This window comes from Phaethon aethereus (genome assembly GCF_964289735.1).
Source record: "Phaethon aethereus genome assembly, chromosome: 12".
NCBI lineage: Eukaryota > Metazoa > Chordata > Aves > Phaethontiformes > Phaethontidae > Phaethon > Phaethon aethereus.
Window position 1 is genome coordinate 6473476 of NC_138588.1, and position 144179 is coordinate 6617654.

The following is a 144179-nucleotide window of genomic DNA, read 5'->3' on the forward strand; positions in this document are numbered from 1 at the left end:
AATAGCTAAAAGATTGGTAAGCAAGAAATCCCATTCTCCTCAGAACAGAAAACGGGGTCTGTCCTTCTGTCTCTTCATTGCTCAGCTTCCACATGACTTCACTTTCTGATCCTCTCCTTGCGAACCACCAGGAAAGACACTGAGACATCAGTGGTGGACCACAGTCTGCACACTATTGCACAACCACGTCTTTGGGCAGCGTGCTCTTTTTCTGTACAAGCACTTGTTTCTTTAAGACTATAAAGTGTTTTTTCTCTTGGACCTGTCGTGTTGACCCCTCTGGATTTAGACAGGAAAACAACAGCTGTGCTGAAAATATCTGATGAGATGGAATTATAAAAGGCAAGTCAACAGAGTCTTTTCAGGTCAGTGAGTTAGGCTTTTCTACAGTCTCCTAATCCTTTCATGGCAGAAGGTTCTCATGCATCCATTGCCAGCAATGGATCTCTGATGATTACAGTATCCAAAGAGTTAACCACAGGATGGGCTTTAAAAACAGAAACAAAAAAAAACCAAAACACAAAGGAAACAGAAAAACCCACAAGTGCTGGATGAAATATTGAGATACTGTTGGAGCTCCTAGCTCTTTCTGCTAATTATGATAAAAAACTTCTTAAAACGTACACTGCTTGAACAGAAGATGGGTATCAAAGACTCGTTAATTCAGAGCTTAAACCTTTCTAGGCACAGTGATTTAACTCAGAAAAGAATAGCTTTCATATCTTAATGTAAATCTGTTGGGTATGTTAAAAACTGGTTGAGAGCATCTCCTTACACCAGCTCAGCTGATCTGCTACACTAAGCGGAATTATCTCTCCCTACATAAAACAGGGACTGCTGCCACATCCAGCCTTGCCTCTGTAATGGAAGGGGGTAAAAAAAAGAAATAAAACTGTGCAGTTGCACCATCCTCTCCCATTCTCCTCCCCACCCCACAAACTAGTTCATATGTTCCACCTTGCTCTTTTTTGGGCTACGACTCCATGCTGAAAAGACAACCCAAAAAAAGACAACCCAAGGTAGGTGTGTAGCAAAAACCAAGTCTTCAAAAAAAAAAGTCTGTGGCAGTGATTATAGTGTTGTTCTGAAGCAAGGAGGGGACGGGGGAAGCACATGTGCGCGCGCTGGGGGTATGGAGGGAGATGCTGCATTCCAAAATCGCGCTGCATCCTATAGCGCGCTCCACTTCTTCCTAACGGGGCTGGAGCTGCTGTATGGTTTCAATTCAGCGTGCTGCACCTGTAAAAACAAATAGACATGACGTCTGCAGTTAGGTAACTCTAGCTCACTACAGTGTGTGTTAATGGCTCCCTGAGGACAAACCAAGGGAAACTAAGGAAGGTTCAAAAGTAATGAATCATTTTCTAAACACAGGAACATGGGGGATTAATTGCAGGAAGGATTTGAGAAGTCATGCATCATTTCTTGAAACGAAAATATTAAAAGCAGATTTTTCTAATGAGATACATGGGGTTTTACCTGATTTCAGCCATGTAGGCTAGATCTTTTGGGTTTGTTTTGGTTTGGGAGTTGTTTTTCTTATCTTTCTGGCATTAACCTATAAGTTTAATAAACTTCTCTCAGGAGTTTCAATTCAAGTGGATCCCAATACGCAGTAAGATGACAGTTGTCAAAACCATACACAGACCTTGGGATGCTGACATATTTAATCATTTCAAAAGAGGAAAATATTTTCCCAAATAGAACCTGGACAAAGCTGCCTCCACTTTTCAAAACAATTTCATATACAACATAATGGTTAAAACATGTGTGATGAACTGACAAAGTTGGTGTAATCTCCAAATTGTCTGTTGTGCTACAGAAAAGTATTCCCATTAAAATCACAGGAAACTTTTGCTGAACATGCCATCTTTTTCACTCCTCCTCTGTCTTTTGGCCAACACGTGGGCTGTAAAGAGCTAACGTACAGACAGAAGTAATTTCTAACTCATTGTGATACCACAGTGAAACGGTGGTGCATTGATAGCACATAAGATGAAGCACATGGGCTTCGGAGCTGCCGTGGGTGACTTTTCACTAGAGCGTGTGGCTGTCACACAGGCTCACTGTATTTAGCACTAGTGGAAAACTCTGAGGTTTGTCCCCTCCTAGGAACTTTTATCACTTCCCGCTCATAGAAAACGGTTATCATTTTCCTCTGAGCTCAAAGGATCCCCAAATGATAGAAACCACTCAAAGAAATGTTATAAATGTGAATGTTAAATAAGGTATAAATAGAAAAGCAGCTTATCTTTAAACATTAAAAGGGCATATGCAAACTATCACTGCAAATCCAGCAACCTCTACAAGAGCGATGACAAAAAATAAAAATACAGTGAAGCTTCATGTCTCTGATCATTTCTGTTTAGCTTTTTTCCTCCCACCAGTCTACGGTGAGATTTCTCTCAATTTATTAATGCTGCTACCAATCAATCTGGTGGCAACTTGAAATAAATATCACCAGAAGCCTTTTCCAACCTTGTTTCTACCAGATGCCCCGACGCTGCATGTGGGCAATTTTTTTTTGTCTCCAACAGAGTAAAGTCACTATTGGCAAGATTGTGATCCCCTTATTCAGAGTGAGCCGCACCTCACTGTGAAAGTACCACAATTCACAGAGGAAGGTACAATGTTAGCGGGATCCAGGGCATCGGGATCAGGGCCTGAGGACACAGATTCCAGTTGATTAAAACAAAAGAAAGAATCCTTTATATCATGCGGCTTCATTACCCAGCAAGACTATTTTCCTTCCTCCAAGAGAAATAAACAGATCTTGACATTCTAAAGGACTTATTGTTCAAATAATTTCCAGGAAGATAGGCGAGATTACTGAAAACAGTGTTGTTGTTTATAAGAAATATGAAAAGAAACGAGACTTGACTGAAATTGAGGAAGGATAGATTCTGGTTAGATTAAAAGTTATAATTCCATAATGGTAGAAGATTGATCTGATCAACTGCGGAGTATTTTATGCACAACTCAAGGCTTTCCCTAAAGAAAAAGACAAGCGGAGCACGGTCCAAGGGAGGACTGAAGTTCAAGGTGGGTGGGGCGGCAAAACTTTGAGGGACGGCTGATATGAAAAAACCTCACAGCTAGCACAAAGTCACGGAAATAATGCCCCCAACTCCATCTTGAGAAAAGGCAGAATTCAGTAAATCCTTTTGGATAGTTATCTCTATCAAAAAGACTATTTTCCTCTTCCCTTCGTACAAATACCAGAGCACAAAGGTGACGGAAACCATAGTTCAGTAACCACGCTGAGTGATTTTCCAGATCATTTTTAAGTAGGTCTTTTCAGGATAATTTTTCTGCAATCATTTTATCCTTCTGACAAAGGATTTTGGCTCCCCGCTCTTCTAAAACCCTCCCCCACTTGTCTTTGTGGATTTTCCCCGATTCCTTATCTCCGTTATTCAAAAGTGCACTGGCATCCTATTCCCCAAGTAGAACACCCAGTGCCGCTTGTTGCCTCAGTTGGCGGTGGCCATTCATTACCTACCTTTTGAACATCAGATGGTACCCTGGAGAGGAAATCTAGTAGCTCATTATTGTCGATGGCGTAGGGATTTCTAAGCTTCTTAGTAAATTTATTTATACCTAGGAAAAAAAAGGCAAACAAAATCATATAACCCCTTTCTATTCCCCCTCTCTTAAATTGTTCAGGCAAGGCAAAAAAGGGAAGAGGAATTCACAAGTAAAAATTAGTGTGAAAACAGTGCCTCAGACTTAAAGCCGTGCACATGTTCCCTGTCATGGGGAATCATTCACAAGTGCCTCTTGGAGGAAGTAGAGAGCATTATTTATAAAGGTATTTCTCTACTTTGGGAATCATCTGTTGTCAGCAACGTGGCCAAAAGCGATTGCAACATGCATTCGTTCCGGGGGATATTGTGGGGAAAACACAAATCTGCAGTAGAGACTGTCCTACGTGGCCAAAGAAACTCCCCCTCCTCTTGCCTGGGCAACTGGAGGGCTCTGAAAATAATTGGGCAGGACAAAGACTTTTTTCCTTCCATTTCTTCTGAAAATGAAAGCTTCCCTTCCCCATCACATCTCATAGCTTATGCTTTCTTTACAGAACCAGATTTGACGAGTTGGCCATATTATGATGCTGTAGGAAACTGTAAAAACTTATCGCAAACTTTACTTTATTTTGATCTTCGGGTGAATAATTTGGCTTACTAACTGCAGCAACAGCACAACCAGCCCCCATGGACTCAGTTATGCTTCAGCTGCTGTAGGTGGTCCCTAGCCTGGAGAGAAGATCCATGGGAGTGTAGTGTTCATATTACTGTGGAGCTCATGAGGTCTTCTGTTCCCTTTGAGGAAAGCAAGTGATGAGAAGCCCTCAGCAAGCACCGTATCTATTGTGTGAACCAGGACGAGAAAGCGAGAGACCTGAGCACCCTTCCCAGCTCTCCCCTTGTGCCAGTGCAGCCACTTAACACCTACTGCCACCACTTCCCACTGAGAAACAGCAACTAGCAGTGTGGCTACGTAAAGGTGTGGTAGAAGATCATGAGGCGAAGAAAATCAGCTAACCCATTTTAAAAAATAGCAAAAAAATTCAAATGCCAGTGGCTTCTGAGAATCATAACACAGCATACAACTTCATCACGCCCCTGTCCAAAATCTCATCGTAGTTTCCCTGAAAGTGATTTCAGATGTGATGGCTGCTCCAACCTTCTTCTCTCTGTGAAATGTACCTGCTTCACATCTGAGATTCAGCTTTTAAGCCATATACTCGTAGCAAAATGCCAACACAGTTTTCTGTGTACCTGATTTTTAAAAAACAGAAAATACCATAAGGTCTTTCGAGGCCTTGCCACAGGGTAGTTGTTTAACATGTATCATATTTGAAGGCCCTGTCAGTCTAGATGATGTTGAACGGATGTATAGTTTTCGTGTACTCACCATGTCTTCCATACCAGAACAATATTTTGTTACTGAACTTTTTAGTCCTAGCAATTTCTCTCCCTCCCTTTTGCCCTTTCTTTTGTTTGATTTAATCCTTTTTTTTTTTTTCCATTTATTTTTTGCCTAAGAGTGGCTTTTTGTTCTGACACCTTCTCATTCCCTTCCTTTCCTGCATCCAGGAGAGCCAAGACAGCAGCAGACGGCTCAGACCTGGAAGGGTGATGGGGGCTTCCTACAGCCCATGGCCACACCGAGGCTGAGCTTCAGGAGTTCAGTGAGCATGACCTGCACTGTGTTCTCAACCATTTTACCTCAAGGCTGAGATAAAAGATATCACCCCAAATAAGATGGAAGGCCATTTTGAGATAAAGAAAATCTTCAGCAGCCGGAATGCCATCTCCTTTTGTGAAAGACCGTCTCACTCTTCTTCGTACCACCGCCAGGAAAAGCTTTCACTTGTAAAAGCTCCTCTTTTACTTCATGATGCACCTCCGTACAAATCCTTTCCTACCCCTGACACAAAGAGATACTCAGTGCCTCCCGTTTGACCATGGGGTACTAGGCACACTGCCTCTCCTGATTGCAGGGAGTTAAGATCCAAAAGGCTCCTGGGGTCCAGGATTCCGTGGTCCAGCTCTTCAAAACACATCTTGTCCACTCCCTACCATTTCCCAACTGGGAGGCTCCAGCACCAGGAAGCTAATTACTCCCCTGCAGAATAATAATAATAATATTGAAAGTAGCTTATCTAGGCTAATGCTCTTCTTGTAGTGCTGTTGGAAACTTATAAAGAATCCTAAGAAAAGCAGATCATTGGATCACCCAGGGGGGCAAAAATGGTAATTTTAAGAACTTCATAGCATATTTATTCACCTCTAAGCAACAGCACTTGAATGTCAGTGTAACAGGTCATTTAAAGCTTGTTTGATTTAATTCTGTAGATATATATTTTATTACATGCAAATGGGTTGTGGTGGAGTACTTACCCCAGATTAAAACAATGTACCTCAGTGGTATAAAATATAAAATAACTGTTGCTGCTGCCAGGACCAAGCAGGCCAGGACAGAGAGGAAAGGCACCGTCCAGTTGAATGTGCTGTAGAGAAAAACAATAATCCTTCTCAAGGTTTCTGCTCTCAGACCCTGCTTGTACTCTGCTACCCAACAATAATTTAATGGCCTCTCTGCAGTGCTCGCTGCATTCGAATGCACTGTAAATTGCAGACCCTTTGGAAGGTGGATAAGCAGATTCCTGCATCTGGAAGCTACAATGGATTAAGGGAGATATCTGAGAGGCAGATACGATAAGGAAAGAGAAGATAGTCTCTGGGGGGCTCAATGGAGTTGTTAGGCATGTAGTGAGTTGGTTTTGTTCCTTCTTATACGTGTCACACTTGTTACCCGTCTCTGCTCATCAGTCAGCTCTCCATTATTCATGGGCAGATCTGATCTGGAGATGAGGCCATGCCACAGGTGCAAGCCATCTGAGCTGGTTCCACTGGGCCACAATGGAGATGACATGGGATGTGTGTCAGTGCACAACTCAAATGTGGCAGGTAGCCAGACTCAACCCTGCCAATAACTTGGAATGGATTAATTATGACTGATGTTAAACCTTAAAAGAGCAGTTAAAGTCATTTCTCTGTATAGTATTAGGGATTAACATTCTATATAATTGTCTCATTACTGATATCTTTGCTTTTATTTCACTATGTTTTCAACAATTTCTTACTACATTGCATATAGGAGGCTCTCTTGGGTAAACTATAGTATGCTAGCAGCAACCCAAGCTTCTGCGCACCACCAATGTCCCAAGGGGAGCACTCTCAGGAGACTCAGTCACCACAGTCATTCAGACTTTTGCAGTGCTGTAGCACAAAACAGGACTTTCACTCAGACCACTCATCTGTAAGCCCACGACGGGCTTAAGGTGAGCAGCTTTTGCTAACACACCCTTGAAGTTACTTTGACCCCCTGTGTCCTTGTAAGATACATCTCTACAGCATGCACCAAACATTGAGATACTTGGCCTACATGAATGCCAATTAATTCATAGGTAAAATTATGGATCTGGGCATCTCCGTTTCATACAATCTGCCTGCTAACTTCATCACATCATGATGACGGGGAGTAGGAAGAAGAAATAATCAACGTGGACCGCTTATCAGGCTATAAAATAAGATGAACTTCCCTTGACAGATAAAATTAATAGGACATTAAAAGAATTACTTTTAAGCTTCAATAGACGTATTAAACATTAAGTAAAGATAGGTGGGAGAGGACCCATCATTATCAATCAATGTAGCTTAAGTAAAAAAAAAAAAAGCAAAACACCTCAATTCAGTTAAACTGTTAAAACTCCCTGTGATTGTATAACCAGAGTGACAGAAGGAAACTGTAGCACAATTCAGTCTGTCACTTACAGAAAAACTTTGGTGGCAATTTTTTAATGGTACATTACTGTTGAGTTACAATGGAATTCTTCTGGAATTACATCGGGCATCCACATTAATACCCAATGTGTTCTTTAAGACCATTGTTACCAAAAATGAATACATGAATTAATAGTGTTTAAGCACTCTGAGTCTTCCTGCCATGCAGCTGGGCAGAACAGTGCCCTGTTCATAGACTGGAATACATCTTTGGGCCACTTCCACCCCAGCTGGCGTGTCCGGCATGGAACCACAGCACATGCGTTTGCTGTATTTTTAGCTTGAACCCAGAGCCTCATTAGAGTGGCTTGATCACAAACCATCACTTTGTGTTCAAAACAGAAAACAATGTGGGTCAATTAAACCCCATAAAGATTGGGTTATAAAAGTTTGTGTGTGGGATTTTTTTTTTTTAGGCTCTTCACCTCCCTCCTGTGTAAGGTCAGGAATACCCTACCTCCCTTCCCTCCTCCCCTCGCAATGAGACCCAGAAAACCCCCTTGGGGCTTCTTCATGGCACCAGCAGGAAGCAGACAGCTCAAAATGGTAAAGAGAGGGGACCATCAATGCGTTGGGCAGAGAAGTAAGTGACCGGTATCCCTTGTAACCAGGGCAGGGAGGGTGTGGGAAAGGCGACACCAACCATCAATTCCTACCTATTTTCCATGAAGGAATTAAAAGAAATGCCTGATAGTTCTGTGTCCACATCTTCAAGCAATATTTCCCTTATGTGGCATCATGACTCCCTACCCCATTACAGACAAGACCAGACCAGAAATCTGGGCAAATGGGTGAATGTGAGAGCTACATCAGCAGAGCACATGGCTTCTCTTCTCTATGCCTTGGAAAGGTTTTTGGAATAAAGGACTCCATAAGAATAAGGAATGGGGATAGGACTGGTCAGGCTCTCCTGCTGCCCGTTGAAGTCATTTTTGGAGCAAGAAATTCACTCCACCTTAATCCTCCTGGCTCTGCTTCATTGTAAATCATGGCTAAGCAAGAAATATTTATCACTTACTTCTTAATTCTCTCTCCAAATGATGCTATTTCTTCTAGGATGCTTTGAACGGCTATAATGATCTCTTGGACCATGTGTATTCTGTCAATTAACCCCTTTTTCTCAGATTCCTAACAAAAAAAAAAACAAACTTTATACATTCAGTATTTGCTAACATGTTCATGTCAAGAAAATAAGATCCCCAGTACTGCTGATGCATCCATGAACTCAAGTATAACACTGAAGGAAGGAGAGAATACACACCCTGGGTTTATCACATACAATTAACATGAAGACACGTAGCTCCCTATATTGTCGGTTTTTTCCTCAGCACGTGGGCAGAGGTTTCTACATCTTCTAACACAAATCAGCTCTGGGCAAGCTGATCTAGTTGAAGATGTCCCTGCTCATTGCAGGGGGATTGGACTAGGTGACCCTTAAAGGTCCCTTCCAACCCAAACTATTCTGTGATGCTATGATTGCAAATCGACCACAGGATCCCAAATCAGGCTTTCGCTGAAGAGCCCAGCTGAATGCCAAACCAGAAGAGATGCTGAGCACCCTTGAGTCCAGTTGACCTGTAGGGGAGTGCTGGGTGCTCAGTGCTTCTCAAGAACGAGAATATTGTATGCTGTATAATACATATTGTATTGTATGGAATTTCTGAATATCACTTTTCTGGGCTTTGTAGGCTCCCAACAGCCATGCTGTTTTCTGTATATAAATTAGCAGCAAGATAGTGAATGCAACATTTTTTTGAACATTCTGTATACAGAGACCTATTCTTTTACTGGGGGGGGGGGGGGGGGGGGAAATCAAAGGAAAAATGTCATTTTCCTTTTACAGCAGCCATCTCACAACTTCTTTCTGCTTATTTTAGGCAACAACATTACAGGGCATTACTACACATGTGCAGAAATAAAAAGGAAGCACAGAATGAATTAAAAACCAAAATTACTTAAATCAGCCTTGGAAATCAGTATACAATTATCAGCATTCAGCATTTCTTTGTCGGCAATCTAACACACATACAGGCATGCAAATTGGTGTGGTTGCAGATATTCTAGCAAGAAATCAGCAAAACATTCACTTATTACAAAATGCAGAGCCCTGGACACTGATTTTACATCACATTTAGACTCTCCAAAATCAGCCCAATTTAGGAAAAAAAGTCATTTTAAGTTGTGTTTTAACCAGTCGATGTCCAGAGAGACACTGAGAGGGGAGATGCTGGTAAAACACAAGTTGCATCCACGTTCTCCGTGGTCCTCACCAGCCAGGGCAGGGGAAAGGATGGGTGGGAATAAGCAAAGGCTGGAGACACTCGGATCATGCACTTCTGCCTCTGTGTTGTGAACCCACATTATTCCTCCACGCAGGAGAGAGGGTCAGAGGCTACTTAAAGTCACACTGGGCCAGAGAGGCGAAGCGTCATTGCTACAGCCTTTTGGCACTCCCATGCTGTGAGAGGGTTTGCATGCATCTGAGACCGGCCTCGGCACTACATTGTTGTGTGCTGGAATAAAACATGAACCATCCTTGGATGCTAAGAGGCAGACATGAGAGTACAGCCCTTGTAACCCTTTGAATTACTTACTGCCCATTTCTCTTCACAATAATTTCTGAGTTTAAAAAGCCAGCCAAAACCACTACAGAATTATCAAGCTCCAGACATCTGAATATTTGCCTTTAGGTTGCAAGTTAGTGCACAATGAATAGAAGCAGCATTTTTAAAAAATCACACATTTGGGTGTGAAAATGAGTATTTTTACATTAATAAAACAACCAACGAAAATGAAACCCTTGGGGTGTGAAATAACCCCAGAACAAAATAAATAAATAGTCAGTTTATGTGAAAATAGCACCAAGAAGTCATTTTCACACAACTCCAGTTATAACCTTGTTAAGCTTAAATGTAAATTACATATTAAGATTATATTTAACTATTTATTCGCTAGAATGGTATAGTGATTCCTTAGCCATAGTTGACTTTTTTTGCACCAAAGTTGGAAGCAGAAGTTGGGGAGCAGTTCACAGAGAACCAGCCAGTGGGAATTTCATTCTGTCCAAATTCAGAGGAGTAAAGAAACCGCTTTATCTAAAGCGATATTCCAGGGCAAGCCCACTCTTGCTACCCAGAGCTGCAAGGAAGATCATCTGTCAGCTCTATCTGCATCATGCCGACTTCATTTACACATCTTCGACTGAGCTTAGAAACGCGGCGATGATGCAGTTTAACCAATACAACAGAACTTCTGCTGCAGCCACCAAGCAGGCTGAGAAAACAGAAACCTGCCAGTCCCTAGGATATAGTAGTTACATGCATATTTTTACCTGGCACGCTGCTGAAATCACCCCTACACGTTAGTGTTTTCAATTCATAATACAAAATATGCCCAACCAAGGGAAAGGCAGAGACAGACTGGGATTAGAAAGCTTTGTAAATTAAATCAGTTATTAGAGTAAAATAGACTAGCAACTGCCCTCGTAGTATGTACTGCAATATGTGTGCAGAATCATTTGAAAATCCTGGAAATTTGACAACATTTTGTCTTTGTTATTATTGTTTTGTTCTGGAAAGCTGCAGTCTAAACACGTCTACAGGATGATTAGGTCCCTGGTTAAGCAAGAGAGAAACAAATGAAGTACAACAAATGGGATTTTCCAAATTATTTAGGTTTTGGAGTGCTGTTCGTGCTTTCTGAAGTCGGCACCTCACACAACATTCTTGGAAGAAGTAAGAGAATTCGTAGTCCATCAAGATGAGAGTCGTTGGTCCATATCTATTAATAAATGGGCAACTGTCATACAGAAAGCTATATTTGAATGTTACCATATTTATGGAAGATGTAAAAAATAATCCTAAACACATCTTCCACTAAACACACTTTCCCATCTGTGCAAGGTCCCACCACCCAGATAATTTTTCTCTGTCCTCCTCAGATATCATTCCTTTCTGATTTCTTTTGGACTCAATATATTATGCCGCTTGAAAACAGGATTTGGATACCCATGGTTCAGAATCATAGCTCAGAAGCTTTTGCTTGAATTAAAAATAAAATATCCTGCCTGTTTCTGGCATTTTTTCCTAAAACCAGTCATGAAACTTCCCTTCCTTCAAGGTCTTTTCCTTCTTTATTTCTTAGCTGATTACAGCACTGTGGGTGGATCAAAACTAGTCTTCAGCCTCTGGGAAAGAATTAACTCCATCAAAATGAATTTACAACTGAGAATTAATTATATAATCAGTGTGTTACTTCAAATCTTCCTTGCATATCCTGATTTAAGAAACCTTCATTTCTACATGAACAAAAGTTCAAGCCTGAACAAAAACACAAAAGGGGTTTTACAAAAGATTACCCATGTCAGGGGAAAAAAAAACACCAACCAAAAACCACAACACCCAGCAAATTCAGAAATTAAGCCTTTTGTGTCCAGTTATTGGACATCAACTTAAACTTGTAAATGAAGATACCAAATTTCTTCCATACTGACTGAAAGGTGCTTCTAGATTTTTCTATTTCTGAACTATATAACAGCTAATAAACAGGACATGTAAATACACTTAAAGAGTTACTACAGCTCTGTTACCTTCCTTCCCTTCCCTACGATGTTCTGCGGCTCCCAGACATTCAGGGACAGTTGCAAAAGAAACTGTTAACGCGACTGCAAAATTGAGGTACTTCCAACGCCGAAGAGTTTAAGAGTGTGTGAAATATGGGGCAGGCCAGGAGGGGACGTCTCCAGCACTACCACGGCAACTCACAGTGCACGAGCTGCGGTTGTCAAAGCTGGGCTTGCAAGGGGAAATTGTAAGACCTACGGAGGAAGAGACTGAAGGCAAAAGTTATCAGTCATCTGCCCTGCAACAAAGTCCAAACAACACCAGCTACTGCTTCTGCTCTAGCAAAGCATCCGTTACTGAATTGAAAGCTTGGATAGCAGAATTCATCTACTTCTTGTGATCATTTGCTTCAGTGATTAATAGCTTTCGTCTTTACAACAAGCTATTCCCTATTTTTTAAGTCCGTCCTCCAGATACTTTTCCTCTGGAAACATCCTGTATCCTTTGGATACCCCCAAACCAATAAGCAACACTCTAAATGCATAGACAATTTTTAATGTTGTTCTCCAAGTGTATTTCTGATGCATACTGCAAATATCGTATGCACACAACTGAAAAACTAAGGTTTGAAGTCACAAGCAAATTCTAAATACTTGCTTACTTGGAATTCATATAAAAAACTCACACAAAAAGAAATCTTGCATGCTACTTTCAAACAAATGGTATTCATCAGCAGATTTTTGGCATGCCAAGGGAAACTCAATATATAAAGCTGAGGGGGCAAGGATGAGGAAAAGGGAAGGAGAAAAAATAAATAAGGATTAATGCAAAAGGGGGAAGAAAACAGGATGGAGGAAACTAAGTCAGGAATGAAAATCTTGACTATCTTCAGGAATTCAAAGAGTTAGTCTGCCTAGACCTGGGCTGGCCTATCTTTCAGGATTAGGTTTTTTACAGAAGCTGTCCCATGCCACTGCTGCTACAAGCACACTAGGGCAATGTTTTACCAGGACTTATCCAACGTACCAGACAAATTCCCCAGTGTAGCAGCAACAAACAAGATTGATGGAAAGGGGAAAGAAAGGAAAAAAGTTCAGGCTTGTATGCTTTTTTGCTCCGCTATTATTCTGGGTTTTTTTAAAAAATACATGCTGTCATTACTTAGAGAAAAGCAGACTTAGCCAAAGTTGGATTTCAGTTGCAACTTGCTCTGTGCTAGACTACAGAACACCAGTCTTAGCGGTGTCCAGCAAAACCTGTGCCAAGCAACATCTTAAGGCCAAAATACTCGCAGATGAAGAACTTCTGAAACCAAAAAGCTTTTATTGGACATGAGCAGTAGTCCACTGGCCTCTATTGTCTGCAGGGAACCGTTCACTAACAGCTTCAGTCTAGCAGCAGAATGAAGCTCTTGTGGGAGGTGGTAGCCATGGAGTGACAGACAGTCTCTTGGTAGCTAAAATGAATTCCAGGCAGAGCTTTGAAAATAGTCACCACAGCAACCTTGAACTGGATCCTGCCTTCCGTGGGAGCCAAAGGCGGCTGAAACGATCCCAGCAATCTGCCTCGCGGAGTCACTGTCGTGCCCCGTGCCGCAATGCCTGCTGCGTGTCGGGGAGGGCTGCGCGGCGCTTCAGGAGGACGCGTACCCAGAGAGGACGGCTGCCAAACTCTGAGCGATTGCCTCGTGCAGTCCCGAAACTGTGCATCACGGGATCTTTTTGTTTATTAACACCATGCTGCAAATGTGCCTGTCTGGCTGTGGAAATTTAGCGAATCTGAGTGTACTTGAAATAATTACCAAATAGAGGAAATGCAACACATACAGGTCAATTTATGCTCTCAGTTAAAAAGGTGTGAAATCTGGAATAATTCCACCAGAGCCAATAGAATTACTTCAGACTGATATGAAGGAGAGCACCATCGGCCTTAAAAGGACACATTTTAAAAGCGGGGCACATCATCCTACAGCTAAGACTGGGGCACCACTGGCTAAAAGGCATATGATGACCACTTCACGACTCGTTCAGCAATGCTTACACTTTCTCTGCTTACAGTAGACAAATTCCATCTGTGCACAGAGGACCAGCAAGAGTCTCCTAAGCCCAACGCAAGAAAATATTATGTGGAGAGGTTTAGGTCATAATTCTGTTGCTCTGCCCTGCACAGGCACGAAATGCAGGGAGGTTTAAGAGGCATTTTCTGTACTTGTTCATGTTTGCATAGGGATGTAAAGTAACCCAAAGTCTGGTGGCATTGCTACAAGTCTTAGAGCAATACTAGTAGTCACAACAGAATAAAACACCATTCAGGTGAGGAACAAGCAACAAGAAAGAAGCCTGAATGGAGATAAAAAGTCACCAGACATCTTTGATTTAAAAAAAGGGGAGGGAAAAGAAAACAACTTTGGTCAACGTAAGTGCTTTCTCCTAGAAATACATGAAACCCAAGAAAAATCACATGGTGACTAGATTTAAACTACTGGATCATCATCTATAATCTAGGTAATTATATTTAGCAACTTGGGGTACAGGAGAGAGACCCACCTATTCATACATCTGGCCAATTAAAAAATAGATTTTAACAACTTTTTAAACAGTTGGAATATTTAAGGGACAAGAACTCTGAGGTTTATGTGCTCGGTCCAGTGTCCTGCCTAGTGCTACTTAATCTCTGGAGATTTGGAGAAGTTACAGTGTTGGCTCACCTACCTCCAGGGCAAGAGAGAGAATTTTAAACTGCCATAGGGCTGCTAAGCTGTCTATGTGAGGAGAGCCATACCATAGTCCCCAGGGTATCTAAAAGTCTCTCCTTTCAGCTCCTCTCTCCCATCACTCCTAAACCTATGAATGGGTGGGTCATGAGGCTGGGACTAGAATTGTGCCAGTTTATGGGATGCCTAGAGATAAGAGTAGTTCTAAACAATGCCGCAGCGTAAATAAGAAATAACAACAGACCACTGACCTGCCAGTTTCTTGTACAGTGGGGGCTCCCAAGCAAAGAGAAAAGCACAACCAGAGCAACCCCTGCACTCTGCCTCAACCAGAAGTTTATCAGGCTAAGAAGTAGCTTGGAGAGAACTTACAGAAGCTGTAATTTTCTCTGAAGTGACACCTGGAAACTTGTATTACACTTTGGTCAAGACGGTTGCACGACCAGATGATTATGTGTGCTTAGAAGTGTCCCAGCCTCCAGTTTTGCACCAAGCATAGCGCAGGCAAGTAGCAGAATTCACCCCTTAGGCTTCTCCACCACTACTGCGTTCACGGTCTGTGCGCAGACTCATTGGGAAGCAGTGAGACGGAAGCCACAAAGAGCCAACTGAAGAAAGAACAGCAATTTAAGGGAGGCCACACTTACACAAACACACACCTTGTAGAGGTTTTTTTAGGACATGATCTTTCCCATAACTGTGGAGAAGGTGAGTGCTCCTCGTTAGTCTGAACATACCCTGTGTATCATGGGGTGTTTTCAAGTCTTTACCATCATCTTTCTCCAGCAATCTTAATAGGAGATGTTGAAATATTATATTGCAATTGTTGTACTGAAGAGAAAAAGAAAAACTAATGAAATTATTTATACTTCCAGGGAAGAAAACAATGAGATGATATTGTCTTGAATGACCTTTCCTAAGTATGGGGATATAGCGTCTTACACAATAGACTCTTGGTTCATGTTTCAATTACTGACCTTTACTGTGGAGAAAATTAATGCAATTTTCATCGTAATCCACCCGTACAAATAAGATCCATACGGAAGGTTTCCACATGCTGAATCTAACTCAAATGGAAAATGTCAGCTGTTTGCTACTGGATGAATTTGACTTTAATTTGTTCGGCTGGAGTCTTTTTGAACTGTGCTCGTAAAACTTTGTATATTTTTGGTACCTATTTTTGACAGAGAATTTCCTACATTAGAAACACTGGATTTTTCTTCTTTGGGGATTTTTTTCCCCAATTCTCTTTTTTCCAAGACGTGAGATACTAAACGTTTCTTGGAAGTTGCCAAATAACTTGGCTAAAAGCCACTTCGTCATCTGCTCCTTCCCTATTAGATCGCACTAGCCAGCCAGGGCTACATTGACCCACCACTGGATAGAAACCCTCCAAGAAACAAACAAACAGAAAAACCAAACCAAAACCAGGAATTGTTGGTGATTTAGTTTTGTCTATGATTTTCTTTTGAATCAATTACTAGATTTGGAAATAGTAGTAATTTAAGTTTTGTCTGTTTTCAAGGAGATGCAAACTCCTTGCATCAAGGAGATGAGAAGACTCCAAGACTCTTTCCAGTCGGGTGCTTTGATACACTCATTCAACAGGGTAACCGTCTGCTCTTGAAGCTCTACAGTCATTGTCAAAAAAGAAAAAAGTAAAATAAATATAAAAGGTCAACAATCAGACAACTTACATTCTGAGCTCATGTAACTTGTCTATACCTTTCTACTGGTGGGTGAAAGATGATTCAGTGATGTAATTTCAAAACAAACCTTACTCAGACAGCCTGACAGTCCCCAGAGCTGACATGACGCAGCCTGAACTCTATGTCTAAGATGGCACGAATCCGAGAAGGCATTCATCCACCGAACAGCTTGTGCCAAAGGGACAGAGCTCTCTTATCTTTTACAGTCCTCCATGCTGGTATTTGGGGAGGGGAGAGGGGGAAAGAAAGGGGGAGTTGGCGATTAAGCCCTGTCATTTAAGACAGAGAATTTAAGTGGAGAGAGTTAATCTGTTCTTGGGTTTTTGAACTAAGCGTCTGTGTATTTATAATTTGTAAACAGTTCATCTCTTCGAGGGTGTGTTACAATTCCCAGAAGCATGGTCTGTTATGTCTAACATGCAGCAGAACCCAGAAAGGCTATGTGTGCGAGTATTTTGATACAGCTTGATGACAGGAAACAGAAACAGTGACCTTGTATACTACAGCCCAACTAGCAGACTTCAACTTTAGGAGCTCTTGTATTAGGGAGGAGAAAAAAAATACACAGACTTCTTTTTAAAGTATAGTTATCTGTTTAAATGTTGACTTTGCCATGAGATAATGTCATAAAATTACATTTTTCTTACACTCCCCTAGAGAGCATTGGCCACCCTCAGACTTGGAAAAGTCACTCAGAATAACCTAATGTACTTAAAGATGCAAGTCAGAATGCAAGTATGGTCCATCACTGATGCAAAGGGGATATACCCAGGACAGGACGAAAAATTTAAGGCAATGCTGCACAGTGCTTGACATGAGACAAATGCAGTGGCTGGCAATTCTCTCTCCTGGTAATTCTGTGTCAGAATCCCACAGACCTATAACACTAGTATATCAATTAATAGCAGTTATGAATTATTATTGCTGTAATGTTGGGATATAAAGTGTTGATGAGAAAGCCTGCTGGAACTGTCTATTGGGTAGCTTTAGACAGCTCTACCAGGTCCCCATTTCAAAGAGTCACTGTGCATGAAACGAAGATAGAGGCAATACTGATTTTAAAATGGTCAGCCCATATTTAAGTGACCCAGATGTATTTATAGAGAAAACCAAAGTCACCGGAGTAAAATCTAGGGTAAATGTAACCTAGAATATTTTGGCTTTGCAGCAATGAATCTGTTGCCCAGCACAGGAAATAGAGGATTAAATACCTATTTAGTACATTTAAGTTTTCTTTTTTTCCACCTCAGCACTTGCAAATGAAAAAGAGGAATATTAAAAAAGAAGAAAGTAAATGGGATTGGTTTCAGCAAAGAAGTTACAGCTTTAGGCATCACACAAATAAGATGTAAGGTCAACATCGACACGCATCTAGCTTTGGGTAGTCACAAAATAGAATTTATTGACTTTTAGAGGTACATAGTATCCCTTTGAAAAAGACGCAACTTTCATTTAGCAACTTCTGATGAGTTCCAGATATCGGTCCCTTTAGTTGACCAATTTTACGATGCAAAGAGTGAATTATAAATGAGAACATTTAAACAATTAGCCTGTGTTGCAAGAAACCTGTAATTCAGCTAGATTGTCTAAAGTTCACTTTATCACTTTGATGGATTCCTGGTTGCTCAGTAAAATACAACCACCACAGAGCGGCAGGTTAAATTTAAGTAAGTATTCCCACCAACTAGCCTGTTGAGCTTTAATTCTAGTGTCTGTGACTGAGAAGAGTTAAGGTGCACTTGCTAACTGGTGGTATTGACTTACTTCTCAATAACCAACAATTTCACTGTAACACTCTTAAAACATAGAATATTCAAGAAGAGTCTTATTAACTTAGTATGCAATTTGAAAGTTTCACATCGCCTTGTGAACATTTTCTTCCTAACAGCTAATGTGCCTTTGCATGCTGTTGCTCGTTAAATAATTCCTCACCTTTTAGCTTTAAAGTATTTATAGATTATCAGATCTTCTTTCACTTACTTATGTTTTTTCAAGCTGTATACATTAAGTTCTCTTAATCTTTCTTCATATGTCATGCCCTCTAATCCTTTTATCATTTGTCATTGTGGTTTGATAAACTTGAAAAAAAATCCAATGAATCTTTCATAGTGAGAAGAATGAATAAGTACACCCAAATAAAATAAAAAACAGGCCTTGCCAGTTCTGATTCTTTCTACATTTCAGCTGATGAACTAAAACTCTTTTCTTCCCAGGCTCTGAAACAAATGTTGAGAAAATTCCAACCAGTCCTCCACAAATCACACCATTTTGGCCTACAGAAATGGAAATGCCAAATCATTTGGGGAAAGCCATTAGTACAGAATGTCATCCAACACTTGGAATGCAAGTGATGCGGGATTTTTATATACTCATGCATGTCTTTGCACCTCGTCCAACCATACACAAGCCTGTAAGTGCACATACGTGAGTATGCGACCGTTGTGATTTCAAGCGCAAACTGGGAACTGCTCAGATTCGATTCATGTTCAGAGGTCTCGTGTAGGTAACGTCACTGTTGAATGCTATACAAGCCAATCTTTCCATACTTTCAAACTTGCCAATCAGAGAACTGGTAACAATTGTTTTCCCGGTTAATACAGATAATAAATGAAGATCTCATGGAGATAGGATGGTGGGTTTGTGCTCTCCCATAGTCCTTCTGATTCTAGCTAACACAATTGTGAGATACGCTTACCTTATCATCTTCATCCTCATCTTCATCCAAGCCCATAAGCTCCTGAAAAAGCAGATGTCCAAATTACAAAACATTATACTTATTTTTCAGTAACAGGCAACGTTCAAAAAGCTTACGATACTCCCACAACGTTTCATTACACAGTTGTCTCCCACTTCTATTGCAAGTCATCAAAAAAACCCACCCCTTTCACCTTTCAGGAATAACGTTTTGTATTCAAGGACACTTCTTTTTTTTTGTGATATCCTGAACAAAGCATGCAATACCCTATACAAATTTTAAGTCTAAATAAAGCATTAGTGGCTGTGTCCAGTAGTTTGAAGGCAACAGGCTTTCAAATTCATTGCCAACTTTTACTGTCTGTAAACAGCTTTGTTCTTAGTCTGACAAATGAACCAGCCGGTATGTCAAGGCTGAGGACTCTGTACTCAACTTGTTCCAGCCTCACTGTTACAATGACTACTCCCTCCCTTTAGGGCCATTACTGGAACACTAGACTTTAGAAAATACATTAGTATGAACATAATCAATCACATGAATCACAGTCAGATCTCTATGCAGCATTATCTCCTCCCTTTAACTTCTATGCTGACAGGTAGGGGAGAAAACAAAAGATTTGCCTAAGCCTTGAAGTTAGGAGCACTTGGTTTTCCATTCAGGTATTTAATAAGCTGAGCCTTTAACAGAGTCCTCCAAGTTTTTCTTAGTTATTTAATAGGTACATTTGAATCAGTGTACTATGAGTACATGCAAACATGCAAAGAATGTGAAGAATCACAACAAAAGATGTTTTGGGTTTGGAAGTTTTGGGGAGTTGGGGTTGTTTTGTTTGGTTTTTTCCTTCCCCCCTGCCCCCCAAGAAGAGCAGTTGCATCTAGTATGCAGAAGGTACTGAGAGCTCAGATACTCAGATTTACTCTTCGGCTCTCTGGAATATCCTGAGCATCTGAATTAACACTGATCACGGTTTACGTTTCTATAGAAGTTCCCATCTGTAAATCATAAACTATTTTATCAATATTCACGAATTTAGCCTCCTAGCAACTGGATCATGCATACAAGGTTAATACTGTTATCCCCATTTTACAGCACAGAAATCAGAGAGAATTTGAGGTCTACTTTTGCAAAGACTGATGCTCACATTCTTCTATATACCTGAAATGTGCATGCTGGCACACAAAAACCAAAGGCATTGCACATGCAGCCAAGGTCTGAAGCAGCAAGAAATAAATAAATGACTGTGTAAAAAGCATCAGTATTTTGCAGAAAACCCTTTTTCATCTGCAGGACAGATGCGACTAGGGGTAACACCTGATTGTCTATTTTTGACCTACAGATGGTTAGAATCATAGACACACATAAAAAAGAAATCAGGTAATATTAAAGGCACTTTGACTACTTGTTCCATATGACCTCAATCCTGCGAAGCACTTAGGCAGATGTGTAACTTTGCTTGTGCAAAACGCACCCCTGAATTTCACAGCATCACATTGCTCGCAGGGTGCGTGTGACAGGAAAAGGGCCAACTTCCTGATGGACCTTTCTTCAGTATTACTACAATTAACCTGCATTTTCAGATACAGCCTTTTTGTAGCATCCACTTGAATGATGTACTGCTCAGTTTTGCTGACTTATGAGAGACTCTCCTCACTTGAACATGTAACAAACTCACCATAGGATGAATGATGGGTGCTGGAAGGCATCCTCTGTCTATTTTTTCCCTAGGTAAGTTATTATTTTATATCACTTCTTGTATTAAAAATAAAACCACCTGTTTGCCTGGGATTCTCTCACATGGGAAGTTCTCATTTTCTTGATGAAATAAAGTAGTCACTGAAGACACACAATATCTTTCTACATTATTCTGCACTTGGCTGAAATTGGAGAAAAGCATTGCTTTTAGCATTGGTCTTCAAGTCTATGCCACGGTCTGGATAACAAAACTTTCCCTATGCTCTAAAAATCTTTCTGCTTGGGAATGGATGAAAACTGAACTAGAAGCAACTTTTCTCACTAAAAATAACAAATCAGATATTCGTCTTTTAAATTCTAGGATATTAGTTCTTTGTATAAAATCCAAGTGATTCATTTGGGTAAAGTTGCTCTACGTGGGTACAAATGTCAATCATCTTTTTATCAAAAGTTAGAAAGGAGCTATAATTTGGCCGGTACTTCATTACTGTACTTGTTACACATTTAAAAACAGAATATTATGGACACTCATGAATTTACTCTCATTTCTAACTGTAATTACCATTGTTATGTAAGTAAAGACAGTGGTCAACATCAAATAGCATTTCATACCCCAACAGTAGCACTTTGCCACACATGTTGTAATTATTTTTGTATTTAAATCTTTTTTTCCTCCAAGATCAAGTTAAAAAAATAGAGGCTAAATTACTGGGGAAAAAAGCATTTGCCATTTAAAAGTGAGGGGTGGGGAGGAGGAATAAGGGCTTCTTATAGTCTCAGATGACAGGACAAGGTTTAAAAATTTCCCTTTCAGCTTCTGTTGACTTTCCTCTTCCGTGAATCATGAATGATGAATCAGTGTGATGCACAGTGTAAGAGCAGTAAGGGCACAGGTTTTAGGAACTTGTTGCGTTGTAAGTCTTTCTTAATTCAACTTAGTTAAAAATGTCTGTAGTTATTTAGTAAGTGAAATCCCCCTCCTACACACTCTCGTCATCTTCTAATACTCTGAATGGTTTATTGCTTCAATTGAATCACGAAAATTGAGAAGGTTGAGGTTTCTTTGAAATAAAAAAGCCGTTTAGCTACACAACTAGCTTAATACCATTAAAACGCATGACATTTTGCTCAAGGGCAAATTCAAGCTGGGGCTACCAGAAATGTTACTGCCACTTTACTTGCCTGGGCATCTTGGGTGTTGTTGACCTTCCCTGTTGTGACGAGGGAGAAGTTGTATGCAAAGAGCACCAGCAGAGCCAGGGGCACCATGTACAGTTCCACGCTCCAGACGGTGACCACAAATACCTGGGAGAAATAAAGCAGCAGAAGGGAATACATACAAGTGTTTAAAGAGAAAGACATATAAGAAAGCCTTTCAGTCATTATCTCTATGTACATTCATCCTTGAATCTCCATTAACCTCATTCGTATTATTATTTTGGCAAAGAATATCTGCTCGCAAAGCACACTCTCTTTTTATTCTGTTTGAATCCATTAGGCTGCCATTTGTTAGCTTCTCCGTCCCCGTTTCTGGTGAAGTACAAGGCCACGAATATAAGGTTAGACCAAAGGCTTTATTCACTCCTTCCTGGGACCTCCTCAGGCCTGAAAGCCCTTTGTCCTTACTGCTCCTGCGTAACAGCCCCACTTACAGAAGTAAACCTGCTCCACTTCACCAACCCCTAATTGTCAGCGGGTCTTTCACAGGCTAGAGGAGAGTTTCCTCCTCTTGTGCAACAGGAGCCCTCCAGCTCCCCATCACTCCACAGGGGTTGATCAGCAAATGCATCTTCACCATTAACCCACCTATGTTCTTAGCATAGCAGCAGAAAGGACCATCGCCTTCCAGGAGGCAAGGCTCTAAGTTGCATATGATGCATTACTTTGGAAACAGATCCAGTTAAGCCTAGTCTCCATTCCCGTACCCTTACTACTTTTAAGCACAACATATTCTGATTTCACTGGTTGCTTGGAGTCCCTCTGCCCAGAAATGGTATGAGTTTGTGCGTTTGGAGCGGTATCTGACAAAATCCACTAATAGCAAAACCAGAAGACAAATTTTGAAGTTCTGTTCTTCTAATTGGATCAGCAAAACATGTAACTTAAATGATGGGGATTTAAAAAGCACTTATGATTTTTAACTGCAATCCTATCTTACAAGTACCAATGATACCTGAACTGACTCCAATCTTGGAGTGGCTGGCAATGCAAAGTTAATAAACTGAATCCAGAACTGCCATAAAATGCATGTTGTGATCCCATTTCCTTTTCTACTCTTACATAGTGTTTCCAGAAGAACTGCCTAATGCTGGTAGTAACTTGAAGCTATTTTAAAGAATCTCCTTTAAAGACAAGGCACACACACATTTATCTGATTTTTCTTCCTCCAAAGGAACCTGGAATGATCAGAAACAAAACCCATGGTTTTAGAATAATACAGGTAAGTGAAAATGAGTCAGATCTAGTTAATGTATCTCAAACTGCAATGAAGGGAAAACTATGGGTGATCAGAAAGCTAAATCTCTACCTCCCTTCATCCTTGGCCCATCAGACACCACATACAAAAGCAACACTGGCACTTGCAGAATGGGATATTTATGGCGATGTATTTTGCGTTATGGACCTGGAAGTCTAACCACGCTGTACCAAAGCAGCAATTCCCACTCTATTCGGTGGGATGAGAATTTATACCCTTGCAAAACAGCAGCTGTAAGTTTTAAACAAAAAGGCTTGTCTGACATCAGACAAATGGCCAGCTAGTATCTACCAGGGGCCAAACATAAACCAAGAAACAATGACCGTATACGTAACCCTGCCCAAACAGCAGTTGCACTTTCTAGAGTGAACCTAATTTTATGTTAGCTGTTGCTATGCAAGGAATTAGACTGCCATCCTGTTCTTGGTGTTTGTAGGCCAGTAAAACAATCATTGAGATATATTAATTTACAAAATGGGCTGACATCCACACAATATATCCCCATACTATTGCTTTGCAGCATAGGAACATAGAAGAGAATTTGGGTTTGATTTTACTATGTTGAAAAGCAGGATCACAAAGAAAAAAAAAAATAGAAGTGATAATGATTCTAACAGCCACATTTCCTATGCAAGCAAAGCAACAGAAGCACAAGAATCCTGGCCAAGAAGGCATGGTACTTGATCTGTCTTACAGGAGTCTTGCATGGCTTTAGTTAATAAGACTTCAAAAACTGTGATATTCCAAGCTAAAGAGTCTTTCATAAATTAAAAGTTCTAACCTGAACAAGTTTTTCTGAAGCTGTTCCAACTCTCTTGGATGAATCTCTACTTGTTTTGTAAAACAAAGTGAAGGTGATACCAGCTCCTGTCCTACCTCAAATGCCACTCTGAAGAGCAAGGACCAGTTATTGTACTCATCTATATATCTATCTGTCTCAGGTATATATAGACAGATAAAAATAGGCACACACACATAAACTTACATCTGATCTTTATGTAAACTCCTTCATGGAAATTCGTATTGCCAGGTATTAATTCAAAACATTTGCTTCAGCCTGTTGGAGGAGATTGCATTTACAGCATCCTCCTGGGGTATTAGCAAACTCAGGCTTCTCTTAATGAAGCAAAAATACTCCACCAGCAGTCAGCTAGGCAAAGTCCTACAGAAGTCAATGAAGCTCTTGAAGAACCTCTCTTCATTCATTCAGTTGCAGGACTTGAACCAATTTTAGTACATCTGTCACCATCCTATGTGAACATAACTCTGCTCAGTTGCAAGTATAATACAACCTTGCAATCACAGGTCGTTTAGGCAAGATACAAAATCAAGACCTTGGTGATTTTAGATCCAACAGTACATTTTGTGTATTACTAAGTTTCAGACCTTAAATAAAACTTAAAACTTAATTACAAAATCTCACTGGAGTCTCACTTGATAGCTGAGGCATACTGTTGCTTCCTTTCTAATGCTGACTGATTAATCAGTTGCTGAGTTATAACTCAGATGGCGATGCTTTGATAGAGCTCCCACGTCTCCTTAAGAAGAGTTGCTTTACTGCTATCACCACAGTAGAAGGAACTTTCATTATTGTAACACAACACAGACACAAGACAAATTGATTTAGTTATTCAGAAATTATTTAGCCTCGGAGGTATGGGAAATGATTGCTGGGAACATACAGTACATAATAAAAGTTCAGAGGTTGTTTACAAAACGAATAGAAATATTTCTGCATTCTAACAGCCTTTTGAGTAGCTCTGCAGCATCAGCTTTCAAAGCAGTGCCTAAATAGGCCCATGTCCTATTTTATCAACTCTCATGCAGCTCCCTGGCACTGACTACAGCATCAGCAGCCCTGTGATATGGGTACCACCACTGTCCTCACCGCTCCCCAGATTACAAGGTTCTCAATCATGGATGTTTTTAATTTCTCCCCAGAAAATAAATAAATAAACCTTATGCCTGGGAGAAGCTCCAGCACTATCCTCCCTATATTACTTTCCTAGCAATACCTTTTGCCAAAACTTGAGAATGGTCCAGCCACTGATGTGTACAATAGTTATCACAAGGAACAATATCTTCTCAATTCTTTGTAGTCCCTAGTCTGTCTTCCATCTAATACACAGGCTGGTAAGGGAAATCATTAACAGGTTAAAATCACTTGCTCAATATCACAGAAGTCAGGGACAGAATCCAAGACCCAGTTTCAAATGACCCAATTTTAACAAACCATGCTTTTTTCAATGTTTCACATCATCCTTAGACCAAGTTCTGTCAGACATAATCCATTACATCATTGACACCTTCTTTGCTGGGCATCATACCGTGCATGAGAGAAGTTAAAAGGACCGCAGCCAATTTCTAAAATATAAGTCAAACAAGTGGAAGCTAGCTTTCTGCATTACTTCTTTCAATGCAATTTGAGAGTCTAAAAGCTTATTATAGAACCGAGCAATTTAATCCACAGCATTATAAAACAATGATCAAAATAGAAACAGAAATGGGGTAGACATATCTAGAGAAAAAAAGAGAGCTCTTGAAACTAATATTTAGACTAGAGTTCTACCTAGAAGAGAACAGCAATATCACAGCCTTAGAAAAAGGACCACTTGATTTCAGCTGATTAATGTGTTGCTATTTCAAAGGGCCTAATAACTACAAGTTAAAGCTCTGGAGGTTTGGAAGCCGTTTCATCTGAAAATCATTGAAGAGGGGTCCAACTGTTCCTGTCAAGAAGCATGGAGTTTGAACAACCATGAGAGTGGCCCTTTTGACAGCAGTACAAAAGATGAGAGAAGGCAGTCTCAACTGAAAGTAAAAACAAACCCTTAAGAAACACGTTTCCAATCTGGTTTTTCTGCCCCTCTGGTTCCAATTTAGGATCTGACTATTAAGAACAGATTTTAGACGGGTGTCTACTAAAATATGCCCATAAAACATTTGTCACCAGCAAACCCACAGTCATGGGATAGAACAGTTAAGAGGTTTAGAAACCTAACATTAGATAGGATTTTCTGTGTAATTTCTCTAGACTGTAATTATTTTTTTTTTTTAACTCTAAAAAACAGGCTCTTTTTGACCCAGTAAGTCTTTGAGAAGTAAAAGATGCTGTGTCGTGGGACAGAACAGTTCTTGGAAAACAACAGTGATGGGAGAAGGAAGGAAGGGGATACATTCCGTCAGATGGAAAAAAATAAAAGTGAAAGGAGATTAAACGCATGCAAGGAACCTATGGTAAAAGGTTATTTTCTCAGCCGGTATAGGCTCCAATGCTAATGAAATGCCTCACCAGCAGAGCTGTGAAAAATATTATTCGAAACTCCAAGTTTCAAAACCACACACATTGTAAGTGAACTCTAAACTACTAACAGCTTCATCAAAAGTTGCCTTGCAGTTTACAAACATGGTCCATGCAACTCATGAAGTCAGGGGAAAAACTTGAGCTGGTACTGCTGTGAATGTCCAAGTTATGTTTTGAACTAAACCAAAACACTTGATTTTTATTTGAGACACTAAGACATGCTCCCCTTTATTTATGGGGGAAAGGAATTACATATTTTTAACTTTGGGTTATGTAGCCTCAAGTTGCCATATACACACAAATGAACTCAATAAGAGAGAAGAAATTTCTGCAACTACATATTCAGGCATAAACTTTCAAGCATTTTTTCTAAGCTTTCAGTCCCTCTGCCCCAAACAAAATAGAGAATATTAGCCAGTAACATAAGATACTGGCTCCCCAAAAGGGCATTCGATTCCCTTGGAGGCAATAAGCCTGTCAACAACAAATTATTTCTGACAGATACTCATTCCTGCCCTTAGAAAGGGAGAGTAAAAGAGCAGAGGAGAGAATGAACACACTCATATAGAGCCAGACATTCATGCATATGTGTATATATCTATCTGTATATACAGAGGTGTCTCTTCCAGATATGTGCAATATGGATCCATGAACACAGTGGTGTTGAGACCATGCTAACAGAAATCAGGGTACATGGTGTGAGCTTCGCCTGATATGAGTGCAGTAACAAGGCTTGTGCTCTTGGGCTGGCTTGTGCGTTGGACTAGTGAGAACATTAAAAAAAAGAAGCTTATAACAGTTATGGAAATTAGTCTAATACAGCCCCACCTCAGGGCATGGCAAATAAAGGTTGAAGCAGTCACGTAATGTGTATTTCCCACTAAAGTCCCCCTCTCAAAGATTTTTTTTTCTTTTTTTTTTTAAGAACAGATCCTCTTCCAAAGATGCATTCCAGAATTGCTCTTACTAATACTCTCCTTCCTGCACCCGTATGATGCTCTCTCACCATGTCATGGCCAGCTGAGAGCATTCCTGTGCCACTTCACAGCCACCAAGTTGGAGCTTAAGGAGGGGTCAGTTATGAGCAGAGTTGCTCCCTCATTGCGATGCAATAACAATGAACGTGACAGGAAGAGAAATTATACTTAAATAAACCAGCACTGTCAGAAGAAACCTATTTGCTTTAGATTCAATTTGCTTTTTGTGTCCCCAGCAAAAGAACACAGAGCATCTCAATGGTGGTATGAAACGTGTGCTGTATTATAGAATCACAGAATCACGAAGGTTGGAAAGGACCTTCAAGATCATCAAGTCCAGCCATTAATCCAGCGCCACCATGTCCCCTAAACCATGTCCTGAAGCGCCACATCCACATGTTTTCTGAACGCTTCCAGTGATGGTGACTCCACCACCTCCCTGGGCAGCCTGTTCCAATGCCTGACCACCCTCTCGGTGAAGAAATTTTTCCTAATATCCAATCTAAACCTCCCCTGGTGCAACTTGAGGCCATTTCCTCTCATCCTATCATTAGTTAGTTGGGAGAAGAGACCGACACACTCGTCACCACAACCCCCTTTCAGGTAGTTGTAGAGAGCGATAAGGTGTCCCCTCAGCCTCCTCTTCTCCAGACTGAACAACCCCAGTTCCCTCAGTATTTCTCTCCTTATGAGAGACAATTTCTCATAAGACTTGTGCTCCAGACCCCTCACCAACTTTGTTGCCCTTCTCTGGACACGCTCCAGCACCTCAGCATCCTTCTTGTAGTGAGGGGCCCAAAACTGAACACAGTATTCAAGGTGCGGCCTCACCAGGGCCGAGTACAGGGGCACAATCACTTCCCTACTCCTGCTGGCCACACTATTTCTGACACTGGCCAGGACACTGTTGGCCTTCTTGGCCACCTGGGCACACTGCCGGCTCATATTCAGCCGACTGTCAACCAGCACCCCCAGGTCCCTTTCCGCTGGGCTGCTCTCTAGCTACTCCTCCCCAAGCCTGTAGCATTGCATGGGGTTGTTGTGACAGAAGTGCAGGACCCGGCACTTGGCCTTATTAAACCTCATACAGTTGGCCTCAGCCCATCGATCCAGCCTGTCCAGATCCCTCTGCAGAGCCTTCCTGTCCTCCAGCAGATCAACACTCCCACCCAGCTTGGTGTCATCTACAAACTTACTGAGGGAACACTCGATCCCCTCATCCAGATCATCCATAAAGATATTGAACAAGACCGGCCCCAGAACCGAGCCCTGGGGAACACCACTTGTGACCGGCCGCCAGCCGGATTTAACGCCATTCACCACAACTCTCTGGGCTCGGCCATCCAGCCAGTTCCTCACTCAGCGAAGACTAAACCTGTCCAAGCCACGAGCCACCAGTTTCTCCAGGAGAATGCTGTGGGAGACGTTGTCAAAGGCTTTACTAAAGTCCAGGTAGACAACAGCAATGACCAAAATAAAAAATGACCCGAAGGAATAGAAATCTTTAAATATTTATGCCACATTACAAATTACCTCTGCATTGCTCCACACATCAGTGTACAACTTACTAATTTTTTAAGGGTGTATCACAAGCAAAAAGCTTAGGTCTTCTACACAAGATCTCTGTTGCAAGGGCAAACACAACTGGAATATAAAATCAAAGACAGACACACACACAAAAATTCCACTTAAAAACCCCAAAGCCAAACCAAAATATCAAATTGTGCTCTAAAATAACTCCGTCTGTATAACATGCATGACTACACAGAATTGAGAAGTAGGAAGGGCTATGTTTGTACAATTTGCTATCATGTAGACCTACCCCATTTTTTAATCAGAAGATGCTTTGGGCGAGAGAAAAAAACAGCCACGTTTGCCCAGCTCTGCAGAGGCAGAGCCAGGTCCTGCTGCCATACCCACGTGTCCCAGCCCCTCTTGTCCCAGCTGCAGCTTGCTGAGAACATCTCCCAGGATGAGGTGAAGGGAGGGAGGAAAACATAAGACATCCAACTTGTGCTTGACAATTTACATTAGCTGTGAGGATGCAACGAGGAAAAGGAGCGACACAATAAAGCCTTTGAAGGAAGGAGGCAGGAGGATAGGAACTATACTCGTCAGGGTCACAACTTTAATACCAGTTTCAACATTTAAAAAGAAGAGAAAAGAACCTAATGCCTCCCACTCACAAAAAAATCAGACCCAAACCAACCAACCACCAACCGTAAAGTCCCTGAAGACGATACGAAAAATCTCATACTGTTTAAGTCAATATGTGTTAGGGCCTTTTATATCACTGTCTGATTTAGACTCTTCAGGGGGATCTCATTTTCTTTGCTGCCACTAGAAAGTAGAAACTCATCTGTGTTTTAAATGAAAGCTGTGATTCATGTGCAATCACAGGACTCTAAGAAATGGTGCTTTAAGAAAATCATGTTAGTCTGCAAAAGTCGCAGCGAAATCGGAAGAGTTGACAATATTACAATCTGTTCTCCACTGCCCTCTTGGGACGCTGCTGTTGGTAACTTCATCAGGGGAGGTTGCGATGCTACAACTCAAGGCTGCAAAACGCTTACAAAATGGGCACACTCTGATCCTGAATTACTTTTATCTCATTATCAGGTTTAATGAATTTATTCTTCATTCATAACAATGCCTGGAGTCAGAAAAAGATAAACAAGACAACGATAAAATCAAACCCACTCAAAAGTAAAGGTTTTCCTTTATTTTTATTATTTTGCATACATGAATGAGATTAGCCAGCCGAGGAAATAAAACACTTTAATGAGGGATCGGGGAAGACCCACTTGATTCAAGTTTATTTTACTGAATTTATCACCTGTTAAGTTTATATGTAAGTTAAGATTTATATATTGCATTGAAGCTATTTGGAAACAATCTGTCAAATTGCTCAGTGCAGGTAATTTCCAACAAAAAAAGGACAAAGACACCCCAGACACACACCTTTAAGACACACACATTTAGACCCCAAAGCCTAACAGCCCGCTGCCAAGTCTAACAGGGTGCCTTGATACAGTTTTCTTGTGGCTGCCACTATCTCTTTATCCCAAATCCCGAACGATGTTAATGGAAACAGAACCAACTACAACATCACAAGTTTTGGGTTCTATGCTTTTTAGGCTGCAGACACTGAAGAAATAGCTGTTTGTTAGCATGCTGACTGGTCTAATTTTTCCCTCATGTTTCTATCTAACATATTTTACATTTCCCGTGCCAAGTAAAATACAGTTAAGACCCTCAAGCAATAAAGCTTAAAATTGAAAAACAGGGAAAAAATATTACAACAGTTTTCTATCTTTTGGGGTAATCTGCTGGGAGTGGGTCAGGGGAATAAATCTGCATGTTATTTCTAAAGGGGTAACTATCACAGAAAAAGGCAATGGGAGAAGATCCTAAACCAAAGGGGTGGTGGCACGCAAAAAAAAAAAAAAAATCTATTGTTTTAGATCACAGTTACATTAATTCGTCATTTTTACCTCTAATGTTCGGGTTTGTTTATCAGCAGGGTCATAGTTTTGGAATTACTCTCATACAGAAAGTTATGATCTATTTGCAGGGAAGACAGGCATTATGCAAGTTAAAAGCCTGATCTTATAGTAAATAATTCTTCCAGAAAGTGTCAGAAAAAATATCTGTGCTATTTAAAAGGAGGCAAAAATATAGGTTAATTTTATTTATTCTGGATAAGGTGAACACCTTAAAAGGGTCAGGAAAAAAAATTGTCATTATCTGAGCTGATAAATGTCCACTTACTTTGGAGACGTATTTGTTACCATCGTGAGAAACGTTGGCAGTGAGGGTCAGATGGTGACGTAACTGCACAGCGAGTGAAAAGAGAATTTGATGGAAGTGTTCTTTAATTTTAGGCTACAATTGGTAGCAAATGGGAGGCATAAACGATATGTTTAAACTACTTTAATGACTTCCTCCTTCACATCCATAGTGTACATTTAGAGCTGAATGAGTAAAGGAAAAAGGGCTCTCTAATAAAGCAAGTATGTTTAATTAGACTTAATTCAGTGTTCAGTGGCAGGAGGATTGCATTTAAAGTTACTTCCCTGGCAGTCTCCAGCTATGGCATGTAAAAAAAATAATCAGGTTGCACTAAACCCACATAAATGAGAAATAGCTGCTTGTAAACACTAATGCTGCAGAACTGTCTGGTACCCTCTTTTCCAAAATCTCCAGTCACAAGAAAATGTTTCCAGAGTGAAACAGAGCAAAGAGAGGGGGGAAAAAGACATAAATAAAAAATCTTGGTAAACCCAGGTCACAAAACCAGAAATCTGAAAACACCTATAAAGTACATATAAAGCAGTAAGACAACATCCTTTCAGGCAAAGAATTTCAGATTATTCTCTTTCCCTAAGCTGTACATGCGTTTCCCCACCAAGCCCCATGCCAGAGCCCAGGTCTCCTCATCTACCTGACACCCATTTCCCACAGCCAAGAGGAAAGCAAAAATCATAATTGAGCCCCAGAACTCCCCACGCCCGACACACACACGGGACACTCAGAACAGTGACGGTGATTACACCACACTTAGACAATTTCAGCAGGTTCATAACCTGCAGCGTGACAAAATTGCTGCGTTACAGAACAAATGCACGAAGACGACTGGGAGACTCACAGCAATTACACCCTAAATACGTTACTATTGTAAGCTAGCAACAGCAGCAGCCGCATGAAAAAAAATTCTAAGTATTGATAACATGACTATGTAATAGAGATTTTCCACTAGCAGACCTATAGCATCTTGCTTTCCAAAATAAAGAACAGTCTACAAAAAAAAAGTTGCAAGACTCTTGCAATATCAGGCAGCTGTTCAGGTAAAACTAAAGCCAGAAGATTGTTTATTTTAATAAAGCTATTATATGTGCAGCTCCAAATGAGGAATGGCAGGAGACTAGGGGATGCCTAAACCATCACCACCTGTTTGCCCTGAAAATCAATTAAAGTCACACTATCACAGCAATCCCTTCTTAGCTAATAAAAGTTATACAGCTTCAACGTGCGACTTGAGGTGCTTTGTGGGAATGTGCCTGAAATCCAAATCCCTCGTTTCACGTTACTTCGATACTAAACACAACTCTGAACTAACCACTGTAAAACTTGCCTTTTTGGGGTTAGAGAAGGTGTTAAGGGAAAAAGAGATCCCGAACTGCTGTTTTGATGCAGTGGATTGAACTAATATTCAGTAAATTCTAACAATCCAGCCAAGAACATTATATGGACTTTCAAGTAGGAGAAAACTGAAGTCCTTTGTGACACATGCCTGTTCAACATATTCTGCGCTGCAGAAAAGATCCAACTTTACAAGTTGAAAGCAAGGGCAGTAGAGACATCCCAAGTGTTTTAGTAATTAAACGAATATGCATAATGAACCATATGCCCAAAGGGCCTGTTCTTCATGTGGGCCAGATTTTTGTTTGAATTTTTAATTTTTATATACAGATGAAACATTTCACGTAATATAGCAACAGTGCAAAGGAACATGCTATGCAGGAAGGGAAGGAGGAACTACCCATGTGAGAACGATCAGAATACACTTGATGAATTCTGCTCCTCAATTTCCGATTCAGAGCCAAGAGGGCTTTTTTTTAAAAAAAAAAAGAAAAGAAAAATCTTTTTCTCCTTTGAACAGCTGTATTAGTCATCTGTTCAGAGTCTAGAAAAGAGGCATTAAATCTATGTATATTTATATAGGTCATTTTTATCCATTTATATGTGTGAAATGGATTATATACACCAACACATTTAGATGCTGCAAGACTAGCAAAAACACACACACTACCTCAAATTAAAAAGCTTCTGATCCACCAGAAAAAGCAACTACAGGATGTGTCTCTGTTCAGCAGGACCCGGCGTACTGTGAGAGCTGCAGGGAAACGGGACACGCATCTGTCTGTGAAACAGGAACGGGCATTTTTAAAAAGATGGGTCAAATTCCACTCTCATTACAATAACGTTACCCTATGGTGAGTGTGAGAACACCAGGGCCTTGTTGCAGAAATATTAAATCTTCCAAATTTTCCTGGGGTTGAGCTGTGCTTCTCCTTTCTCAGTAACATTCACTTTTTTTCATCCCTTGTTCTTAAAGTGCTTTTCCGAGCAAAAGCAGCGTCCTTTGCAACGTAAGCCACTGTAACAGGTTAGCCCTCTAAACCAGCAACGACACTGTTTGGTGCTTCAAACTGATTTTCAAACAGCTAGACTGCACAAAACCAATCTGCTGCTTTTAGGTGGTTCTGATCCACTGGAGAAATTTCTATTTTGCTTTGTAAAACCAGTGAGCGGGGTCAGGTACTTGTCGGTGCGGGCATATGGGGAAAAGTAGCAGAAAAACTTTCCTGCATCAGCTTTACCGGATTTCTGAGTCAGGTTTTGGTTGGGTTTTTGTTTGGTTGGTTTTGGGGGTTTTTTTTTGTTTGGTTGGTTGTTTTGCTTTATGTTTTGGGTTGTTTTAATTTTGTTGGTTTGTGGGGGTTTTTTTGGGGGAAGGGGGCTGGTTTTTGTGTGTTTCTTTTTTCCCCACACTATTTAGGCTCTACGAACCGAGGGAAATCGAATCTTTATCAGACTTAGTGAGGGAAAGGAAAATTTGGGGGTAAATAGCAAAGAGTGCCTCACAGTAGCTCAGACGTGGCACTGCCCGTAGAGCGAAAAGCAGTACTACCCACGGCAGCAGCGGCTGCTCCACGCACCGAGTGCGGTGGGGACACACCAGTCGTGCTCTCAGGGTCGCTTGGGAGCTAAAAGGGTGGCTTTTCATCAAACCTGGCCACTTAAACTTTTCGTGGGACTTTGGGAGTTCCCATCGCTAAGTGGAAACGGCATGGCATGCAAGAGCAACCCTGTCCCCAGCCCTTAAAGTATTTAAAAGCTGAAATAACGAAGTTGTAAATAATGGCATTCGCTGCCCTCAGTCCCAATTCAGGGTTCGTGCTTTTGACATCGCCTGGTTTACGTGATCTACTGGTCTCCGCGGAAAGACAGATAAACTTCAACGGCTGTCAGAAGACAAAAATTGACAAGGAGCATCACCTTTCTCGACTGTTTAAATCCTTTAAGGAAGTGTTGGAGCAATTAGAGAGGGAGTCTAATCTTTGCAGAGTGCATTAACACTCTCCGACCTCCCAGACAATAGATCAGACCTCAGACACATAATGCTTCCCTAAGGCTTTTTAACCAGCGCATTTGATCTCACAGTCGCTCTGTACGTGTTACTGTAACTATCAGTGCGTAAGGCAGCATTCACTGGGCACTAAAGGACTATCTCTGCTAGGATTCATACAATTTTTAAAATAGAAAGCAGGAAAGCCATTGCAATTCATGTTGTTACAGAAGTATTACTTCCCAGGAAAAAAAAAAAAAAAAAAAACATTAAAACAATCCAGAGCAGCTCTGCAAAATGTCTTAATTTTTATTAATCTCATATTTCCTTTCTACTGCCACTGTTTATTTCCCAGCTTTGGAATATAAGTCTATTTTTAAAAAAGCATAGATTCAATTTTTTATTCATAGAAACAGTTATCTGATAATAATTTCAACATACTTAATTTCTTAACCCCTGTGGAGGGACTTGAGGGAAAGGGAATTGGAAGACAGGTCTAGTTTATTAAGGAAATTGAAATATATCATTGCAAATAATCTTCCCAAATGTGTACACCAAAGTATCTGGGGAAGCTTTCTCAACTGCTAGAACAAGTCATCATCAAATTCCTGATGGGCATGTTTGGTAAAAAAAAAAGTTAACATGACTGTATCAATTAGGAGTTTCCCATTTAATATTCTAAACATTTTAAGAAAATTTGCTTAGTGCAATCTTTGAAATGGAATTAGGCTTCCTTGCCATCATGTTCTGACAGAGGCCACACCTGAACCGTTCTCATATGGACAATGTGTAATGGGGCTTTGAAACCAGGTAACTGGATTCCCACCCGCTGCTAAATAATGGGTCCTGCAGTCTCCCTAAGCGGTGGGGCTTCCCCCCCAGGCAAAGTATTTGGGGTACAGTGCTAGTTAACAATACTTTACATGTATCTATTAATGCTTTATATTAGCTGCAAGACTTCGTTTTACTTTTCTAGACCTATAAAAAGTGCCTTTTCTGAAGTACCTGCATTACAAATAGTTTTTGCTGCTGTTTAAATGGGTCTCTCAAATTTATCAAGCCAAGTGCATCAAAAATGACAAAAAGGTCACATATACCTAGTATATTTGAAAACAAACAAGCCTTCAAAGTCAAAGTGTAAATGCAGTTATTTCTAATCTGAACAAACAATAGAATACATCTAATGAAAGTTGACAATTGGCTTTGATACGGGGCTGTGCAGCTCGCGGTTCCATTACAAGATGAAAGCTGAAGGAAAATAGAGAAGACGGCGACTTCTCCCAAAAAGCAAGTAGAAAGTTCTGAACTTGAACTAGTAGAGTAAGTAACGGCTGTTTAAGTGGAGACTTTTGCTCACGTATGACCCATCTTTCAGTAAACATGCTTACTTTACATGAGTGATGTTAAGGCTAAAGTAAATCAGCATATTAGACCAGGACAAAACACTACATGTTTACATATTTATCAACACTTCTCAAAATCACAGCACTGACTTTAAAACAAAAAAACACCTGAAAACAAGTTAAGCTTGGCTGCAGTGTGGATGTCACAATTAAGATTAATAGATTGAATTTTCACGAAGTGGTGGTGGAAGTGATCAAAATTATTGATGCTACTAGTACCAGTGTAACCCTTTATTGTGGCAGTAGTCATATTTATTAAGAATTAATAATACAGATTTTTTTTAAAGTCAGATTTCTGGGATTTTGTGGTTATCACATTTCTCCAGCTTTATTTTCCAACAAATGCTGAAAAAATGGAAGGGACATATTCTGATTTAGGGTACTTTTATTTTTATTACTAACCTTAACCTGAGAACTTCCTGGATGCTTAAGACTAAACTCTAAGTCAAAGCACATCTTAGTTGTTAGTGAAGAAAAGTAAAACTAAAAGAAAACAGGCTTTTAAAAAAAATATATTTTCCCTGTAGCTTCTATACTAATCCCCTTTTATTTCAGAGCTTGTAAAGGATCCGACTCTTTCTTATTTAAAAAAAAAAGCCCCACAAGAAGTAGAATGCTTTAAGAGAAACCCCTCAAGCTGCATCCATCTCCATCATAAAACCAAAATGTTGCATTACCTTCAAATAGGAAATTTCTTCCAGTTGTCAAGATTTCTGCAACTAGTGTTAGATTAGCGCTGAGAGAACGGGTGGATTAAATTCGAAATAAAATAGTTCAAGCAAGAGAAAGAAAACCTGCCAGAAAAATCTGACAAAAGCCCGAGTGCCCGAGCTGGCTCATTCATGAGGGTCCATCGCCACCTACAGGTTTCTCCTCCTTTCCAGAAAACCTGCTGCTCCTATTCAGACAGGATTTGCCCCAACATGAGGATGGAGATTTTTTGACTGATGTTAAAAAAACATTGGTTTGCCGAAGTTAACGGAGTTACGGTGATTTAAGCCACCTACAGACATGTGTCTATTTGTTCCCCCATTCTAGAAGAATAAACACTGCCCGTATGTTTCAAGGGAATGCGCTGTTCTAAGCTTACATCTGTGTTAAAAATAGAGGATTTTCCTTCCTAAAAAATCAGGAAAAAAGGAAGAAAAAAACCTGATAGCGTTGCTCCACCAACGACAAGGGAGATAATAGTCAATGTCTAACAATCTTCCTGTAAAACTAAGTGCTTTAAAGTACTTTCCAAGAGGTGTCAGGTCAAAGTAATGTGAATAATGAGACAAACCCAAGCAGATACTGACTGAAAGAAAATCAATACACCTAGGGTTCTGGGGGAGAAAAGTGCACACTAAGAAAGCAAAGGAATTTTTACTTTTAATGACAATTTCATTTCCTAATATGTACCTTTTTCATAATAGATACCATGGGGTTTCTACCTTTTTTTTTTGTTTGGGCTGAGCTGCATGCCTTTTTTCCATACAGCTTGCATCGTGCAAATCCATGCCAAACTTTGGGAATTTTACACATAAGCTTCTCAAATTCTGGTATTTCCAATAGTGGTGGGTAAGTAGCTTCTCTCACACTCCTGTTTAATGAGTCTCACACACGATGCAGCATTCATTAAACTTAGAATACTAATTTCACCTTTGTTTATGCAGTTTCTAATCTACAAATACAGTGAACTTTCAGGAAAGGCAACAGGTAAATTGGTAAAATAAGCATTGGGATCCTGATATGGGGTATCGTCTCTTTAGGACCAGATAAGCTAGCAAATAGTTACAAATAAATTCCTCTTGTTTTTCAACCTACCAGTTAATTGATAAGAATTACAAATTACTGCTTTCTCACAAATTCAGAAGATGCTCAAGACATTTCATCTGAAGTTCCTGTAAAGAATTTAAAACTGGAAAAAGAAAGGACACCAAAAGAGGAAAAAGCCAGCTTTCAGGCAGTATACACTTCAGTCTTTCCCATTTTTTTTGTAGCAACTTCTTAACATCAGGATGTAGATTTGTAAGGTAACAGTAGGAATTTCGAGCTAAACTCACTTTTGGTATATGTAAGTTTTGCAATTCCATCAAGAGTAAACGAACCGGTGCTGCCTTCACGGACAGCAAATTTGATCTTTCATAAATCAGTTAAATAATAGTCAAAGACAAAAAACATAATTAAATGCCAATCTGTGATTAGTCTCACAACGTATCTGCTAATGTGTGGTTAGAAACAGGGGTTCAGCAATGTTAAATATACAAATAAAACCACCAACAGGCAAGAACACTATTTTATCCTGCTGGACAAAGCAAAATAAATACAGGATATTAGAAAATAAATAGAAAATATACAAAATGGCATAAGATCAACAATAATACCTTACAAAACTTCAGAACTTCAAAAGACACAAAACATTATATATTAGGAAAAAAAAAAAAAAGGGGGGAGGGGGGGCTTCATAAATCAAACAGTGCAAGTACAAAACAATATAGCAAACTCCAGCCAGACCACAAAGAGGGTTTGCTCTTCATAAACATCAGATCAGGCACCTAAATTACCACCAAAGCTCTCTTGTAACTGTCACCTGTGGTGGGTATAATTACAGGCTACTGCTGCAAGCACGCCCACGTCATATGGCAATAAAAGGACCTACAGCTTGCCAAGACCAGGCAGACAATAGACAACACGCACCACCTGACGAGAGCCCAAAAAGATCAGCCAGGGAGACTAATAAAAATGACAGCTTCGAAACAAATGACAAAGCTTCAACCACAAAAAAAAGGCGATATCAAATTAGCTGGAAATGCAAGCGCCGAGCAGAGCACCCCAACAGGTCACAACTCGAGCGGAAAGGCAGTCAGAACTGTTTGCGGACGCAGTTAGCTCAGGTTTTAGCTACAAAGAGCACTTTTTCATTAGGAGGTTTGGGCTTTTTTTTTCATTAGATAAAATGCTTGCACATTTGGGCTTGGCTTTGTGGGCTGTCATTAGATAGCCAAGCAGATAAAAACGATATATTTCTAATTCAGCTCTGGAGACAGACAGGTAGCTGGATAGATGTGTGTATCTTAATACAGACACCTTCTGGGGGTACATCTAGGTACCATAACAAAGCTGAATTTATTTCTCATTGCCGTAGTTCTTTACCGGATGCCTGCATAGACATTCCTGCTGACCTGCTGTGCAGAGGCTTATCCTCCGGCAGACCCGGGCTTTTACCCGAGTACTTTGACTATGAGGTTTAACACACACAACCGACATATTAAAAGGGTTTATCATCAAGTAAAAACAATGTGCTGCAATTACAGAGCGAGAGGCATGGATTTGGGTGTCCCTCGTTACCAGGGCTGAGGGAATCGTCCCTATGTGATACATGCAAGTTTTGAGTACACAGTGCAGAAAGCGCTACTTTTCTTCAAAAATATGAGCACAAACCTAAAAGGAAGCTCCCCAACCCCAGCAGCAAGGGACCGTCTACACGGGGTAAGTGCCTTGTTAAGAAAGCCCAGAGGAAATGAGTATTACTCCTCGGATGCAAAATATGGGTTTATTTTTATTTTTGGAAAAATTCACTGGTAAAAAGCAAATTCCAGAAACCTCTGAGCTGGAAACATAAGACCATCTATCCTTTTTAAAGTTAAAAAGGATATTTGTACTGGTCTCTGCTCAGCTCCAGCTCGCCCTGACTCCAGAGCTTCAAACTTTGCTTTTTAAATCTTGTTTATCACGTTGTCAAGCTCCTAAGTGGTTATTTCCCTATTAACTTTGTCCTTGTTTGTTCTTGCATTTTTGAAAGAGCTGGAAATAACATGTGTTTACTTTGCTGTATGTCTCTCAGCATCATCAATATCACTGTTGCTATTCCAGGAATTTTAACTGCTGCAGCAAAGCCAGGCCTGGGATCTCGAGCTTAAATCGTATTCCCCTCAACCACAGAAGAATACTACTGGAAATGTAAAAAACACTGGAAGAAGGGTAAAACCACCTTTAATTGTCCAGAGAAGCCTGTTTCCCGTCTGAGCAGCTACTTGGAGGTGTGGGGTAACGTGCTCCAAAGGGCTTTGCACGTGCAAACGGTGAATTTTCACAGGCGCTGCCATGAGCCGCGGGGAGGAAGCGGGACATAAACGTTGCCTCTGCCATTAGGAAACTGCTTTTACTGGGATATAATAGCTCGAAGTAAAAACATACCTCTGATCCAGCCTTTTCACGGGAGTTTAAGTCAATAATTTTAAAGATGCGCCTTTGCCAGGGATTTACAGAGGGAAAGTGGGGAGGCAACGTTAGGGGCTCTGAAGAATTACTTAGTCAAATTCCTGAAGCTCTGCCTTTCACTGCTGCCCCAGCGCTAGCTCTAGCCCTAAAGATGAACAAATTTTTGCACCAGAGTGTTATTTTACAGCTTCCCTATTTAAATAGGAGCTGCATTCGTCGCTTTGCTGACTGCTTCTTTAAAACTGTAGCAAAACACAAGCTGCAAACGGGCTGAGAAAAGCCCTTAGCAAAAGCTCTACAGTAAAGCGGAAGTAAAGACCATCTCTTTTGCATTAATACTTTTTTAAAAAAAGTTTTTCTTTTTCCAGTACCCTATTCAGTGTTTGAAGAATACTCATTCTTCTCTCTTTAGGAGTACATCTATTCATTCTATTTAGCTTTTTAATGTGGAGACATTTTAATCTACCATTACTTTAATGCTGTTCCCGAATAGTTTGGGAACAATGATTTATATTTCATTTTCAGCTATGAGTATACGAAAAAAAAGGGAGAAAAAAAGACTATACCCTTCTCATCAGTTACACATGTAGTCATGGCAGGGTGGTTTGTGCTTTGTATCAGAGAACTGCTTGTTCAGAATTAGCAGACAACTCACAGGGAAAATAAGAAAGATTTTAGGGAAGCTCATGTGAGAGCACATCTTCCTTCCCCAGTCTATAGAAAAGTGAATTATTACTATTCAGTGGTAAATCACGAGCAAAGTTTCAGTGAAAAATTACCCTGTATCAGCTGCTTGGTTGGCTGGAGGTCCAAGAGGTGCCTGGTCTCTATCCTAAGTTGTTTGGATTTCATAGCTGTTACTCGTCTCCCTTCTCCATAGAGAAGGGATAGATTCCTGCTAAACTTTTGTCCCAAGAATTTCCCTTCATTGATCTGTAATTCCCCTCCCATCAAGGAAAAAAAAAATCACTGTGTTGCAAAAGAATGCACAAATTAAATTGGATTTTTTTACCCGTATATTGTTGTCATGTGCAGGGTTGAGTTATGCTTAGAACAAACACGACTGGAACATTTTGTGTTTTGCTTGGGAAGATCTAACCATACCATGCAGGAGACACTTGTCCACATGCAGAACGAAAAATTTACTCCAAGTAAACTCTAGAAGGCCTAAATTTTGAGTTAACAAACAACTTTCCTGAGGGAAAAGAACATTTCCCTCTTACTGATAAGCAATTAGCAATTTTGGAGGACACTCAACAAGCTAATGGCTTTTTGCCTGTAAGTCATCAGTATAAATATAGCCCAGCTCAACAGGGATTAAAAATTGTTCATGTCTAATAACATGGTTGGTGTCTCCTCTATGAGATGAGTTTAACTGGGCTCAGATCCAGCTCCTCGATCTCAAGCTCCAGTGGCAGCATGTTAAATGGTGCACTCGGAGACACCCAGAAGTTCACGGGCTGCAGTCTAACCTCTCTGCTGCTATCCCAGATTAGAACTGAGGCCAAACGAGCGCAGTAATGCACACACATGCAGCCTCACCCAGCTTGTCCCGTGACTTCTCAGGCTTCCGGCTCCCACAGCCCAAGAGGCCAGCGCCATAAAACGAGGTATCCTCCAGCTCTGTCCGGATACAAAAAGTTTTGGAGCTCTTAATGGAGAAGGGTGCCAAAACCTCACCTCTGCAGCAAGGAGCTCAAAAGCTTAAGCTTGGGTTTCCAGCTGCATCCACAACCCTCAGCAGCTACTGGGCATCCACAACCCCCCGGGCTTCCCTACTCGTGCATCAGCCGGCTTTTTGGTAAGTCCAAACTGCTCCAAAATGATCCCACGCCCGTCATTTTCCCAGCTGCCCACCATTAAATAGCTGCAGCCAGCTTGACCAGAAGCTCCACGTTTCTGAACACATCACCTTGCGTCACCACTTATTTTTTCCTTTCCTCCCGGTACTAACCCAGCATAAAAGAGTTACCAGACACGCTGCAACGTCCCTGCAGCACAAATGAACACTGCCCATGCGTGCTGCGTTCCCCGTCTGGCTGGCCCGGGCTGCCGGCTAGGGCTGAGCCTGCGCAACGGCTCCCGCTTGCACCCGCCCTGGCAGCAGCCTGGATTAGCAGGAAGCCTAAACCTGAGAGCGTGGGACACGCTGCCGGTAAAAACGAAGTACGCTGCATGGGTGAGTGTGCAGGGACCCTGAAGCAAATCGGCAGCGAGCACTGCCAGTCACACCGGAGGGGTTAAGGTGGCTGGTTTCCCATCGTTTGCCTGATCCTGTCAACGTCTCTTGCAACTATCGTGCCAACTTAAAACAAAAAAAAGAGTAGCAAAAATTCCACTCAATATATCCTTTTAATTTGCACTGGATTATAGTTTTTTTAATGCAATTACTATAATTTCATTAAATGACATAATTACCATTAATGCAGAGAAAACTGTCAATAAAAGGTGCAATTATGTTCTATAAAATCACAAGCACAATGTGCAGTGATGCATAATTCCTCATGAAAATCATTCTGTGGCTAAAATTAGCTTTTACAATGTTTTTAAAATACGTATTGTGCAGTAAGAATGATTCAGTTATTATGGACTTAACTTCCACCACCAGGGAAGAAGGGAGAGCAGGGCAGGCAGAGAGTGTTTGCAAGTAGAAGAAAGGACCAGCAATTTGGTTTAAAAGTGCATCAGAAAGGTAAGAACACAAACTTTCATATGCATGAGTGGGAAAAAACAAACAGCTTATAATCACACAGTTATACAAGATGACTTGCGAGCAGGCATTCCCCCAGGCACGTTTCACTACGCAGCTCCAGCTTTTTGGACACCAGTAATGCAGCGTGGAAGTGATGTCTCCACAGAGAAAGGTGTGACAAGAGAAAGGAGTGATGAGGACCAGGTTAAAACCACATTTGCCCTCGAAGCTGGGACAAAATTATCCAGGATAGGCTCTGAAGAGCGTCAGGCACACGAGCGGAACCGTACAGGGATGCGCTAGACTACATCTCTGGGTGTCTTCAAAATGCAGCCCTTTTTGAGGCACATTTCAGTCAAAACACAAAATATTGGGTTGGATACGAGATAACTACACCAAAATTAAATAAACAGAGTAAAATGTCTGAAGAGTTTTTGATCTTAAAAATCTACAAATCCCCTCAAATCCTGAATTGATAGAGGAGAACACACACAGTCTTTTAAGATCCCTCCTGGTACATGAACGCTATTAACTCTACAGGCAACATTTTCCACACGTGGGAATATTCCTGATACTCCCAGGCAGGCACAAACACGTGCGTCCATTTTTCACACCAGAACAGTGATGAAACGTACACTATAGAGAATCCAGAAAACCTGCTGACTCTTCCCCCCAACCCCGGATGTTTTTTCTAGAATTTCCGTAGCACAATTCACACCAAACCCTTTGTGCAAAGGGCAAACGTCACCAAAAGTGAAATTTTGCGTTTCACCTCATCTGTCTTTCGACCCTCTTTCCAAAGCCTCTAAACCTGAAAAATTTCTGATTTTACTTGTGCCTGAGCAGACCCGACCAGCATCCTCTGTGCCTATACAATGAACTCAGGTTGAAAGTCATCAGATTCAAATCGCCAAACAGTGATGAAAAATACGGTTTTGTTTTTACAGCACAAAAAAGTTAATCTACTCGCATGTTCTTGGGTTGTCCCCTCTCACCATCACAAACAAAGAAATTTAGCTTGGGATGGTTTGTCCCGTGAATGAGAAAACATGACAATAGCATTTTTCTCATTCACTTGTGTCCCGTCTGTGCTGTCCTCTGTTTCCCCCCTCTTTACGTGTCCCTCTTTTTCTCTCGTGCCCCCAGAAGTGGCAGCTATGCCCTTGTCGCGCTCGTGAGCCCTCAGCACGAGCGGGGACGGAGGTGCACTGTAACGAAGACTGAAACAGGAAGGTGTACGATAGCGCGTCTTCGCCTGCTGCCACGCTCTGACGATCTCTTACAAATATTTCTTCCGTCTGGCAGTGGGTTTTGTCCGATCACTTCAGAAAACAACATTCACAGAATTAGACTTCTGCTTGTCTTCATCCTCCTCCCTCCCTTTATTCCCCCTTGGAGGAAGGGGCGTGGGCTACCTGTAGAGGGAAACCAAGGGCAATACGACAGGGAAGGGGTCCTAAAGACCGCCCAATCTCCGGGATTATTGCAGTGAAGATATAGGGAGTATTTCGAATATGGCCACAACACTTATTGCCAGCGGCCCAAGAGACAATGTGTGTGAGGAAAAGCAACCGGCACTTTCATGGTTTGAGGGTCTGGCTGGCACTTAAACTACCAGCCACGGTTTCACGAACCCAGTTGAAATTGGGTGAGAAACTTTGCGCATCTTCCCCACCGTCAGTGTCAGCTAAAAGCGGGTTGTCCATAAGGACAAATATGGTACAGGCTAAGCTGATTCAAAGCCAGGTACTGAAGATATATAGACGTTGTTTGATGGGTAATGATGATTTTAATAATGCAATATTTAATGTACCTTTTATTTAACCTGTTAAGAGCGGATTTTATGTACAAATTGGCGGGGGGGGGGGGGGATGCTGCACCTACCATGCTGTGTGCATTTGTTTTGGTTTTGGCTTTTTGTTGGGGTTTTTTATTTGTTTGGTTTTTTACTATTAACACACACACTGGAAATAGCGAGAGATACAAATTAGCACATCATTTTATGTGCCAGAGCTGAAATATTTCCACGTGGAAAAAGTCAGATAGACTTAAATTTTGGTTTGTAGAGGAGGCCTCCTCTAATTATTCTTGCAGTCATGTATTTTATACCTTTCTCACTACCCACTTTCACTTTACCCAGAGATGTTAATAATCTGTAACTTATAACCTTCTTCTACCGTTGTGCTCAACCTCCTTTTCACTAGGAATCAATTCCTTTTTCTGCAGACCCTTCTTATTTTTCTGCTTCTCCACCACTTACAAACGTTTCCTAAGTCTGGAAAACTGAACCTCATAATTGCCATCGTCACAAGTATTTTGGTGCAAAATCTCTTAAGTACATGTTTAGATTCTTGCTGAATGGTGAGGGTAGGATGTGGGCACCGGGATTTGACGCATGTCCCTCCCTTTCCAGCCCCGGTGTGCACAACCGTCTGATTTCCTCGTGCACAGCCGTAGAGCGTAACCTGCTTCAGTGAGGTACCAGCTGCTCTGCTCTCCACCAGCTCTTGAACCATGAATTCTAGATATGATCTAAATAAGCTTCAGGCAACAGGAATTAAAAAAAACGCAGAGAAAAGACCATCTCATCCTACCTATTTTACATGCCAATCATCCCTCTAACCTACAGGGTGAAAGACAGCTCCTCTGTCTTTTGCTCTAGAGTTTCTTTCAATCAGGGGTGGTCCACTTTACTCATCTGTAGCAAATACATTTAAGTGTTTTCCTCAGAAGAACCTTTAAGTGACTTATAATTCACAGACAGTAAAAGGGGAAGAAATTTTGGAGATGTGGCTGTTACTTTACTTAATAAACACTCAACTCAAACTTTCTTTCTGCACGCTGGACCACCACAAAACGGTTTTGCAACCTTTAATAGCATGCCAAACATTTCAAGCATGAAGAAAATGTCACACCACAGAATAAAAAGCAGGCAAAACCTTTTTGTGCTTGAGCGGATTATGAGAAAACTGCAAATGGGGTGTTTACTACTAAGAGGAAAAAGGAGAGAGCTGAAAAGTGGGACACGCAGGTGGAGAACTTGGCTTTTTGTTTGCAGAGCGCAGCAGAACTCACTGACCAGCCTTTTCCTTTTCTCTTTTTTTAAGCAATGTATTATTACCATCAAGAGAACAGATCTGCAACAGGCGATGCCAGAAGAGCTGCTGACATGCCACAGGGACACGGGCATAGCAGGCATTGGTAACCTGCAGCAAACTGCTGGCTCATTGCAACACAAGACAGAAGGGACAAGACCCACCAGCTCACAGCATCACCCAAATCAAAGGCATCTCCCTGCATCACCCTCTCAGCCACCACCTCCCTCCTCTCCTACCACCCAATTACCACATTTAAAAAAAAAAATTCCAGAGTAATCACACCGTCACAGCCTTTACGGGGTGCTGTCACCCACCTGCTACGATGGACATGGGCATCCTCAGCACAGGTTGGTGAACACCTCTGCGCCGAGCACACAAATGCTATTCCTGAAGGTCTAATTTCCATTCCCACCGGGCCCAACATGGCCCAAGCTGCTTTGAAACCTGCAGCCCCGTAGCTACAAGATGCCAATAACAGCAAGCAAGAGAGGTCTTTGTGCCAGAGGCGAGGAAGGCATGGAAACACTCAAGATCTGATGTCACTTAGCCTCATGCAATAGAAGAAATCCACTTACCACAAATGCTATCACGCTCTTTACGGTGGACTCCCAGAGAAAGCAGCTCCGAAGGAATTGTATTGTATTCCATATTGCCATGGTGATTTTTTTCACACGATCAACATTTCTTGATAAGATCTGATAAATATGGAGTGGGAGGAGGGGAGGAGAAGAGGAGTTTAATCAAACACACTAATATCCTACTATTGCTTCAGAAAGAGGGATAATTTAAGCTACAAATGCATGCCAGGGCACATGTTACAAATAAAACCTCTATTCCAGAGGCACTCTCCAGCTCCTGTCTGCTTTATGACTACACCCAAACCCACCAGATTTTCCTCCTCCCTTAGGAAAAAAAAGGGGAAAAAAAAGCATGTCTTTATGCCAAAACTAAATAAAACAGTAACACAAACCTACCTTCATCCTCTTCAATTCTCAAAATACAGCAATGTCTCAGGAAAAGGGCCAGAGGAAATGTAATCAAAACACTGCACCTCTTCTCTATATGTTTTGTATTAGTCCGTAGAAATAAATAGAGAATTTTAGCCTTATTATAGGGCACCTTTATTTAAAAATAAGAAAATGGCCATTGTTCTAAAATCCTATGGACTTTTAAAGTAGCTAATTTAGACCTGGTTTCTTCCTTCCCAAAAAAAGGGAATGAGGCTCGCGTCGAGCTTTAGGTGCTGCAAACGGTGCCATATCCACAGCTATCATCTTCCCCACTCTGAAGCACAAAGCAGAACTACTGATGCAGACTAGATCAGAAAGCAGTTTTGCGTTAACACAAACCAACCTTTTAATATATACAGAAATACATGGAGTTTACATGTGTTCAGCATTTTATGCATAAGTAGGTTGTGTTCTTACAACTGTGCTACAGCAACTCAAATCTTTCCAAAACAAATGCAAGAGCTTAGCTCTGAGACTAGCTTCACCTTTTTAGAAAACTTGCGGTTCTCCTCAGTGAAGCGCTTTTCTCGGGGTTTGAATGTTCTAATACTTGCTTTTACCTAAAAAAAAAAAAAATTAAAGAAATTTAAAAAGATGTCACGTAGTTTTAAGTGCTTTGTATCACCAGCGTTGATTAGGAATTTTAGGATCATCCACTTTTTTCTGTTTCTACGCAGCTTAGGAGGAGCTGCTAGGAAAAATGTGGATGAGTTAAACCGGGCGAGGCTGGGCTCACTTCAGCAAGAGCAGAGCTGCAGTGTAGCCCACGATGGCCTTAATAAATAGGATTTAACTCTGTAAAAGGTTGTAGGGCGTAAACTATGCACCTAAAAACTAAGCGCACCATGTACAGGCCTCATTAATTTTCCTGTCAACACCCTGGGAAGAGATCATCATGGGTCAGCTTTTTGGGGAGGAAGTAGGTGTTAAAAGTAGCCTATAATAATCTAAACATTAAGCCCTATTTTGGCTGTTACAAACGAAGTCGTGGCATACAGCGATTGTCACCTCCATCCTAAGGTGCCTGTGGGCACTTGTCAGTCCAAAAATGTCCCCGCATTGTCCCATGCACCTGGAGGGGCCATCGCAGAGCTCTGATGTCCCAGTGCTTCTTCACCCATGGCATGAAACCCTTCACCACCAGATGCAACCCAGTCGGGACTTTTCCTGCTTGGCTCCTGGCTCTTAAAGGATCACCCCTCCACCCCACCCCTGCAGATTCACACATTTCTTACACCAGTGATAAGCAAAGAGAAAATATTTCAACTTACAGGATTAAATAGGACATCCAGCTCCAAGTAAATTACTCCTTTTGAAGCACGTTCCAAGTCTTTATTCTTCAGCGTGTAACAACTTTGTTTACCATTTCTAATCTATAGTTTGGGAGGTAGGGAGAAAAAGCATCAATATTTTCCTGGCTGCAATTCACAATATAAAGACACTACAAACAAATAAATAATTCCCAAGCACAAAAAAAAAAACCCTCCCCAAACCCTGATAATAGAGTCGGAGCCTGAAATACAAAATGACGGTTGGATTAGAGACCTATAAAATCACAGATTAAATCTCTTATGGTCCAACTTTAATTTACAGATCTTGTACTTTATAGTAGAGCAGTACACACAATAACCAGTCTGAAAATTCTGCCCTGGAAGCCAGTGAGTTGATGGGAAGTAATCAGCCTCCGTTATTACAGGTTTAAAATGGGATTTTTCTTCCAAAGTTCAGGAAAAAAGCCACGAACACAGTTTACCTACCTATTGCACACTCCAGTATATGTACCCACTTCTTAATGCTTAATTTATTGCAAAGTTGTCAAATTATTACTCAGGAAACAAATGCAATTCAAAGAAATTAATCAGTTTAAGTGGAGCGAGTGCTAACATAACAAATGTTCAAAATAAACTAATTCATGTAAAAGACTTCCCCCACCCCACCCCTGAATTTCAATACCATTTCTATGCTCTAATCTGCCTGTTGGCCCTATCACATTAAACATCTATTAAAAAAAACCAACAAAAAACCTCCCTCACCATTTTGTAAACTATTTGGCTCAAATCAAAAGCATACTCTCTTCAAAAAGTGATGGCAGAAAAGTATTTATTATACACAGTAGGATATGTATTGATTAAACATTTGGCTTTTTAGGAAGCAGACCAGTTAATTCTAAACAGCAGTAACATAAAAAGCTGCAGCTTACCAAAAAGCTACATTCAGGGACTGTAATGATCAAAGATTAAAGATAACGGAGGAAATTTGGGGGCATGAAATTGCAACCATATTTAAAACTGCTATTGCTGCTCTGGCATTTAGAAGAGGCACTCATAAACCATGGCAGAAATGAGTAAGGAAAAAAAGGCGTAACAGGAACCAAGTGATTTCACAACACAAGGGAAAGGTCACCTTCCTTCCCAATGTTCCACCCTTTCTGTACCAAATAGCTCATCACAGGGTAAATGGGTCTTCTGGCTAATGGTTGAAAGGGAAGACGGGTCTCAAGGACCAGCTTTGCATCCTCAGTGGTGCCCAACCAAAAACTCCAGCTTTTACTATGTTCTCATTCAAAGTCCTGCTTAACAGGATGCTGGGACTTATGCAGGCATACGTGGAATTTATTTAATAGCACTAAATAACAACCATAATAGGCACTGTAGTAACCTGGGTCATGAACCACCTCTGCTTTCACTGCAGGAGACTACACATAGGGCTGAAGTTGGCAAAGGATGCAGCAGCTTGGGAGAAGGAGGCAGGTCTATTTTGCAGACCAGCAGGCTCAGATAACCTGCAGCCTCAAAACAGAAGACCCTTTCCTAGGGTCAAATGGACTGGCATTAGAAGCTTCTCAGACCAACTGCTACATCATAAAGAATTTCACTATTTCAACAGTTTGTTTTTCCTGCCCTCAAGCAAGAACAAAAAACCCAAAGTTTTAAACGCTACTGAAAACAAAACAAAATTTATTTGGAAATTAAAGTTTTTGTTCCATTTCCCAAATTAACAGAAAAATGGATTTACTGATGGTAGAGACACAGGACCAGAAGAACTTGGTTTGCAGGTGTTATCCCATTGGTCCAAGGGGATGCCACCAGCAGCAGGTTTACACTGAGCTTTGATCCATGGACTCTCCTGCAACAGGATAGAAAGGATGTTGTTCCCAGTGTGTCTACAGAGATATAGGTGTCCAACACATCACAATTCTGGATTCTCCACAGTTAGTAGTTTCTGGGCTGAATTTCCATGTATTTCAGTTACACATATTTCTTGCAACATTTTTCGTACTACCCTAGGAGCAACAACTACTGGGAAGTTCTCTTTACATTCCTTAGGATATATTTCTTTCTTACATCTTTCAAGAGCATAACCAACAAGGGAAAAAAAAAAAAATCATATGCTGCTAAATTGATAGAAAAAGGAAAAGAATTTCTGTCACTACTGAGATGGTCTGAGTCAGGTATCCCAGTATTCTGTACTCAAAAAAACGTTTCTGATTTTGGGGAAAAGACTCTTCATTTTAAGCGCTGGAGCGGAATCAACCGTTTTGGGTGTGTCTGCAGGTGTGTTCGCACAGTAGGCTTCAAATCAGCAACAAGTAACTTCCACCTCTGTTTGTCTTTGGAAATAGGGGTTGTTTGTTGCTTGGGAAACTTTTTGAAATGGTGTCACTATTGTTGTTGTTGCTATTTTAAAATTGAAAGGGCAAAAAGTAATGCAGTACAAATACAGTTTTACAGGCAGCTTCATTTGGCATCTTTATTTCTAAATGTTTGACTTGTCTGGTAAAAGATGTTCAATTATAACTCAGCCTAAGACAAAACATTCACACAAATATGCTAGCTTTTGACCTTCTCCTGAGGAAAAAGAAAAACACGAGAGAGAAGAACGGCTACGAAATGGCATTTCTCCGTTGCATTTTCATTTGGATAGAAAGAAAAAACGCTGCAAAAAAAGTCAAAGAAAAATATCTCTTACAGTTTTGGCAACGTGCTAAGCCAGCGCAGTTCAGCAAAAGGTGTAGGGTAATTCTAACACCCATGACTGCATGGAGATTAGATCGGTGGCATGTCTCAACTGTGCCCAGAAGAAAACATCCAAAACAGCTTTTAATACTCTACATTTTCATTGCATGATGTTCCTGAGCCAGAGTTCAGATTCTGTTCAATGTCTCCCTCAATCTCAAGAGGCAGCCAGTCATATTAATTTCATTTTGGACCTATTTATTTCTCCTCTCTGGGTACTTTTCCATAGTCTCTGCTGTTCACAAGGACTGCTTAAACGCTTTCTCCAGCTGTGGAAAAGGTGAGCAGCCAGAGCTGCTCAGGCAGCCCAGGGGTCCTAGGATGAACCTAAATGTCAGAAAGATCAGATTTCCTTTATCACCCAAACATTTTTTGCAACATACTTGACCTCATATGGATTTCACCCAATGAATATTCCTGATTGCTGTGTCTACAATAGGCTCTCTTTCCCACGAATGTTTACATCTACTCATGGGAAAAGGGAAGAAAAGGAATATTCAAATTAAATGTGAAAATATCTGCAGGTGAGGTCCTTAAAGACATAATCAGTATTATTCCTTTATTGATGAGGTTTTATATTCTCACTGAATACTAATGACTGCATTCTGTGAAAACTTCTTAATAGCGTACAAACACCCTGGGGCTCAGACACCAAGCAAGAGTGCCCATAACCACATGATTAACATGAGGACAGTAGCGCTGACCCCACCGACATGCTTTGCGTTGCAAGGTCACCATCAGGAAAAAAGTCAAGATTTTCATCCCCTGGGAATTTCTGATATTTGAGGCATTTCCCTGTTCTGAATCAACACAGAAAGACAAAATATCAATATAAATAATTTTCAGACAACAAATTGTGTATTCTACACCACAGTCCCTTCTCCACACCAGGCCACGTGAAGGAAATTATCGGTTGGAAGAAAAGCTCAAATTCTTTCTGCATTAAATATTTCAACCTACAGAGGCACTTCAGACAAAGCACTGCCAGAAGTTGCCTCTAACTGAAGGAAACATTCAGGTATGTGAGACCACCGTACAGTCAAGGCCCAAAGTGCACCAGGTTCCTTTCAAATGAATGAATATATTTGCTAAACTCTTCCCACAGATGTCCCCAGTAAAACAAATGTGACTAAACACGGTATTGATGTAGCCAGCCAATGCTAAATCTATTAAGCAACAACCTTCTGACCGCTTGGGAATTTTAATGAAATAGCGAAAGCCGAGATTGATATGACACAAAACACAGAGAAGACAGGACCCTTACGCAGCAAAGGGTGTTTTTTCATTGCTCTTGTCTCAAAGAAATATGGTTTAGTGGCCTTTTTTTTTTTACATTGATTTTAAGAAAACTTCACTCTGTATCCAGCTTTGATGCAGATTCAATGTCATATATTGATGACCTGACAGAAGAATGCTGGGTTAAACCTCTGTACATCAACACCGGTGACGTGTGGAAAGGGTAATGGCTACTCTCCAAGGGTAATTCATCTAAAGCATTTGGGACCTCTGATATTCCTGCTTGAGCTCATTGCTGATGCACAATGTCATACCATTTGCCCTGAATAACATAAAGCTGTCTTGTAATAGACACACACCTACCCTTATCAAAGGACATACTTCCCCAGGAAAAGATGAAAGCAAGCCACATATTTGATCCACCTGGACATGAATAGAGTTTTTTGTTTCTCCCCAGTCTTGCAATATACATTGATTCGATTTTGTACGCAATGCCCGTTCATTTATCCCAAAACTCTTTGCCCCAAATATTTAACAACCTTCTGTGGTATCAAAAGTAGAATGGAAATTGGGGTTCTTGGCAGAGGATTGATATCCAAAGACTGAATAGACATGGAGCTGATGGTCTGAAAGAAAGCAGGCAGCCACACGAGGGCTTCCAGGCAGTCTGAGGAGCTGAAAACCCTCGGAACACAAGGAGCCCAGGTGGTACTTGAGAAAAACATTCCTGATGATACCATTTCAGTGAGTAGCATGTGGTCAGGGAAGAATTTAATTTCAGAAACGAAGTGTCATTTTTTCCTGGAAGAGATGTGGAGTTTTTCCCCATTCCAAAATTTCTGGTTCATGACACGGATAAAAGTCAGAAGCAACTATCCACTTCACAGCTGCTTCTACTGAATAAATGCAGCATTTTCACTTTTCTCAAACTGTAAAGCTTTCTCCTGGAAAAGGCTGTGCACTCATGGTCAAGTGCTAAGTAATTGCAATTGTCAGGTGTCTGCTCTCTGAATCCAGGCCATGCTTTAGATAATTAAGCTTGTGAAAGTCATACTACTTGTTTTCACTGTATCGTTGGCTACTGACCTTGCTTGGCACTTGATATATTTCATAGACCTCTTCCTGTTTGCTGAAAAAAGGGTGCAGCTGAAAAATACTCTGAGCTGATAATTCAGCAGATAAAAAACATTCCATTCTGCAATACAACTCTTCACTCAAAGGTCTTTCTACACGAAGGTATTTGATATACACTGCTTTCAAATTCATTGAAGCACACTATATGCTCCCACGTCTCTAATAACTTGCAGCCTTCTAGGAGATAGGAGACTCTTGAAGCAAAACAAAAAAGACAGACCCTCAGAAAGAGCAACACGGTTGCTTTTACTAAGATCTAGGGCACAAAGGAACACAGAGATGGAAAGCACTTCTTTGATAATTAAAGTCCCCCAAAACCTACAAAACTTCTAAACCTATCAAATGCCTTTCCTGAAGCAATGAAGTTTTTGACCTACTTCTGTTCCCCAGGATCATCTTCAGTTTCTACAACAAAAGCCTGCTCTGTTCAGTGGTGTAAATGGTCTTCCATTTCATTCCCCGGGCTCTGAGAAAGCCATCTCCCGCTCAGCCCGAAGGTTAGGCAAGCTAGACTCTATAGGTCACCTCTGGCAAGAGAGGGATCCATTTTGCTGAATATCTTGGTAGCACTACTCTGTGTCTTTTCCAGTTTAAATTCTGCTTCTGTGAATGTGACTGACCAGAGCTGTATTTGAGATGAGGTCTCTTATACATGCTTTAAAGGAGGACAGTAGTTTGACACAAAGGGCAGGGGAAAAAAAAAAAATAGAATAGGTTGGTTAACATGGTAAAACTAAAGCTACAATGCAAACAAATAACCACTTCTCTCCCTCTGTCCCCCACCTACCTACAAATAGAGAAATTTCCAAATTCAGTGTAATTCTATCAAAATCAATGTCTCTACAGTGCATTCTTAATAGAGCTGTATGAGAAACAAAGCAAATTGTGTATTCATCCAATATTGCTTCATCATGCCTATCAAAAGAACATGAAGTTTTCAGCTTTATTCATCACCTGACACTTCAAAACCCTTCTCATGCCGCCCAATATTTTATGTTCCTTATTTGGTGCCTGCAACAAACCTAGGTCACAGTCAAGGATGACTGGAAAGCAGAAGTAATTTCACTATCTCTGAATTTTTATGCTGTAAGGTTATTCGTGTGTTAACGTGATGATGAAGGTGTACACATGTTTGCAAAACACTGGTGTAAGACTCCTGAGCACATTTAAACCAAAATTTGTTGTCAAACATTTCATGTCCCTCCAACACATACTTTATTCAAGGCAATTTTTCCATTAAGAAAAGCATCTAGTCATCCATGAACAATTCCTGAAGTAAACTTACTTCATGTGCTGACAGGTCACAAGTCAAATTTGTGCTTTTTTAACAGGAAAAAAACAGCAGATCCACTTCTATTTTCAAAAGGGAATTTAATGCAAGGCAAATAATAGGCCTGATTACCTACAGAAATTAAACCTGATTTGCAAGGCTTCCTTGAGTCTTCAACTATTGTTCTCTTTCAGCATTTTTATCTAAATGGTTCAAAAGATACATTCAAATTTATAGTCAAAATGACAACACAAACAGAAAATCCCATTTCAAGAAAAAGAACTTAGAAAATTGCAGTTCTCTGAGCAGCTTAAGTTAATAGGTGCAAAATGTTTTTTAATCAGAAGCAGAGATGAATATATCTCCACTAGATATGACTGAAATAGGAGGCAGAGAAGTTTGAACAGGAAGGAAGATCAGTTGGCAAGGGAAAGCATAAACAATTTTTATTTTGGTTTTTTTGTCTCAGACCTTGGACAAAAAACCTACGCTGAATAGTTTGGACATTACCACACACATGCACTCCCCTCCTCTGCCTTGTTACATGCTTCCTAAGGGATACTTGATAAATGCCTATAAAATCAACAGAAAATCCAAATCTAACATCTTCTCACTGTGAGCCCACACAGCCTGCTGCCGATCACGCAGACCATTTGGCAAGCACTGGATCTGCAGGAGAGCAGCTGCTCCAGCCACTCTCTTCCAGTAACATCAGAGATACGAGGACTTGGGGAAAAATTAACAAAGTGATCAAAAATGGAATAAAAGATGTTAAGAGGTTTTTTCCTCCCTGTAAACATCAAATCATCCTCCATGCCCAAGTGACTGTAATGTTGTTCTAAAACTGGAGATATTGACAACTCAAGCCACTAAAAAAGACAAACAATCTAAAATATCCCCAGCCTCAAAAAAAATTTGTGGTTCAAGCCAGGGCGGGAAGAGGATTGCTAAGCACACCACAGGGTGTGGGACACCAAAAGCCCAGAATTTACTCCTCAGCTTCCATAGTTTAGGCTCTTTTTATCCCCAAATTGCAGGGGTTCCCCCGTTCTGGACTCCAGTATAACTTGGAAAGAGCACGCGGTGGATGAAAACTAACACACTTTCCTGAAGAGATTCAGAAGCCACATTGCTTTTAACTCACACGCACAAGACATACAGGTATTTACACAAAATAACAACAAAACTGGAGCACGTTGGCCTATTTCTTTACCACTATAAAGCATTCCTTCAGCTGGGATCATGTCCTCTAGGCCAGACCAAGAGCTTTTTGGGCAGTTCATTATTTCTTTAGAGACACAAAATACTTGCAGTTCCTCCTTTCTGATCTTGATTGGTCCCTTATCTAAACTATGCTGACTTTGCGGGGCTTATATGGCCCGCTTTGATCAGCTGGGACCTTCACTTTCCCTCTAGAAAATTCCCATTTCTCCAGCCTCTGCTAGGGCAGAGCCCCACCAAGCCATTACTGCAACACTGCCTTTCCTGCAGCAGCCCACCTCTAAGCCTCAAACTCTCGCCTTCACCATGAGACACGTGCGCCAGCCTCTCCGCAGAGGTGAATACGCTTTCCCAGGGATGTTTCAAAACAATACTGCAATTTTGTACTCTATAATTTCAATCAGGATTCACCGACTGCCTATTCGAGCACTCTATTACCCACAGCATCCCACCGTGCATTGCTGAAAGCATCTCACTACGGCATGCGTCACTTGAATCGCGTTATATATTGCAAGCATTAATGTTCACACAGGTCTTCACACTACTCGCCGCATAAATACTTGTCATACCCTCTCCTCTGCACAGGGATCCTACTGCAAAACATCAGTGCCTCAAAACTCAAGGAGATCCCTGTGCTATACAGTTAAACGTGCTTGCACCACTTGAGTGACATGAGCATGAGTCCCGTGGTGTTTCAAGCCTCATCTACTAATTGATGTAATAAAGCCACAGCCTAGAAAGTTCTTCCCAAACTTTACTGCAGAAGTTACCAGAATCTTCCTCTCCACATACACATGGAGCTGTTTACATCCTCTTGAACTGGTTTACTCACTCCATTATTACCAGCCCTGTTCCAAAATTAAATCAGTCTTACAAACACAAAGCTGTTTTTCCCCCATTTCTCTACTAATGTCTTTTAATGATCTTTTTTTGTTCTCCTCTCTTTAACTTGGCCTTTTTTTGCCATTTCTGAAAAAGCTCCAGCTCTCCTTAATCTCCAGAGCAACCACTTTCCCCTGAGCTCACTCTGTTTCCAGTTTTGATTTTATACTCCCATGGTAGCGCTCACTCTTCCCGTATTTGCTTACAGAACAAAAGCCACCAGTCTTTAAAAGCACTACGGAGTAGAAAACACCCCTTTTAGGTAATTTTATTCAGCTGTGCCAATAACAACAACTATCCCTAGTCAATCCTACCACGATGTGCAATTATTTTCTTGGAGTAAAAAGAAGCAAGAGAACAAAGACATGCTTAAAACGTTACCTTCAGAAGATGGTGTGGAAACATACAGAATAACTCAATTATGTTTTCAGACCTACCTGGCATATAATACTGAAGTACACACACTTCTGCAATTTTCTTTCCAACCAACCAAATATGTCCTAAAATGGGTTGGCAACGCTCATCACACTAAGGAGGACTATAAACACTGCCAACTAAGGCATATATAGATCACAAAACCTGTTTATCTCTAAATCTGTGTTGCTTTGTGCTACAGGGAAATGAAATGCAACTGGTCCCCAGCAAAACCATGAATGTTTGAATTATATATGTGACAAAGGTAACTTACAGACAGCAAAGGGATTGCAACTTTTCCAAGAAAATCAGGGGGTTTATCTCCATCTTCATCAAACACTGTCACTTCCAAAACATCATGAATATCTTTAATAGGGCTGGAACAAAAAGTGCAAAGACATAAAAAAATAATATTTGATACTAGATGCACACAATCTCCTTCAAAAAGATCTGAGAATACTGTTTTACTAATTAAGTCTGTATACCGTAGAGTATAAAACTAGAATTTAATTAAATTCCAAAAAACCATGAATCAAATTATGGGTGTTCTCCAAGCTTTCCCTTCATATTTCAGACCCATAACTAGCTGAAGAAAATAACTACCAGACAGCGACATTTTTTTGTGCATTGATATTGATGCTAACAGTGTAGAACTCAGCCCTCAACAGAGATAACAGGTGATTGAGAGAACTCAAGGGCTGAATTCAAAACCAGGCTTCAGAACATTAAAGGAGTGAGCCAGGAAGTAAAACTTATGTAACTTCATTTGACTTGAACAATTCCTGAACAATTATCTCCCTTTTAAGGTATTAAAAAACGATTACTCTAAACATCACCTAACAACCCTAATCAAAGACCAAGTGTACAATATTTTCATTCCATTCAGTACAAATGCTCTGCTGATGTGGCAACAAGCACTGGATCCTAAATGTTTATCAGATTACTAACAAATCAGAGACCCCTTTGAGGGAAGTTGTATCTGTGTGCCTGCAAAAGCATGGGTAACTGGAGACGACTTAAGTTGCGTTAAGTTATCTCTTCTTATCCTTTTTTCATGCGCAAGACTTAAGGAAAGAGGTACGTGGTACAGTGCGCGTTTGCCATTCTGCCCAAGAAAAGGTCGTTTCAGAGCCGTCCTGCTCCCGGGACCTCTGCCTGTGACACAGGGGAGGTGATCCTCGTAGAGACAGTCGGAACCTAGAAGCCATCTAGTTGCCTTTCCCACTAGCAGCTGTAGTACATCCTGGGATGTGACCCAGGCATTAGTGGCAGCCAAAAAAACATGAAATGCACTGTTTTCAAGACACTATGTCTTTAAAATGTATTGAAACCTGATACTTCTGCAACCATACTTCCGTATTCCTCTCCAAGCCATTATCATTTTCCATATGATACAGCTACCAGTGGTATAAAATATTAACACCCCACAGTGACACACACAGGTTAAGTGTCGCAAAAAATCTGAATATGATGGGAAGGGCTGTCTGGCGATATTGAACTCTCCAGCTAAAATGGATTCACCCACTGAAAACAATCCATTCTGCTCTAAAATAAATCTAAACCATCAATAGCTTTTAAGGTGCTTAATTGACATTTTTTAAAATGTCAAAAAAAAAAAATCTAAGGAGAGATGCGAGAGGCTGACTGGCTTTGCAGATTTGGTGCTTCAACTAGCCATGCAACAGCAATAAGAAATCTAGAGATAGCCCTCAGCTGACATTTCTGAGACTCACAGGAAGTATAAACACAAACTTTCTTTTTAAATAAAATTTTGGATTCTTATTAGATTTATTTTGCTGGCTGAACATCCAACAAGACTCATCTGCTGGCACGAGCTCAGAAAAAGAGTAATGAGTGGAAGCTTCTTGAGAACAAAGTAAGAGAAAGGACTCCAAGAGACATGCATTCAGCTGCAGCAGTGAATTAAACAGAAATCCAGCAAGGCACTTCTATCAAAGAGATCCGATACTTTTTTATTGTATTCACATCCAGCCCAGTCTTTATGAATGTTGCTTTTGCAAGAAGTCCATAATTCTCAAACTGTTCTTCCAGTGGAGAGGTGTAAATGTCATAAATGCTCAATGGCCAGCCCATGCGGTTGCCTTCCTTGCTGCAGACTGCTACAGTCTTGGAGACATTTATCCCACTCAGTTATTCACAAAAATCTTTGTCAGCATAAAGCAAGATTAAAAAAAATCACGCTGCCTAAAAGCAATATTAATAACAAAAGTGATAATTTAGGTAAAGTCACAAAAAAAAGAATACTTTGATTTCCATAAAAATTTAAGCTTCTAATTTGGAGTAAGCTGCGTTTGCCTAGTTTAAATTCAGAAGATATACCAGAAAAAACATGAGCTCTAATTTTCTGCTTGCTTACAAATTAAACAAGGATTCTACCATGGTTCAATGAAACATATTTTAATTTAAATTATGGAAAATGTAGGCGCGAGTATCTGGTATCTACTTTCTGTTACATTATCTCTTGGATCCAGCTAAGACTCCATTATGTCTAGTCATGATTCTTCCTATAAATATCACAGTAATTTTTCTTTTAATGACTTCTATTAATAAACTCCATGCAAGAACTAGTAAAAGGCAAAAGGCTTTAATTTATATTTGATATTTCTCCAACATCCTCTCTGACTATGAAAAAATGACGTATCTTAAACTTGACCTTTGCATTTTCCCAAAGTCGATAGCTTTTATAGTTCAGCGGCTAACTGTTTGGTGTTGCAGCATGTTTTCAAAAGCAATCCACTTACAACGTGAAAACTTTGTTCCACTCTGGATTGAGGTTCTTGTAAACAGTGTGTGTTTGAAGACTGTCGTTTCCCAGCTCTAATACACAGAAAGGATCACTTTTACCTACGGAAAGATCAGATAGAAAAACAAAAGTGAAGCGGACCCATTATTTTATTTAGCATGCACACTCTTTCTTTGCAGTAGGGCTGGGGAAGTGACTGGCCAACTAAAAATAAGATCCATTAAGACAACTGCAAGTTGCCTCATTCTGTTGGAATGACTTGAGGGGAACTAACACCTTACAACTCATCCAGGTGGCTTCACTCACTACCTGAAATCTGAGACGTACAGGGAATCATCTCTAAGTCTTTATAGCAAGAAAAATCTGCTCATGTTGACAATTATTCAGACAATATCATGAAATCAGTACTGCCATTCTGACTCAGGTAAGCATCAGTGCTGCTGTTACAGCTCTCTATTTTGTCCTCCGCTTAGAGTCTGCGGTCTTCTTCAGATGATTACAGTAGCTGCACCACGAGAAGAGCAGCACAGCACTGTGTTTGTATCAGCAGCATTTCTTCAATCAGTTCAACGAGAACAAGTCCTTGAAGCTATGAAGACCAGCTACCATGCCGCAGTTAAAACAAAACCCAACATCAACTGGAGAATCCATGCGTGAACCAGGTATCGTACGTACAGCAAACGGAACAAACCCGCAAAAAACAGAGAAACCCAGCCTCCTCGCAAAAGAAGGATGCCAGAGTGGAACCTATTATGGTGAAGACATGTTTGCTAATGTATTTTTTTTGATAACTCACATTACATGAATTTGTAGCTTTCACAACTTATTGCAGCTCAGCGGTTTCCATCGTGAACAGAGTGCCCTTTGTCAGCATGTCTGGCTCAATATCTGATTTAATCTCATCTTCAGTGCTCATGTATAACTCAGCCACAGACACTCCAGCCTTTTATGTAGGCAACTAAATATGTCAGCAATGCAAGGATTTAGATAGCAGACAAACAAGATATTTAAGCAAAAGCTGCCTTTTTCTTAATCCTTATTTTTGGTATTATTAATGCAGAGCTCTTAAGGTTCTTACTCTGAGAAGTTTATAAACTAAACAGCAATCTCTTCAGTCTGTAAACAGTGGGTATTAACTAGTCAATATTGGTAAAGTTTAAAGACCATGTGTATTACTGGAATCTATTTGTCTTCTCCTTTTCAGCTTACGTGCCCATTCCCTGATAAATGTGGAAAATGCATGTAGCCTTTCAGAGAAACTGCTTGAAATGCAAACTGGTATATGCCAAAAACAATCCCACTGTATAATTTGGTATTCTGAATGCTATTTTTTGGTCAGTGAGCAAATGCAGTGTTTGAGAAGAACTCTCATGCTTACACAGAAAACATCCAACAAAGCAGAAAGTCATTTTCACATCAACAAAACTATTATCTAGGAATATAAAAGTATGGAAGCCTCAAACCAGACTCGCCGTGGCTGAAGAGCTTTTACATATTTGATATAGCTGTGCGGAAACTAGCCTAAAATTTACATCACATGGTAAAATATGGATTTTCAAAACACTTAAAAAACAAAATAGATACTATGTTGTTTTCTGATAGCTATTATTAGAGCAGGCTAAAAACTTGCAATTAAAATCTGTAATGCAAACATATAATCAGCTGACAACAGAATGCCCAATCACACCAAATTCTCATCTTTATTATGGGATTAAGTAGTAAGGTACAAGTTGGCATCACACTTGTCATGACATGACTGGTCTGTAGAAGTTCACCTGCCCAAGACTCATGACTGCTATGGGATAGGACGGGGAGGGAACACTGCCTGCTCGTACTGCTCCTCTACTAACCCTTGGAAATCTTTGAACGTCTTATTGTCTCTGCAATTTTCCCTTTATCAGATTTTTAGCTAGACTTTGAATTTACTTTTTACTAATAACAATAAATCTGAGCAGTCTCCCTGGCAATGCAGGAAATATGGCACTGCTCTAGGAGGGCTCTATTATGGAAGCCCATAATTGCTGCACTAATCATTTATGAATGGCTCAGAACAGATAATTAATCTTTATGTCTCTCATTTCACGATCAGAAATTATGCTATTTTTACCTAAAATGGCTGCATCCTTTTGCAATTTGGTGGGTCTATTACAGCATAATACTAGGATATTTTCAGCACCGCCATTGAAAAACAATTTGTCATTTGCTTCATGAATCAGGCTCAAAGCCTGGGTTATTTTGAATATAATGACAGACTGAGTAACCTTTTACTTAAGCAGAATTTCATTCTGTGCTATGCACAAGGAATGTGTGTCACATACTCTGTATGAAAAGTCTTTGAATTGCAGAATCAAGAACCTGTGTGCCTCTTGCAATGTTCATTATCCACCCACATGCTTCTGTTTAAGTATTGAGGGAAAAGGGGCCAAATCCGTCACTGATGCAACTGCATTAGCATCAGTGAAGTCTTCCAAAGGGTAAATAATCTTCCAGGCTCAGCTTTTTCCCTGGACACGTATTTCTAGACAGCCCTAGCCTTGCCATGTGCCAAGCGTTCTGCTTTGCTATGGTACACTTCAATTTATCAGTAAGGTGCGGTTACGCTCCTAATTCCCTACAGATGTATTTATTACGTCAATTTAGCAGTGCGTTTCTGTACAAGCTACCTTTTGTTATTAGCAGGTGTTTTGTTTGTTTTCAGATTAAATTCTTCAGTTCTTTAAAGTACTGCTGTCTGCAGTATTTCCCCCACACACTGCAGGGCTAAGCAGTGAATTGAAACTGAAATAGTATCGTGATTGATGTTGGGCTTTCTCCTTTCATTATTATTTTAGGAGCAACGTTCTCACATTACAATGTCTTCATGAATACCAAAGAATAGGGCAAGAGTGTTTTCTCTCTAGCATCTTTCCTGTCCTTATCAACAAGTTATCTTAAAAAACGACTATGTCAGCAAATACACAACACAGTGCGGTGTCCGTGAATTACGAGCTGCTGCAAGATACAGAAGGGAATTAAAAGGTCTCCAGAATCCTAGAGAAGATGATAATAAAAGTAATAATATCCAGGCAGTCGCTACAGAGAAGTATCAATTCCCTAGACCTTCCCTGGAGAAACAATATAAAGCTGGTTTTTTAAAAGGCATTAGTGTCCATTGCTGTCAGGACCAAGCACAATCTGAGGTACAGCTCAGTGGAAAACACATCATTTTCTTGGAGCAAGAGTGCCAAAAAGATCATCCCAATTCAAAGCCTCAAACTAGTTCCAAAGAGAAACCATCACACTTGCACCCCCATTGCTGGCAAGCTTTCTTTTTCGGGTGACAGCCTGCAGCACCACCCAAACCCACGCACTCAGCACCATGTCAGATGCCCCCAAAATCTTTCAGCCTCATTCACAAACTCACAAGGCACCCGATAAAAGATGGAGAGGCTGCTTTGCAGGCACCATGACTTTCTATCAACTCTGATTTTACATATTCCTGTTGGAAAATACAACACACCATGCTAAGTGCTAACTTATTGGTCATGCTGCTCACATCTAAAGCAGAAATCAGACCTCCATCCACTAGACCTTCTTGCATACTTTTGGGAGGCAAAACCATTTGGTATCTCAGTTCCCTGAGGCAGGTTTCAGCACTGGAAAAATGATGGGAAGATTTACTTTTCCTTGGTCAACTGCCAGTACTGCACAGTCTAAATAGCACTCAATATATTACAGCATCCTATGCTACAAAATAGAAATAAAATACCTGCAAAATCTGCTGCCAACAGGTCCACTGCCTTTAAAACTTTGACTTGTAAGAATCCAATGTCCTTTATGTCCTGAAAGGAGTTCTTTATACACTGCAAGGAGGAAAGCATAAAGACGTTTCCTTTGTAATTCAGTAAGAAACACAAATGATTAAACCACTAAATGACTTACATTTTTATATCCATCGCTATTTCTGTGGTGTTTCAGTTCAGCAGCTGATACACCCATAAATACACGTCCACTGTCCCAGTCTCACTGCGTCATGACCCTGATGTTCACGACATCACAGACTACCTGCTCCTAAGGGAATTTCCCATTCACAGAAGTTACATGTTAACATTACGGTGGAGATCGGAAGGAGCCCTGCTTGTTTATGCAAGTATCATCTGCCAATTAAAACAGAAAATGGGACATAGGTAGACTTGGAGAAGCAGCATGGGTTGGGAAGGCAGCATGCTCAATCAGGACTGAAGGATCTGTCCTCAAAAATTCCGACTTTTGTGATTCAAATTCCTCACGCCTCAGTCTCACACCTCATTTTAGATACACTTATTCCTTCTTGCCCAGCTTTTGAGGTTTGAGGTGTGGAAGCTATCATATGGCTTTATCTTCCAAAAGTTGAGAATCCCGAACATACCCTCCCCAAAGGTGGAAAGCAAGCCAAGTATACTATGATCTCTCCCTGATACGCAGCGCGTCTCGTTCCCCATGATAATCTCTTAATACAATTCAAGTTTGCAAAGAAAAATATTAGTTTAAAACTCAAGAAATACAAGCAGCCAAATTGTTTGGGTCTATCTGCCCCGCCAATCTCCTTGTCATTCTAAACATAATAACTATTCCACATAATAGTTTTCTCTAGTAGGAGGCATGTTATTACGACTGGAAAAATCCTTTTTTTTTTTTCCCCCTCCTGCAATTTTGACTACTTTCAATCCTAAAGGAGAAAAAAGGAAGAAAAAAAATGTAAACTCACATAACGTTGTGAAATCTGTTGCCTTTCACTAGGGTCTCCCAAAGGGCAGATACACAGATCGGAGATAGACGCTCCTGTACATGGGGCAACAGCAATCAGCATTAGCAGGGACCCTGGGTGTTTTTCCAGAGGCAGCTCTAAGCAATTGGTCTGCTTCGTCGGCAGGGCAGTAATGTCAACTTGGCACCTAGAATGACAGTGCCAAGCGTTAATAAGAAAAAGGCGCTGGAAAAAAAAATAAAATAAAGCAACTTCTATATTGATTTCAGTAGGAAGCAGGCACCAAAACCTACTGCTTGTTCAGGACAGAAAGAATGCAAAAAAAAGGCACCTCAAAACTAAACATGGGAAAACAATTAGCTAGTTTGTATCGCACTCACTGTCAGTTTTGCTTTCGGGTTCACCTGCTGGTAAGCAGAGGTAGAAGGTTTGGGCTGCAAGTACAGTAGGAAAACTTAACTCTGGCCTGCCTCACTTCCCCTCTAAAATCCCCTAGCGCTTCGTGATGGATTTGAAACACAATTTTATTTCACCTGGGGGACAAGAAAAGGGGCAAATGCAAAATTTAAAACATTAGCCTAAAATAGATTAGTTTCTTTAAAGTCACATACTCCATTTTATGCTACATTATACTGTATGCCCCAATCTCTTTTACAAGCCTTACTAGAGCCACATTTTCAGTGTACTGTTATATTTCCCAAAGGGAAATATAAAGTCCCCCCAACCCCCGCATACAGTATGTATCATTAACCTGATAATTCCCACCCCTAAAAAAAAATTAAGAAAAAAAAGCCAAAAATTCATAAAGAGACAATAATAAAAGATGAGTATAGGCTAAAGCAGAGAGAGATCACTAGACAGCCAGCTACACGTGAAGGGAGCGGTTAAACGCAACAGAAAGCCTAATCACTTGGCTCGGCTAAATGCCTTCTATTTAGAAGTCCAGTAAATGGAGTGGAACTTTTTTGAACCTCCGAGGGGCTTGGCTTTTAAGAACAGGCTGAACAAAAGTTACAAATGAAAAAAAAAAAATTGAGGAAGGAGAAGCTTTGCTGCCACAGCTCAAGGGGAGTCACATTTCTCAAAGGGACGGCGAGGGGATGATGGAGAGCGAGAGCTTTCGCTCCGCTTAATGCGTGCCGACAAGTTTTTATTTAAACTAAACTTGTTAAGGTGTTGTCTTAATAGGCTAAAATTCCACAGGGTTCCCCCAGGTGGATTTCTTCTGGGTAAATGGTGCATGTAGTGTTCCTGATTGATCCCATTCCAGTAGTAGAGCTGGAGCAGTTTATACCCATCTGCTATAAATTGCATGCTTTCCGCTTCCTAACAGCCTATTTTCTGCAAATGCTGAGGGGTTGGGGGAGAGGTGGGGAAAAAAAAAAAAATCCCAAAACATTTCAGCCTGAAAACCCAACAATGTTATGAAATAAAAGTCATTGATCTGATGAGTTTGTAAGTCAACCAGTAGCTCCATGTATTAAAACACAGCTCTTTGTGTAAGCTGCTTCTCACCGGGATCAATGGGGAGGACTTTGCCTTAAGTGTGCTCTTTGTTATTCACCACACTGAACGTGCAACAGGTTGCAAGTTTACTCTTATTAACTGCTTTCAAGTGCTTTGATAGAGAAAGAAAATAAACCGAGAAGCATACCAATGCTGTTTGGTGCGTAGGCTGCCTCTCAACACAATTTCCAAGTGTGAGAGGTTGCATTTCAAGCTCATCGCTACTCCTAGCCTCTTTAGAAAGGTACAAGAGAGAAAGGAAAAAACAAAACAACAAAAGGCAAGCATTTGAGAAAAAGACCTTATCACTTCCACACTGGAGGTCAACATCACCTTGGCTGCATCATTAACACAGTCTTTTCTCAGGCTGCAGCAGTGTTACTCATATTTTAGGTACCAGTGCAAAGGGGGAAGGTATCATTATCTTGGGTTATGATTTTGTTGGGGTTTTGTTTTGGTTTGTTTTTTTTTGGGGGGGGGGTGGTGGTGGTGTTTGTTTTTGTGTGTTTTGGGGTTTTGTTTCGGTGGGGGGGAGGGTTGGTGGGTTTTTGTTTGTTTGGTTTGGTTTTTGTTTGTTTGTTTTTAACAGATGATAAAACTGAAGCAAGGAGAGGGGAAAACTCAGGGTCACCCAGATGGTCTGTGGTTCAGCTGGCAATACAGGCCACATCTCCCTCATCAGCATTTCATACACCACCCACTCAACACAGTTCCCAACCGGGAAAAGTTGCATTTGCTTTTTTAATGTTAAAAACTTTCCATGGGGTAAGAGAGAAAAGACAACTCGTTCAGACAACAGTGCATCTCCACCAACAGATAACTTCAGAAATCTCTTATCTCAAAGGCAAAATTAAGTATAATTCTAGCTCGTTTTTGCAAATTGGAATTGTTTCTCTTATTAAAAGAATTTGATTCACCAAAGGTCAAAGAAAAGATCGCGTATAAGGGCGTAAGGGTAGGAGGGATGTACATGTGGAGGGAAAAACAGCAGGAGGTGGAGTATAAGCATTTCTTCCTCAAATCATGTCTGATTTCCGTGCAAGCTAACGTCTTTAAAACATCTGTGTTCACTCAAGGTGATGGTATGCTCTGTATTTTCTTTTGAGGAACTGAAAAGAAAATCCACATTTGCACTTGCAAAAGGCTTAAGAAAGAAAAAGACTATCTGTTTCATTTAGCTTATACAACATAATTGATCAGACTGCAAAGAATGCAGCTTGGTGAAAAAATTAGACATTCAATTTAGTATATAAATTCAGCAGTTTCCACACAAACACTTCAACACTATTAAGACTAGTCTAATGATTTCCAAGCTATTTCCCCCATCCTCTGAAACAGGAACTCTTGCCTGCCTTTCTCGCCTTTCTATCTGCAAGACCTTCTTACAGATGATTATTTCACAGCAAAGTTGTAAGAGACTATGGCAGCGGGCACAGTATAAAACTAATGGAGTCAATCGGCTTTCTGCCCAAAAGTTGCCTGGTCTGAATGCAACGGGCAAAATTCTTGGAGTATTTGTATCTTAGGTGATGCAAATGATCTCCTGAATTAAACTCTCAACATCATAATCTTATCTCAGAATAGGATAACTCTGCTTGTTGTCATCTTTTGCTACATTACGTATTAAATTCAGGTATAATCTTTCACACATATGGCTACGTACATGATCTATAGGGGACAAAGTTCTGTAAGTTAAGAGTGCCTTGTGCACACAGATTTATCACTTTTTTAAAACCACAATTAATTAAATGCTTTCCTTCTTCCTCTTAATCAATATTTAGGTCTATACCTCTATATTGACCTCTAGTCCCGTAGAGGATCACACCACAGCTTTAGTTTTCATTTAAGACTGTTCTTTTGACTTACAGCTCTCATCTTTAGCTGCCAAACTTTTTTAATATTCATTTTGCAGAGAAATATTACTTGAGAACATTACACAGTAAATTTGGGGTTAAATTATTTGTGTAACTTTATCAGGGAATCAAATGTTAACATTTCACTAAAAGATGCTGGGCTTAGCCTCTTACCAGTAATAACGGAGTTGTTCTTTACTACTCAATCCACAGTTCACCAAATTATGATGATTAAGTATCTTTAAATACATATCAAAAAATCTGCACAAAACATTGCCATTGTTTTCCCTCGCAGAATTCTTGAAAGCCCTTCACAAGAGAGGTCAGAATCTTTATCATAGTATACAGTAAGATGCATCTATGATTAATATTTGGAAAGGAATTCCAAATGCCACAGATGTCAAGGAGACAATTAATAAGGTCTTATTCTGACGTATTCTAGAGATAAGTTTTGGTTGCCTGATTCTTCTCTATAGCTTGGTGAAATTTAAATGAAAGATTTGGACGCAGCCACAGTAGATTTTACTGCTCCATCCCAACAGCATGGCCTTTAAAATAAAGATTGTTTCTTGTTGCAAAGACACCATTTCCTGGAGGCATTCATCATGAAGATATTGGATGCACTCCAATCTCATAGCTCATGGTCTTAAGTCTAGCAGTTTTTGTAAAACCTCTTTCTTGAGGTAAATATGTGAAAAAAAAAAATGCCAACATTTTGCAGCATCCCCTTTTCAAAACATATCCCTTACTGCAGAAACACTCTCTAACAACTTGGCATAAACAATTTAAGCCTGCCTGGACAAATTCTGCACACGTTAACACCTTTGTTTATTAATATACATTAACATCATCTCCTGTTTATAGCATGCCTCTTATCCCAAAGGACACAAAAAGCACTCAATAAATGTTACTAACAGTTCTGTACAGACTAAATAGAGGGATTATTTCATCCAGCACCGAAACACAGCCACCCCTCAGTGTTGGACCCTGGCAGCTGAGCCACTCTGTGCTGCGGTATTTTAAATGAGGAGGAGAAACTGGATCCAGCTGAAAAATGTGAGGAGAACGCAGGTAGGCTGAAAGCAATCATTTCGCTTGTGATACGCACCGACAGCGAGGGTCCATTTCGCGATGGGAGAAGGGTGACGTGAAATCACACAGAATGTTTCTTCACTAGTTCAGAAACAAAGGCCCCAGGTGCTCATGTTTAGTACTGGAGGGCCACCACATGCCCTATTCTACATGTTCCATAGTCTCCACAGGCCCTTCAGGCCTATTTTAAGAACAATATTTTACCTTGAAACCAAATTATTCCTGGGAGGAGAGCCACGTTCCAGGGGCTTAAGGCATCTATCCTACATGAAATTCTGACTTATTCTAAAGGAACTAACTATTCTAAAGTTCAGCAGTCTGGATTATCAGGCACGACTCCACCTTGTGCATCTCCTCAACTTCATTTAAATATTCTCTGAGTGTGCATATATTTTTTTTAAAGGTCTAATCAACACAGTCGAACCTACATGGCCCTGAGGGAGCACAATGAATCCTAACTGTACCCACAAATTGACCACAGAATTAATGAAGATCCAGCATTTTCCTTAAAACCGTGCAAGTTACCTGAGGGCAGTTGGGTTGTACTGCTGTATGTGATGACCGAATGTAACCCACAAAGATTTTACTGAAGAACCTTTTTTACAGTGATGTTGTGAAATCGAGAAATCTTAAAACTCAACTTGGAAATCACAGAGACAATAAACATGGCACCTCATAATGTTGTTTTGCCTACAGAATCCTTTTCCAGATTAGGCTGCACTTGAACCCTCCATAAAATATTATTTATTGGGCGTCAAAAGTTTCTACACTGTACAAACAAGGCTTGTTATTACACATTTGGTGTTTACCTATTCTTGCAATTACTTTTTAAAATCTATTATAATTTTTTTCCTGTTTTGATGCTTGATAAGCAAGTTTGTTGTGCTTAAGGTAACAGTAAAATTTTCTCTCCACATAGGCAGCAAAAATAACGTTAAGGTAAATCTAACACACAGAGGCTTTCCCAGTGCTGAAATCCTTAATAACAGAATAAGCATTTTGCTGATATTTTTTTGCCCCATTGAACACCACCTGTCAGGAACCAGTAGGTAAAAGAAAAGGGGGGGGGGGGGAAACCTAAGGAAGAATTGCGCCAGTGCCAGGAAGACTGAACAGAGGCAAGCCACAAACACTGCTCCATTTCCTAACTCTAAACAGAATATCAGAAGTAATTAAAGTAACTGTGAGAATGGAAGGAACAGATTAATCTTCAGCCACTTCTCCATGTGATGAGCAATAGCATTCAGCCAGAAAGCATTTCCTGCTCTGCAAAACCACAAACATTTGCAGAGCCAAAGGGCATTGTTCTTTTCAGTGAATAGTTTCAAACTATTTGAATGTTTAAAGTAAGAGAATGTTCTTATGAGTTACTGTTATTTAGTCAGCAAGCTGTGAAACGCTCGCCAGGTGAGAGCGGCGAACTGCAGACAGGATCCCTGCCCCCAAGAATTTAGGGGTTCTGGCACGGATCCTGCAAGCAGATAAGCACGGACAGACCCAAGAGGGACTCCAGTAAGTTAAACAGTTCTTGATGCTGCTGCATGTATCCAGCTGTGCAAACGCATTTTGGGGAGATGGGTCTAGATGACAATGCTGCAAGCCAAAAAGAAGGAAGAAGATACAATTACTATGAGGAAACCAAGACTGTACTAATACTGTACAAAATAAGCTGGAGTTAGAGAGGAAAGCAAAGAGCAGGACGTGAGAGTAGGAACCATATTCTATTCCCATTAAAATATTAAAATAGAAGGTTGACTGCTATCCCCACAAGAAATGTCATCAGCTACCATGACATAAGATCATTACTTGAGAATTTGAAGCTATAATGGAAAAATGCAGTGGGACAAAACCCAGTATTGGGCAGGAGAGGGGAAAATCACCTGTGAGGCTGCCCTGAAAATGAAGATTTAAACAACACGAGCCTGTGCAACAGCATGGGGCACAAAACCCACAGAGATCAGTTCTTTGTGGCAATGGGGAAGAGATTACCCAAATAAAGCGAACTCGGGTAACAGGACCCACATGTAAACAGGGCTGCAAAAGTACAGCACTAAGGTGCTAACAGAGAAAAGGGGCACCGGTGCCACTCAGACAGAGCACAAAGATCCTGGAGAGGCCACCAGTCTGAAGCATCAGATCAGCCCTGCGGAGCACAAGGGATCTGGAACAAAATCCCCGTGCAAATACAGACAAATGCTGCCTCCCTGCTGCCACTGGCCCTCCCAGAAACAGCCACCACTGAGCTCCCGCAGTGTTTTGGATTTTACAGTCAGCATGTGCAGAGTCAGCTTGGGTGTCTCTGCAGTCAGGTCATGGTTAATCAATCACCCAGTAATAGGTTTTAATAAACATACCCTTACAGAGGCATTTGGACAGGACTGGAGTAAGGAGAGTAACATACAATACGATGCTGGTAATGAAAATAAATGGATCAATTTGAAAAATAGTAACAAAAATCACAGTAGCTTTTGTACTTGTCGCACCCCCCAAAAAAAACCCAACTTACGTTCCCAAAAGCTCCTCGTGCTTTTTGTTATCCTTTCTCCAGACCTCAATGTCCAACATATCCTTCCTGTCAGAGAAGTAGTGAAAATCAAACTGTTCCCTCCACTGAGGATTTGCACTCTTACACAGTGTCTAGAAAACATGCAGTTATAATATTTACTTTTCTTAAACAGTACTTATTTCCACAGTAAAGCACATATCAATTCTTCTACAATAAGAAGGCAAGATGTTAGGGCATCAAGTACTAAGGTCATTCCAACCAAAGCTCCCCATCCCATCACGCACAACCTCATCTTCCTTAAAAACTCTCTTTCCTTTCTCCGAGTAATGATAAACATGGAAGTGTGATGTGAATCAATGGCCGGAGAAATTCTGAAATGCAAGGTGATCTACTTTCAGTGGACTGTGGTCACTCACACTGGAAGAAATCGATAATAAACCTTTTGAGGACAATCACCTCAAAACAGGTTTGAATTAATTCAGGAACCCAAACCAGTATTTTTCACCCTTACTGCATTGGTATAGACAAAGGAGGAACCGCCTTAAAATTATTAGCATCAGTTAATTTGATATCTGTAACTTGTCCCTCTCAGTTCACTGAGATTGTTCAAGTGTTCAGGTTGCTCTGAGCATTCACCGGATTGGGACTGGAAACACCATCAGTATCAGCATGGCCACGATAGAACAGGAGACAGGATTAACTGGACCATGACTGAGACTTCTCCCACATTGTCTGCTTTCCTTCATCATGAGAGATAGTACTTCATAAGTTGAATGAACTCTTGGAAAGACCACGAAGTGCTACCAAGTCTTATGAGGGTGTAAAAGCAGCGATCCCCAACTTCTGCTGGACCCCAGACAGAAATACTAAGCAATTAACTGGTATCAGGCAACACTATTTTTCTCCACATTTTAAACTTTTTCATTTTCTGTGACTGCAAACAGTGCAGTCTTGCAGACTCATGACATGGGCTATAGACTATTAAACATAAAAAGAGATCTTAAGTCAAATACAGTATATTTATTCTAAAATAACTAACCCATTTGTTATTTTTCAAAGCTGCTTTTCTAAATAAAAACATATCATGACCTTGGTTTGAGGTCTGATGTAGGGGACAGAGTGCAAGTTTCAGATGCGCCTGACATCTGAATGTTATGTCCTCTGAGCTTGCTCTGTACATTTTGTACAGGAGGTGGCTTGTTTCCTCCTACTCCTCCCTCTGCGCTTCCCGTTCATGACATGCAGAGCTCTTGCTTTCTCAACAGAATATTATTTTAATTATAGCCCCTCTCCTTATTAGACTTTGGAGATTAAATGTATACATTGGGGAACCCCATTTGTTTCTTAGATCCCCGTGAAACAGTACTGAATACAAGTAAACACAGCCTAAAAGAATAAAAATTCAAATCAAAACCATGGAATAGTCTGTGTGTTCTGCTTTTGTTTTTTGTTTTTCCTGCTATAGGTAACATTGTTTAAGAAGGGTGCTTTAAAAAATAAAAAATTCCCCTGCACTGGGAACCATTTCAGGTCTGCTTTTCCAGTATACCTAACATCACAAACTTAACTTCTGTGTTGGCAGAGAACAAAACAGATGTGTGATGCATGTAGCTATTTCATTTCAAATATCCATCATGATGATTAGTATGTTAAATGCACAGAAACAGATACTCACAATATTCCTAACTTCCTATTTCTATATTGGCACGTAAAACATTAGTAAAATGTTAATGTCCTGATCCGGTCTCCTGGTTTTGATCTCGCTTACATAAAAGAGATTCAAGAGTAGTTCCATCTGAGGTAGCAACACCGATAAAAGAAACACCGAGTACCTTATTGGCTTCAGCAAACTTTAGGAAATCCTTAATACTTACCTTACTCTTGTATCTTTGATCTCCCAGTTTGAGGAGAATAAAAATCTCTGCCAAGCCCCCTCCGGGCATGTTTTTCCCCTCCAGGAGCGTGATGGTGACCAGCCCGTTCCACAACTGGTTCTTGCGCAAAGAGTCAGAGAGTCGCATGCTCCGCATGAAGCTCGACTGAAAAGCAAGTCAACAACATGAGACTTTTATACACCCAAACCCCTGTTTTTATGCTCAAACTGACTGAGATATGAAAGCAGCAGAAGTGAGAGAGGTACCACGATCGCCTAGGAAGAAGCAGGGAACGGAGGGCAGCAGGATGCTATGCTGCCCGTGCTGTGCCATGGCTGGCCCCGTGAAGGGGCGGCGGTCAGAACAGAGTAAAACCAGCAGGGTTAGCTTAAACCACCAGACAAGTCAACTTCAGCTAACCTGGCTGAGCTTCGGAGAGAGCAGACCTTGAGCGTTGAGAGCAATCTGTTACCTTGGCTCAGGGACAGACACAGGCGAGTGACATGGAGAAGTGGAAGCGGGGAGAAACTGAAGTAAACTCTTAAATGTCTCCAGCTACGTCCATAAAAACGTGGGTCTGTCCTTTCCAGGGAGACAGCCCGCAATCATAAAGTCTACGGCCAGGTGAAAGGCTGAGCACGCATCTTCCACGTCCTCAATCACTCAACCACATGTCATCCGCGTTAGCTCTTTGCCTGCTGCCTTTGCAGCTCCTGCTTCCAGAAAGCGAGCCCACGAATCAAAAATACTGATGCCTGCTGAAAAAACACTGACACCACCGGGCTCTTTATCTGGAGTTATGGTTACCCAGCAGCCACATTTGTTACCTTCACAGCTTCATCCTACATAGCACGGCTACGCTAACAGTTTGCTAACTGGCAATATTTTATTGGACAGAGGATGATTAAATAGGCCTTTATTTGGGGGGAGTGAGCTGGAAACATTAAAACTCAAGGCTATACTTTTCTTCTTGCAGTAAAAATCCTGCCATATTTTATTCTCGTGAAGCAACTTTTAACTCGCCACATTTCAGAGCTTCAATCATGTCATATACAGGTGGGAGCAAGACGGAGGAGAAGATTTCACAAGTCACTTTAAAACAGGACGTGTTAGCTTTAAAAGCAAGTTAGAAATGTTGTTGCTAAATAAAACGATTGCAAAAGCACCTGATGTCTGAAGATTACTTTTTATGGATCAATTACCCAGCAACAAAATTCTTAAATCATGGGTGGTGAACTCACAAATTTTTTTACTCACTTTTTACTGGTTGAAATACCCAACTATTTGAATCCCACAAGCATATTAATATACTTCTATTTAAACACCCCGTTTGGCTTTCCTGGCACACTGATTAAAAATTCCTACCTTTAAAAAGAAAACGAGATTTTGATTCATAAATCCAGCTGCAATATAATTTCTTTTCTTTTTTTTTTTTTTTTTTTTGTTTTTAAGTTCGTCTTTTAGGCCAAAAAAGCTAAAGCACGACTGTTCCCATGGACATACTTCAAAGTCCCGGCAGATATATTCCTCCCTAAACACTGAACTATTTCAAAATCCTTTTTATAAAAAAGGGAGTAATGTCCACAAGGGATCAAAGGGCATTCTACAGTCTGGCAATCGCCTTAGAAAAATGGCAGTGCTTCCATGAAATATGCCCTAAAATAATTTTGCAGCTTGGTATGTCCTAATTTCGAATTGGATGTTTATCTTGGAAAGGCTTCTATCTAACTTGTCCATAAAACAGCTCCACTTAGCTCTATGAGCCCTGTGAAAATGGAATCCAAAGCTGGCTATTAAAGGGGCCTGGAGATTGCTTCCATATGGCGTAACAGCATGGGAGTGGAGGGCTAAGGCCTACAGCAGGCGCTGCTTGGCTTGAGCTCCCCATCTATCCATGGACACTCGTTGCATTACACCATAACATCTGGATTATTGCTTGTAATGTCCCTGGGAAATATCCACTTCCCATCAAAGCCTTTATCTATCTCAGTTGTACTTTGAACATTTTAGTATTTAACGTAGTCATGTTTGATGTGATGTACTTGCTGTTTTAGGACCAAGGATTTTTCCCTCCCCCCGACTTCTTCCTCAGAGGAGGAAGAGGTATTTGATGTTAGTTCACAAAAAAAACCCCACACAGACAAAGTTTATTACCCACATTACAATTTCTTCTAAAAACAAAACATCCAGTTCTCTTCAAAGCTTCCAGGCTGAACACGAAAGACAGTTGTTATCACTCAGTTTTCAAATCAAATTTAGATTCTTTTCATTTTTTAACCAGGGCAGTATTTCAGGGAGTCGCTCAGCATTGGGGGCCTTCCTATCCAAATTCTGTAGCATACATAACCCCACCCTTTTAGCCACCGACTTGACAGTTCAAAGGAGTGTTGGGAGGTACCCAAACCAGCCTGGATTCCACACAGTCCCAGGAAAAACTCAGTGCCTGCAGCTCAGTATTACTAGAACACATTGCAATGCATCAACTCCGACCTTCCAAAACAGGTGGCCCCCAGCAACTGACCTTGTGCCCCCCCTTTCTGGATGGCTGCACAGCTGCAAAAGCGCTCCGTGCTCATCTCAGAAGAGGGTTATCACAGTCTCCTGCTAATAGGACCTGGCTACTTTCTGGAGAAGATCTAGCACCACACTGGATAGAGAAGCCAAAACGTTTGCTTCTGGTTTAGGGCATAGTGCTGAGCTTCAGGACATCAACACAGACTTGATGACTGCAGACTGCTTCCTAGCTCCCCCAACCCAGCTCTGCCACCACCACAAGCCTCTCCAAATGGAGCAGCACGGAGCCCAGGACAGCTGCTTGCCTTGCACCCCTGCAAGACAACCCGTCATGTTAGGAATGCTTTGGTTTTCCTGGACGTGCCCAGGTCATTTGCACAGCGTGTGCTCAGCAGGTCTGGCATGTCTCCTGTGCCTCATATTATCTACACACACACCAAAGAACCATTCTACGAAACTTTGTGGCCACCTCTCCAGCCACCCTGGGTATTTGGCAGGTTGTTCCTCTGACCACCCTGATGGAAATCCCAGCCAAACAGGCAGCGTCTCAGGTTCCACTCACAGTTTCTGGAGGGAAGCACGTCTGGGGAAACCCAGATGTTGGTAGACCCACAGACCTGGACCATCAATGAGTCAACTTTAGTATTTCCTGGGGAGGTCTGCACTATGGAAAATGCCTCCCAGGTGACAAGAACATGCTATCACGTTATTTATTTAAAAAGTCTTACCTCCTCTCTGATACTCTGCACCTACTCCTTTCAAACAGATTTACACAGAGTTAATTGATTAAACTTCACAGCTTGCCTCTGAGCTGGCAAAACTTTAACGGAGCAGAGAACAGAGGAGTGCAGTGATTAGTCCAAAGTTACTGAGGGGCAAAACAAGCACTGAAAAAAACCCACCCCAAACACTACACTAACCTGCCTTCACAATGAGACACGAAAAAAGTCAAAGCCCCTCTCTACACCGGCCAGAAAAGGAGGACATAACTGCTTAATAAGTGACAATTCTGAAGTGGTTTTATTTTTCCAGCTCTTCCCTTTCCCTGTTACCTCCCAGGCTACAGACAGCTCCACACTCGGGTACTTCAGCTCCTCCTGCTGCTGAACCCGAGCTCTTTCCAGCTGTGCTCCCAGACTGGATGCCAGGTCCTTCAGGCCTCTCCTGCTATATTTTCCTGTAAACGCTCTGCAGCCAGCCAGCTCGCACTCTGGCTACGTCCCAGACCAAAGTAAAGGTGCCTTCCAGAGGTACAGAAAAGTTGGCTAAAGCTAGGGTCAGGCTACAGAGCTGGAAATTAGGAAACACATGCTTTACGATGGAAGTTGGCACACGTCCCAAGAAGACGACATTGGACAAGTTTGCTTATCCCACTCCACCAGTTCCCTTCATCACTTCTGAAATCAAGATAGTCTAGAGACCAGGATCTGAGGTTTTGTCTCCAGACAGAGCTCTAATTTTGGCTGAGCTCTCTGGGCAAATAACCAGTGATACCATAGAGGTCACCTTTATGAGCAGTACACTGCTGTAAAATGGATAACAACTTGAACAAAAAGCATCCCTCAAACAAGCCAGACAAAGAAAACAATAAGTACAAGAACATCCAGAAAGCTTTACTCTTAAAAATAAACTAGCCATTTTTAAAGTCTAAGAGCCCATGTTTACTGCAGATTTAGGGACTGTGCAACATCAGATAAGTAATGAGTAATCTTTTCTGAAGCAAAAGTATGGCCTGGTCGTAAAGCAGGACCCTACCATGTGAGGAACAGAAGATGGTTCTTCTCCCTGCTGCTTAGAACATTTGCCCAGAAAAGATCCCACATCGCTGAACAGAAAAAAAAAAACAGTGCTTACAATACCATTTTCAGAATCTAGATTCTGGTTTCAAAACGGATATAAAAGCTTCTCACAGCAACTTGCAATTTGTTGTTACTTCCTGGTTCTGGTTTAAAGAAGTAAGCTGGACAAGAATGAGCAGGTGGGTCATATTCTGCCTTCAGAGGCCAATACAGGAGATGAGCAAGAATGACAGAGCTTTGGAGGGGAAAGAACCGGCTCATTGACCCAGCTTCACAAAATCCTCTAGGAGCTCAAGTCTCCCTGCTAACACCATTTGTATATAATCTCCCTCTATAGGCACTCAACGAACCCCCTCTGGTACATCAGGACTGCTTTCAAATCTGTCTCCCTTCCTGACACACACATACATGCCCCAAGTTCAAACTTGTTTTTGAAGCAATAAAGAGATGCAGAAAAATTGTACATTTAAATGACACGGTGAGGTGGCCAAGTGTGAAGCAAACCCATCTCTCACATCTTTCATTTAAAAGGATGAGACAGGACAACAGAAAGCTTGCTGTGAAGAGGTCAACGTTGAAACTGGGCCACGTAATTTGCCATTTGAGAAAACAACAACACGCAAATAGGAAGACTCTTTGGACCTCTCCTCATTAGGCAGGGAAACCATTTTGCAGAGGCAGTTTCCCCTTGGGAAAGAGAGGAGGGCAGCGAGAAAGGCAAGTGAACCGACACGAGATTGCCACCACGATGTGTGACCCTGTGGCAAGTGAGTCCCTCCGCTCTGCGAAACGCTTGGAGAGCACCGCTGCCCACGGGGTATTGTGGGAGAAAGCCAAATACAATGAGGCAGGCAAAAATGAAACCTAACAGCCCACGCAGGAAAAAAAAAAAAAAAAAAAGGAGAGCAAGGGATTTTCCCCTGCGATGAGAAACCAAGGAGCACTTGGGTCCGGTCAGTCTTTCAGCCAATTTATTCAATCAGCTTAGGCTATCAAGGTGGCAATTGCGTCGCTTTTGGTTCAGGACTGAAGTGCTGCGGGTCAATCCACCCCAAGCAAACCTGTTTATTTGCTTCGTGGTAGTTCAACACTTAAAGGTTATTCAGCCGTACAAATGCTGGAAATAGCACATGGGGCACTCAGGGTGAGACTCAAACCACCCGGGACAAACAAGCTTACTGAGCATCAGCATGTTGGGGTCCAGCAGAGGTAGCTACCAACTCCCTCTGTACCACAGATAGCCCCAAAAACAGAAGAGAGGGGAGAGCTTGCCAATATACAGATATGAGTCCATATGTTAATACTGCCTAATAGTATCCTCTTCCCTTTGCGATGCCACCCTCCATGAGAAAATGAAGAAAGCTGTGGTCTTGGAGACAGCTCCCACAGAGGACAATGCTGTTCCCAGCTCCCATAAAAAATGAGGGATCTGGATGTGCTGCCCATGTCTTGGGATTCTGCCCAAATGTGCGATGACTCCCTTCTAGCAGCAGTGAAAAATATATACTGTGTAATCAACAGATAGCTAAATCATCCAGTTCAACAGCTCTTGCAGCAAGATGATTTAGAAGACAATATCCAGCCACTGAAATCCTTCCTGCATACTATCTGTAATGACTGTGAAACAACCATAGCTAGACTGGAGATCTTGCACTGCTGTTTCTGTTGTTGTCTGAAACGTAGCTTTTTCTTCAAAAAGCAAGGGAGCCCAGAGGACACACACGAAGAGGGCTCGGTATCCACAGCTACCCACGCCAACCCCTCCGCCAGTCTGACATGGGGTTGCATCGGGTATTAATGCCATCAAACAGGGGTGACTAACCATTTGGGGTGAATTTGGGAAGCCAGCAAGAATCCCATGGACTGATATGACAAGACTCATTTAGGATGCTGATGTGCCAAATCCTCACTAAGATAGCATAAAATGGTCAAATTAGAGTCCAACCAGATTTCTTTCATATAGGCAATACAGATTAGAAAACCCTGTGAAAGTTATTTTAAGGATGGACAAAATGAATATCAGTAATTTCCCCTGTATTTGTAGAAGAAAGCCTAAATATTACAATATAGGTGAGCTACAATTCAGCACAAAAAAACCCCAGGAAAACGATTTCAAATAGAAAACTTTTATTTGTCTAAACCTATAGAGATGAAATTTAGGTCTGTCTCAGTTCAGCTGCTCAAATGGAAAGTATACTGCCTTTTTCTCCTGCGACAACCAACCAGAGCCAGCTCAGTAGCCAGAAAGAGACAACTGTGTGTATCTGTTACAGAACTCTCTCCATTTCCCCTGCCCCCTTATTCCTGTATCTTTATCTCAGCCAGCAGCATTGTTTTCTACCCCATCATACTCTCTGGCTATTCTTCCATAACCTCTTGCGCCTTCCCTAGACACCTATATTCCCCATGCACACAATTTTTCTTTCTAGCCTTTATGTTCTGCCACAAACTGCTAGTACTGCTTCCACAGACCAGAGCTTCCTAACTAAAGATGGTTATTGATGTACAGTACTAGTGTTTTAGTGCAGTAGCAGAATCAATAAACTAGGAAATACTGCTTTGTCAGATTTTTCCGGTGCACGCCGGGAAATATTTTTACTGCCTTTGAATGGTCACAGAGCTTTTCTTTAGAGATCACACTGGAGCATGAACTGTGTCTTCCCTAGGAAGAACTGAAGCTCTCCTACCCTCTAGTGACTGGAACAGAATAGAGCACAGGGTTGCAGCTCTTTTTTTTTTCCCCTTCTCTTTTAAACAATGTTTTCACTTCTCCTAACTCAGTACCATGCTTCAGCATCTCTTAACTTTATTTAAAAAGCTGCTAAGGCACAAGCCTTGAGAACTGAATGACCTGACAGTATGGCTTACAGCTGAAGGTCCAAAAAACTTGTATGTAAAAAAAAAATATTCAAAATGCTGTACAGATATAGGGTACAACCAAAAAAAAATTCCAGTGACAGCAACCAAGACAGAAGTTTGGCTATTCTGGACAAAGAGGACCGGAGTTTAAAAACCTGGCTCCCTTTCCCAGGACCTAAAGCCAACCAGCATCAAGAGACAGCTGTGTGTGCACGCGTGAGAGAAAGGGGGATCAAGCTACTGATTGAGTGAGGGCACAGTAATTTCCAGAGCTTTAGTTAAAAACTGAAGTGCTGAGCTCTTCAATTATTCCATCACTTTCTGTCATACGGCATTCAGGGATGCCTGGCGGCTGTCCGTGCCGAGCGCCGCGGGAAGGGCTGCCTTATCCCTGGCACCGGGGCTCGCCGAGCTGCCGTCCGGCTCCAAGGACCATACTTTGCACTTCTATTGACAAAGTATATTTGCTGGCACAATACCCGAGAGGATTGGCTCCTCTACATTGCACACTACAGTTGTAATAAATAGGACAAGAGGAGCTTAATTATTCAATTTATTTAGGCACAAACCAATAGTTATATAGGGAAAATATCAAGATGCATACGTGTTCTCATAAAAGCCAAATTGTGCTTTTCAGAAAGTTAGGCTATATAGCTCAAGCTGGGTACTGGGGCCTGCAGTTTCTATATCATTGTTATTTACTCAATAGCAAATTAAAGCTTTACAGAACAAATAAAAAGCCACAGTCTCTTTCCTGAACAAGTTAAAATCTACGGCAAGAATGGGACAGCAGAGGAATACAGAAGTAGTGGAAGCCTGTAGGGATACTACAGAAAACCAAGGAAAGCAAGTTATGTAGATACGTAGCAACACACAACTCTTGGAAACCCTGTTACATTGCTGGGAATGAAGACTGCCTGCTCAGTCTCCATCCCAAGAAAAAAAGGAATTTCAAAACCCCCAGGAGTGACCAGAAGAAATACAGCCTCACAAAATCCCTCCTGTGGCAAGAGGCGACCCAAATGATTACACTGGGATCTAGGAGACCTGTGTTCAACTCCAGTGTCAGCTACCAGCCACCTTTTGGGTATCCTCAAGCAACTCTGATCCTCCATAGCTTCTTTTTTTTCTTGAATACACACCCATTTCCCCAAGTACAGGCAGTTTTTCTCCCTTGCTACAACCCTTTGCTGAATGGGGTCCTACTTTCGCTTGCCACTAGACACTACCGTAGCGCCAACAATAGGAAAACAGCAATTTCTCATCACACTGAAAATAAAAAGCAAAGGGTATCACAGCCACCACCTTAAGATAAGTTGCACCTTCAGACTTTTCTTATGTTTACCCTTTGTGTTTCAGAGGAGGGCACAGATTTTGGGAGGGGTCTTTTTTAAAGAGAATGAATATGGATTACCTTGGATGAAGTTCGTTTCTTCCGACTTGACCACCTCTGTTCATGGGTCCCCACCATCGTACCGAGGAGAACCCAGAGAGGAAACAGAGGAGTAAAATGGAAGAAGTGTTTAGTAAAATAATTCAAACATCAGTTTGTCAAATGTTTTAGAAAAGCTTATGACTAAACAGGGGGCTGGATCTAGGACTGCATTAATCTACCTCCCCTGTCTCATGGAACGTAACAATCAAACTCAAAATACCTGCATTGCACCAAAAAAAGAGAAGAAATTTAAAAAGTAATGAAAAATAAAAAGTAGAGGGACCCAGAACCATTAGTAAGAAACATGGCTTATACTTTTGGTGCCATCTGGTCCTACAGTAAGCTAATTTAAAAAGAAAAAAAAAATCATCTTGCTGTTAAGTGCTAATGTGGACAGAGCCATTTCCCTGTTCTGATTCCACTGGAAATGGCTGAGCAATTTGCATTTGAAATATGAGGGCTTAAAAACATCGTCTTTAAAAAAAATTACAGTGTGCACCAACTCTTCTATCATCTGCACTCTGAATGTTAACTAAGCACCCAAGAGTACCAAAAGCCGCTACATTAAACCAATGTATTTTCTGTCTCACTGGCTAGGTCCATTTTAGCCCATGCCTTCCTAAAAATCCCAGAAAAATTCCTGAGGTTCTTTCGGCTAAACTGCTTTTTTGCTCAAGTAACTTGATGTCTTTGCTTCACCCCTTCCTGCAATCCAGCGACATGCGTGCCAACAACACTCTCTTGTACAAGTTAGAGGGGGAATTCACATCCCAGATCAAAGCCACCTCATAACAGAAATACAATAACGGTGTTTTGAATGTTGTCATTAAGCTTTTAAATAATCACGTATTGAGGTAGAAATAACTCTACAATTAATATTGACACTTTACAATTCTCAAAAAGGCAACTATTTGAAAAATAATGAACAGCAGGCGGCCCACGTTAACTTTTTATTTTGCTTTCCAACCCCTTGAAATATTTATGTTTCTATAAATAGTCCCATTCAGACTGGAATTCCGTACCTATAATTCAATAATGTGCAGTAAACAGCAACTTTCATACTAGACTATATAGAAGACTTGTAGGAATATTTTCTCTTTACATATGTATTACATGTATTTAAAATTAGCTCTGGTTTTCAAGCCAATCCAAGTAAATGTCTGATCTTGGCTTTTCCCCATCCCTTGCTGGCCAGAAGCAGGATGAGTTCACCAACACAAGTATGCTCAACACTGGGTAAAACACTAGTAGGAATTTTAAAAGATGAAAACAAAAGCAAAAAAACCCCACATGTGCAGCACCTGAAATTTAAAAGCAATCAGCTTCAGCTGTGGTGTTCCCTGTCTCTGCCCAGGTTCTTCTGGGTGTCCAGCATCTAAATGCACCGTATTTCAGCATCAGGAGCTAAGTTTGAATTCAGCCAAGAAAACATCAGTGCCAAAACCAAGGGTTTTACAAGCAACCTCTTCCTCTCAGCCACTGTGCTCCTCTGCAGGATTGGTGCAGTTTAAGTCTTAACATCAAATCTTTACTTTTAAATTTCACGTGGATATATTTTTTCATTGTTACAGGGGGGAAAAAAAAAGAGAAAGAAACTAAAAAAGAGTAACTTTTTTTTTTTAAGTGTTAAACACCTAGGTGGAAATCAGAAAATAGTATGCTCTGGAATAGCAGATCACAGCAGGTACGGTTCATACATTCACTTCAGCAACCTGCACGTTGCAGTGACGGATACCGCACCCCTGATACATGGAGTGCGCGTCACAGCTACAAGACAGAACCCTCCGGCTACAGATGTCGAAGCAACTTTTACCCGGTTAAATAGGTGGCTATTTTTAAAGTTATGATTTATCTTCATTTCAATATTGAGCCTCGGAGGATGAAAATAAAGATGGCATTTCCAGGTAAATCAGATTAGGCCAGCTCTTTTTCCCTGCCCTGCACACGGCAGCTATGAATTTGGTTTCCCAAGCCACTTACATTTCTCTTGACGTCTCCTTGCTTGACTGCCAGACTCAAGTTTAATACAATCACTCCCATGTCATCTTCTAAACTGTTAGGATCTTCCAGTTTTAAAACCTGTTCAGTAGTTCTACAAGCAAAAAAAGATGCACATTGATTGAGTCCAGTTAACGCGAGTTTGTTATTAAAGGTCACACTGAGCTGTGCAAATTCCAGCTTCTCTGAAATTCCCAATATTGAGTTTAAATGTTAAAATGGGAAATCTGGAGGGTTCCTTCTTAGTTCTGACAAAATACACTATCCTTTTAATAATGCAGCATAGCGTCTATACAGCACTACTTAATACTTCTAACTCTCTATATGCAGATGCGTGCTGAATTAAGTTACTACCTCCACTTCACAGGGAAGGAGAGTGACAGAGAAACTCACTCACCCAAGCGGATTTTCTAACATTAATGGCTGGGATTCGACTCAAGGTCCGTATTCTGCCTTGCCTCCACCTGCATTTAATCTCCCTCTGTGACTCAGTTCCCCCTCTGAAAACGGGAATGCTGGTATTGGTGGCACTATCTCATTAACATTCCTAGAAATTCAGATACAAGAGCCACGGGAGCTATAATATACGCAGGATTTAAAATATACAGAGAAAATTAATTTTCTCAAAAAAAAGAGTCACACAGCAAGGGAGTATAAAGGAGAAGTAAAACTTGAATTCCTGGCTTCCAGCTCCACATTGAGACCAAGCAGCAGCAGACAAAAGGCGCAGGGCTTGCCTCCGCACTAAATCAGGGCCAGATGAGCTGCCGCGGGGACGGACGGCTGCGGGGGGAGGCTGGAAACGGGGCGCGCTCAGCCAGCCAGGCACCCGCTCCCCAGCCCCGTGGCACACAGCGAAGGCACCCGGCGCTCCGCAGGGCTGACAAGGGGGCTCAACCTTCTCCCCCCTCCATAAATTGTTCTGGTGTAGCTCTTCCTAAACAATGCCGCGTGCAGAAACTCTTATCCTTATTCCTACTCCTAGACATGAAGGGGAAAGGGTGCCTTCTGCTCCACTGGGCTCCCTCCAGGGTGGATTTGAATCCAGGACGTAACGGCAGATAAAACCAGGCATACACAGGATTTGTCTCAAGCAGGTTTTTAAACACGTGCTCCCCACCCTCCTATCAAAATAAGTTTTCATGAATCGACAGATTCCAAGCTAGAGCAAAAGCATTTAATTTTTTTCCTATGTTTCTCAATTAAGCTGCGCTAATAGCCTTTAATTAAACAAACGTATTACCTATTGAGTTCAAGTTCAGCGAGTGCTACAAATGCCGAACCCATGAAGTCTGAAGAGGTTAAATCCCGATCGTACACCTGGTAGCAAAATAAAATAAATATTTCTAATTTTCACATCATAAGCCAGCATTATCCCAACCAGTAAAAGAACAGCTATTTTAGGCCCTTTCAGTTCAATTTCATATTTGAAAGATCAAAGCTTAGATATAATTCAGGGATAATTTTCATCTGCCCACTTTAATTTGTATTTTTAACTAAATATTTAAACAGCATTTTTAAAGTATCTTCTTAATATTATGTAAACAGATACACATGCGCTGCTATGGATTGTGCCTGTTCCGTTATGCTCTGTGCGATAGCATAACAAAACGCCACACAAAAATCAGGTACTTCTGGTTACAGATGTTTTAGCAATTAGTGCTCGCAACTGGTGGCTTGCAGTTCTGGTGACTGTAACGTTACTCATAATGAGAAAAGGCTTTGCTACTTGTCACGGCTGCATCCCAGGTCATAATTCTGTCCAACCCAGCCAAATTACACTCTTAAAACGTGCTTATGAAACCGCTATTGGTTTCCCCGAGTTTGCACGAGCATGGTAAGAGCAAGCAGAATTTAGCTCCATAGTTTTAAACATATGCAGTCAAGGAGTTTCATTTCAGCTTGGGTTTTTTGCAGACAGAAAGCAAAACATGTGAGTAAAATCTGGAAAAGACATATGTGCATTTTCATTTGACGTTGCTGAAACTCTTAATCCAGGTCATGCTTTGTGTTATGCTGCTGCAGTGAATAAAAATCAGTAAGTTTTGGAAGTTGAAAATAATTGCTTAAAAAAAATATTTACCCACCTTTCAAAGATCTAAAACCAAAACTTACCTTGATCCAGAGTTTTTGATCGAGGGTCTGTACGGGCAGTACAACAGTCTCATCCCAAACTGGGTTGAGGTTTTTGTAGACTACCTTACTTTTGTATAGAGTTTTCCCATTTAGTTTAAACTTCACGTATGGGTCACTTGTACCTGTGATAATTAATAAACCAAATAGAATTAATAAATAAAAAAATTAATAAACCAAACATAACCCCACACTCAGATTATATTTTTGTAAAACAATAAACAATAAATGGTAATGACTAATTTTATATATACATTGCTAATTTACACAGGAATCTATTGAACAGAACCAGAAAGTTGTCTGAAACCAGGCAATAAAAATTCTTCATAATTCGCTTGATTTCTACTGTGTTATTCTTAAAAAAAATGTTAATTATTCTTTAGTAATTTAGTTAACACTTTAATTTGGGAAAAGAGCAAACAAAGGCAGGGATGAAGGACAATTTACAGGCCAACTAACAACACCGACAGTGGAAGAGAGAAAATGCGATCTTGTGACTATGAATATACAAAAAGACCAAAACTCAAAAGCATCATAACTTGGTAGGAGCTCCAAGGAAACCCATAAAAATAGCTAAAATACCCATCAGGTTTTCACCACTGGTGTCACTTGCCAATTTACTTAAAATCAAATTTGAAGTTTCAGTGAAACAATACTGACATTATTTACCAGCTCAGGATAAAAACCTCACGCAGAGTAAAGTCTGTAAAGACAAACAAACAATATTCAGGTAACAAATTTTTTAATCCAAGTGGCATATTTTGCCATGGCAATAATGTCCCATATTTTTATGGAGCAGATGTCCATGGACAGAGCGTGAGGCTCGTGCCACTCGGCAGCAATAGAAAGACTTGCAGCTGTCAAAGGAAAAGAGAAGAGGGAATCAACTTTTTATTATTGTTATTAAACCAGTGGCATCTGCACTAACACCAACCGCCATGCAGGACACCAAACAAAAGGGGAACAAGGTACACAAAGGATTAACTAGATGGTTGATTTAGTAATGCATACAGATTAAAAAAAAAAACTACTCATAAGCTGTAAATAAGGGAAAGAATAAAACTGAGATGTGGCAACATATACAATGAACTGATTCCAGGTGCCGCTCATCTGTCACGTGCAATGTTGTCTGTATTACACCTTATATTTGGAATTAAGCTTCCCTCCTAGCAGTTTAATTTCATTAGAAGAATAAGAGCTAACGCGACAGTCCTGGCCGTCCCCCAACTGCCAGCAGGGAAAGACCGACTGCTACACCAGACTTCGCATATTCGGGAATAATCCAAGTCTGTCCCCTCCGGTCCCCACTGAGATACTGGCCAAATAACACGTAGCAGCGCAGGGTAATCCGGCGTAAAACCAGCACTCAGGCTTGTCAGTAGTTTGGTGAAACAGTGAGATATGAAAGAAATCCATATTTAAACATCCAAAGCTCTGAGCAGTGTTACGTGAAGACAGACTTAGACTCAAGAAAAAAATAGCTATGTGTTAGCATCTATTTGGAACTACGTAGTACTGTAAAGAACTGTGCTCCTGGGACACATGGACTTATTTTTAAGAATAAAACAGAATAACAATTTTCTATAAATTTCCAAAGGGAAGAGTTGTAGAGCCCTGGCCAATTCTGCATGTAAAGGTGTTTCATTCACAGAAATAAACTTCTTAGTTGGTTTTCAAATACTACCTGCAGCTGACCCTTTTCCTAAATAGTAATTGCTGCAATCAACCCCCTTTCCTGAAAAATGCTGCAAAATTAAGAAGTTTCTTCTTCCTCACCTTTAAGAAAGGACAATAATAAGGGCCTGGTCCAAAGGCAGGGAAGTCAGAGGGCAGTTTCTCGTGGTTTTCAGTGAGTCAGGACTGGACCTTTCCCTAGAATACGTCCCAGAACTATGACTATACTCTTGTACCAAATATACAGCTTAAAACCAGTACACTTTCCACAAGGAGTGGGAGCACACGGACAAGTCATAGCCCCACAATGCGGGCAGTAGCCCTCAGAGGATGCAGAAGTTAAGAAATAAGAGTATTGAGCCCTTTGGTGTTACTTTCTTCCAGCTCCTTTTAAAACAAACAAACAAACAAAGCCCACCGCCACACAACTGGCTTTTATTTACAGGATAAGCAGGAGCAAGCTGCATTATTAAAACCTAACAATAATAGTAATAATGATGTCCATGACCTATTCTGTGCACAAAATAGCAACTGGCCGAGACAAGGAAAGCAACTGATGAAATGAAAGCGTGAAGAGGGCGATGGAGGCAGGCGGTCTATGGCCATAACTCATCTGGTTTTGGCACAGAAAACCCACGAGCAAGGGTAAAACCCGAAGAACGAGGAGACAGAGAAAGCAAACAGTGAGCAAGTTCAATGTCTACAAGTATAAAAATCCAAGCCCTTTCTCTGAGGATGGGAAGCAAGAAAACTATAGCTAAGTAAGCATCCCAAATGCATCGTTGCTCTGAAAGAACAATAGTAAAGGGAAGAACCATAGTAAAGGGAAATGGAAGAGGGGGAAGGGCTGCCCAGTACTGCTCATGTGAGCCAGGCTTTAGCAATCATTCCCATATATATGTATATATATGAGAATAGCTCCATTTATATTTACATATATTTGTATGCTTTATATATTTTTATACAAGACATTTATGCATATAAAAGGAGTCTTTTTTAAAAAATATATAAAAAAGCGTGCAGGGGAAAAAGCTATAATAAAAAGAGGCCTTTAATTAAATAAGATTGCCACTCTGGGATCAGGCCTTCATGCTTGTCAGCTTACTCTCAAAATAAACATCTCAAACCGGGGCCTCAGTGGTGTCACTTACTCCGGCAAGGCACACTGGGTAATCCCTCGCTATCTTGACAGCTACATAATGTTCAAACTGTTTCACGGGTGAACGCCGGCACTTGCGCGAAAGAAAATATTAATGCCGGGAATTAATAGAAAAAGGGATGATGGCTTACAAAAGCCAAACAAGGGAAAGGTGTCAAGTTAGTACCGGCGTTAATTGTTAGGGAAAATAATTGCGGAGGGGCAGGGGTGTCGGCGGCGCTCGCCTGTCGGGCTGTCAGAGCGGTAACATCTCAACTAGGCAGGCGGGGGAGAGGGGTCGGCGAACGGGGTACGGCGGGAGCGTAGGAGCGACCGGCCGCCGCCGCCGCGCCGGCGAACAGACGGGCTCTCGCCTGCGCGGTGCGAGCCGCTGCTCACCGGCGCTCGGGGCGGGGGGACCCGGCGGACCAGGAGAGAAACGATGGGGGTGGGTACGGCGCAACGGCCCCTTCCGGGGTTTGCGAGGCTTCCCCTGCGTCCTGTCGGCAAAGCTCATGCTCCTCCCTGGGTCAGCATGCCCCTTTCTGGCTTTAAGATGTCCCGGATTGCACCCGGGTGATAACATAGGTTAAAAAGGAGACAGGGAATGAGAAGTAAGCCAGGTAGACAACCCTCGCCTGATGGGATGGACGGCACCGACTGCAAATTATTAATTACATTTGAATTCAAGGCTTGAAGGCTTCTGGATTCGAGATCAGAAAGACGTCTGCATCAATTAAAAGCCATTTATTAGAGGCAATTTACAATCCAGCCAAAAGAGCATAACTTTTTTAAAAGTGCGTAGTGATGTTAGAGATGAACCGATCTAAAAAAGGAAATATTTTTTATAATTTTCCTTTAAACATGACAGGCACCAGATAATTTTCTGAAGAAGCCAGGCTATTGAAAAAATAAAAACATACAGCTTTTCAGCAGCCATTTCCTAGTGAAGGCAACAGAGGCAACTTTTAAGCACTTGCACCCACGTCCTTGTGCAATGCAAGGTCTCAACTCGTTCATCTTGGTCATATCAGCTGTAACCATGTATCAAGGGGGTAACGCAAGAAGACTGTTTCTTTTTGAAATCAGTTGAGAACTTCGCCCAAGAAAAATACTTCTCTGGTGGGAAAAGCAAGGTGTGATGCTTTGAGGTTAATTTAAATGTTATGCAATGACAAGGAGGTTCTCACACAGTAAAATATGTGGACAAAACATATAAAACAAACAAGATCATCTCCTTCCCGGCCTAAAGCAAACCCAGTAAGAGTAAAAAAAAAGGATGACCTCTAAAAAAAAAAATCATTCTATCGGCTGGACCTGTTTTCTCATTAGAGAAAGAACATGCTTTCACATCAATAGCGATGCTCCTTTGAATTCATTTCTGTAATATCTATTTTACTTCTATTTTTTGTCCCTAACACTAAAAAGCAACGAGTGCAAGCAGACCAAACATCAGCTAAAACCCCAGCAAGCTTCAGTGAGCAAAAGTCGCTTGGATACAGCAGCTAGACAGGGTTCAGCAGCCCAAGAAACTGTTAATGGTGTTTTAAATGGATACTGCTGCCCTCTAGCAGCTACCGGGAGATGTGTCCCACCAACTGTGCTTCATACTGCTACACACATGCTTCGTAATTAGAAAAAAACCCCAAACCAAAAGACCCGATGTAATTTCAAGCCACACGCTATTTTATAGGAGTAAACTTACTGGAAATGTAGCATATGAAACAAGTCTTGTTACATAAATAAGTTTTAAGAATTACCACCAAGTTGCCTGGAAAAAAAAAAAATCAAAAAACAGCGTGAAATATAAACCTAGACCATCTTAAGTTTTGGTTACAAACCTCAACTTTAATCTGGAGGAGGAAATGAAGGATTTATTTTATATGCATGTAACGAATAAATTTCTTAAAATCTTCCTAGAAATGGAATTACTGGAGTTATTTACAACAAGGATTAAAAGGCATTTTAAAATGGAACACACACTTCTCTTTTTAAGTGGAAAACCACTATATTCTTTTATTGAAATAGCTGAGATCAAGGCTTAAAGGGGAAATCAGAAAAAAATATTCTGCTAGCAGGAAATTCAGGCAACTTTGGAAAGTTCTGTGCTCAGCTAGTTTTACGTGGCCAGATAGAAGTGAAACATTGTTTGGAAACAAGCATCACCAATGGGTTCCAAAGGAAAATAAACCAACAAACAAGCAAAAAAACACCCCACAAACAAAAAAGCCATCACAACAAAAACCAATAAACCAAAAAGACCAGAGAAGTGTGAGGAATGTATGGAAACCCACAGCTGATGGGGAAAAGAGAAGGGGAAAAGGCCTGGACTGAACATTAATAGAATGAAAGACACTATCCAAGACACTTCAGAACCAGCTTTAAAAAAAAAAAAAACACTAAAGGAACTAGGTAAAACCCCAAGACCCTACCAAAACGCCATGTGACATACATTAGGGACACAGTGACATAAAGAACAGACCACCTATGCCAAAAATTAGTCCAGTTGAATGTCATGTTCCCAGTTAGGGCTCAGGTATGAAGGCACAGGAGGGAACAAGGTTGGGGCAGAAGACACTTGTACATTACTAGCCAGCACTGAGGAGCTTCGGTGTAAATAGTTGCATCTTCTTCTATTCTCTGTCTTTGGCCTAATAAAATCTCCTTACCAGGGTCCCCCAGAGACAAGTGTGAGCTGTTAACGCAGGCAGCTGCTCCCCAAGAGCCAGCTCTGACAACTGATAGAGCTTGGACATCTTTATGTTTAAACATAATTTAAGTTTAACAGATTAAATATATTATCTAAATTACGCATACCTACAAGAGAAGAGTGATAGGGTATTCTCTGGGCCCTACATAGTCTCTTCCTGTGCTACCATCCCTATATTTCTTAATTTAACATTAATCTACCAAAGGCGGCTATGCATACAATGGATTAATTGCTTTTGTTTGAACTCAGTCTATTTTTCTGAGGTTTCTGTCTCCGTGCATTCATTTCCCACAGCCACTCCAGGAGGGATGCTTGAGGGATCACTGTGTATAAGAGCAAAGTTTCAGCCACACACATTGCACTTCCAGAAACTCTACTCGGCACAGAAATGCTCGTAGCACGAGCCCTTGTACGCAGAGCTACACAGGATCCAGACGACATCAAAATAAGTACCCAGCATCATTCAAATTCTTAGCATTTGTAAATTAGCCATGATTACGCCTTTCAAAAAGTGTGAAAAGTTGCCTAATACATCTCAATAATTAATAAATCTGAAAGACTAATGATCTAATTGCAGATACCCTGAAAACAGAGAAAGTCTAAATTAATCAGCATGTTTGCAAGGAGCGATTCAGCCTAATTGCTCTGAGCATTTGCTTTCCAAACAATGGATTTGCTCTAAGCTGACAGGCGCCCAGCGCAGCACAAACACATCGCTTGGCCCGGCGCTCTGGTATCAGCGTGGACCCAGGCAGCAGATAGCCCCGAGCTGTGGGTGGTGGGCTACTGCAGGTTCATTACTGCTTAAAGTTAAAAGTATGTGTTATTCTGTCCTCTTTCACTTTATTTTACACCTGGGAGACAGCTTTGGCACAGCTCGCACTGATGTAGCATGATGCAGAGCAGCACGGCCTCTCTGCCAGCCCGCACCATTTAACAGATGAAAAAAATATACTCAAACTTTGAAAGTAGAGGATTTGGAAACAGGAGGGGCTTCTCACCCTTACAGGCACTCAAAACCCTGTTTGTTTTTTCTTATAGCGGTAGAGCTGGGTTTGTCAACTCGAGGAAGGTAACACTTCCTTACAGCGGAGGCATCACATTGCTGCTCAGTTCCACAGCATCACCTTTGCGCAAAGGAGACTCGTACAAGCAGCAACGTGCGTAGACAGAGCATCCCAGAGCCATAAGGTGGTGGGACATTTCAGATTTCATTAGACTGACTCAAACATCAGGCATCTCCCCACCCTGTTGAAGTGAACCAGCCAGCAATGGGCTCCAGCCTCTCCCAGTTCAAAGCATGGGGAGCTGGAAAGCTGTGAGCCTCACAAAAAGGCTCAGTGAAGCTGTAAAACCACGACAACGCTTAGAACACTGGTGATTAAAAATGCTTAGTATTTTATAAGCCAAAGAGAAAATTCTCTTCTGCAGAACTACCAGGACCCTACAGATTTAATAACACATATTGCTTCTTTCTTACTACTTACAGTATTAAACTACATAGATCAAACACTCCTCACCATCACCATATCTCATCATCTATTAACAGTAATACAAAACAAAGTACACAAAAACCAAACTTTTGGTACTGTGTAAGTACACACACAGATCCACAGCCTTCAGTGTTTGGTTCATCAGTTACAAGAACTATAAATATGGGACCTAGATACTGTCTGACATGAGATGCCAAAGGTACGTGCAGGTGATGGGAATGCTGCTGGTGGAGCGCACCGTACCACCTGCTCAGGCGGTTTCTAACATGCGACTCCACCTGTATCCCAAGAAGCTGTTTCCAGTGGCAGAAATACTTCTCTTTCATCACACTCCTTAGATTAATACAGATATATATGTCTATATATGAGTATATAGACAATATGTCTTACATTAGGACAAGTGAGAAGCAAATAAATCAGACTCCAAGCAAGCTGATGACCAACAGATCACACCCCTCTCATCCTGCATCCGCAAGAGGGGACACTGCAATTTTGACCCACAGAGGGATTTTTCAGAGCCTCCTCCCTTTCCACCAGAACCAAGATCCTAACAGCACTCTACTTCCTTGGCTGAGGTATATATATACACACACAATACATACATATATACACATATATCAGGTGTTGCTGGAGTGAGGATAAGAGAGGAGAAGCAAATGCTGAAATTCCGATTTTTTTTTCCCCTTGTTGCTTGTGCACTTTACAGGAGTGCACGTGCAGCTGAGCCAGACTCCGGGGCTGATGCACTGTACCTCTCTCTAGAGAGCAGGTACAAGGAGAGGAGCTACAGAAAGTCAGGGACTGGAGAGCCACAACAGACACGCAAAAACCAATGCAAGAAGTGAGAGGTGAAGAGAAAAGCAGAAAAGATCAGAGGTTAACAGGGATAATAATAAGGAGAAAGAGAGAGCAATAAAAATCTGATAAAGTGAAAGAGGAATTTAAATCACACCAAAGGGAACATATTCTGGAAAGAACAGTACAGCGAGTCAAAAAGCCTGGGAAAATATCTGAAAAGTTTGGGGAAAAGTAAAGTCACATAGAGCCTGCAGTTATCAGCAGAACTACTGCTCACCTTTACTCAGCCGAATGCAATTAATTCCTACTTAACTGTTAAGCATATAATAAGTAAATTCAGGGAGAGTCTTGTGAATTTGCTGACTAGAACCAGGAGCTTCCAGTTGTTTCCAATAGCAGAAATACTTCTCCTTCATCACACTCCTTAGATTAACACAGATATATATGTCTATATATGAGTATATAGACAATACTTCTTACATTAGGACAAAACAGAGACAGAAACAAAAGACTGAACGCCAGTACTAGAGACTTTACTCTGTCCCCTCGAACTTCAAGTACATCTTCTTCTTCACTTCTTGCACCAAAGGTTGCTACAAGAGCCGAAACGCACGATGCGACTCGCCGCATCCTGACATCGCCGGCACCGACCGAAGCCGGCAGCTGAACAGGGCGGTGGGGGGCGGGGGGCGCGTGGGACGGCCACAGCCCACTCCTGTCCGGGGCTCCGCCGCGAGAGGGCATCGCGAACACGCGTTGTGGCCTCAAGAACTTGTATGTTAAAATTAAGGGGAGAAAAGCACAAGCGTGAGACAAGGGTTGGGCACCACACTTCCGTGCCATTTTCTTTATCTTTGAGTAGATACAGAATTTCCTCCCAAAATGTATACTTGATGACTGCTTTAAGACTTTTTTCTAGAGCAATTGCTGACAGCATAATTACTGAAGATTAAAATTTTTGGAAATGTACAAAACTTGTTATGTTAAACCTGATTTAGGCGAAAGATGCTGGCATACATTCTTCACTCAAGCTCTGTGGTTTTTGTGTGACTATTTTGTCATTTAGCATACCGCATACTCCACACGGTATTTGGAGTTAGTTTCCACCAGTGGAGTTGGTACTTCAAGGAGTCACCGTTGGGCATGACCGCTTTATTTGAATAAAAGTGGAACAGTGTTACTCCTACCTCTGAACACCAGCACTGCCACCACCGCTACCTAACCAGAGCATTTTGCAGTTGCTCACACAAGGCTGAGCAGCGGAGGTTTCAAACTCCCACACACATAAAACACAAAACCAGCAACCCAGCATTACCTACTGGAGGGCTCCAGAGCTTCGTTGCCTACAGAAAACCATGAAGAAGAGGGCCTGAAATCCTCTCCCAGCTGCATCAGTCAGCATTGCTTGGTTAGCTCTAAGGGTTCGCTGCTCCCAAAACATGAATGAGGATGACTTGGCCTTCAGCCCAAGCCGCAGACTCGCAGGATATGCCGGCTGCGGACAACATGTTCCCATATTCAGATTATTCGGAGAAGGCTGGTATACCCCAGCACAGCGGCTGTATCCGGCGTCACAGTGGGGGGAAGAGGAGGGAAGTCTCATTCTCCCTGCCCACAAGTTTTCTCTGAGGTTTTCTCACATTGGAGAGATCAGCAAAGCTGACAACTTCCCACTTTTAAAAGCACATTGCAAAAAGCACAGTGGTGGCAGCTCAGGCCTAAGCATCACGCAAAGGTCCTAAGTAATCAGTATGACAGCAGAGACCTATACAGATGTGCATCAGGGCAACAGCAGTATGTTGTTTTGTTTGGTTTTTTTAAGGAGCCACCACTGCACATGATGGTGACTGAAGAAAAATCATTAAGTCAATTTTCTCCCCCTCCCAGTGCCTGTGTAAAAAAAGTAGGAATTTTATTGAATGATGCACCACCTCACATACTTAAGTTTACTAAATGAGTGGTCATTTGCCACAAAGCAACAGACCCATCAAAATGCTTATGTTGTTTCACTGTGTTGTCCAATGCTTCATTAAGACAAGCATTTGCTTTCTTACACAACAAAACACAGCCTAGAGCAAACTATGCTTTGCCTTCTTTACAAATACTACTCTTCTGGAATTGCTCATGCATAGCATCTTTTTCATACAAGCAGCTGGATGTGTCCTGGCTTGTACAGCTCGCTAGTAAATCTGATGAACTGCTACACTGTTAGGAAATATATGCTTCTGTTTAAAGAGTAAAGATCTTAATCTAAGTACTCATTCACTGCTTCCAAAAAGTAGAAGGAAAAACGAGCATACACTTGGCCAAGAGTTACTGTTTGGTGAAGACATGAAAAACCAACATGGAAAAAGTTAACTGAGATAATAGATAAGGGGAATCCCAACAAGTAGCCCATATGAGAAGGTTTCTAAATCCATACAGGTCCCTCCAGGGGACCTTCACAGGCCTTCAAGCTGTGCAAGCTTATTTTCTTTAAAACTGTATGAATAAACCCTATTTCTTCATGTCAAAAGCCAGAAATTGCTCATATATTTTGCAATGCAAAGGTATTAGAACTATTTCTGCATGCAGAAAAAAATACGAAGTAAAGAACAAATCCAAAATGCAGAAAGATTGGACATGTGGAAGAGCTCTCTGACAGGTTCAGATCAAAGGTCCTGGCGCAGCTGCTGCCGCAGAGTCCTTCGAGCTGCCGCAGCGCTTCTGGCAGGACAGCTCTTCCCTCCACAGCAACTGGAGAAACTACCAACGGGCTGCTTATAAGCACTTTTACTCCCTGTTGCAACAGCCTGAAAAAAAGCCAGGCTAACAGCAAGCACTTTCGCACAGGTTTTTCCAGGAATTCCACAAATGTTTTCTAATTTGTTTGGTAACTTTTTTTTTTGTACATTGTCCTCCTTAGGTTGCATCCCAGATTAGAGAGGGGATTGTTGGCTTACAGCCCTGTTCCCATGGTTTCTTTTATTAAAACCTTTGCAGAGAACCCCCAAAAAAACATTCCTAGAGCAGCTCCATCAATTAATAAATTTCAAAATATTCTTTAGCTTTTTCTTTTTTTTTAAGTTGAAATAGAATTTCTCAAGATTAATCCCTCTGTGGTTCCTGAATAGGTACAGATACTAAGCCCAGCCAAGGAGGTGCTTCGCAGCTGCCCAGTCAGACAGGAGGAGCAGCAAGCAGAGAGCAGCTCCCTCCCCTGTGTACCTAAGGTGGATAAACCCAGTCGTTGAGTGCTCTGACCCAGGCAAGGGACACAAGTCAATGACTTGTTGCATCAGAGATTAAAAAAAAAAGAAAAAAGCAGCCAACTGCTGCCAAAGTGAAGTCAGTGAAAGGAGAGCCATGTGAATTTGAAAGGCAAGGTGGGGCTCACCACAACGATCTCTGATAACCAGGTTCCGGCCTTCCTTCAGGTGGATGGTCAGCAGGTAGGCAAAGGGGCTGGGCAGCTCACTCAAGCAGTCGTTTGCTTCCTCTAGAGCCTAAGGAGAACAAAGAAATCAGTCAGCACTGCACACCTCCTGAAGCGGACCATGAATGAAGCAGGTGTTTGCTTGGTTTTGCAGAGACAAAGTTCTTGTCTTTCCTTCGGGCAATTTTTTAATCAAGAAAAGACTTTTCTCAGGCTTTGTTTCATTATGCAAATAACTAATCATCAGCATTGGGTACATTCACAAAGGAAGGGGTAACACAAGGAGGGTTACACCTGAAAATGAGTGGTAATATTGACAATCATAAATGCATGCACAGGTTTTCCAAATCCTACCAACTTACTATATCTTTTTTGTTCCTAGCTGTTTCTTGTACATTCATGGAATATCTCAAGTTGGAAGGGACCCATACAGAGCATCAAGTCCATTTGTACACTGATGACTTCATGAGGACATACACAGTTCATATAGCTACTGAGAGGAGAGCATTTCTTTACACAGTTCTAAGAGAAACACAGCAGTGGGCAATGGTTGTTGTGAGGTTTTGCAGTAGCAAACGAGAGGATTCTCGTTCATCAGAGATGCTGCCAGGATTACACACCTCAGCAGCAGCATCCAGCCAGCACGTTCAACAAAAACACCCTCTGGACAATACTTGAGAGGTTGGAGGGCAAAGGTAGAGAAGTTCGTCTGGAATAGGCAAATACGCTTTACACGAGAAAAGCATGTGTCAGAACTGCCAATGCTTTTTCACACTGCCCTAAAACTGTTTTTGTTGTCTGTCAAACCCTACAGCCACGTTAAGGTATTTGCTGTCTTTATTTTAATCCAGTTTGTTCCTGGGCTGCTAGTTGATTTTGCTGATGTTTTCATCAGTTACCAGTACAACATAAAAATTATAGAAAACTTTTAAAAATCCAGAACATTCAGATCTATTTGAAACATTAGCAACTGCTTCACACTGCTAAAAAAAAAGAAAACACATAACAAAAATGAAATCACCACTAAACAAAGAAAAAAAACAACAAACCAAAAAACCACACTAGAGAAATCTATAGACTCTATCTTCTTCACCTGCTGGGGTTTTAAATTAAGAAGCAAATAATCTAAACCTAAAATAAATTGTTCTTCTGATCAAGTTTCAAAATTCTTTAAAATGAAAGGACTTACCATCTGATCATCAAAAATTTGAGACGATATGGAAGAGTCTAGATCCATCTCTCCACATGGGTACTATAAAAAATATACAAAGAATTAGACAACAGTAACACAGGTATCAAGAAAATACTTCTAGTATCAGTCAAGTACGTACTCATACATATATGTAACCAGTGAAATTCTTTAACTTCTGCTTATAGAACTTTCTCCTTCATAATTTAGATACACATTTTTTTCCTGTTTTACAGTAGCTGTACTTAGTCTCCTGAAACAACCACAAACTCTCCTGATGCCTGAAGTTTACTGCATCTGGTGACTTATCAGTCAGCATTGCAATGCTGACCCCCATTCCTGAGCAGAATTTCATCTGTTAAGTCTCCAAGTGTCCTCACTAAGATGAAATAAAAAAATGCCAGAAGTGGTGGTGGCAGCAGCAGCCATATCCTAGGGTTGGAGAGACTGCTGCTCTCTCACTTGACTACAGTTTCTCCTTCATCACCCAAAAGACAAGGTCTAGGAAAAGTTTTGTTTTCAAAAAAAAGCTCGGGGAAAGTTAGAAGTGGTCAAAGGGAAAAAGGATTTTTATCTAGTACCCAGCATAGGAGAGGAAGTTAAACATTTTTTCCTAAATACTGACTCATCCAAAAACTTGAGGCTATGATGGCACAGCATCTAGACTGGCTGGACACACAGAAGGGATTCGTTGGTCAAGACAACCCTGATGATATTTTGACTGCTAGAACAGTCCATGATCATCATTTTAGCTGAAGAGGACCTACATGCCTGGGCAACTCTTTTGGTCTAATGCAGGGCAATCACAGCCCATTCAAACACAAAGATTTATGCTAAGAATAACCTCAGTCTACAGAAATGCACACAAGGTGGAATTCGATCCTCATGCGAAAATGTTATGTGCAGCGTGGTAACATCCAAATCTCTCAGACGAGAGCTGCATTGTGTGGAGCGCCACACAAACATAAAAAGAACCACCTCCTGCACCAAAGATCATAAATCTTTTGAGATATTGATATGCTGAAATAAATATAAATATGTTTTTGTGTAATTCTTCTCCTCCTCTTCCCCCCAAAGACATATATTACATATGAGGAAGTACAGTAATCCAGCATTGCAAGTAGAATTTCACTTGCATGACAGACAAAATTTAACATTACGGTTCCCACAGTAATCGTAACTTGGCCACCTTGCAAAAACACATTAAAAAGTAGAAAAATTATCATCATAAAGAGCAGCAGAAGAGTTTTCTCGCACAACAGAGCTGAGTTACAGCTGCTAGGGGAACCCTAACTTTGAATTTCCTGACTAGTATGCATAAAATCACGCTTGTGTGTATTAAACCCAATATTTCTCATAGTCCCTGGCATCACAGGAATCTCCTTCAGGCACCATCATTGGCACTCATAATGGTTTCTCTTTACAGCTTGTTTTACATGGCATAAACACAGAATCAAAGAACCGTATTGAAATTATAACAACAAAAAAGTACCCTCTCTGCTACCCTGATATAATTTATAATAAAAAAAATTACCCTCAAAGTTACAATTTTGTCTTTATTCTGCTTTCTGTTTACTTGCATTACATCAACAGATTTTGAACAAAGATTATAACTTTCAGTAAGAAAAGCTTGTTTTTTTTCATTTTAGCTCCATATAATGTAAATTGCTATTCTTCTAGCTAAATAATTGCTGTGAGATCACTGAGTATAGACAAAGGCCTCACTGAAAATACAGTCCTGAAATCCTGTTTTTTATCTAACTAACTACGGTGGCCTTTCTGAAATTTAAAGTCTAAGCAAATGTGGCCACATCCACCCAGCAGGTCATAGTCCCAAATGTATCTGTGTAAAAACAAATCAAACAAGAGTATATATATGAATATACATATATATGCAAATAAATCAAACGTTCCTCCTGACAAGATTTACAACCTCTATCTCCTCTTGTTTTCTGCAGAAGAATGATTCAAAATACAAGGGCATTGAGTGCATCAGCAACAGGATGAGGCTCTGGATTGCCACCGACTCACTGCAAGGTGTTAGTAAGAAGATGAAGACATGGTGTTAGAGCACTTCAGAAATGATGTGTGACCACAGACAGAACCCAACTACAAAAAAATGATATTAACGGTGCCCTTTGCAACCTGAATCAATCAGGGAGGGGTTCAGTGCAACTTCAGTTGCTCCTTCACCCTTCAAATTTGCCTTGCTGGGCCGCAATAGAGAACAGACACAGTCAATCTCTTCGCAAATGGAAATATGGTGGAAGTAGGTCTAGAGGAGGCCACAAAAATGCTCAGAGGGCTGGAACAGCTCTGCTGTGAGGACAGGCTGAGAGAGTTGGGGTTGTTCAGCCTGAAAAGGCTCTGGGTAGACCTTATTGCAGCCTGCCAGTACTTAAAGGGGGCTTAGAAGAAAGATGGCGACAGGCTTTTTAGCAGGGCCTGTTGTGATAGGACAAGGCAGTAATGGTTTTAAACTAAAAGAGGGCAGATTTAGACCAGATATAAGGAAGAATTTTTCACAGTGAGGGTGGTGAAACCCTCGCACAGGTTGCCCAGAGAGGTGGTGGATGCCCCATCCCTGGAAACATCCCAGGCCAGGCTGGACGGGGCTCTGAGCAGCCTGCTCTAGTGCAAGATGTCCCTGCTCGTTGTTGGGCGTTGGACTAGATGGCCTTTAAAAGTCCCCTCCAAGCCAAACCGTGCTGTGAGGCTGTGGTACCTGCAGAAAGAGCGTTTACTGGAGATGGCACGCTCCGGACATTGACAGCTCTGTGCTGGGAGTTTAGACGAGTGTGAAAACCACAAGCCCACACTGAGCTCGTGCATCAGGCTTGGAAAATGTCTGATGATATTGAGTGACCACAGATAACCAGGAAATGAGTAGGTGGCATGTGACAAGCAATTCAGGGGGGAAGAGAACTCAACCTACATTTTTGCTTTTTTTAGTTTGTTTTGTTCCAGGGATCTGCCTTCCTTCTGATTTACCTCACGGAGCAGTGAATGATGCCTACAAAAGAACCATGCAAGCTGCTGCTGTGCACTTCACAGCAACCCCACTCAGTATTAGGAGACCAATAACCTCTGCAATAAACTGTGCCCATCCGAGGCACACAGAGTACTAATTTTGTAGCTGTTCAATGAAGTACATGAAAAGCTGAATATTGAGGTTTCTACAAAATTCAACTTAAAATAATCAATTTTTTTCAATATTCCTTATCTATTTCCACTTTGATTTGCTTCACTTTGTTACGTATTCTTTAGAAAAAAAAAATCTTACTGCATTTAAAAATTGTAATTGGAGGCAGATTATAGGAAAGGGATATCCACATAACAAAATGATTTGGTATAAAAGTAAATATGAAATGATTTACACACACAATTTGGAAAAAAAAGACTTAAATGCTGCAGAGAATAAGCCAGACTCAGACTGTGAGTCTGGAAGAAACTTCAAGTTAAGTTATCCCATCACTATACAGGTACCTCCTTCTCCTAAAGTACTTAGTTTGCCCAAAGTCAAACCAGGATTTTGGATTAACTTTGATGGCGATGCTGCAGTAAATTTTAGGTTAGAGTTTCTTGTCTATAACAGCAGTAAAGAACTGCTGCTGTCATTAAAAAAACTGCAAAAACTCCCAAAATAATGACACGTTCATAATCCTCAATCTACCATATACTGAGTTGCTACAACTTTTGAGTAAAGTTTAAGCACAGAAACAAAGTTATATACTATTTTAGCTATTTATCTTATGCAGACTTCTCCATAAAGGTACACTCCGGTGAGTTGAAGCCAACACATTAACAATTTAGCAACACTAAACTGGAAGTGATGGTCTGCAACTACCAGTCTCTCACTTTGCATCACAACAGACTAGGAGCTGACACTGATTTGATAACAACACACAGACCTGCGAGATGAAGAACAAGCAGTTTTCTATCAGACAGGACCATTTTCCCCATAGCAGCACCACTCATTATTTTGAAAATGCAGTTAAAAAATGTTGATTAACCTGTGAAATCACCACTCACAAAACAGGACTTTAAATCAAAATGTCTATTTCCCATTTTTACATCTCAGGTGACTATGGAAAGCAGCTATCGTAGCTGGAACACCTAGGTTATTGGTGAAACGGCCTCAAAACAAAGTTCAAATTCTAACCTTCCCAGTGAAAACTCAATACACTTCCACAAAACATAAATAAATTTTGCCTAAAACATTTCATGCAGCCACAACCTTCACCTGCTGTCTACAGTATAAAGCCATCATGCAACTCCCCAGGATTCTCCACTTCACTCAGGCTGGGCAGGAATTACTGTTCTGTGTCAGATTTGAAGCATGTTGGACTCTGATCCTCCTGTTCATGGGACAGTATGTCCAGCCACAGAAATACTGACCGCAGAGATGGGGGGAAAGGGAAGAAGAGAGGCAAGACAGGGAACGCAGAGGAAACACTTTGGGTTTGCTCTTCCTCTAATCACAGTGCAAACCCAAAGGACAACCCTGAGCATGATGCTACATGTTCACTGTTCTCCATCACATGCTTGTTTTGGCTACCTCCAGGCGCAGGCACAGTTCACCTCGCTCACCCATCATCTTTCACCTCTTGCCTTCAGCTGGGTCTTGAGTAGGAGGATGGTAAGTTGATTTTGCTATATAGCAAACCTGGTAAAGCTAGATTAACTAAAAAGAGTAACTATGCGTCCTGGTTTTGGCTGGGATAGAGTTAGTTTTCTTCCTAGTAGCTGGTATGGTACTGTGCTTTGGATTTAGGATGAGAATAACGTTGATAACACACTGATGTTTCAGTTGTTGCTGAGCAATGCTTAGACTAAGTCAAGGACTTTTCAGCTTCTCATACTGCCCTGCCAGCAAGGAGACTGGGGGTGCACAAGAAGCTGGGAGGGGGGACAGCCAGGACAGCTGATCCCAACCGGCCAAAGGGATATTCCATACCATATAGACATCATGCCAAACAATACAACACGGGGGGAGTTGGCTGGGGGGCAACAGCCGCTGCTCAGGGACTGGCTGGGCATTGGTCAGCAGGTGGTGAGCAGTTGCATTGTGCATCAGTTGTTTTGTATATTCTTTAATAATTTCTGTTATTTCCCCTTCCTTTTCTGTCCTATTAAATTGTCTTTATCTCAGACCATGAGTTTTAGGGGTTTTTTTTAACGAACCCACTGAGGAGGAGCGAGCAAACGGCTGTGTGGTGTTTAGCAGCCTACCGGGTTAAACCACAACACTATGCCAAAGATATCAGCAGTACACTTCAGAGCTCAGAGGGCTCTAACAACTTTTGACTTAAGCAAGCAATTCCAACAAATCTGAAAAATCCAAAGTATCATAACCTTGCCAGAATAAAAAAAAAAGTGGAACAGGGTTATTTTGTAGCTCCAGACTAACCAAAAGTGTATCTGTATTAGTCTCCAGTAATTTCTATATTATATATGGTTTATGGTCATTTTTATCCCCCATGTATTCCTTGAATAGGGCCCCGTCCTCCATCCCTTTATAAACCAGACAATTAAGGAGAAACGTGACGAGCCCGAGACAGGCACGGAGCCCAGCTGATGCCCCAGCACCTACCTCTGCCCCTCCATCTGACAGGCCGGCGCCCAGGCGGGTGCTCTGCAGCAGCTCAAAGAGGCCGTCACTGGATTTCCTCTTCCCCTCGGACACGGGGCTGCCCACGACTTGCTCGTCTGGGTGGGCGACTGTCACCTCTGTGCACGTTGCCTGCTGCGGTGCCCACGGCAAGTTCTCCCCCACCGGCCTCACTGAAGCACTTGTGCTTTTCAGGGACACCACAGACCTGGAGAAGCTCTTGGGGGAGCAGCCTGAAAACACCTGAGTACTTGAGTAAGTCATTTCTTCTTCCGTAAGGGTCTCCACCTCCAGCATGTCAGGCACTGACACGCTGAGGCGTCGGTCCAAGGAGCAGACCTTCCTTGCTACCATTTTGCTAGACCTCTTCTTTGTCTTCTTCACACTTAGGTTCTGCAGGAACGGTCTAGTTTTCTGCTTCAGGGATCCCCAGACGGATTGTTTATGCAAGTCCATTGCTGTGAGGGGAATCTCAGCAATTCCTCCTGCACAAAATGGCTTCAGCGATTCTGAGGGTAACTAAAAGGAACATAGGAAGAAGGCAAGTCAATCATGAAGGTGAACAGCCACTGAAGATTATGATTCATGTTGTGTCATCTTAAAGCTTTCATTTTTCTAAACAGTTAAAGCAAAGCATTAGTAAGTCATTCCAAATAAAGTCTGGTGGGTAGCTTTGGTTATTTAGGAGGAAAACAGCTGGAACAAGTATTTAATCCTACACTAAATGCAATGTCTGCCCACTACTTTATGATTGCTAAGGGAAGACACTGTATTTCTTCTGCCAAGTCCCGATTTGCAAAAATTTGAGATTTATCCAGTTTGAAACAGTTTCTGTACAAAACTTATTGATGGGAGTTAAATCTTGATAATCCTAGCACATGAAAAACGCTGGCAAAGCTGGCAGCATGTAGGGGTTTTTATTGCTGTTTCCTAGGCTAAGTGGATTCTTACATGACACATTACTAGACAAGCACTACATGAAAAACAGCTCCACAAACCAAGTGGCTGAGGCTGAAGAGGACACATAGGACATGAGAAATCCAAGCTGAGATCCCAGAATACTCCTTCTGTTAACCCACTGCCAGTGAAACTTGCCACTACAGAATTAATTTTCCTCATAAAGAAGGTAATTGAAAGCTTAGGCAAAAATGGATGGAGGGATCACTTGCAGATTTTTGAGAACCTACTGGCAGACTCTTGTCTTTGAGTTGATTCATATTGAGCATTTATACAATAGGGAGGGACAAAAAGAGCCAAAACTAAATCACTTACTGTATCTGCATCGTAAGGGAGCCATCAAACGGACACCTCTTCTGTGCACAGGAATATCCTCGTGGACAGTGTCTTTCGTGGTTAACAGCTGAGCAACCATCCTTATTCTGTGAAGCAGAGACACTCAAATCATCATCAAAACCCATTAAGAAATAAGCTGATGGAACCTGCAGATTTACAGAATCACAGAATCATTAAGGTTGGAAAATACCTTTAAGATCATCACATCCAACCATCAACCCAACACCACCATGGCCACTAAACCATGTCCCTAAGTGCCACGTCTACAAGTTTTTTTGAACACTTCCAGCGATGGTGACTCCACCACCTCCCTGGGCAGCCTGTTCCAATGCTTGACCACTCTTTCAGTAAAGACATTTTTCCTAATATCCAATCTAAACCTCCCCTGGTGCAACTTGAGGCCATTTCCTCTCGTCCTATCACTAATTACTTGGGAGAAGAGACCAACACCCTCATCTCCACAACCCCCTTTCAGGTCGTTATAGAGAGCGACAAGGTCTCCCCTCAGCCTCCTCTTCTCCAGACTGAACAACCCCAGTTCCCTCAGCAGCTCCTTGTAAGATTTGTTCTCCAGACCCCTCACCAGCTTTGTTGCCCTTCTCTGGACACGCTCAAGCACCTCAATGTCCTTCTTGCAGTGAGGGGCCCAACACTGTACGCAGGATTCAAGGTGCAGCCTCACCAGTGCAACCTTTCCTTGCAATATAGAAGTTCTTCAGAGCTGCTCTGGGTTGAGCCAGGTATGGAGCTGTCAGCCCTGAGATTAGGGGCAGCCTGAAGCCCAATACAATGTTAAACCAATGTATAAGTTGTACAGACCACCCCACCAAACCCCGTAAACACAGTAAACCACAATGGCTCAGCAAGAGATCATGCTACTGAGTGAAGAAAGGAGAAGAAACAAAAAAATGCACACCACAAAGTAATAAAACTTCTGTAACAGTAGTACTGTAGAGAGAGTCATGCCTTCGACTTGGAGACTATATCTAAGAGGTTTGAGGTGGGAAGCACTCCTTAACAAAACTGGTACAAGAATCTCTCCCCCAGGGACATATTTGCCCACTTTCTCCTCTAGAGGAAACAGCAGAAGTGCTTTCTGGTGGAATCCAAAAAAATAGACAAGTGGCAAAAATCAGCATCAGCTCAAAGCTGGCATCCAGCTCAGGAAATACCAGCCAGTTTGATGAAAGTATATGTTCAGGAAACCAGGGTTTCCCCAGAGGACCTAAAGCAGGGTTGTCCCACCATGTGATGGGAGACAGCGAGGATGCATAACAAGCCGCTACGCAAGAAAGTTGAAGTCCTCGTCCTGAGTCCAGGGAATGCCTGACTGTGCAGCGTGAATGTCCTCCTTGCTCAGAGGAAATACGGTGGCTGAAACACCAGATCCAGACACTGAGGCCTGGCTTTCTGCTTTTCCCTGTTCCTCAGGGCGCCTGCATGCCCTTGGGTGTGATGGGAGGTCTCTACTGAAATAGCACAAGCCCCACTGCTTCCCTCGCAGCCTGTCCTCATGCAGAGAGGAGAGGCACAGCCCACGGCAGAGCAAAGCAAGATGAGAAGCCAACACCTCCAGACCAGACCTGGTGCGCTGCAGTTAAGCACAATCCCCGACGCATCTGGAAAGTATCCAAATACAGGTAGATGGGCCACAGAGAAGGACTGGGCTGGGTGCTCCTTGGCACAGCCCCAGGGTGGTCTGAGTCCCTGCATCCCTCAGGGACTGACCCAAAGACACAGAGCTCCCATGGGGTAGTGACTCAGGGATGCCCCACCTGACCTACCATGGGACACCTCCCATCCCCCCCAGGACCTTTGGGCTTGAAGCTAAAAAAACCCCAGACTCACCCTCCCTGACCCCAACCCCCCTGCCTGGTCCCACACTCCTCCCCAGACATCTCCCTCCCCACAAATCCCCTGAACCTCTTCCAGTTGCAGACCAATAAAAAGTGCATTACCACCCCTCTGACTCCACTCCCCCACATTCTCTGATGGGCAATGAAACCTCCCTGAATTACACCACTCAGCATGCTTACAACTTAATTACATTTAAAGTCAATCAAGAGCTTCTGGAGCTGAGTGGCTGTTAAAGGGTTGTAGGGGAGGGTGGGAGGAAAGGATGGGACAAAGACCCCCGGAGTCGATGTGCATGCACACACACACAGAGGCACCTTCTGCAAAATCACTAACATCAATCTATTTTCTGTCCCTCCTCCCATTCCTACTCCCCCCCTGCCCACTTTGCTGAGCTTTCTGGGGAGCAGCCCCCTATGGAAGTCCCACAGGGAACTCAGGGGGCAGGGAGGGAGGCAGAGGAGAGCTGGAAAGAAGAGGGATAAGGCAGGCAGGAGCAGCAGCCTTCCCTGCTCCCCACCACCTCCACCCCTGTGTTATTGAGGGGTGGCACGCGCCTTGGTTTTAATTAGATGGGTGTAATTGCCTCAGTGCAGAGTAAGATTTTTCGGAGCTGGTGGGAAGTGAGAGGGGCTTCAGGCTTGGCTGCCCCAGGAGCTGGGGGAGGGAGGGTTTCGCTGGGTGCTGCTCTGGGGACAGAGGACCTGGGCTGAGAGATGAGACTAACTCATTGCTCCAAGAGGACGAGGGCAACTGGGGGGGCTTAACCCTTGCACCTCTGCGCTGTGAACGAGCCTGCTTGTGTCCAAAAACAAGAGGGGAGAGGGTCCAATCTTGGGGCACGGGTAGGTCTGGTGGCTGCCCTGGGTCCCCTCGGGCTCTGCTGTGCCTCCCTGCAGCGTGTCTTTTGGGGGAGGCTCAGAGCACCCCGGGGAGAAAAACAGGGGAGGAGAGTCTGTCCACTAGCAGAAATCAAAGCGATATTCTCCCAAAGTGTCTGCAGAGGGGAGCGGGAGGATTGCCTTGTGTCCCTGCACATTGCACCCCACGGCCTGCGTGTTGCAACACACAGCAGAGTCTCCTGGGTCAACACAGCATCACCGCGGAGCCCGGCGTGTTCCCACAGCGTGCCAAAAGAGCCTGTAACGTAGGAAGAAATGAGACTTCTGGAGCCCTGGCCTCACCCCTGCTCCCTGGCCTCCCAGCCACGGTGGGCAATCCCTGCCTGATCCCGGGAGGCACGCGGGTCACGCCCTGGAGCGTGACATCACCACGGTGCCCTCATCCTTAGCGCCTGCTGGGGAAGCCACCCTGGTCTCCGCCAGCCCCCGACCATGTCCATAAGCCAGTCAGGACCACAGCAGCCAGCCCGGGTGGAAACGGTGTTAAGCCCTATGCTGACTATTAGGGACAGGGACTGAAGGTCCATGCCATGGTCACGGTTAGCACGCAAATCCAGATGACAGTGACGGCATCCCAGTGTGTTCCCGGGTGTGTTTCCTCCCCGGAGACTTTCGCAGCAGCAAATCGGAGCTGACTCAGGAACTGCACTTTGGCCTCGGCACACTCCTCTACAGTCCCAAAGACACACACAGAGCTGATAGCATATACCTATATCCTTAGAAATGTATACTGTTAACTACATGACTGCTGCTTTCAAAACTCATAGCGTATTTATTTTCTAATATTTGCATAGTTGACCAAAAATTACTTATCTCACTGTTTTCCTGATCAGTAGGGAAAATGCCAGCAGAGGAAATAAAAATACAACTGTTGGATAAATCCAGATCAGAGAAAGGACTGTCTGCTTTCAAAGAAATCTACTCTTACATTTAAGTAAGATTACTTAACCTGTTACTGAATAACTTACTTAAATAATTTTATGACTAACCACACTGTACTAGCAGAGTGTTCAGGCACTTACAAAAAAATGCCTTAACTGTATTAGTATATAACTAAGCCGCACAGCCTCTCCCCCCCCATTTATATTGGTGTTTAATATCAGCATTATATTCCATACAAAAAATAATAAGCTATAATGGCATTACATGCAATCTCGAGACAGTAACAAATTTTGCGCAAATAGGAAGGTGTGCTAGTATAGATATATCAGCTTAACACAGTATTGTCACCTCTATCTCCAGAAGTCAAACCCAGTATCAAAGTTCACATGGACAAAGTGAATTTTTTTCCCCTCGCAGCATCACCAAGAAGCAAAAACAATCTTCTGAACCTCAGAGGGAGGTCTGAGGCACCCAAAGGCATGGCGGGGCTTCCTTTTCTCCCTGAAGTCGGGGTGAAGTGCAAGATGATCAGATTTACAGGGGGAGGAGAAAAATTCCAACCCGAACACATCTGACCGGAGAGGAAGGAATGCCCACGTCAGAGCACAGCCTGATGCCCTGCACAAGCTCGCCAGACACACGGCTCTCACCGGTTGATGGCTTTCACTTAGGCTCTTCCATCTTTAGAAAAAAACTTGACAAGGCAGCCACAGACTTTACTATTACATTGCATGCCAATAACAGAAACCATTAGGCTAAACATTTGCACAAAATATGAAACACACTGTTGGAACTCAAACAGCTCATCTACTGCCAGTGTTCTCTGCTTGCCTACATGCCTAGAAACTTGGAGTAAAGACATTATAAAGGCAGCACCCAGCTCAACATCCACTTCCCAAGGCTCTTACTGCTTCCTATTCCCTTCCTGTTATTCTCCACCCCTCTCATTTTGACAACCCACTGCTGTCGTTTTTACTTTGTTTGCTTTGAGATTTTTGTTTCCTAGCAGCAGGCTTGTTCCTGTAGGTTTTTCCAGTTACTTTCCCCCAATTGAATGTTTTTTCCAGCTATATTCCTTCGTTTGCTGAACAGAAATGCCCATTCAGCAAGGATGGTGCAGGGACCATACTGCATCTGAGACCCACTTGCATTTAACCTCAAGCCAGGCAGAATCACAGTAGAAGGAAAAAAAAGAAAGAAAGAAAATGAAAAAATTGGAGGAAAAGTTTCTGGGTTTTGGTCAGGACAGCAGGGATGGATCCAGCTACCTGCCACCTAGCAGCTCCCACTCCAGATTCCACACCAGGGCAACACTGTGGTGATATTTGCTGCACAGGGATCACAAGGTTGCCTGAACTGAGGCTAAAGCAGCAGCAAGCCAACCCCTGGATTGCCAAGAAGTTTGGCCATACTCTGCCTCCGAACCTTTACACCCACATTCCTGCTGCAGCTATAAATTTTTTTAATAAATATTGTATTTATAAACAAATAATCCAAATGATGGTTATAATACAGAAACAAAAATACACACACAATATGTTCTAATCAGAAAAGTGAAAATACGGTGTAAAGGGCAAATGCACTCTGACATCAGCCATCTAGTGGCAATTTTCTGATTCACCAGGTCAAGCAGAAAAAACACATCACCACCATGACCAGACATCCGTTCCCCAGAGGCGTCACTGGCAGATCAGGGACAGGGACCACCCCTGCCACCCGGCATGGTGCTGGAGCCAGGGGTGCCAGGCTTTCTGGGCTACCCCAGTGCCACACCAGCACATGTTCACGTGCACAACTGTCACTCCTAACCAAGGCATGACCTCCTCATAAAACCAGTCTGTTCTTTCTGCCTCCATCAATTTTCCTCTGCTTTTCTTCTCCATACTGAGCAATGTCAATAGAAATGCAAAATTTTAAAGATAAATTCTCCATTGCTTTTATAAAGTGTGTTCTCAGTACCAATGTGTTTTTCACGTACTCCTTATCATCCACAGGCCAGAAGTTTTCCTCTTCCTTCCACAGCCTCAGAAGTTCAGTGTCAACCACATCGCCAAATGTTCTCCAAGCAACCACAGAGAAAGCGTACTTTGCCAAATTCTTGGTCTAAGTTTGGCCTCTCTATTCTTTCCTTACATCAAATGGCACGCTGTAGCAAAAAGCCGCAAACAGTAATTATTTGAAGATAAACATTTCCTCTTATCAACTTTAACTTTGTTGTTTCAATTGAATCAAATGGCTCCTTGTTCCTATGTAATAAGAAAAAAAAAATCTTTTTAGCTTATTTTCTTCAGCCTATTCTTTAATATGTTGCTAAATCTCAAACACTCAGAAGAATCCATATAGTTTAATCTCTTCCTTCAGAGAGACCGCTTTTGATTGCGCCTGTCATCTTTATGATATGCTTTTCTTTTCTTTGTCTCCTCTTCTGGAGGCAAGAGGGGCTAGAAGGAAAGGATTAGTGACAAAAAAGTTGGTCACAGCTCACCATCTGACTGATACAGCAAATATTTCCATAATTTTATCCTCTTCTAACTATGGTCTGTGGGATTTTTTTTTTTTTTTAATGTGCTTTGGTTTCTCTCACTATAACAGTCCCTACTTACACTTTTAGATTGTTATGGTATTTAGAGCTAAATGATTTTTTTAGGTATTCTAACAGGTGGCTGTAGAGGTATTTAAAATGCCATTGAAAGCCTAGAGAAATTGTTCTGCAATTCTACTTCTCTTGCTGTCTTGTCAGGAAGCCAGAAAAGCCACAAGTGAGAACTACTGCAAGACACTCTGAAAACATAAAAGTGCACAACATAACTGACAAACAAACCCAAATTGATTTATATATTGGAAATTATGGAATACGTTGTCTTTCTGCACTAAGTAACCATTCCCTGCACACCCAGAGGTGCACAATGCTCACCGAAGCACCCCAAAACACTCCCCGCCGACACGTTTCAGCCGAACTCTCCAAGCCAGCAAGAAGATAAAAATGCAACGGAGCAGGAGAACACCCCTGTTACAACTTTCATAAAACCAGTAATCATTGTGCTCAATTTGCTTATCTAGTTAGAATGAAAACATTGGGAAAGTTCGCATGCCATCCATCTTCAGAACGCGTGAGTCCGTCTGTGTTTTCAGCTACTACTAAATGCTAGCCAACATTTAAAGCCATCGTAGCTGAAGAGACTAACATGCATTAGGGGCTGTTAGAAAGATGTTCCTCACTTGCATCCATCTTAACACAGGTTCATACTGGAAGGAACTAATGAAACCCCCTCATTAAAAAGCCCCTACTGATTCTGGCCATTCTGGCATGCGGTATTCACCCCAGTCTCTGCCTGGCACAGATTCGCTGGCTTAAATCCTGACATAAGACATTGCACAAGTTACAAGCAAAGCTAATTCCACTTCTGCTATGCAGCGTAGTATTTGGCTATAGAAAGTCATACGAAGAGTATAGCCGCTTTAGATTTATAATTTCTGAATTCAGTGCACTGAGAAACATCAAGGAAGAGATAACGGAGCAGGGAGAAAAGGGACTGGGATCCTCTTTTTCATACTCTTCTGCTAGCTCTTTGCTATAAATTCCACCTTCTACCCCTAGGAACCATAAGTCAAACCATTCCTCCCTAGGGGAAAAAAAAAATATCAGAAAAATAGCTCTGGCATGGCTAAACAACTGTATGTGCTGGGTGGTTATTTCTATAACAGATCATACTCGGTACCCCAGGTTCTTCTCATCACTGTGTCTAGAACCCAGTCAAACATTAGTACTAAGAAGAGTGAAATTACTTTAGGAAAAGAAATCTACACTTCGGTCTTTGCAATGGCCAATTTCAGTACCTTATCTGGAAATGCGGTAGCTTTGTTACAAGCATCAGCAGCCAGGGAGATAAGAAGATGTCATCCAACTAAAGTAACCCTTTGCTCAGAGTTACCAGTTTCTCCTGGAACATTCCAAACCCAGCACCAGTTACACTCATATATGATATTTAAAACATTTAAAAGAAAAGGGAATACTTTACCAGGGGCAGGATGTGCCTTGGAGTACTAACACCTTCAAGAGTTGCACTTCTTTTGTGGAAGAAATAAGTGCAAAACGAAAGGCTGACCTAGGTGGGCCTGAAGCCGCTCCTCTCTGGGTGTGACCACGTAGGCTACCGAGGGACGCCCAGTTAGATGCACGCACACGATATTGAAAGAGTGAGACAGCCTTTTCTTCCTGCAGCTGTGTCTTACAGCGTATGGTAAATACCTGAACTTAAGTTTGATAAGACACCAGAAAAACTCTAATCTCAGTCTGACTCTGCACAGGCTAATTACCCTGGGGAAATCAGTGTGAGAATTATTTTTAGTACTAACAAGCATCAAAGGGAGCGCACCGCTGAAGTGTAGCTAACATCTTCATCGCATAGGCAACTTGCTGCAAAAGCAAGGTCATGCCTTGGCCAGCTTCCAAACCTTGCCGTGGTTTTTGAGCTCAAGCTTCCCTGTAGGGCTTCAACTGATGCCAGTCTGTTGACACAGGTCCTGCTCTTCTATTGCTCTGTTGTCACAGACTCATTTGCAAAGCCTAGTGGGATGATAAACTTAAATATAAAATAAAAACTTGACTTGTGGCTGTCAACCAAATTAGTACAAGGGCTTCGTAAAAGATCATTTTATATGCTTCTATACTTGAATGGAAGTAAGATGACCAAAAGAAGCCAGCCTTATTTCTTTGATGGAGGCTAAAAGACATCTGAAAGACATTACTATCTAGGGTAAATACAGAGCTTAAGAAAAGCATGTTTATTCTATGCAGATAATACAGGCATCTTAAGACTTACATTTTTTAGGTTTTGGGTTTGTTGTTTTGTGGGTGGGGGTTACAGATCCCTGGGTTTTTAGGCTCCAGGCTTTTAGATCCCATGCTTGGCTTTTTGGTGTTTTTTGTTTGGTTGGTTTTTTGGTTGGTTTTTTTGGGGTTTTTTTTGTTTGTTTGTTTTTTTGATAGGCTCAAATGTGATGAGCATCATCTTTCACAAACACATGAAACCAGTGCACATCTTCCTCCACTTCTCACACAAGAGAGGAACAGGGATTCTCTAACTCCTTCGAGACTCTTTTGCACAATCTGGAGAGCTTTTTTTCTCAACAATTACGAGCAGACAGTAACTATGAGAAGTAACAGAATGACCAGCTGCTACAAGCATCTTAAAATAGCATCTGATAGTGAAAGTTACTGGAAAAAACACAACTGCACCTGCCTTCAGCTTAAAGTATTGCTTTCACTATGTTTCTGTCTATTCTAAAACAGAAGAAAAACGATGAGTATGTATGGGGGAAATGAAGGAGGAAGTGTTTGGGTGTATTTTTATAAAATTATTTCACAAGTTCCTTCCACTCTTTCAGCTTCCTTCAAAATACCGTAGCTTGTAACCGTACCTGTGCAAGCCAGAAGGCCCCCTTCAATCTTTTCAATCTAATTCATGGGACTGTACCAAGCTCATACAATCAAATATGATCTTTACAGCTCAGTCACAGCTGCCGAGCACCAGACCTCTCTGGAGGCACCTATGCACGAAGATCTGCTTGCCACAGCCCTGTACCGCAGGGGAGGATGAGCACGCCAAACCAGACTCCAAGAAAGATCCTGGGGATGATCCTGGAGATCTCCTGTGAGAGATGCTGCCCCTGGAAGCACTGTGCTGTGAGCTGAGATCATGCCAGTGATCAGGCTATTTGTTCACCATTGACTATATCTGTTTTATTCTTTGCCTCATTTTTCCCAATCACATCAGGTGATCCCGGGGAAAGGCAGTGCCTAGAGCACCTCCAGGAGCCGGGGAAGAGGGAAAGTCGGTAAGGAGAGATGTAGGTACAAGCAGAGTAAGAGTGAGAGAAGGAGAGCTCTAAAATAGAAAAAAGGAGAGGTTTATCAGGGCTCACATGAGGAGCAACACAAGACCAGGAGAGAGGCACGGAGCCAAGCTGTTGGAGTCTGTGCCCATCCGGAGCAGCTCTGGTGGGAATCCAGCCCTGCAGCCTCCTTCCTCCTCACTCTCTCCTTCAAGCCCTCATTCACCTCTCATAACAAAAGGCATATTTTTATATCAAGAGGTGCACAAAAATAGATCATCCCTTTCCATAACTCAGGGAAAACAAACTTCGGAAGGAAACTGAAGAGTCATTTCCACTGGAGGCCAAATCAGCCAGTGCCTTTTACTAGCACTTAAGTCACATATTTAATTAAAAGAAGTTTGTGTTTATATGCAAATTACTTGTGTATGTGCCAGCATTGCTCCCTAAATAACTACCATTACTGTCACATTACTTATCAAAAACTCAGTGAGTGTAGAGGAAAGATCTATTAAAAGCTCTGCATGATTCTTTGGTAAATTGTGGTTAAAGCGGCATAAACAGAACATTTGCTACATAGAAATGGCCTGACGCTAACTTGAACAGGACAAAAGCCTGCACTAAGCAGGCTGCCACAGTTTGCTCTCTTTTCTTCCTTACTACAACGCGTTCCTCTTCCCAACAGCAACATAGCATGTGCCAGGGCCAGAGCTCACGATGAAAGTCAGGTACACAGGAGAGTTGAGATACTATCTGTATTAACCTGTGCGATTAAATGTCCTTTCACATTTAACATCTCCACATGGTTTGGGTACATCTGCAGAAAAAAACGACCCAGTGTTTTTACAGTCTCTTAATTCACAAAGGCAGGAGGCTGAAGGCAACTGCCTCTAAAGAAAAGAGAGGCTGGTGTGTTGTATGGAATGAGGGAATTGCACCAGTAATAGCCTTCATTTTCTGCAAGAACCACAAGTCTCCTTACAGAAAGTCACTTCGCTTAGGTGTCTGGTGCTTTGCCACGGAGGAAGCTGAAAGGGACACTGGAAAACCCACATAAAAATAAAGCCCTTAGGAAGCTCCCGGGGAAGCCAAATGTCAGAGGGTTTCAGTGCCATCCCACACAACCATCAGTACAACTCACTTGTACCTGGTTCACAGCAGAGACCGACGGTGGGCAGAGATCACAACCACAAGCGAAACGGAGAGCCTGGGGGAAGCACAGGGGAGTTTAAATGAAGAATAAAACAAATATTTAGCATTCAAGGCAGTCATCAGATCCTCAGCCTCAGAAGGCACTTATTCATGGCCACGGTGAATCTGTGTCTGACCTCCAGGTTACATCTGGTAAACAAGTGTTTATCTGGGGGAGACTGAGACCCCTCCTTGTCACTGGTTTGTTTTTCTAGGGAAGTATTGCTGAAAGACACACAGTATTTCTTAAATCTCCAAGAAATCAACTATCAGTGTGGAGAGCTATTGCACACATATGCCCACATTACATGCATGATAACTTAAGCACAAAGTTCCTCACGTTGATTTTTTTTTTTTCCAAAATTACACAAATGTTTTAGTTGGCTTCATGCATCCTCAGCTATACCAAAATTTAGTTACAAAGGATCCCGAGATAAAATACTCGGAAAAATACTGAAGCAGGAGCAGATAAGTACTAGGGAACATCTCCTGAGAATAAAGATCTTTGAAAGCCATGGTTTTGTATTAGCTAAATGGCAATAAGGGTATGGCATACCTGCTACAGAAAGGCGGGGGAAAGGGAATTTTAGGAGAAATTTTAGCAATCAGTAATAAGCTATTCTTTCACAGATGACAGTAGTTTCAATAAGTTATACAGCTAACTTCATAAAGCAACAAAACACTGAGTCTGACTACAATGTAGAAGAGAAATGCATACGAATTACTCACTAATGCCAAGAGAACATCTCTTGCTTATGCCAGCCTGGCTTCTGGGTGAGATTAGCAATAGCAAGAGCCTGTTTCACAGAGAAAAGCAGGCAAATGCATCAATATACCTTTTTCCTGGACTAAAGGAGCCCCATCCTGCTCATTCATAGCTGTGACTCTGGTGAATAAACTTCACCCTGGACAATAACTCAGTACTTTAAATATGAAGAAGCCAATGCATGCAACTAAAACAAGTCACATAGCTCCCTTAAAGTCATGACAGTAAAATGTTCAGTACTCAAATGGCAGCAGAATCCTAAAGACTCCTTTAACCTTTTTTTCCCCAATTGTAGAGACTAAATGTATGCCAGCACATGTCTCTAAATGCCATTTCTCACAAAAGAGAACCAGCTTTGAGGTTTATCTTTCCATATACCATTTGAGTTTTCAGTCTTGTGGCACTAGAAATACTCACCCTGTCTCTGGGTTCTCTTACAGTGTTATTTTCCCATTGAGAAAAATCAGCTAAAGTTGGTAAATCTAACTCATGTTCATTGGCAATTATACTTTGGCACTTCCCGTGTCTTAACACTGGTATTTCACTCTGCTGCAGCCCCTAAGTACCCCTAAAATCACAGACTATAATTCTAGTAACGATTTTAAGTTTGAATAAAAAGGTCAAAAAACAAGAATTTGCCGCAATCCTATGCAGGGATAAATATTAGGTGACCTGTTCAGGATTTTACCTGCAGAAGTTCAGAGAGCCTCAACTCTATGGTAAAGCCCAATTTTGCTAATTCTGGTGCATTCCTGGAAGTTATCTAATCAGAACAGCTCCCAAAACAGAAATACCAGCATTGCTGAGTTAGGGTGACACCTCTTTTATTTGGGCTTGATGAAGCAATTTAAAATTCGCCTTCAGCTCTTCTAAGATATTTGGTTTATATGACAAACCTCCTCTGTAGCTTTCATTTTGCACATCTTCGCCCTCTCTGTAGTTACAAGCAGCTTTTATGTAAGAATTAGGCTCGTTGCATTACACTGGCATTCTGGTCACTTGATCTGATGTCATGGACAACTTTCTTCAGTGCTTTCTGTTTCTAACAGAATTTTCCAAAATATTCTGTCCTTTCTGGGCCCCCAGTAAGGGCTTTTTCGACATTACACTGTTCTGACTGCAGGCCCTGTCAGTGACCGGGTCCTGGGGACACGGACCTTTGATCTCACCCAGTATGGCCATCATCACATTGCACACAACCAGTTGCTGGAGCTGGTGTCCCAAAGTCGGGGCTAACGCAGATATCGCAGCTCAATCCCAATGCCTGCCTCACTACAGCTTCTTCAGCACAACACATTACTCATTCCCACCTCCCGTAGATGCATTTTGGGAGAAGAGGGAAGAAGGAAACCCCCACGCTTTGAAGAACGCTGTTATGGACCAGTGATTCATGGCAGAACATGCATGCATCTTTAAAAGCATTATTCATTCCTGCTGTATACCATTAAATGATGGGGTGATTATCCTATCTGTTGGCATGAGACACCCAAACCTCAGCATAAAAGTATTTTAAACAGATCTCAAGCGGTGCTCCATCTAGAGCCAGAGTTTGCTGGATTTACTCCGTTTCAGTTGCATCAGACTGAAGAACACAAATCTCAGGTTCACACAGAGAGCTCCAGGCAGCCCCATGCTACATCCAAGCAGCAAAAAACGTTTGTCCAAATCAAGCTAATTTTATCGTGAAAAAACTGCAGGCACATTATCCAGTTCTTAAAAAAATGCTTAAGTCCTGCTTTGTCTGGGATAAATTTGCCATAGGCAGGGTGGGGTAAAGTTTGCTAAACTTTAAATATCTTCCCTTAAGCACATCTACAGCTCCTTGTAATGCTGCCCAACCCCACTGGCTGCACATTTGTATACTGTTACCACAGTGGGGTTTTTTGCTTTTAATTCTCCTTTCATGTGTACGTAGCTCCAGGCAGAATAGTTTAGAACAGATCAAACTGACCAGTACGTTTATTATCATGCCCCACTCATATATTCTCAAACTAAATGTTAAGTGCATAAATTATGACCACATAGCCCATAATTAACACACAAAATCCAGAGTTTATTAATCATGGATGTTTAGTTCTGGTGAATATTAAGAGGCATTTTAATTCCGCTATCGTAATTATACAGTCTCCCGCTTTTGTTGATGGATTAAAACCACAGAGCTCAAAAACAAAACTTTTGCAACAGGTGTCAATAAAAATCTTTCAAGATGTAGTAATGTTTTTTTAATGGATTTAAGAGCTATCCACATTCCAGTTACCTGTGTCTAGCAGATATGGGCAAGAGTCAGTAACTGGGCAAGCGTCCTGAAACACAAACTGCTCACAGTCAGCTAAGTAGATTAGGAGGTTTTCTGGTTCAAACAGCTTTTGCACCCAAGTAGGTGAATGCTTGATCTTCAGCTTTCGTTTGCTGAAGAATCAAAGGCTAGACAGATTTTTTGCTAAATGTTATTATGAGGCATCCAAGCTTGTTCGGTGGATGTTAGGAACCAGAAACCTTCCTGAGCTGGAGGAAACAGGCTGCATTTCAAAATGCAAATGTCTTCCCTATCTTGTAATGAGATTTGTGTCCTAAATTATAGTTTCAAAGTTGAACAAAAATTCAGCCACTTATACATTAAAAAAAAAAATCACACCCCAGCAAAGGTACTATCACATGTACCACTACTTGAATTTGGGTAGGGAGCATATATTCTATAAAATGGCCACAAGCAATCCCAAAGACCAGAACTTCCATAAAATCCACTAGAGTATGTAACTGGAATTAGATGTTTGCATTCAAAAATAAAAACAAGACAAAACAAAATTCTACAGTTAATTGTTTCCAAGTACAAGAAACTGGGAACAAAGCCTGCTATTGACTGAGCATTAATGATTTGCCATTTGGTTCTACAGATGTTTCCCATGAGGGAAGAGAGCAAAAAAACATTCTACTTGAAACCGAGGGAAGCAGCAACAGGGAGCTGAGTTATATTACTTCATTCATTTAGATATTTTTGTTTGAATTTGTCAAAACCATTAGGTTCAGTAGCATTTTACTTTAAGGGGAACTTGTATCCAACAAAATGTCACCCAATAGAGATCCGTAAGCCCTTCTCATTTAAACCCGAATGAGCCAGGATCTTAAAAAAATTGCACAGCCTTGGTAATATGAGCTAAGAGTCTGCCCCATCCTCACTGACAGCTCCAGATCATTGCCACCACCTCATCAACAGCAACAGAGACAAATGCCTGCTGAAATAAATTAGTGTTCTCATTTCCACTCATCTCCATTAAGAGATTATCAAACAGGAAAGCTTAGATACCCTGTCCTGGCCAAAACTTACTTCTAGAGTAAGTCTTATGTATTTAGGAGCAAGAATCACGCACTCATAAATCCAGAAAAGACAACAGAGCTGCTTCTGCATCTTAATTTATAGTGTTGCTGGAAATTTTTATTTCCAAATTAGCTCTTATGTCTGATCTTAAGGCAGAAAAGCTATACAATTCCAAGAATTTCCAAAACAATGAAGTCTGACCAAAACTAAAGTTTCCAGTAAAGCAGAATTTACTTTGCAAGACTACAAATGTAGTTCTTGGGAATGGGCAACAGGAAGAATTGTCAAGGGTACAAGTACTTCCCAGAAAGGAAGGATATGAATAAGATATCCCCTTTTTTTTTTACCTCATTCCAAAAGGCCAACAAAACAAAACAAAGATCTCAAAACTTACGTTACTATTTTGCTTGTATTTTAGCAAGTTGTTTTTGTGGGAAAATGAAAACAAGCTAGCGAAGGAGCATCTGTGTAAATACATATGGAACAGGCACCCACCACAGCAGGCAGAAAAGTCACCTTCTGGGTCACTTAGCTCCAAGTCTCACCATACACTAACCAAGAAACCAGAAGCAAGCCATTAAACTGACTAGTTTTAATCAGGGACCACCAGAAAGTGTTACCAAGATGCTCTCCCATAAGACCAACAGCGGTCACGCTACCCTACCTACCCACGCGAGGGTCCTCTCTGGTAGCTGGGGAGGCTGGATAACTTCGTGACCAAACTGGAAATGTTCCGGCTCCAATTCCACAAGCAGCCTTGAAGACTTCCAGCTCAAGGGTCTGTTTTCCTTTGTCAAGCAGCAGCTGAAATCAACGGGAAGGCACGGGGACAAACTTTTTGTCAGCATCAGCCCTGATGCAGGGTTTAACAGGAGGCAGCATAAGCATCAAAAACAAAGGTTCAAAAAATGCCTAAAGGTCACCAGACTGCTTATGTGAAGATAACGGGGAAAAAAAAAGCCTCCTTAAAATAAAAAGTATACATTTAAAAACATATAAATCAAAACCGAAATCATAAGATCCTCCAGATTTTCACACAGTAATCCAATTATTTCATGAGTGATAAAACACTGAAGCTTTGCAGCAGTAGTGTAGCCTTGTAAAACATCAGCTCAATCTGCATTCTTAATAGATGTTTCCAAATATCCAGTTAATCAAAATTTCAGGAAACACACCACTGAGCACACCATTTACTGCAGGTGAGTGTGAAAATTGAAGTTACATGCAACATTCACCTGCTTGGAATTGTTTTGGACAAAGTAGTAGCGATCTGAGAAAAACCCATCCCAATTTTCATCACATATAGCATGTAAGTGGACTACATCACTCCAAATATTGATTTAGCCCAATAAGTTGCCTCTAACTCTGACCAAAAGCAGATGTTCAGGGAAGAATACAAGGTCAGGAAATTATATAGTGATTCTGCCTGCAAAACGATCTCCTGGTTTCCAGGAATCTCTGATTTAGGTGCTGCTTCAGCTAGAAATCTTATCTGCCTCTTTCTGATTAACAGTCCTAACATACTTTTTCTTTATGAATTTGCCTAACAACTTTTAAAATTCATTTTTATCTTAAACAGGAAGACACCACAGTAGCAAGTTCCATAGATAACTTATGCTTGTATGAAACACTATCTCCTTTTATGAAAAGTACCTCCAAAAAAACATTGGATTTTTCTCATTTATTCTCACCCCTTTAAGATCTTGAGTTATGTGATTTTATGAGTAATTGTTCTCTGTTTACTCCATATCACTCAGATTTTTCCCACTTCAGTGTTATCCTCTCTAATGATCTCTCTTAATTGAAAAGCACAGATCACTCAAGGAGCCTGGTTAATGTTATGCCATCCATACATTTTAACTGGCACACACAACAGGTGTACAAAGATCTTTTTTTTTCCCTGAGATAATTGATTTGTCTGAATATATAATGTAGTGCCAAACAATCAAAGTTCAAAACCATCTAGGAACATTTCAAGAAAAGTTAAACAACATCTTATTTTCCACAGTCTTATCATTAGGTGTAACTAACCAAATGTTTTTAAGTTGAAAGAATCAGTTAAAGGGTTTTAAAATGACCTATGATTAGTTGTGCAGCTTTTTTTCCAGGGTCTGTGTATTTTGATAAAAAAAAAAGAACTAGCAATTCCTAAATACTTTCAAAAAATTATAGTAAAGACCTCTTTTAGATCAATGCAGGGCAGCTACATGATGAGTTAGTGCCAACAGTCACACGTGTGCAGGTACTTACCCCAGCACACCAAGGTGTGCCGCAACGTGGGTGCCGAAAGCCGAGATCGCATCCTCGGGGCAGGACAGACAGACTGCACGTGCATAGCACCTTATTACTCCCAAGATACCCAAACTCCAGGGAAAATGGAGCACATCTAACAGAAAGGAAGTCTCCATTAACAAAGCTTCCTTGTTACTGATCCCTAAATTGGACCAGAACCATCTGCCCACACAGCGATCTCCCCACTCCGTGGCAATGCTGGTAAACCTGTAGTTACACCCAAACTAATTTCTTCAAGTGAGAAACTGCCAAGCATATAAGGTGATCAATCATTTGATCAAACACAGGAGACTTGGCCCAGTTTCTCTTGCCATTCTTAGTCTTCATTAGGACCCTGACACAGAAGGCAATGGGGAGTTAACCCTTACGTCAAAGAGAGAAAGTCTAGCTATTCAGAGACACAAATTACCTAAATATTAATATATCTCCTCTGCTTCTATGATCTGATTTTATAGCATCAGCAGCTTAGAAAATAGAGGTGCACTCAGGTAGAGCTGAAACTCATTTTGAAATCAGAGCTCGAGGTGCCCATGCTTCTGAGAGGCTCATGATCCTTCAAAGACCAATTTAGTCTTGAGAAACAGCCTCCTGGCACCCAGGGAACATTTAACTGCTTAACTCTGGTAGGAATAGATTGAGCAAAAATGTTCCTTTTGCTTATAAACAGGCTTCTATGCAAGTGTGTTATCTAATAAATACAACTGGAAGTAAAATGGGAAAGTGGGCAGAGTGCCAACATAAATCCTCCAAATCCGAGGAAATCAGGAGCAATTTTCCACTCAAGGACTGAAACAGCACGGGGGAAATGCAGAGCATATTTCGCATGCTTTGGTCTCCTCTGCTAAGGTAAAGCTTCCCTCTCGCCCACGCCAGCAGGCTGCTGCCCGGGCAGAGGGACCCTGACCAGCACAGAGATGATGAGAGAGACCCCATGCCTCCATACCTTGGGAGACTGAAATTCAAAGCCCTGTATTAAAACTAGTTCATGGTATAGGAGCGAGTGACCAGAACTGATAAAACCTGAGATTCTCATAACAAAATGACAGCACAAGCTGTGACACATGTCCCACATGTACTTCATGGCTACTGGTGGAGGCCTTATGGCAACCTTCAGCTATCAATAAGTTTTAAAGATGAGATGGGGAAATCGGCACAATCTAGACTACAAGCAGCAGAAGCAGAAACTCAATATTGCTGGGAAATCCCAGTGGGAAGAACTTAGAGCCTTCGGGGAGTAAGGTTTATCCTCTGCTCCAAGCCCACCCTGGCCACACACATAGCCCAACACCAGTTTCTTCATGGGCAGCCCCAAATCCCCATGAACTTCAGCATTTAAAGCAGTCACTATTCACCTCAGGATCATTTCTTGCCTGAGTGGGTATATTTTGAATAATTATATGCTCAAGTAAGAGGAATTTCATCAGTGCAGTTAGTCAGAAAACAGCTGCTTATATTACTAAATGCAAAAGCCACTGGGAAAAAAACTTGCAGTGAAGTTGAGCCAGTTATGGTACTAATTACCTCGAATGACATGATAAGCAACACTTCTAGCCCTCTGTTACGGTCTTATGCAATGGCCAAAGAGGGGATGATTACAGTAACCCACGTGCTGTTAGACACCCACCTTCCACAACTGTCAATGACAGCAGTGCCCTTCCTCATGCTCTTGTTTCTTAATCAACACCTTAAATACACACATCTACAAACTATTCTATAGCTTCTTTTAATCTTTCTTTAATCAAAGTTAAAGATTTCTTAACAGCACAAAATTTACCATCCCTATGAACAAAAGTGCCAATAATTCTTAAGAAATAAAATGAAAACTTCCTCTCTGCACAGTTTTCTTCAAATTGTTCTTCCCACAGCTACTGCAAAGTGAAACTACACATACTGAAACCATCTTCAGACTACATCAAATGAAAGTCTACTTGCTTTACAATAAGCTATTTTATGATGGTATTGAACAGCAACAAGAAATCAAACAAATATTATTACTCAAATACGCCCACTCATCCTGACAGCTATATCTTCCCACTCGACAGTATCATCTCTGAGAATGAATCAAAATTACTGCAAAATGCATGACAAATGTTACAGCTTAATCACAGAAAATTAATACAAAAATATCCAGGTAAGAGTTTCTATTTTCTTGATGCCACGTAACAGTAATTCAGCTTCCAGTGTGCTTTGAGCAACTGACTGTCATAAACTAGTTTCTTCCCAGATGCCATAGTTGTTTTACACTAACATCACTGAAAAATTACACTATTTTTCATTACAAGCACATGAATAGGGGTTTTTTTTGGTTTGGTGTTGGTTGCTTTTTTTTTTTTAGAATTATACCTTATGTCTTTAATTTATTTCAAAGGTACCCTTAAAGCAACTTCTACATTGATGTCCTTGTATGAATGTTTTTCCTTGATGTATTTTTTTTATTTTAGTGACTGTTTGATTAAGCAGCTCATTTCTTTAACTAAAGTCAATAACCAACTCAATTTCAGTAAATACACATAGGGAAGAATCAGTATAGTGAAAGTTGGCTGGGAAAGGAGAGGATTTCTCCAGCATAATTTTCTTATAAGGATAAAAAAGAAAATATCTATTCACACAAGGTCCAAGCGTCTCGTTCCGCACCGCTAAAGCGATATATGGCATGGCAAAGCAAAGCACAGAGTAACCTCGAGCCTCCCGCTACAAAGTTAGTTCTCTTGAATAACCTGGGAAAGGAAGAACCTGATAGCCATTTGGCTGGCACAAAACTGGCAAAATCCACCAAGTCACCAGAAAAAAACCCCAACCAAACAAAAACAAAACACAAAACACAGAACACTCCAGCTCCTACAACCAGCTGAGATTCTTCTTTTGAAGAAAATTCCCTCTGTACTTAAAGCAACATGACAGGACGTGCAAAGCAGATGGTGACAGGAGCCGGGGAGCATCCCTGCAGCCCCGTGAGCCAGGAGACCCCCTCCCGGGGCGAGCCGGCGCGGCGGGTTTACCTGTCCGCCGGGCGGAGCCCGCGGAGATCCCGCAACCGCTCATCTCCCGGCTCGGACTCGCTCAGCGGACGCGGTCCCGGGGCGGGCACGTGTCGCTGTCGCAGGCGCCGCCGCTGTCACCGCCGTCCCCGCCCGCGCCTCCCGGGGCGGTGCCGCCGCCGGCGCCTCCCTGCGCGCCTCCCGCCCGCCTCCGCCGCGGCCCCTGCCCGGAACCGCCCGGGTTTACCGCAACCCACCCCCCTCGGCAGCACCCCTTGGCAGCACCCCCGCCCGGCCATCGCCCCAGGACATCCCACCTTGCAGCACCCCGCCTCCACGCAGCACTTCCCTCGGAGCACCCCCAGAAGCATCCTTTCCCGAACCTTTACCCTTCCCTCGGCCCCGCGCTCTTTCTCCCAAAGCATCCCCCGACCAAATCCAAAACCCCGAGGGTTTTGTCCCAAAGGCCCAGGGGCAGAGGGGGAAGGTGGTAGCAGGAGGCGGGGGTGGCAACACTCCCCTGGAGAGCCCGGGGTGAGGGTGGAGCTGGAAAGGAAACTACGTGAATAATTACAGGCAAAAGGAAATAAAATCAACAGCAGCACTGCCACGTAACACTTGGCTGCATCTCCTGGTGCCTAACGAGGGAGTCAAGTATCACAGCTGCGCGTTTCGGGCAAGGAAACTGAGGCAGAATTGGGTAAGATTACTGGCTTACCTGGCATGTCTGCAGCTGAAACAAGGTCCTAGACATGTTTCTTCAGGAGTTTGCCACAGCATGGAAAGGCAAAGGCCATCCCGCAGCCCCTTCAACACCAGCTTGTTTCTGGAGCACTCCAGGTCTCACACTCCACCACACACCTTCCTGGAGATCTCATGTGCGTCACACGTCACCGCTGCCGCCTGCGATGTTTAACCTCCATTGAGTGTGGTATCACTACAGGAGGTGCAGAGGGTGAAAAAAAAAAGTTGAGATGGGATTTATTTACATTCCACACCTATCATGGTGATCAACAGAAATTGCACGTTATCGAAAAGCATAGCTGATGTAGTGACACTTACCTCATATCATCTACTGAAACTTGGTGATGCAATCATACTATGCCATTGCAAAACAGAAGTTGTCATGCACATGTGGTAAAGGTTTGTCGTAGCACAAAGAATCATTCCACTAACCACTGAATAAAAACATAGGGAAAAAATTATAAAAGCCATTATTCCAATTCTTTCAACCAAATCCGGAGAGGAAGAACTCACACATGTACACAGTTCCACATGGTTCCACAAGACCAGGAGCAAGGAGCTACATGTTGGTAAGATAATTGCTTGGACACATGAGCAATTTCACAGGATCAGGGGAAAAAAAAAAAAAACTTGGCAAAGCTTTATTTTGCCTCCTGACTTGAAGATCATGTTTGAACGGCCAAATCCTAATGGTCCAGCACAGCCTCAACAAAAGCATCAGTTATGGTGGTCGACATTATATCAGGAAGTATGCAGCTATTCCTAGAGTACGTAAAAGTTCTCGAAGTTTTGCTAAATGCTGAGTAGGCCAGTTTTACGCAGCTGGTGCAATCAAAAATTTAAGGGGAAGCTGGCTGAGAACAGAAAACTAATCAACCACCTAAACTGAGAAGAGAGAAAAAAGACTTGTGCCACTAATATTTTTGTCATCCTTTCATCTAAGCCAAGAAAGGTATCGGATTCAGATAATTAGGTACTTTTGGAACAAGAACCACATAGTCTTTAAAATACTTTTCTGTTAGTCCTGTGATCCCATAAAATGTGTACCATAGAAATAGTTCTGTGGGTATTTTGTCAAAGGCTACATCTAGAAGAGAAAAAAAAACCAAACTGTAAAGCATGCCCCAGGGCAATCTAGCAGAAAAGGCTGCTGATTTTTGGAGTAGGAAAAATGTACCTCTGCCAAAGTAAAACATAACTGTGTTCCTTGGATGCAACAGGAGGAAGAGAGATACAAAAATTAAATTCTTGTGCCCAGTATCCACCAAAATGAGAAGAGCTTACCATGAGTTAATGCAATAAAAAGATAAATCAATTAGCTATTACATGACTACCCAAATACAGACTCTTAAAAAGATTAGTTTGAGAAATTTTCTTCCCTTGGATATCATGTAATTGTATTAAGTTCTGAGCAAATATTAAGGTGTCTTTGGTGATAAGTGCTACAGCTGCCTTGGAACATGCCAGTCACCAGAGCTGTGTGTGGCCTTTGTGTTTTATCCCATCAGGACCGTGTCACTGCTTATATTTGTCCTCCAACAGTGCAACAGGTAGGAAACAGTTATGTGTTCACTCTGTGCCATGTTGGAAAAACAGTATAATGATGGGACTAGAGTAAAAAGATTATTAAGCAGGTACCAACAGAGCTGAAAAAAAACTTGTTCTATAACAGTATTGGTTTTGCTTGTTCACCGAAGACACGCCACTGCAACAAGATATTCAGAGTGAGAAGTCACACCTGGTTTCTAGTTCCTCTGAAGGCTGGTGGATGTGGTGACTCATTGCCACTCTTCAGCCCCTGTAGATCTTGTTTGATCTATTCATGGTTCTTTTTCCTCTATTCAATATATTCCATAGTAATCTAAAACTTCTTTTTCTAGAACAGCCAATTATACCAAATAGACAAGAAACCAGAACTATTGAGACCTTGTCCCATCCTTTTCATACTTGAAACAATACACATATTTACTAGTATTCATGTTAACTCTTTATATTTTTAACAGATGCTAGTGCTAACTTTACTTATTCCAAAGAAGTAGCCTTTAACAATTCCTGTAGCCAGTTTACTACACTATATGGGTATAGTACACCTAAAAAAAGCACTATAAGATGGAGAGATATCATGTGCTATGGCGAGACCTCCAGTTTAATGGCTTATTGGAGCTATTTCTCAAATAAACATTCCCCCTAGTGTGCTGACTTTCTTCAGAAGCGAGGGTGTGCCTTGCACTTTCTAAAGCGGAGCTGCAAAGAAAATCCTCACCACATGAATGAAAGGGAAGTGATGGGGAAAAAAAATCAGCCCAAATTTGGTGAGAGCTGCTGCAAGGACAGTGGTGGGATGCTACCTGAGGCCACAGCATGCTGAACGTCAAGGCTCCTTGTTACGTGACTGCTGACCAAGAAAGGAAAGGGAGAATGATACTGGGAAGATCCTCTGAGGAGTAACTTTACATCACCATCAGGCTGAGGGGAAGAGAGAAGGAGACATGACATTTTGGAAATATCACCAAAACCCTAGTGAAGCCAAAGTATCAGTGTAAAGCATGAGGGGAGCCAATGTGACGATATCTTATGAATGTATCCAATGCACTCTGAAGCCGTCAAGAGCCAAGATATTATTCTAACATTAACTCATTAAGTATAGGACTTGGATATAAACACTAATTAAATCCCACTGTAAAACACACCATCAAAAAACAAATGCACAGCTGAAAACACAGCAAACATTTCAACAGGAGAAATTTAAGTGTGTGTATCTAAACAAGATTCCTTATTACCTTTCCAGGAATACTCACAAGGAGCCACTGTACACCTTGCCTTCATGCACACAAATGTTTTTTTTTTTTCTAGATTTTTATTAAGGATGGCATTATCAATTCCTTTGATGAAAGAGAAAAAAATCTAATTGAGAACCACAGTTGGCATTGTCAAATCCTGCTCATCTTTTGTGTGAATGTCTAATTTTCTCATAAAGGAAAGAAAAACTCTCTTCTCAGCAAAGAAAAACAATGCAGCTTTTCTCCTCTACCCTGATGGGTTTTTTTCAGCTGTTGTCTGACTCATGAAAGAAAAAGTGACCTCATCAGCCTTTACCAAAACCTGGCCAATATGGATCCATGTGAGGCTGATTAAGATACTGCTTTTAGCTGCATTCCTAATCACAGGTTCATCTGCAACCCTGCAGAGGTCCAACAAATGAAGCATTAGTATCCAGCCCACCCCTCTGCATAGCCTGTTTCCAGCAGCACATCTTCAAGGTTATGAGGAAGAGACTTGAGGGTACAGGCACATAAGGAGATCAAATCACAGAAGAAAACAGTCCTTCCACATTAAAACACCCTTTCTCCTGACCTCATAGGCAGTGTATCTAGTAACACAAGTCTTTGGAGCTCAATCAAATAAAAAGCATTTGAACACTTCCTCCTCATGTCTTCTCTCTCACCTACGGGTAGATAGATATTCACTGGAAACACCACCAGAAGTTTTGAAGATCCCATTATCACGATTCTGAGCAATCCTGTTTGCACCCACCAATTCACCACCAACTATACAGACTTGTTTACACAAGTTTGGTTAATAGATTGCTTTTGACATTTGTTAGCCTAGAGCACAAGCCCCCAGGCATGCAACTGATAAAGGATTTTCAAAACCCAAGATGAAGCCTCCTGCAAGACTTAAGTGTTGTGTTTTATTTCCTTCGTTCCAAAGTTGGACACTTGGGTCCCAGGAGTCTGGATGACCCCAACACAGAGAATTACAAGTCTCTAAAACACAGCTCATTTTCCTTGCAGCTGAGCACCTGGTTTACAGGCAGAATTTGGAGCAGGACCAAGGGTCTGCTTGCTCTTCAGGTCTGTGAGCATTAAACCATTCCCAGAATGCAACTTAAGCTAGCTGCAAGGTTTAAGTCATTCTGTGCAACTACACAAAAAAATGTACTCAAGACCTTAGGAGACTTAGGCATGTCAGCAGTCTGGGATTAAGACATGAATGATGATAATTAGTTGTAGTTTGACTACTCACTTTCACCTCCAGCAAATTATCTTGAAAAAAACATATTTTTATTCCACTTAATATCATTATGATTCATCTTATAGGCTATGTGTTCTATATTATTTAGAGCTGGAGTCTCTGCTCTGAAATGTCACTGACCATTTTTTGTCTGAACAGCGGAAATGCTGCATGGTGAAACCCAAGTTTAAACTTCAAAGAAATGAAACCATCACAACCTCAATTTTTTCTTCTCTTTTTCAATCACATGCCCATGCTTGTGTGCAACTCAACCATTTCAAGCCATTCAGTGCTTCACTACATTTTGATCAGCTGTACCTGGTGAGAAAGAATGAAGATGTGAGACAATTGTTTCAACTAGTCAGGATTTATTAATAGCTTTTAAAAACTGTTTTCACATATCTTATTATTTAGTGTCTGTGTAGTTGCTTTCCTGACCCAATTCATTAAGCAGCAATGCAGAGGACTTTCTTGTGCAAACAATGAACTTCAAGAATATTTGAAAATCCAGCTTTTGGTTCATCCCAGAAGTAGTACAGAGCTGTACAGTGGAACTATGTGCTCCTGAGAGCAGTGGACAACTTCTAGAACAAAAACATACTCAGGGGGCTGAATAAGGAATTGCATCCAAGAATCTCCAAGGAATTTACTGGCATTAATTCATTCATCCTCATACACCTCAGAAATATTGTCATAAATATGACTAATAGGAGCTAAATTTTTGTTTTGTGGCTGGCTCAAGGTTATATAGGAAACCAGCAACAGTCAGGAATAGAATATGAAATTTTGATCCTTCCGTAACACCAAAGTGTTTGGTAGGGAAGGAAAAGATGAGTGACTTATTTCGGGTGGGCTTTTCTGTTTGTGCTTCTTGAACAGGGAAAACCGGGTCCCTGGAGTTTTCAGCTTCCAGCTTTGTGCTCTTCCCAGAGCTGCACTGAGACACTTGGTCCTTGAAACAGGTGAGGCTGGCACCCTCACTGCTTTCCTGTCCCTTTTTGCTGTTCAGTAGGTGCTTCAGGCAACGGTGAAATCTCACCATGGGAAGAGAAAGGAGATCCCAGCTCCTGCTGAGCTCCAAACACAGGACAAGCCCAGAGCCAGAAATTTGCATCTCCCATACTTAACTCACTTTGGCCCCAGCTAAACTAATAAAATTATTGATAATCCTAATGAAATTATTAATAATTGGTAGCCAAGAAGCAAGTTTTACATTCCTCAAAACTGACTTGAATAGGGAAAAATTAGCTGCTTGCTTTCATTTCTGCTACTGTTAATTTTTCTTCTATTGCAGTGCTTATCTCTTCATTATAGTACAAAAATCTCATTAAGTCTCAATCCAAACTCCAAAACTAAGAGCACAGCAGACTCCATCCATGTTAATACATATTTCCATTAAATTGTTTAATCAGATTAACTAGAATAGCTGACTGAGGGATATTAGTCTTGCACATACTTCTAGATGTTGAATAAACTACGCAAAATTAAGGGTCCTGAGCCAGAACAACTGTTTACATGTAGACATGGCCCCAAGTCTACTTAAAGCCCCACTCACCGATGCTCTCCAACTGTTATCCTGTAAGCAAATAGAAAGACTCCATTCTAAAAAACACTGACCTATGGACTCTTCAGTCTTTTGATTTCAATCACTTTTAAATATTTAAGACCCAGAAATGACCAAAGGTGAGCCGAGAACTCCTACCAAGGTAACCTTAACAAAGTTTGATGATGACGAAGTAAAGGGGATCAGTCTGCAAAGCCAGGCCAACTGTCACATACACGCTTAGAGCCGTTAGTACATAGACCCCTGAAGGTCTTGCTGGGAGTATTAACGACTGTGTGCTTCCTATGCCAAGGACAGCTGTACTTGCCAAAGAGGTTACCAACTCCATCTGCTCACTACCACCCCATGCCAGACATTATCACACCCAGGTCTGTCAGCAGAGCTGCAGCTGTGAGATCTCATTAATTCTCTTCTGTCAAAATAAACTGCACTGGTAGAACCCTATTAAACTAGTTCACCTTCCTCCCTTGTCTGCTGCAGTCATGTGTTAACTAGCTCAGGTAGGTGCATCTCTGTGGTCCCCACATCCCTTTCCTGCTCCGAGCTGCTCCAAGAAGGCTGGAGATCACTAAATCTGTAGGAGGTATAATAAAACTCATCAAGCAAAGCACAGTTCCTGTGCTTTAGCGTGATATGATCAGAAATGTTAAAAACAAGCAGTGCCTACAGCAGGCATTAGTTGAACACATGCCAAGCACGATCAAAGGCTGTTAACATCAGCAGGGCTTCTCACCCTGCTCCCAGCCTTCAGGACAGCTATTTCTAACAGGAGAAGTACTTTACAGACAGGTTTGACAGTCTTCAAAGCAGATCTGTCATGCAGGCGATCTTCAGAACAGACTAACGGGAGGGCAGGAAATCGTGTCAGAACAAGGAAATTATAAGAATAACTGCCTATTTTTGTAACTATGGATTTGCTGGTGCTGGATCATTCCACTGATCCATCAATTTCCCTGTCCTGCCTCTGGCAGGGACCCATATTTGTCAGAACCGAGGAAAGTGGAAACCCCAGAGAAGGCATATGGGCAATTGCACAATGCTGGAAGTTCAGGGAAATTGTGTCCTCAGCAGCTTCAGGAATGGTTAAGTTTGCGTCTGAAAGCACAATACCCAGGAGCGATTATTCTAGCCGTGTTTTTCCTACTTCGTCAGTCTATGCACTTCAGAATATAAACACTAATGCTGAATTACAGTAACTGGTGAATGCCTGCTTCCCAGCAAAGCTAGTGGGCTCCCTTTCTCATTCTCTGTGCTTATTGTAAAGCAGAGATGACTATTTCCCAGCCTAGGAAAACCTACCAGTGATGCAAAGACTTTGCTCTGTGAAAAGGTGAAGAACTGAGTTTATTGCAGTGTGTCGGTGGAGGAGGCACAGGGTGGAGCACAAAGTGCTGGGGTAAGGCCTCAGCTGCTATGATTTAAAACAGCCCCCGAGGCTGCTCTAATTTACTTTGGAGCTTTTCCTAGAACAAGGTTGAACATTTTGCAGACAGGACATGAAACACAAAAACCTTTTGCACAGGCAAAAGTAAATGAAACAATCCCTGAGCACAAGTTGCTAATTCCTCCTCTTTAAAAGTCCAGGTGTTTTGACTGAGGGCTTAAACCCTTGCTTATGCAAGGCCAGGTGAGAACCCCACCTCTGTGTACACAGCTACATTCCCTTTCCTCTGGCTTTGACAGAATCCAGCTTGAGAGTACATAATTAGGAAAAATAGCACAGAGCAGCCTCTGACATAACATAAAAATAAAAAATGGGTGAATTTGAGGTGTAGAAGCAAGAGGTAGCACTGAGCTTTGAGAGCACTCATTAAAATTCATCTTCCACGTGTCCGAGTTGTTTATGGAGGATCACCACAGCCACTCAGCCCCTATAAACTACAAGTGCCAGTCTAGAGATTTATAGTGCTGCAGCCTTAAAAAAGGCCTAATCCTTGTCTCAGCAGGTTGAGGCTGATACAAAATGAATATGTATACACAAAAATATTTCAAGCTTGCATTTTTGCCCCCCTCCTTGATAAACCTAACAGGTTACTGTTAAGGGTTTTAATATAAACGATTTATTTAAGGACTAGGTGGGTGAAAGGGAAGAAAGAGCACTCAAAGTTGAGTGATGTTTCTAGGTAACAGCCAGAGATGACAGCCAGGTGCTTTATACATCCGGCTTCAGCACTGCTGATAAGAGACATGCAAGCATCAATAAGTTGGGAATAAAAGCATGCTCTGCTTTGCATAGGGATATCACTCTGTACCATGAGAGGTTACGGTACAGAATTACCAGAACAGATTCTTGTGTCTCTATATTTACCATCCTCAGTATCTAAAGCTAAGATACAGCAAAAGAAAACAGGAAGAGAAAAACAGCCTGTTGAGTGTGGGTGTTTTAAAGGGCTTTAATGCTTGGCATAACACGTGCGCTTTATGGCATTCCTATAAATCACATGGCAAGATGTTCCAACATTATGTATCATGTAAGTATCTTGTTAATTTTCTTTATGAATCTTAAATTGATGCAAATAACTTAGTATCCAAGAATGATTAGACCGCCAACTTGGAAGAAGAGATTTTGTTTTTCAAAAAAACAGAATTTTTACCACCGTAGAGACATACTTGCCCCTTGAGCACCTCTAAACATTTGTAGGTACATAAACATTTCCCAAATTTGGCAAAAAAAATTTACAAGTAATCCTTTCACAAAAGCTGCGTGCTGCTTAGGCAAGTACAAATTCTCAGCTCGCTCCATGACTATTTAGAGGACAACTACAGAAGTTTCGCTGTAGTACAAGTGCACTGTTGTACTGTTGGCTTTGTAAAGCATATTAACTCCCTGCAATGCAGACTATCACAGTGCAGCCTTAGCACCGAAGCGTCCTATTTTTACTGAATCCTGGAGACAACTGAAGGCAATTCCATTTTTTGTCCAGTTCAGTACAAACCAAAGCCCCAAATCTCCCACAGTTCTGGGGGAAAAAGTATTACCCCATGTTAACTTTTAAAACTTTCTTTCAACACAGCCAGCATTTCCATGTTGCAAGCTGTGATCTGGCAGCTGGTGAGGAAGTTGTGACATGACACCTCTTACCAAAGCATTGGTAAGACCAAAGCATTCATACTTTTCTTTTAACCCTCACATACAATTTTTAAAGCCACTTGCTGGGTGCTAGGAGAGGAGGAGGATAGAGGCAATAAAGAGAAAAAGGGAGGGTTGTCCAGCAGTAACACAAAAGAGGTAAAGAGCTGACAGCAGGCAGGCAAATACACCACGTCTCCTTGCTGGAATCACACTGCAATCAAGGCATTCCTGGCAGCCAGCTGCTGCTGTGGACTGTCTCCACCTATGTTTGAGACAAGGACCAAAGAGCAATTCTGTGGGATCAAGAAAGAGGGGAACCAACCTAGACTATTCGCTGGCAAGAAGAGAAGAGTATCTAGAGGGAACGAGGAAAGTTCATGAGGGTTTAAACATCTTTTTCACATGGCAAGACAGAAACCACACTAGCACATATATGTCTGAATATAGTGCTGGAAAGGGTCAATGGTGCCAGTCAAACAGTCACATAAATGCCAGTCAAACAAGTACTATACTCAATATCCAGTATAATTCACCAGGCACCAGCTGGTAAGTGCTTTTATTTGTTTTCCTATTCATATTCCTTTCCAAGAGATGAGGCGCTCAATTCTGCTGAAGGCCAAGTGTGAAATTATAATTACAATGGTGTCTAAGTGGAGCAAACCGGGAATCATTCCAAACGCTGACCTTGAAAACATATGAGTAACCTGGAAGTTAGATAAGGGACCGTGGGGAGAACAGGGGTATGTATCAGGGAAATGAAGCAGGTATTTGTTTTCTGAAAAACTACAAGTTCTCCCCGCCATCAGTAAACACCTTAAAATTTAGTTTAGGAAAGAAGGTAGATCATGACCCGGATTTGCAGTCATAAGCAACCCTACTACAGTTGATCCATCCAGAGGGATGTTCACAACTTTTACTTGCTATTCCAGATGCCACAAAAAACCCCCATGATACCTTAGGAGCAATCTAGATCTATTTCATAGGAAATCACAAAGTGTAGAAAACATGATTCCTCAAAAATATCATATAATAGCATCAAGAATATTTTCTCTTCTTCTAGATTCCTTTAACAGGAAGACAGCTTTGTAAAAATAGCAGATAGTCCCTGAAAGCAGACCCCCTTGTGCCACATTCGAATAAAGAAAAGTCTCTAAAGGTCCGTGCCAATATTGGCACCAAACCTAGCAACCCCTCAAAAGCAAGTAATATTCTTCAGTCAGTACCTGAATTATTTTCCATGCCCAGCCTGGCTCACCTTACACTGTCTCTCTGCCTGTGGCAAATACTCCAGGATGTTCCAGAACTAGATGGGGAAATAAAAATCCAAGAGACTGATATAATCCTGATGGAAAAAGCAAAGATACTCTAAGCAGCAAAACTGAAATGAACAGAGGATTCAACATCCCAACACTTACCTGTTCCACCTGGAAGAGGGGAGAAGACACAGCTCCTACCCCCCGATGCCCTGGTCCGGGCCATGGGGACACACTGGAAGACACAGCTCTGCTGCTCACTGGCCTGGGACAGCACAAGGCGAGTCACTGCAATACACTACAGTTCCTTTTCATACTGATGCAGCTCAACTTAGTTAATTAAAAGATGCCTTCACGTTACCCTCCCACCCCCTCCAATCCTGTACTCAAGCACCCCGTATGTATCTTTCTCCCTCCTTCACTACACTCGGCAGTAATTTTGCTAAATAACTACATTCTGAGGAGACAAAAAACTATCCTAGAGCCTTTGCTTCTCTCAGCATTCATATAAAACTCTTCCCAAATAGCCTGGCCTTTGAGCTCTGCTCTTTATTCAGCTCTGGAAACCCAGTCAGCGAGGCTGTCCCACTTTGCCTAGTTTTGCATCACTTGGAAAAACCTGAACTGGTTGCATAAATTTGAGTGGCTATTTTGGCTGATGCAAGCTGAGAATCAGGTTTGCCCGAATCCCTATCATCTGTAGCCGGGAGAGAAAAGCTGAGGTTCAACAGCCTTTTAAACACTGGTGTCAGCAGAAGGGGACTCTGCCTCCTCCCTAGCCCCCTTCAGATGCTCCTGCAACTTGCTACTCACCCAACTCAGTCCACCCAGGGAGCAGATCACTCTGCCAGAGCCTCCAGTGAGGTAACCGCTTCCAGCAGTGAGATGTGACATGGATAACCTGGGGAACAATAATATTTTCCAGCATCTTCACTATATGCAGAGGACCCCATTGATCACACTCTAGGGTCCATTACGGTTTCTTCAAATCACACCTTCTCAGAAGAATTACCATTCTTGTCCTGGTTCCCAAAGACACAGCAGATTAACTAGGTCAGACATGGAATCTTACAAGCAGGTCACTTCCCACCTGAAGTGAGTTTCCATTCTAAAGATTATTCATTAATCCTTGGATTGAATTTGTCTGTCTGAAAAAAGTGCAGTATGAAAATATTTCCCCTTTTTGGTTCATAGTGCATGGGAAAACCACACAAGTGTGGACTACTGCTTTATTTGCCTTTATGAATATTTCACACAGCTGTATTTTACATAGCTTTAAGTCTTAGTGTGAAGGAGTGGGAATGCTGAGAAAATCTGATACAGCATAAACATTCTTAATGCTTGCAACTAACTCTAATTTGTGGCTTAGCCAAAAAGCAACTGTTTCACCACCACCACCGCTTTTTGTACATTTAGAAGGAAAAAGAAGAGTTTGTATGGGTCTCAAAGATAGTACTACAGTTTTTACAGAGAAATAAAATCTAGAACTTTTTAAAAAAGGATCAAAACGTCACATTTCCAGAAGGAAATAACCTTCCTTTAAAAGTCTGGGACCTCAAAAACTAGGGAAAAAAAACATGAACAAGGAACAAAGTCTACTCTAAAAGTTAAGCTGACTATACTGATTTTCACAAATACCACACTAAATGTGCAGGAAAATGCTGCTGCTTTACAAGTGCACCACTTCCAATAGCTGATATAGTGGTGATATATAGATCGAGAATCTTGTTTATAACACAGGCAGTGAAATAGGCAGCACCTTTAGGAATTTGCCGAATTTCATTACGCAATCCTCAAACTATCTTTATAAGTACGCAATTTAATTGAAACTGGGAGAGTTATTTTTATACCACTGGAGCCATTACAAACATCCTGAACAGACTACAACATTCATTTCCTCCAATAGCTCTAGTAAGTCAGGGACTTCCAAGGATAAACTTTAAAAGCAGGGAAAACAGTTTCAGGAATAGTACGTGCACACAGTTTAACTGTGCTTTCAGTAAGACAGATCACTTTGAGTCATTCTTTTCCTCCATACTATTCTTTATTCAGAGTCTGATGTTCCCATATGATTTAGTAAAGTTATTAAAAAAAGCATTAAATGTTTCTCTCCAGTCTTGGCAATACAAGACAGACTTGATGGAAGTGTCTCCTTGTCCTGCCCCTGAAATGAATATTTTTCTCTCTTCCTTTGCTTCTCACTAACAGGAAAACACCACAGCACAGTCTTGTTATAGTATATTAATTTCTTCTGGTTATAGAAGGCCATGGATTCTGTTGCATGTACAAATAGCAAATACATTTCCATTGTTAACGGGTTTTCCACTTTAGATGATCACAGCATCTGAACTCTGCAGAAAAATAGCTGCTGAAAAGAAAGCTCAAATTCTTCCCTCATTTGTCTTGAATAGGAATTGCTTTATACCTGATTAAAAGATCAGAAAAGTTTGTTAGCCTACAGTAATTAGCATCACCTGATTTCTTTCACTTTACCACTAAGCTTCATGCCCATAGGACTCAGGAAAGCAGCACCACCCTTCCGTGAGGAAGCTGAACAGAAACACATCTGGAGCATCTTCTGTCATGAGGCTCTAAAGCCATCAGCATGGGCTGGTTTCTGGGTACCTCTACATTTTTGACAGTTTTGTGTCTGGTTTGCTGGTCATCCTGGAAGGTGGCCATTTCTGTGGTGTGCATCAAGCAAATGGGCTTAGGCTGTCCTCATCTCAGCAGCAAGCAAACACTCCTCCCTTGTGGTTCAGTTGCAATTTTTAGCTTCAGATGAGCCAGAAGGTCCAAAAAAAGAGAGCAAGTCTGATGACAGAAGAGACAAAAGGTACAGTGGATGAGGAAAATGAAATTGTGCAGCTGCGGTATTGAACAGCCATTAAGTGTCAGCAAAAGAAATAGCAAGCACAGAAGGGAGAAGCAAAGAAATACCGTCTTCTGACTTGCCTGAGACAGTAACAGCGATCTGTTGAGAATGGATAGATGACTTGGGAGGAAGAACTGTAGTCTGCAAGAAAACCACTGAATCTGAAAACCAGATAAGGAGGTAAACAGTGCTACCAAGTGTAGCTAAGGCATCGTTAGCATTCAGACTCTAAGTGATACCACATCCTCAAAACTTGGCTTTCCTCAAAAAAAACTTTCCTCCTCAAAACTAAGGACAACCTTAGTTTACAGTTGCATGGGGAGAAGTGGATAACGTTTAAACACTGTTGAGAGGAACTGAACCGGGTAATGTGGTACCAGTCACTTTCCCTTAGATCACTAGGATCAAACCTGGAAATCTTATATTTGCAAGCTCCAAGTACACCAGCATTTGGGGTGGAGGACGGGACAGAAATTAAATTAAGTCACAACCTGACCTTAACTCCTAGTTTCACTTGGGATACTCTGCAGAGCACGTGAAGTACAAGCCTACAGCTCCAACTCACCCCCATCCAAGACTACAGCTCATAAACAGATCCCAGGGCCGTATGCCAGCCAGGAAATACGCTCCTGGTTATGCAAACAGCCAGCAAAAGTTCAGAGAACATGTGCTAGCAGGAATGACACCAAATAACAGGATCTGGGCACACTCAGGGGAAAAGCCCAACCGCAGCTTTACTGAACTAACTGAGCCAGACCCTGGAGAAAAGGAGGTGCATCGCCAGCTCACCCGAACCCTTCATACTCCAAAACTAGCACTGCACTGAGGGGGCTGAAAGTCTGACCACTGAAGGGGAGAAGGAAAGAAAAGATTTATCATGGAAGATAAGAGGACACACATAAGAGGAAGAAAAAAACAGTAAGACTTATGAAAAGGTGACAGATAAGGTCCAGAGTATTTGTGCTGTCTACTGTATATGTTTGTACCTGCTCAAGAACAGCAAGAGACTGGTCAGAGGACTCGTCAGGTTTGCTTAGGAATGGTGTTGTAAGGTTTAATTCTAATTCCTTCCTCCAGAAAGAAGGTATCACATGCAAGCAGCTGCATAAAAGAGCAAAAAGATGTCTGAAAACACGCATTGACTAAAAAGAAAGGTACCACCACCTCTGCTGCTGCAGCGCAGGTTGTTAAGTCCTAGATTGATGTCTAAATACAAATCCGCAAGTGCAGGGGGGATGAGGGTAGTGCATGTGGGCAAGCAGCCACTGCTCATTATCCTGAAAGGAAAAGTCACCAGGAATTTTGATTTACAAGTTGAATGCCCACTGATGACCAATTTGTCAGATCCCGCAGCTCAGAGTAGGCTGTGGGCAGTGACCAGAAAAACACTGAGAAAGGCAAGAGGGGCCCAGAGGCTCAGAAAACCATGAGATGGTGACAGGGTAGCCAGTAATTTTTCAGGAACTAAGCAATACATGCTGGCATGCATCAGCCTTCCTCTCTTCTATGTAGGGGAGAAAAGGTTTCTTCTGACAGTTAACTGATCCTTAACAAAGTTTTTGGGTTCCCTCCACAGTGCTGGGTCTCGGGCACTGAGACAGGACACCAGGCTGCAGCAGCCATGTCTCACCAGTGGGCCCATCCACATATGACTCCTGTTCACACTAACGATGACCCTGCTTGAACACAAGACCTTCAGAAGATGTTTCCAAGCACTCTTCCATGCCCCAGTGCCCCCATCCTCCTGCCAGCCTATGGCTGAGGAATCCTGGGATTAGCAGACCAGCACACACATATGAATCAGGTGAGCACGCTTGCACCCAGCAGTCTGAAAATCTGAACTTTAAGCCTTGCATGAAGGGTTCATTTAAATACCTAACCTTCCAGGATTACCTTCAGTCAGACTAGCCCTCCAAGAGCTACTTGCAGTGAAATAATGACAAATTTCATGCTAGAACATGTCATTTGCAAAGTATAGAGGAGAAACATATGGAGTCTGCAGAGGCTTTGCCAGTGTTCAGGTCTTGTGGTCAGCCTTCGACACAGATAAGCATTAATCTTGATCTATAGCACTGTGCAAAGAAATTTCTGTCCTTCTAGACAAGGAGAGAAACCATGAAGATTTATGGACTGGGAGTAAAAATCCATTTTGGGTTGCACTATTTTTCTTTTATAATAAATGATTAGCGAGAAAAAGAAAAGTTTAAAATTGGCAACAGGCTTTTTATTCCATCCCATTGTTGTTCGCTGCAAGATAAATACATCTCAACAGTAATACATCATTTCTGATGAACTTGAAAAGACAAGAGAATAAGAGTATTAAACAGGCCTGCGGTGATATGCAAGAGCTACAGCCTGTACTATAGGGGTACAGCACATCTGTATGGCTGTAGCTCCAGATACCACTCCCTACAGGACAGGCAAAAAACAGTGAACTGAATCAGTCTTACTCCACTTGGTGAGACATTTAAATAAATTGTACTATATTATTTCCTATTTAAACTAGTAAACTACTTCATATATAGGAAATGGTGATAATTAAGGAAGATATTCAAATCATCCCCTTTAATCCCCTTACAAGAAAGGCAAAAAAAAAAAATTGCTTCAGAGTTCACACACCCCATGGTGTTTTGCCCTGCTTTCCTGTATGACCACATTCCTTTGTGCAAGTGCTCTGCCCATGCTGCTCCTCAATGCTCCCAGAGCTTCACATCTCACTTGGTGATTGCTTAGCAAAGGGCTCCTCCTTTAACTAGTGTCCTAAACTAATTATGGCTGCACATAATGCACGGACTCTTACCTTCTGCTGAGCTGGGCACACTACAGACACAGCCAACATATTTTTCTGGTTGCAGAGACATTCTCATCCTTCTAGACGAGGAGAGAAAGTGTGAAGGTTTATGGACCAGGAGGTAAAAAATACATTTTTGGTTGCTCTATTTTCCTTTATAATAAATTAGTTGCCTTCCAGTCTTGTCTTCATGGTTATGGCTCAGGCTGTGGGGCAGCAAGTAGACCTTGGGACCACAGCTGATGTGGTGCCAGAGGGCTGAGAAAAATTTGCTTTCCAATCCCCACCTGGGGTATCTCCAGTGTAGTTTTAGGCAAGATGCATTCAAGTGCTTGAAGACTTCATCCCAAGTGAATTAAGCTCTTTTTATAAATATATTCAGCTCCTTAGTTGTCTCCAGATAACTCCTTAGCCACAAAAAGGAAGCGATCCTTTGCCCCTATGCTTTGGTATGTTATCTGTAATGGTGTCCTTTCCTTACTGCTTTTTAATTAGACTTCAAGGTTTAGCTAGGGGATTGTTTCATACTATGTTTGTAGAGTACACAGCCTAACAGGACCCTGAAGCTGTGAATTACTATATGGCCAGATTGAAGGAAAGTATATATGCTACCAAACCAGACTGTTTTTCACTATGCCTTTTAATTCATCCTCAGAGAGATGTTAAAAACATTTATTCATTTCCTTGAAAACCCACAGAACTCAGCCACAGCTTATTAAAAGTGTCATTCCCAGCCAGTCTGATTCCTCCAGGAGCAGAGCACAAAAGGACACAAGTACTGCTAGAAGTGAATCCCATCAGCCTTTTTCTGCAGCAGGATTCATCTCAAGCATTACAACTTGGGCAGTGTGGGCTCAAGTTCTCCCCTCAGTGACCTATAGGTAAGAAGTTTTTTGGGTTTGGGTTTTTTTTTTGTGGGGTTTTTTTTTTCTTTTTACTTAAATACACCTTTCCATACCTTATCAGCACGAACTAGATCTTGTACAACCATGGACTCATTCCTCCTCCTACCACACCGAGTTAGGATGGGGAAACCTGTTTAGTTTTTGCTGCCACTGTGTGGCCATTGAGAGCAAACGGTTTAAATTAAGAAGTTATAAGCTGTCACACAACTGCACAGCTATGATCAGACTCCAGCCCCTGTATGTTCTTACACAAGTGATTTATGTAGCTTATTCGCAGGCAAAACGAGAAATTACTAAAGAAAAATACATTTTTCTGAGGGGAAAGCTGAGAAATTAGGACCCCAGCATGAGTCTCCTGGTGAGAAAAGCAAAGTTTGACATTAATGGAAGCTCTCGGCATCCCCAAAGAACATAGTTTTCGGCACCCTCAGCTCCACAGGTGAAAGTGATGCCCAAGGAACTCAAAATGAATATTAAAAAAAGAAAATCTGTCTTCCCTTTGCAGTATAGTTGTTAAATTTCTCACTTAAAAGAAGTTAAAGTTTTTAAAGTCCTCAACTGTCTTCCTGTAGCATTTCCGATTTTGCATCCACTAAACCGTTCAGCATTTTTATAATTCAAATACAGGCAAACCTTGTCCCACCACCAAATATAGCCATCTCCGGGGTAAACAGCGTGAAAATTTTGAGCAATCCTAAAAAAACAAAGTTATTTGAGTGCAAAACAGTGCAGAGAAAAAATGAAGACATGAAATACAAAAACTCTCATGTCTCTTTCCAGCGAATATTAGCACAGATGCATGGAAACACATAAAAGCGTCTCACAGATCCCATTTTGGCTCTGCCATCGAAGCTCATCCCCCTGTGAACTTGAAGGCTCAGTGTAACCAGACCTCCGTGAAGCATCTGAGCAGCAGTCACCCACCGACTCACAGATAACTGCTGAGTACAGAGGAACAGCATGAGGCAAAGAGCAGCATCTCACAGCCATCAGACTCCCAGGTCCCGGGGGCATACATGGGGTCAACAGAAATGCAGACAATTGCAGGCGATAAGAACAGGCAACACGAGAGTTTCCAAGGGCAGCTGCTTCCTTTTGACTTCTGAACTTTTGCTTCTACTTCAATAGCAAAGCAAACCTGCGCATTTCATACAGCTGTAAGCAACCAGAGCATCCCTCCAGCTTTGCCAAGCTCCCCCACAGCTCATCAGCTATAGTGCAACACAAGTGGGTATAAGATGCTATTTCATATCCCCCAAATTTAGGGTCAATACGCCTTGCTCCCCTTCCTTCCCATGATTTAGAGCAGTCTGAAACATGCTTCAAATTACACTGTCTGTACCTGACAGGCCAACCCAGAGCGAGCGGCAGGA

The 144179-nt window shown here is 41.6% G+C and overlaps 1 protein-coding gene across 3 annotated transcripts; it reads right to left on the reverse strand.

Annotated features, from left to right (window-relative positions):
• Positions 1-1170: 1170 nt before the first annotated feature.
• MCTP2 (multiple C2 and transmembrane domain containing 2) lies at positions 1171-104843 on the reverse strand (the record flags this gene model as incomplete). Of its 3 annotated transcripts, none has more annotated exons than XM_082004918.1 (22): positions 104261-104843; positions 98668-98730; positions 97440-97548; positions 86233-86375; positions 85361-85437; positions 84100-84211; positions 82099-82134; positions 73513-73677; positions 71639-71769; positions 64682-64868; positions 63704-63797; positions 59954-60056; positions 57466-57568; positions 48290-48391; positions 47504-47578; positions 46584-46703; positions 21906-22028; positions 19032-19073; positions 8371-8480; positions 5907-6016; positions 3503-3600; positions 1171-1239 (listed from the first exon to the last, which is right to left on the reverse strand). In XM_082004918.1, exons 1-22 carry the CDS (start codon positions 104732-104734, stop codon positions 1171-1173), a joined length of 2646 nt encoding a protein of 881 aa, XP_081861044.1. In that variant the 5' UTR covers positions 104735-104843. The 3 variants fall into 3 exon arrangements, with proteins under 3 accessions (XP_081861044.1, XP_081861046.1, XP_081861045.1); XM_082004920.1 differs by having other exon boundaries at positions 98668-98727; positions 104261-104755; XM_082004919.1 differs by lacking the exons at positions 82099-82134; positions 104261-104843 and having other exon boundaries at positions 98668-99014.
• Between the last annotated feature and the right edge of the window lie 39336 nt (positions 104844-144179).